This window comes from Oncorhynchus kisutch, linkage group LG22 (assembly GCF_002021735.2).
Source record: "Oncorhynchus kisutch isolate 150728-3 linkage group LG22, Okis_V2, whole genome shotgun sequence".
NCBI classification, from domain to species: Eukaryota; Metazoa; Chordata; class Actinopteri; order Salmoniformes; family Salmonidae; genus Oncorhynchus; species Oncorhynchus kisutch.
In genome coordinates this window covers 17124748-17263976 of record NC_034195.2, presented here as the reverse complement: position 1 = coordinate 17263976, position 139229 = coordinate 17124748, and the positions used below count along the sequence as shown (strand labels likewise).

General features: G+C 43.2%; 3 protein-coding genes across 8 annotated transcripts; all 3 read left to right on the top strand.

The window, feature by feature from the left end:
* Positions 1-41525: 41525 nt before the first annotated feature.
* On the top strand, positions 41526-45141 carry LOC109867568 (aldo-keto reductase family 1 member D1). Its single transcript, XM_020456792.2, has 8 exons — positions 41526-41784; positions 42265-42432; positions 42815-42931; positions 43101-43178; positions 43585-43707; positions 43820-44095; positions 44547-44629; positions 44712-45141. The coding sequence occupies exons 1-8, from the start codon at positions 41692-41694 to the stop codon at positions 44752-44754; spliced, it is 981 nt and encodes a 326-aa protein (XP_020312381.1). The 5' UTR covers positions 41526-41691; the 3' UTR covers positions 44755-45141.
* A 9645-nt stretch (positions 45142-54786) lies between these two features.
* On the top strand, positions 54787-78909 carry slc6a13 (solute carrier family 6 member 13). The gene is made up of 15 exons (XM_020456998.2): positions 54787-55035; positions 64107-64307; positions 65832-65966; positions 66844-66984; positions 67390-67474; positions 67843-67975; positions 68850-68984; positions 70353-70456; positions 72163-72287; positions 72723-72835; positions 73107-73244; positions 74031-74133; positions 76392-76492; positions 76782-76952; positions 77142-78909. Exons 1-15 carry the CDS (start codon positions 55029-55031, stop codon positions 77304-77306), a joined length of 1857 nt encoding a protein of 618 aa, XP_020312587.1. The 5' UTR covers positions 54787-55028; the 3' UTR covers positions 77307-78909.
* A 6145-nt stretch (positions 78910-85054) lies between these two features.
* mon2 (MON2 homolog, regulator of endosome-to-Golgi trafficking) lies at positions 85055-135628 on the top strand. 6 transcript variants are annotated; one of them, XM_020457063.2, is made up of 35 exons: positions 85055-85549; positions 100401-100464; positions 100684-100811; positions 102497-102628; positions 103056-103185; positions 103758-103855; positions 105312-105437; positions 108790-108984; positions 109434-109558; positions 109704-109843; positions 110094-110247; positions 111339-111529; positions 111815-111896; positions 113674-113855; positions 116069-116181; positions 116324-116428; positions 116650-116730; positions 116900-117064; positions 117459-117560; positions 118237-118239; positions 119086-119196; positions 119518-119693; positions 119925-120087; positions 120245-120538; positions 120798-120996; positions 121474-122129; positions 122621-122764; positions 125040-125057; positions 125469-125597; positions 126601-126791; positions 127404-127464; positions 127569-127692; positions 127905-128112; positions 134354-134436; positions 134873-135628. In XM_020457063.2, exons 1-35 carry the CDS (start codon positions 85442-85444, stop codon positions 135034-135036), a joined length of 5145 nt encoding a protein of 1714 aa, XP_020312652.1. In that variant the 5' UTR covers positions 85055-85441; the 3' UTR covers positions 135037-135628. The 6 variants fall into 6 exon arrangements, with proteins under 6 accessions (XP_020312652.1, XP_020312653.1, XP_020312655.1 ...); XM_031801324.1 differs by having other exon boundaries at positions 85080-85549; positions 111818-111896; XM_020457064.2 differs by lacking the exon at positions 118237-118239 and having other exon boundaries at positions 85068-85549.
* Positions 135629-139229: the final 3601 nt, after the last annotated feature.

Here is a 139229-nt window from a genome sequence, read left to right as displayed (position 1 = left end):
CAACTTCAATTACTTTCATCCAGACATCTCTGTCTGTGACAGAATGATCCCACTGTTTTATCTGAATAACATCTGGACTCCACTATGGAGTGGTTCTGTGGTTATATAAAAACCTGTTGTGGCCATAGCCAGACTTCAATACATCAAATCCTTAGAATTTTGTCGGTTAAGGCAAATTTTTTAAAATGTAATGCATATTCCATATTTTGGAACATTTACGACCATCCTCCTCGGTAGACAGACTTGTGTAATTATTCGCCACCACGGTATTTGAGGTTGACAAAATTGCCCTTCAGGAAAATGATTGATTTAATTGAAGCATATGCTATTTGGTCTGTCTGTCTGGTTATTTCATCCTCTCAGACTGTGACAGACAGACTTGGGGTTTCTTTTTCACCAAATGGTGAAACAAAGCACATTCCGATGTGGGAGAGATATATACCTATAAACCATTTCCTCTCAATTCGAACTGCCTGTGCGTAGATACACAACTACAGTGAATGCATGGATGTAGGCCTATCTACCTCACCGACAGCGTCATGGTACACCAGAAGCATGTTAATGAATGAATGCTGCGCTTGCTTTGCTTTGCAGCCTTGCGTTGCGGAGGCAGTTGCAGTGGGTTCAGTGTTCTGTGTGGCGCATGAAATGGATTTATCCAACCTATGCATCAAATTGTATGCATAGATTTGACAGAAATACTATCAAAAGTTGAATGTTCTACTTTTGTTGCACACATAGGGTTAGTAATTGGTAAAGTGGGACACTTTCTGAAAATGTGCTTTCCTTACAGAATCATCCAATTGTCTTAACCCCAACATGATACCATTCTAAATAGCTTAAGAACTCTACTCAGTGGCGGCTCTAGGCCCCCAGCGCCCCCAGCACCATTCTGCACTAAATGTAATTTGTATTCAGACATTTGGAACACAAATAAATAATCATAACATTTAAAACTATATAAAAATCTATTCAACAATAAGACTCATAAATATCAAAAAGAAGTAACAAAGACAAATAGAAACAAATTTGTGTTGATTTGGCACTCAAGCGTTACATTACCCATCCCCCAACACTGTCAACCAAAAGTCAAGACTAAACCAATTCATTTTGGGGGTGTGCAGACTGGATTTATATTATTGTTAACGATTTTGCACATACCAGAAAAAAAATTCAACAATATGTCTGTGAAACTATGTATTCACAATATTATGAATTAATTGTGGTTTATTTGGTAGCATTTCGTAGTGTGACTGATTTGATAAATTGCATTAGCACTGAGGTTTGATAGATTCCCCCGCTCTCCATACCTCTGGCTTCCAGTGGAGAGACCTTAGGTCAACTTCGCACCCCTCCCCATCTGTACTTCTGAATGGGAGACCTACCCAGTCAGTAGCCTTCCTAGCTCACAAACTAGAATCAGGGAACCCACTCCGACAAGGTTAATTGACCCACAGTCCCACACCGTGACATGATATCATTGACGTGATGTACAAATGAGCGATAGAAAACCGATCACGCAAATGTCACCATAACGATTTCTAATGTGTGGGCGCCCAATGCCGCCCCCGGCAAGATGTCGCCCTGGATGGCTGCCCATGTCGCCTATACCTAAATCCGCCACTGAATCTACAACACCATACAAATAAAAATATATATATAAATATTGAACACAGAATGGATGACTCTTCTTCAAACACAAATTGTCCTGACACCATTTTTTCCCCAGTTTATAACACCAAATTGGGACACCTTAATTGGGAAAGTGGGACACAATTCTTTATTGTAAAACATGATAAATTAGAGAGTATGAGTAATTTCAATATTTTTTATAATAAACTTCAATTATTCATACTAATGAAATGTATAAAAAATATTCTTTAGGTATTTTAATGGAACTCAATCACTTTTTATAGCTACTGTTTACAGGCCTCCTGGGCCATATACAGCGTTCCTCACTGAGTTCCCTGAATTCCTATCGGACCTTGTAGCCATAGCAGATAATATTCTAATTTTTGGTGATTTTAATATTTACATGGGGCGGCAAGGTAGCCTAGTGGTTAGAGTGTTGGACTAGTAACCGGAAGGCTGCAAGCTCAAACCCCCGAGTTGACAAGGTACAAATATGTCGTTCTGCCCCCGAACAGGCAGTTAACCCACTGTTCCTAGGTCGTCATTGAAAATAAGAATTTGTTCTTAACTGACTTGCCTAGATTAAATAAAGGTAAAATAAACACGGAAAAGTCCACAGACCCACTCCAAAAGGCTTTCGGAGCCATCATCGACTCAGTGGGTTTTGTTCAACATGTCTCTGGACCTACTCACGGTCATACACTGGACCTAGTTTTGTACCATGGAATAGATGTTGTGGATCTTCATGTTTTTTCTCATAATCCTGGACTATCAGACCACCATTTTATTACGTTTGCAATCGTAACAAATAATCTGCTCAGACCCCAACCAAGGAGCATCAAAAGTCATGCCATAAATTCTCAGACAACAAAGATTCCTTGATGTCCTTCTAGACTCCCTCTGCCTACCCAAGGACATCAGAGGACAAAAATCAGTTAACCACCTAACTAGCTCCCTGGTATACAGAAAATACCCGAGCTCTGAAGCAAGCTTCCAGAAAATTGGAACGGAAATGGCGCCACACCAAACTGGAAGTCTTCCGACTAGCTTGGAAAGACAGTACCGTGCAGCATCGAAGAGCCCTCACAGCTGCTCGATCATCCTATTTTTCCAACTTAATTGAGGAAAATAAGAACAATCCAAAATTTATTTTTGATACTGTCGCAAAGCTAACTAAAAAGCAGCATTCCCCAAGAGAGGATGGCTTTCACTTCAGCAGTAATAAATTCATGAACTTCTTTGAGGAAAAGATCATGATCATTAGAAAGCAAATTACGGACTCTTTAAATCTGCGTATTCCTCCAAAGCTCAGTTGTCCTGAGTCTGCACAACTCTGCCAGGACCTAGGATCAAGAGAGACACTCAAGTGTTTTAGTACTATATCCCTTGACACAATGATGAAAATAATCATGGCCTCTAAACCTTCACGCTGCATACTGGACCCTATTCCAACTAAACGACTGAAAGAGCTGCTTCCTGTGCTTGGCTCTCCTATGTTGAACATAATAAACGGCTCTCTATCCACCGGATGTGTACCAAACTCACTAAAAGTGGCAGTAATAAAGCCTCTCTTGAACAAATCAAACCTTGACCCAGAAAATATAAAAAACTATCGGCCTATATCGAATCTTCCATTCCTCTCAAAAATGTTTGAAAAAGCTGTTGCTCAGCAACTCACTGCCTTCCTGAAGACAAACAATGTATACGAAATGCTTCAGTCTGTTTTTAGACCCCATCATAGCACTGAGACTGGACTTGTGAAGGTGATAAATGACCTTTTAATGGCGTTAGACTGTGTCCTCGTGCTCCTAGGCCTTAGTGCTGCTCTGATACCATCGATCACCACATTCTTTTGGAGAGATTGGAAACCCAAATTGGTCTACACAGACAAGTTCTGGCCTGGTTTAGATCTTATCTGTCGGAAAGATATCAGTTTGTCTCTGTGAATGGTTTGTCCTCTGACAAATCAACTGTAAATTTCGGTGTTCCTCAAGGTTCCGTTTTAGGACCAATATTATTTTCACTATATATTTTACCTCTTGGGGATGTCATTCGAAAACATAATGTTAACTTTCACTGCTATGCGGATGACACACAGCTGTACATTTCAAGGAAACATGGTGAATCCCCAAAATTGCCCTCGCCAGAAGCCTGTCTTTCATACATAAGGAAGTGGATGGCTGCAAACTTTCTACTTTTAAACTCGGACAAAACAGAAATGCGTGTTTTAGGTCCCAAGAAACAAAGAGACATTCTGTTGAATCTGACAATTAATCTTGATGGTTGTAAACCGACCCTAATCTCTCTTTTGAAGAACATATCAAGACTGTTTCAAGGACAGCTTTTTTCCATCTATGTAACATTGCAAAAATCAGAAACTTTCTGTCCAAAAATGACGCAGAAAAATTAATCCATGCTCTTTTTACCTCTAGGTTAGACTGCTGCAATGGTTTACTTTACGGCTACCAGGATAAAGCACAAAAAAAACTTCAGTTAGTGCTAAATACGGCTGCTAGAATCCTGACTAGAACCCCAAAATTGGATCATATTACTCCAGTGCTATACCTTCCCTACACTGGCTTCCTTTTAAGGCAAGGGCTGATTTCAAGGTTTTATTGCTAACCTACAAAGCATTACATGGGCTTGCTCCTACCGGTCTTTCTAATTTGGTCCTGCCGTACATACCTACACGTACGCTACGGTCACAAGATGCAGGCCTCCTAATTGTCCCTAGAATTTCTAAGCAAACAGCTGGAGGCAAGGCTTTCTCCTATATTGCTCCAATTTTATGGAATGGTCTGCCTACCCATGTGAGAGAGACGCAGACTCGGTCTCAACCTTTAAGTCTTTACGGAAGACTCATCCCTTCAGTGGGTCATATGATTGAGTGTAGTCTAGCCCAGGAGTGTGAAGGTGAACGGAAAGGCTCTGGAGCAACGAACCGCCCTTGCTGTCTCTGCCTGGCCGGTTCCCCTCTCTCCACGGGGATTCTCTGCCTCTATCCCTATTACAGGGGCACTGGCTTACTGGTGCTCTTCCATGCCTTCCCTAGGAGGGTGCGTCACTTGAGTGGGTTGAGCTGGGTTGTGCTTTGGCAAAGTGGGTGGGGTTATATCCTGCCTGTTTGGCCCTGTCTAGGGGTATCATCGGATGGGGCCACAGTGTCACCTGACCCCTCCTGCCTCAGCCTCCAGTATTTATGTGGCAGTAGTTTGTGTGTCGGGGGGCTAGGGTCAGTCTGTTATATCTGGAGTATTTCTCCTGTCTTATCCGGTGTCCTGTGTGAATTTAAGTATGCTCTCTCTAATTCTCTCTTTCTTTCTCTCTCTCGGAGGACCTGAGCCCTAGGACCATGCCTCAGGACTACCTAGCATGATGACTCCTTGCTGTTCCCAGTCCACCTGGCCATGCTGCTGCTCCAGTTTCAGCTGTTCTGCCTATGGAACCCTGACCTGTTCACCGGATGTGCTACCTGTCTCAGACCTGCTGTTTTCAACTCTCTAGAGACACCAGGAGCGATAGAGATACTCTCAATGATCGGCTATGAAAAACCAACTGACATTTACTCCTGAGGTGCTGACTTGATGCACCCTCGACAACTACTGTGATTATTATTATTTGACCATGCTGGTCATTTATGAACATTTGAACATCCTGGCCATGTTCTGTTATAATCTCCACCCGGCACAGCCAGAAGAGGACTGGCCACCCCTCATAGCCTGGTTCTTCTCTGGGTTTCTTCCTAGGCTTTGGCCTTTCTAGGGAGTCTTTCCTAGCCACCATGCTTCTACACCTGCATTGCTTGCTGTTTGGGGTTTTAGGCTGGGTTTCTGTACAGCACTTTGAGATTTCAGCTGATGTAAGAAGGGCTATATAAATAAATGTTATTTGATTTTCTTTGATTAAGTCTTATAATTGATTATTACTATTATGATTATAATTATATGATGTAGCCTGTGTACTATGAATAAAATAACATTAAAATAACATTTTCTGCATTACAATGGCCTAGAGGAGTGTCCCAGTTGGACAGTAACAGGGTGTCCCAGTTTGACAGTAGGCAAAGTCATTTTGATTTACAGTACATACCATTACAGAATATGTTGTAATGAAACACAAAATATAATTTCTTAGTTTTGTATAACCTTACCATTATTTACGTCAGAACCTTATACAATTGTACTTACCATTATGACTCGAGAGACATGCATCATTACAGGGCATGCCAAGCCCGCAATGATGGCGTCATACTAATTGAAGCCATTTTGTATTGTCACATACACTACCAGTCAAAAGTTTTAGAACACAAAGTCATTCAAGGGTTTTTCTTTATTTTTTACTATTGTTTACATTATATAATCATAGTGAAGACATCAAAACTATGAAATAACACATATGGAATAATGTAGTAACAAAAAAAGTATGAAACAAATCAAAACACATATTATATTTGAGATTATTCAAATAGCCACCATTTGCCTTGATAACAGTCTTGCACGCTCTTGGCATTCTCTCAACTATCGACACCTGGAATACTTTTCCAACATTCTTGAAGGAGTTCCCACATATGCTGAGCACTTGTTTACTGCTTTTCCTTCACTTTGCAGTCCAACTCATCCCAAACCATCTCAATTGGGTTGAGGTTGGGGGATTGTGGAGGCCACATGTGTTGGTCAAATAGCCCTTACACAGCCTGGAGGTGTGTTTTGGGTCATTGTCCATTTGAAAAACAAATTAAGCCCTAACCAGATGGGATGGCGTATCGCTGCAGAATGCTGTGGTAGACATGCTGGTTAAGTGTGTGTTGAATTCTAAATAAATCACAGACAGTGTCACCAGCAAAGAACCCCCCCCCCCCCCCCCCCCCCCCCCCCCCACCATAACACCTCCTCCTCCATGCTTTACGGTGCGGAGATCATCCGTTCACCCACACCGCGTCTCACAAAGAAAAAAATCTCAAATTTGGACTCCAGACCAAAAGGACATATTTCCACCAGTAAAACGTCCATTGCTCATGTTTCTTGTCCCAAGCAAGTCTCTTCTTCTTATTGGTATCCTTTAGTAGTGGTTTCTTTGCAGCCATTTGACCAAGAAGGCCTGATTCACACAGTTTCCTCTGAACAGTTGATGTTGAGATGTGTCTGTTACTTGAACTCTGAAGCATTTATTTGGGCTGCAATATCTGAGGCTGGTAACTCTAATGAACTTATCCTCTGCAGCAGAGGTAACTCTGGGTTTTCCATTCCTGTGGGGGTCCTCATGAGAGACAGATTCATCACAGCGCTTGATGGTTATTGTGACTGCACAAATTTTCCGTATTGACTGACCTTCATGTCTTAAAGTAATGATGTACTGTCATTTCTCTTCGCTTATTTGAGCTGTTCTTGCCATAATATGGACTTGGTCTTTTACCAAATAGGGCTTATGTTAACCTGTTCATTGAAATGCATTCCAGGTGACTACATTATGAAACTAGTTGATAGTGCCAAGAATGTGCAAAGCTGTCATCAAGGCAAAGGGTGGCTATTTGAAGAATCTGAAATAGATTTTTATTTTATTTGTTTAACACCTTTTTGTTTATTACCTGATTCCATATGTGTTATTTCATAGTTTTGATGTCTTCACTATTATTCTACTAATGTAGAAAATAGTAAAAATAAAGAAAAACCCTTGAATGAGTAGGTGTTCTATTACGTTTTGACCGGTAGCGTACTTCCTCGCTAGCACACAGACATTGATTGTTGGTTATGTTATTTTACACATTTAAAGATATCCGTTACAAAACATAGGTGTGCCAGGTAACCAATACTCACCCTAACCACAAAAACATGTGGATTACGTAATGCAAGAAAGTTTGACTGTCACGTTCTGACCTTAGTTCCTTTGTTTTAGTATGGTCAGGGCGTGAGTTGGGGTGGGCAGTCTTTGTTTGTTTTTCTATGTTGGTTTTTGTGTTTGGCCTAGTATGGTTCTCAATCAGAGGCAGGTGTCGTTAGTTGTCGAATTGAGAATCATACTTAGGTAGCCTTTTTCCACCTGGGTTTTGTGGGTGTTTATTTTCCGTGTTTGTGTTTGTGCCACACGGGACTGGTTTGTTTGTTTCACATTGTTTGTTTTGTATTTTGTAGTGTTCCGTTTTATTATTAAATTATGGACACGTTGCAAATTGGTTCGATCTATCTTACTCCTCATCAGAGGAAGATGACGAACATTACATTGACTGCAAAATGTATTACACAGCATTGATAAAATAACGCTTTCGGGTCTGATATATCATACCATTTGATGCATATGTTGGATATATTCAATGTATGCATCACACAGAACGCACAGCACCTGCCTCTGCAACACACGGAATGAATGCACTGCAACTACCTCTGCAATGCAATGATGGTGTATCAAAACACAATGATGTTGGCGGTAACAGCCAGGTGGTGCGCAAAAGTGGTTACCTCAAGAGCATCGGTTGTCAATTGGCTTAAAGGTAAATCATGCATTTTAAAAGGATGGTTGATTTGTTTAAAAGCTAAAGATCATACAATTTAATTGAGCTAGAGGCTTTTTATGAGTCTGTGTTTATCACACATTTATGGATGACAAATTATTTAATTTATCCCAAAAATGCCTGTGGACAGCTTTCCATGGGCACTGTATTTAACAATATATATATATATATATATATATATATATATATAGTTAAATAATTTGACCTTTTATTAACAATACTACACATACAAAGGACAACATCCTACAAATATCAACTACATCACACCTGCCCAGACCCACTAGCACACACCCATCTCCAGCGACCCATCACTTTTGCCACATGGCCTAAAACTACCATTTTAACTCTCTCCGTAGCCCATGCACTTTCGATAGTTACACTATACTGTATACAAAAGTATGTGGACACCCCTTCAAATGAGTGGATTCGGGCTATTTCAGCTTGCTGACTGGTGTATAAAATCGAGCACACCGCCATGCAATCTCCATTGACGAACAGTGGCAGTAGAACGACCTTACTGAGGTGCTCAGGGACTCAGTGATCATCATAGGATGCCACCTTTCCGACAAGTCAGTCTTGTAAAATTTCTGCCCTGATAGAGCTGCCATGGTAAATTCTAAGTGCTGTTATTGTGAAGTGGAAACGTCTAGGAGCACCAAAGACTCAGCCGTGAAGTGGAAGGTCACACATGCTCACAGAACGGGTCCGCCGAGTGCTGAAGCACGTAGCGCTTAAAAATCATCTGTCCTTGGTTGCAACACTCACTACCAAGTCCCAAAGTGCCTCTGGAAGCAACGTCTGCACAAGAACTGTTCACCGGGAGCTTCATGAAATTAGTTTCCATGGCCGAACAGTCGCAAAAACAAGCCTAAGATTCTATGCGTCACTTGGAACGGTGTAAAGCTCGCCCCCATTGGACTCCAGAGCAGTGGAAATCCGTTCTCTGGAGTGATGAATCATCCTTCACCATCTGGCAGTCTGATGGATGAATCTGGGTTTCGCGGATGCCAGGAGAACGCTACCTGCCCCAATGCATAGTGCCAACTGTAAAGTTTGGAGGAGGAATAACGGTCTGGAGCTGTTTTTCATGGTTCTGTCTAGGCACCTTAGTTCCAGTTAAGGGAAATCTTAACGCTACAACATACAATGACATTCTAGACGATTCTGTGGTTCCAACTTTGTGGCAACAGTTTTTAGAATAGTTTTTTTCAAGAGGAGTGGTGAGAAGAGAATCGTCCAGCCCATTGGGTATCTCACTACACCCCCATAATGCCATGTCTTGAAATATGCAGACAGATGGATTCAAATGAATTCTACATTGTAGTCCTTCTGACAACCAACTTTCTAGCTTTGCCCACAACTTCCAGACTTTATCATGTTCCTAGAAGGCATTGATTATGGAGTCTCCATTCATTTTGCAATTGAGACATGACTCTGCCGTTGTGCTACGGAATTAGTGAGTTTTGATTCTTGTATAATACATTCTATACATTAGTTTATACTGGATTAAGCATGCATTTTTGTTAACTGTAATTTTGTTAGTTATGCTCCAACTTTCCCTCCATCGTGTGCCAACATCAGTTCTTTATACTTAAGTCTTGGTCCCAATAGTTAAAAAAATGTTTGATTGAAATTATTAGTTGAATATGCTCTCGTCAAGGTTTTGTATGTCTTCCCTATCATATAAACATCCTTTTCTGACTCAAATAAGATTCCCCCAAGGTTGCCCTGATCTCAAAATCGAAATTGTGTGATATGTAACTTTTATGTTGCATGTATTTGAAACTATCTACATTGCTCAGTACAAAATTGCTTTTTAATTCTGTCATGGAAATACATATATTTACCGGTACCAAGTCATTTATGGTTTCTATGCCTTTAGTTTTCTATGTGGAACAATTTCTGAAAAGCTATCCAAGAATTGCACCATACGGTTGTGTTTTTAGGGAGTGATATTTGTTCTTGTAGAATACATTTAATATTTTTCTATATTGTTAGTGTTTTAACAATGAAGTTGTTCATGTTCTTAGCTTAATCCTTTGAAAATAAACACATGAAACGATTCTGGGGATGAGCATTCCCATCTTCAATATGTACACATTGTTCTTCTTGTGACGTGGTAAGGTTGGACCCAAGGTGCAGAGAAGAGACCAGACGGGGAATCAGTGGTTAAGGCTAAACATAATACTTTACTGAGAAACGGTAGCCACAGGATCACAGTACACTTGAAAAACCACTTGAAAAACACTAAGTCTCGAAATTATAAATGAGTAAATCAGACACACCCGAGTGTCGAGAATATCTCTAGGATGGTCTGTGCCGCCCTCTGATGACAGGTGGAATCATAACATTTATTAGGTGCGTTGAACTATATGTAACAAGGAAAAGCTGTTATAACCGAGTATACCTTTTTGAAATAATGTCTTTGGTGGGGTAATTGGTATTACCAAAAATAAATAAATACACTTTGGCAGCCATACCATTTTAAAGAGGTTTATTCTACCTGTAAGATTTATGGGAAGATTATTCAATTTAATTACATCTACTTTGATATTGTTGAGAAATGGAATTAAATCATTATACTGTATATTTGATGTTTGTTCTCACTTATTAAGCATCCTAAGTATGTCATATTTTGTGTGGTCCACTTAAAGGTTTGATGTAGATCATGAGCTATTCATTGTATAACCTGAGATTTTAGAGTTTTGTCATATATCAGTTGTGCAGAGGTGAGGACGGAGTCAAGCGCAGGACACAGAACGGAGTAAAATAACTTACTTTACTCTGAAAAATAAATCAGCCAAAATAATCCACGCAGGGATAACAACCCTAACACACACACGACTAACACAAACCAGGAATAATCACGCACAAAACATAAAATGGGAACATTCTTTTTTTCTTATTTTTATTTGCCCTTTTTCTCCCCAATTTTGTGGTATCCAATTGTTACTATCTTGTCTCATCACTACAACTCCTGTACGGGCTCAGGAGAGACGAGGGTTGAAAGCCATGCGTCCTCCGAAGCACAACCCAACGAAGCCGCACTGCTTCTTAACACAACGCGCATCCAACCCGGAAGCCAGCTGCACCAATGTGTTGGAGGAAACACCATGCACCTGGCGACCTGGTTGGCATGCACTGCGCCCAGCCCGCCACGGGAGTCACTGGTGCGCGATGAGACAAGGATATCCCTGCCGGCCAAGCCCTCCCTAACCAGGACGACGCTAGGCCAATTGTGCGTTGCCCAATGGACCTCCTGGTCGCGGCTGGCTGCGATACAGTGCCCTGGACCACTGCGCCACCCGGGAGGCCCTGCCTATGCGAACATTTTTATTTATTTAAAGAATGAACACTGAACAAACTAACAAAAATAACAAAACGAAACATGAAGCTATACAAACGAGTGCTGACAGGCAACTACACAAAGACAAGATCCCACACCATGAAGTGGGAAACAGGGCTGCCTAAATATGATCCCCAATCAGAGACAACGATAAACAGCTGTCTGATTGAGAACCATATCAGGCCAACATAGAAATACAAAACCCCCTAAACCTACAACAACCCTAGAAATACAAAAACCCTAGACATACAACACTAGAGTACCCACCCTAGTCACACCCTGACCTAACCAAAATATATAGAAAACAGAGATATCTAAGGTCAGGGCATGACAGTGATGACAAACGCCGAACAAGGAGAGGCACCAACTTCAGCGGAAGTCGTCAAAATATTCAGAAAATATTTTTAGCAAAGGGAGCATTGAGTTTTCAATATTGGCCAAGTTTAACAGGATATCATCTGCAAATAAGTTTAGTTTATAATCATGTTTACCAAAACCGATACCTGTTATGTTTGTGTCCTGTCTAATTCTTTCTGAAAGCGGTTCAATTGCCAGTGCAAACAGGAGGGGGAAGAGAGGACATCCCTGTCTTGTGTCTATTTCTTAAGCAATTTAATCAGATAATGGTATTATTTGTGCATATTTTAACTGTATGACATTTATACAATAATTTTCTTAAATCTATTATTTCAGCTGGAAATTTGAAAGCTTACAGCGTTTGGAGTAGAAAAGGCCATTCAAGACAAAGCCTTTTCGGCATCAACAACCATTATTGATAAATCTAGATCTTGTTTTTTTACATATTGTATTAAACTTAAACATGTTTTTGTATTTGTTTGTGTCTATTTTTAATAAACCATGTTTGATTGATATGTATCAAGTCTGGTAAGACTTTTGCCATTCTATTGCTTATAAGATTTGCTATTATTTTGTCATAATTTATGAAACTTGTCTATAAATCAGCAGGGGACTCTCCAGATGATCCTGGTTTTAATATAACTGAAATAACGGTTTGATATATGGAACTAGGAAGTACTGAATTGAGTGGCATGTGTGTTGTCATTTGTGTAAATAAGGGGGCTACTTTGTTCCAAATGTTCAATGGAATAATATGGGAAAGCCATCCATCCATTCCATATATATATATATATATATATATATATATATATATATATAAAGAACCATTTAAAACATTTTAGTCGATATGACATACAGGAGGGCGGTGGGCATTCCATAGAATGGGAGGATCATAGTATAAACACTGTACATAGTTGTTGTATACAGTACCAGTCAAAAGTTTGGACACACCTACTCGTTCCAGGGTTTTTATTTATTTTTGTACTATTTTCTACACTGTAGCATAATAGTGAAAACATCAAAACTATGAAATAACACCCATAGAATCATGTACAGTAGTAACCAAAAAAGTGTTAAACAAATCAAAGTATATTTTCTATTTGAGATTCTTCAAAGTAGCCACCCTTTTCCTTGATATCAGCTTTGCACGCTCTTGGCATTCTCTCAACCAGCTTCATGAGGTAGTCACCTAGAATGCATTTCAATTAACAGGTGTGCCTTGTTAAAAGTTAATTTGAGGAATTACTTTTCTTCTTAATACGTTTGAGCCAATCAGTTGTGTTGTGACAAGGTAGGGGTGGTATACAGAAGATAGCCCTATTTGGTAAAAAACCAAGTCCATATTATGGCAAGAACAGCTCAAATAAGCAAAGAGAAAAAACAGTCCATCATTACTTTATTGAAGGTCAGTCAATATGGAAAAATACGGAAAAAACTTCATACAAGTGCCGTCGCAAAAACCATCAAGCGCTATGATGAAACTGGCTTTCATGAGGACCACCACAGGAAAGGAAGACCCAAAGTTACCTCTGCTGCAGAGGATAAGTTCATTGGAGTTATCAGCCTCAGAAATTGCAGCCCAAATAAAGGCTTCACAGAGTTCAAGTAACAGACACATCTCAACATAAACTGTTCAGAGGAGACTGCGTGAATCAGGTTCATGGTCAAATTGCGACAAAGAAACCACTACTAAAGGACACTAATAAGAAGAGGCTTTTTAAAAAAATTATGGGGTGGATCAGCTTTAATATTGCAGATAGATTGTTGTTTCCATCAATGTAATTGTCTGCATCAGAAGAAGAGTCTTGCTTGGGCCAAGAAACACAAGCAATGGACATTAGAACAGTGGAAAACTGTCCTTTGGTTTGATGAGACCAAATTTGAGATTTTTGGTTCCAACCACTGTGTCTTTGTGAGACGCAGAGTAGGTGAATGGATGATCTCTGGATGTGTGGTTCCCACCGTGAAGCATGGAGGAGGAGGTGTGATGTTGTGTGGGTGCTTTGCTGGTGACACTGTTGGTGATTTATTTAGAATTCAAAGGCACATTTAACCAACATGGCTACCACAGCATTCTGCAGCGATATGCCATCCCATCTGGTTTGCGCTTAGTGGGACTATCATTTGTTTTTCAAAAGGACAATGACCCAAAACACACCTCCAGGCTGTGTAAGGGCTATTTGACCAAAGATAGTGATCGAGTGCAGCATCAGATGACCTGGCCTCCACAAGCACCCGACCTCAACCCAATTGAGATGGTTTGGGAAGATTTGGACCTCAGAGTGAAGGAAAAGCAGCCAACAAGTGCTCAGCATATGTGGGAACTCCTTCAAGGCTATTGGAGAAGCATTCCAGGTGAAGCTGGTTGAGAGAATGCCAAGAATGTGCAAAGCTGTCATCAAGGCAAAGGGTGGCTACTTTGAAGAATCTCAAATATAAAATATATTTTGATTTTTTTAAACAGTTTTTGGGTTACTGCATTATTCAATATGTGTTATTTCATAGTGTTGATGTCTTCACTATTATTCTACAATGTGGAAAAAAGTAAAAATAAATTAAAAACCCTTGAATGAGTTGGTGTGTCGAAACGTTTGACTGTTACTGTACCTTACATATATACTGTAGAGCATATGGGCTGAGCAGACATTTAACAAAAAAACACAAAAAAAAGATTTTAAAAAACATTAAGCAAAGTATGTCTTTATACCTGAGGCTCTATGGCTTTATAGCCAAAAAGAAAACTGTGGATACTTTATACAGAAATCGTACATACATTTGAGGAAAGGCTGCCTCTTAAATATTGTGGTTGGTTTGTATTACCTTATCAATTAAAGTAAAGTGGCTGGTGGGGTCTACTTGGGGTGAGTGGGTCCTCCAAGAGACTAAAATGGGATGAGTGGAGGCCCCACGCACACCTCAAACAAGTGTCTGATGCTCTACCAGTCACCCCATCCCAATCCCCCGAATACAGCCCCTCTCCATTCTCACCAATAACAACCATTAACTCTTAGTTGTAAATACAAACATGGAATAATAATGACTCAACATCCTTTCCTAATCTGTCCAGAACTCTTCATTTTACCACATGTTTACACACATACACACCCTCTCTCTCACACACACCCTCTCACACACACACACACACCCTCTCTCACACACACACACCCTCACACACACCCTCTCTCACACACACACACACACACACCCTCTCTCACACACACACACACACACACCCTCTCACACACACACACACACACACACACACACACACACACACACACACACACACACACACACACACACACACACACACACCCTCTCTCTCACACACACACACACCCTCTCTCTCTCACACACACACACACACACACACACACACACACACACACACACACACACACACACACACACAACAATTATTGACAATTGACTTACATGCTATATTTGAAGAACAATTACTTGGGGACAATAGAGTCTAGATTGTATTGTGGGGAGGGGGGATATAATATTATCTCAACTTATGATAAACTGGTCTTGGGCATCACTGTCTGTAGCATAGTGTGCTTGTCTGTTTTTTCTGCTTATTCCTCTCCTCAAGGCTCTGGGCTCTCTTTCAACTGGAAAGATTTCATGCAGCCTGTTCAGGGCTTCATCTGCACTCTATTCTCGGTGTTCCTTTCCATATCCAAAGTATTGCCGGGAATCAGAGTGGGCACTTTATTAACCACTCATCGGGTTTCTCAAACTGTTTAGGGCACAATCAGACATCCCTTTGAAAACTACATACACACACACACAGTCTTCTACAGGGACAAACAATTCAGTCCCATTCAAAATCCTATTTTGCCTAATCGCTAACCCTAAACCTAACCCTAACCCGTACTCTTACCCTAAACCTAACCCTAACTCAAAAACCTAAAACATAATTCTAACCCTCACACTAATTCTAACCTTAACCCTAAACTCCCTAGACATAGCATTTGACCTTGTGGGGACTAACAAAATGTCCCCAGTTGGTCAAATTTTTGTTTGTTTACTATTCTTGTAGGGACTTCTGGTCCCAGAAAGAATAGTTAAACATGTCCACACAGTAAACACACAGACACCGTACACACACAGACACACACACACACAGGCCCTACACTCTCTCTGCCATGTGCCAAGATTGGCAAGGAGATAAATAATAGCTAAATGGGATGATAAACCTTTTATACCAAACAAAGGCCCTCTTCAAACTCAATCATCCCTCCTCTGGCTTTGGGCATGCATGGTGACAGAGCCAAGAGTAAACGATAATCTAATCAGAGCCATGTGTGTGTGTCCCTCCCCCAACCCCCACCACCACCACCACCACCACATCACACAGCCCCTCTAGAAACATCTCCAAGTAGCCATGCATGGCTAATACTAGCAAACCACTCTACTGTATGGGACTCTACTGTTACTGCTAGGGTTAGTTACAATACATTTTCTCTGTACCCTTGCTGAAAGGAGGAGAGCTGCATTACAAGTTTCAACTAAGTGTCCTAGAAACGTTTTTGTGAAAAAGACACCAGTTCTGCATTCACCTTGTAAAACAATTGCGTCTAAATAATTGTCTTAGGAACATTAGTGGCAAAATAGAGGCATGTTTACTGTTAGACTTTTATTGTGTATCATGTTTCTGCAGACCACCTCATCATTCACATCACTTGGCTGTGGCATCAAAAGAAAGGAGAGCACAAACTCACTTCATCTTTAGAGAACAACCAGAAGGCAACACTTTTACTGCTGGTATATAATCCTTGTCTTATCTCCTCTTATCTCTGGTTTAATGTGGAAGGGGGGGGGGGGGACACACAGGACCAGTGTACAGCTATGACCTTATAAGGGTGCCCTGTGATGAGGACTAGACTCAAACCTAAGCCCCAGAAAGATCTAAAGGCTACCATTTCTCCAAACTGTCCACACACTTTCTCTCACACACACACACACACACACACACACACACACACACACACACACACACACACACACACACACACACACACACACACACACACACACACACACACACACACACACACACACACAGCAGTCCTTTTGAAGCTCAACCCAACTTGTCTTGTCCTCTCTATGTCACCCAGCGGTGGGCCACTAACATGTACTGTTTCTGGGCCTGAGCTTTGGGGTCCCATGCCACACATTCATTACTACAGTATAACACTTACAGAGGATCAGCTGTTATCCCTTTATGAAACTATTAAAACTTAAATAGACCCATTCATCACCAATTATTACATTTCTTTCACCCCACAAAAAACGTGTCTCACGGTAAATGCTGCCTGTATCCCACGTTTAACCAATAAGAATCATGAAGTAAGATGGATATTAGACATACATTACTTCACCCTGTAAACAGCCGCAAGTATTTCTTATGAATAAAACATTTTGGTTTTCAGAAGTAGCTATGGTATGAAGTCATAAGAAAACAGCAAATGAGAGGTAATTTGGGAATACATGAGAAATAAAACGCATATTCTCGAATCTTGATATGCCTGGCTTAAATTAGGTCAAATGAATGAACAATATCAATGATCCTCGCAAGTATTTATATAAACTGCATAGAAATCACGACGACAATGTAAGATCTAGATAAATAAATGATATTGAATGGCTCAGTGACAAATGACAAAACAACAACTTTCACATCAGAAGTTTGAGTTCTCTGATAAATGTAAGAAGTGTGAGAATGTTTTGACTGTATCTATATGGGAATATTTGTGCATTTATCTGGTATTCTCTTAACCATTTCACATAGTGCTGGCATAGTTGATATCTTTGCCACGATCTCTCTTTCAAATGATTATTTTCTGTGATTTTATTCAGCTGAGAGTAGGAGAATAAAAGAGAACAAGTGAACCAGCTGTGTATTGTATGTTAAACAGCAAATTGGCAAGTGTTGATTTTTCAGTGTAATATTTACGGTGTTGATTCAGGAGTTACATTAACTTAACACTCAGTGGAGTAAACTAACCTCAGTAGTGTTATGTGGGATTGTGTCATTTTTACTCTGCTTAGAGTAAAACTCTCAAAACCATGCCCATCATTATCATATTTCCCTGCATGCTCCATTGCAAGTTGATTTTCAGAATTGTTTAAAGTCTCAATGTGTTTTTGCATGTACATTGATTGGTTGACAAATGTTATGCTACACAAAGATAAATAAAAAACATAGACGGACCTATTGCACTCGTTACTGAGGTGGTTGTTCCAGTTTGGATGATTTTAGGCAGTCTCACTAATCAATCTTCCCTACCATGGCAGTAATTTTGAATGCAGGATGCAGGTGATTTGAAGTTTCAACTGTTGGATATTCTTACTCTGGCTGGACTCCAATTGGAATTACACCTCACTTTGCAAGCCAGCATAATGTGACTTGCAGTCATAATGGAGCCTTTCAACCAGAAATGTCTTAACACCACTGTGTATTCCAAAATATAACCAGTTCCTCAAAGAAAGGTCTTATGATATGCACTGAGTGTACAAAACATGAAGGACACCTTAATATTGAGATAGACAATTCTTGATACACACAGTTCTTGAAACTGTTGAGCGTGAAAACCCAGCAGTGTTGCAGTTCTTGACACAAACAGGTGCGCCTGGCACCTACTACCATACCCCGTTCAAAGGCACTTAAATACTTTGTCTTTCCCACTCACCCTCGGAATGGCATACATACACAATCCATGTCTCAATTGTCTCAAGGCTTAAAAATCCTTAATTAACCTCTCGCCTTCTCTTCATCTACACTGATTGAAGAGACATCACCTGGTCAGTCTACAAGTCTACTGTCATGCAATAAGCAGGTGTCCTTAATGTTTTTGTAGACTCAGTGTATGTTAATGTATTGTCATAAAAATATCATTTTTTAAATAAGGCTGGTGGAAGCGTTCATAGAGGGTTCTAGGAAGAACCTTTCAAAGTTAAAAATGGTTCTTGGTAGAGCCCTTAATAGAGGGTTCCATGAAGAACACTACATAAAGGGTTTTGCCTATGGGGACAAACTGAAGAACCCTAGATGGTTCTACTTAGCACCTTTTTTTCTAAGAGTGTAGCGTAGGTCTGAACAAATAGACCTTGCACAGCTGACAGGTTTATAAAACTAACACCTCATGCAGTCTTGCAATAAAAACATAAATATCTTAGATTTTCTCAGGCTGGTTTGATTCCTTTGACCTGTTTTCACTTTACTGGCTTAAACTGGATTAACATTGTCACTGTTCTTACTCCCCAGAAAATACACAAGCCCTGTTACAAGAACCAGATTCACACAGGCTGCTGGATTATCTAACACTTTCTGTTTCTCTGTTTTCATTTGATACTCGGGGTCTTTAGTCAAAGCTACAGTGTATTACTACATAATTCATGCAAACCAGTCTAATCCAGTAGCGTCCGGGTATAGTAGGATGTAATAGTTTTGGTACCCTGCTTCACAGTTCTATTCTGGAAAACGATTCAATCACAGAACATGGACAGAGTATTTTAGCACATCTAACAAAATCGGACTTTCTCATAGGATGAGATGAATTACTAGTATAGGCTAGTACTGGGAGTGTTATTGACAGACCCTTTGGTGAGTTTAGCGGAGCAGGAGTAGGAATATACACATCCTGGGTCTCAGAGCATCTGCTCTAACACTTTGCATGACGGGAGCATTCCTCATCATGGGCTGTGTGAGGGGGAGGAGAGATGGGAAGGGTCACAGGACTGATGACCTCAGACCTGACCTCTGGGAACATTAATTTAGGGTATAGGCTCTTTAGCTGCTCCTCAAGAGAACCTTTCCAGGTTTCTCCCTGCAGTGGCAAACTCAGTGTCAGCCTGACATGGGAGAGACGAGAGGACAGACGTATGTTTTTTAATTTTTTATCTAGTTGAATATATTGACCTTAAGTCACTCTGGATAAGAGCATCTGCTAAAACTAAAATGTAAAATACGGAAACACTGTCAAACAGTTTGTCCACACACAATAACAGAGCAATTTGCATGTCCGTGTAACCTTAGGCAAGGGACTCTTCTGGGGCAAGTTTGTGCTGTGTGCCTGAATGCTGCACCATTCCTGAAGATGAGTCGGATGTTCGAGACAAACTCAGCTTGCTCTTCACAAATGGACAGATTTATAGGCGTTCATGGTGTCTGCTGATTCTCGGGCATCATCTACAGCAAAATATGGAGGTTATCACGATTTAAAAAACAACAAAGAGTCATTCTCTTAAATGTTTCTCATCATACACTGCAAAACCAAGTGTTTAGGATCTGATCACATGACTGAACACTTTTCTGCAACACGTTTTAAACACGTCAAGGCATTTAAAATTGAAATGAAAACACGCCACAGTGCTTAGATTGTAAACACCAGAACATGTTTATTCACTGTAACACTTTTTAAAACACATGAACACGTTTATTCAGCACAAGGTGTTAATGTTTCAAACACTAAACACCGGGGGTGCTGTTTTAACACTGTAGGGTGTACAGCTGTATTTGCATATTTCACAGCACGCCTTTCAAGTGAATGTGAGAGATTCCCACACGACTGTGATTGTTATTCACAAAGACATGGTTGTTGCATTCAAGTGACTGCCTAAGTGAATGTGTTTCAATTCGAAGTAGCTCCTTTATGACCACATATTATACCTTTGATAAGGCATTTAGTTAGCCTCAACGGTGTGGTCGGAGAATCCTGGCTCATGGGCCATATCAGACCTGCAAGTCGCAATATGCTGGTTTGTGAAGTGATTTGCATTTATTATGGATTCACATTAGTTGCTGCTACTCAGCAGCTACTCTTCCTGGGGTCCAGAAAAATGGATTAGTAGTAATTCCTGTCGGAATCTAGCCAGAGGGAGGATATCCAATAATTCACATTTTATCACCAACATCTGCACTACGATGGTGAAGGTTTTAAAGGTCACAAACAAAATAAATCTTGTTTATCATGAAATTGGAAGGAAACCAGGTTAAAGTATGATGACCAAAGTGTGAACATTTACTGTTGCTTCTACATTGATAAAGTTTGATCATAAAGTTACTGGTCCCTTCTCCCATGTCAAACACTTGGGTTCATTATTAAGAGCTGTATAACCCTAACTCTCATTTTAATGCACCAATGGTAACATGATATTATTTTAGGGCCAGATTGCAATTTACTGGGGGGGGGGGGTCCAAAACAGGGGAGGGTTGTCAAACTTTTTATTTTGCATTTATTTTGCTTTGTGCTTTTTTTTATTGGGCACAGGGTAGGGTATTGTGCTTTTTTTATTGGGCACAGGGTAGGGTAATGTGCTTTTTTTATTGGGCACAGGGTAGGGTAATGTGCTTTTTTTATTGGGCACAGGGTAGGGTAATGTGCTTTTTTTATTGGGCACAGGGTAGGGTATTGTGCTTTTTTTTATTGGGCACAGGGTAGGGTAATGTGCTTTTTTTATTGGGCACAGGGTAGGGTAATGTGTTTTTTTATTGGGCACAGGGTAGGGTAATGTGCTTTTTTTATTGGGCACAGGGTAGGGTAATGTACTTTTTTTATTGGGCACAGGGTAGGGTAATGTGCTTTTTTTATTGGGCACAGGGTAGGGTAATGTGCTTTTTTTATTGGGCACAGGGTAGGGTAATGTGCTTTTTTTATTGGGCACAGGGTAGGGTAATGTGCTTTTTTTATTGGGCACAGGGTAGGGTAATGTGCTTTTTTTATTGGGCACAGGGTAGGGTAATGTGCTTTTTTTATTGGGCACAGGGTAGGGTAATGTGCTTTTTTTATTGGGCACAGGGTAGGGTAATGTGCTTTTTTGCTCTTTTTGCTCATTTGCAGGTTTTACTATGTATTTTCTTCTATCCTAGCCACATTTCCTCATCTGCTTGCATGCTCCTCCCCTATATCAAGGTGTTTTGGTACTTCCTTTATGTACTACGTTTTTCCATGTGCTAACTTCTTACTATACCACAGGTCAGTATAGTCTAACAGTATATCTTGCCCTCTATCCACCATTCATAGTGACAATTGTGGTAGGTGGATCGTTTGTCCAGATCTGCAATAGCCTAACTCATACCACATATAAAAGCATTCCAAGCTGCATCAATATTCAATATGAATCGACGAGAACAAATAGGAATAACTGATAGGCAGCAGACAGGCCAGGTGCATCATTGCGCATGAAAGAACAGTGAAGACATGAATCAGAAAGCTTCCCTATTGAACTTGTTTAGGGACAATACAATCCTACCTAGACTAAAGTAGCCGACAACACCACAATGGGGTGGCTGGTAGGCCAGTGGTTAGAGTGTTGGGCCAGTAACTGAAAGGTTGCTGGATCAAAACCCAGAGCTGACAAGGTAAGAATCTGTTGATCTGCCCATGAAAAACCCACTGTTCCCTGGTAGACAGTCATTGTAAATAACAATTTGTTCTAAACTGACTTGCCTAGGTAAGGTTTAATATAAATGAATAGTTTTGTACTCACTTGAGAACATTCTTCTTTTGAAGTGAGTACAAAATTATACTCTAGGCTGCAGTGAAAAGTTTATTTGGTCAAACTCTTCTTAAACTGCACTGTTGGTTATGGGCTTGTAAGTAAGCATTTCACGGTAAGGTGTACATTTGTTGTATTCGGCGCATGTTACAAATAATTTTTGATTTGATTAGAGAGATCCATGAGGGTGACAAGGTGCTAGTTTTAATCCCCACCACAGAAAGTAAGTTCCTGGCAACATGGCACGGGCCTACGAGGTGACCTGTAAATTACCGCGTACGGCAGCCTGGGAGACATAAACCCCAACAGATTTACCACATGAACCTATTGAAGAGGTGGCACGTGAGGACAGCATTGGCTGTATTGTGGTCAAAACCCAGGACATCGACAGGACCAGTGATGGTCCCGAGCAATGAGGACCTCGGACCAGCCCAGAAGCAAACACTCCTGGAGCTCATCGATCGAACATGGCGTGTTTTCCGAGAAACTGGGCCAAACTATGCTCATTGAACACCACATCCACACCAACATCCAAACCGGAGGGTAGTCTGCATTTCTGCAATGACTTCCTGAGGGTGAATGACATCATTTTGTTCGTACCTACCTCATCCCTAGGGTAGACGAGCTCATCGACCAGTTGGGAAAGGTCTGGTACATCCGCACCCTGGACCTGACCAAGGCATATTGGCAGGTACCCATGGCAGCCTCCTCCCGGGAGAAGATGGCATTCTCGACACCGGACAGCTTATACCAATACCGGGTCCACCCGGTCTGTCTCCATGGAGCCACGCCCACGATCCAGCTTCTGATGGACCGAGTCCTTCGACACCACCAACAGTACGCAGCAGCCTATTTAGACAACATCATCATCCACAGCCAAGGTTGGGAAGAGCCCCTGACCTGCCTCCAGGTGGTACTGGACGTGATCAGGCAAGCTGGGTTGACAGCAAAACCCAGGAAATGCAAGCTGGAGTTTGAGGAGGTGGAGTACCTGGGGTATTTGATCGGACGTCAAGCCCCAGGAGAGGAAGGTGCAGGCGGTTCCTGACTGGCCCATTCTCCACACCGAGACACAAGTCAAGTTCTTCCTGGGGCTGGCGGGATACTATAGCTGGTTTATCCCCAACTTTGCGGCTATAGCCTCCCCTCTTACCAGGAAGGAAGCCCTGTTCTCCTATACGACTCTCGTGACTCCCGATTCCCATATACCGATGCTGGTGCAGACAGATTCCTGAGACACGTACACGTTCCATGTACACGATGGGGAGGAACACCCCATCATGCACATAAGCCGGAAGTTGATACCCCAAAGAAATAAGTAATCGATTGTTGAGAAAGAGTGTCTAGCAGTGAAGTGGGCTCCTAGACACTCTTCAATATTACCTGTTGGGCATGCACTTCACCCTGTCACAGACCAATGATCAGGTCACCAGGTGGTTCTTGTCACTTCAACACTTGTCTTTTTCTGTTGTGCACAATTCAGGGGCAAAGCATGGGAACGCGGATGCCCTATCAAGAAGGGAGACGGACATCGCACTGACGACCGCCCCCTCCCCGAAAAAGCTAAGGAGGGGGGGGGTGTACTGCAGACAAGCCACCAGGGGGAGACTTGTCAAGACCTGGTGACAGAGCATACATCACACGGTGGTGGCTCCCTCTGCTGGACGTGCAAGGTCTCGACAGGTCCTCCGCCAGGAATAATTGGGGCTGGTGAGTAATCAAGGGCTTGATTGCTCACCAGCCATATGGGGCCCATAAAGCTGCCAGGAGGGCAGGACACGGGAGGGTTGGAGGTAGTGAGAGGTTGCAACCGGACAGACGGCCCAGACGAATTGCTCGACCTGAGGGCATCGGTGTTCTACCCCAGAGGAGACACCATTCCCCGGAGCCCAGAAGGCGGTAACCTGGAAGAGAACATTTTTTTCTTTATTGTTATAAATAAACACTCTTGAAACTGAGGTATCACACTGTCCGTGTCTGATCTGTGTAAAGGTCTTGATCAAACCCCCCTGGTCTGCCACAGTACATCCAAGCAACGTTTCTTTGAATCAGTACTCTTCAGTCACCTTAGGGTGCATTTAAAGAAGCATGAGATGGTGGCATGCCCATTTAATAGTTGGGATTACTGTACAAATGTGCACTCATCATCTAATTCACACAAGAGTAGGACACACCAAGTGAGTGTTAGGTCAGATTTTAGTAATGACATTGTCAACAAACTGAAAACGCCCCTGCCACTAGCTCAGATGACTTATACGAAGAATATCCCAGCCAGAGCACAGAAACAGATGATGCTTCAGACAATGATGACACTGGTGAATTGAGGAGTCAGCTGAAACAAAATGTAGCTTTTTTTATTTAAAACAAATGCAGTTTTATATCGCTGATTTAGAAACCGCTAACCCACTTGACGCATCCAGAAAAGTTCAAACTATCAGCAGTATACTGGGTCCTAGCCAATCTACCCAGTAAATATTGAACAGCCTTACACACTATACAGCTTGCCATACTGTGTAAAGTGACAGACCTTCAAAAGTATAGTTGGGCAGCTGTACTTGTACCATTATTACATGACATTCGATCTCTTGAACAAGATGTCGTTTTCATTGAATCATTGGTCAGAATGTCAAGGGAACCATCTTTTGTATTTCGGCTGACAATCTTGCTGCCCATGGACTGGGAGGGTTTCTAGAGTCTTATATACTTTGTTTGTAGATTCTGTATGGCCACCAACAAACAGTTTCAGTCCAATGAAGTCAGAGAAGGAGAGTTTAGCCTGAGAACTAAATCCAACCATGACATTAATGTACAAAATGTTGTGAAAAGTGTTACTCTGAGCAGTCAGATTGGTGTGAGAGCAGATTGTGCAGATCACTGCAGTATTTCCAATTTATCACTTTTCCACCAGATCTTTTGGAAGTTATTATGCTTGTTGCGCTGTCTCTTTGCCTTAAAGAGATGATTTGCCTTATTAAGTACTTCACTTTCGACTATTTAAACAGGGAAATAGCATTGTTCTCATATCAGCACACAGACAAAGACCACAGCCCATTCCCAAGACATTCACATCTAAAGGGACAATAGAGAGTAATGGACATGAGAATGCCACTCTCCTCAGAATACTTCCATTGTTAGTGGGCAGTGAAGTCCCAGAGGTTGATGGCTCATGGGCAGTTTTGATGGACTTGAAAGAAGTGGTAGAATTGGCATTGTGTCCAGCGTTTATAGATGAGACCATTGAGTATTTGCAGTGTAAAATTAGTGACCACAGACAGTGGAGGTAAGGCTTCGAAAGCCACGTTAACAAACAGATCACCATTTCGAATCCCACCGTACCTTCTCAGCTACGCAATCTGGTTTCCGTGGTGGTCATAGGTGCACCTCAACCACGCTCAAGGTCCTAAACGATATCATAATCGTCATTGATAAGAGACAATACTGTGCAGCTGTATTCATCGACCTGGCCAAGGCTTTCGACTCTGTCAATCATCACATTCTTATTGGCAGACTCAATAGCCTTGGTTTCTCAAATGACTGCCTCACCTGGTTCTCCAACTACTTCTCAGACAGAGTTCAGTGTGTCAAATCGGAGAGCCTGTTGTCCGGATCTCTGGTAGTCTCTTTTGGGGTGCCAAGGGGTTCAATCCTCGGGCCGACACTTTTCTCTGTATACATCAATGATGTCGGTCTTGCTGCTGGTGATTCTCTGATCCACCTCTACGCATACAACACCATTCTGTATACTTCTGGCCCCTCTTTGGACACTGTTAACTAACCTCCAGACGAGCTTCAATGCCATACAATTCCCCTTCCGTGGCCTCCAATTGCTCTTAAATGCAAGTAAAAACTAAATGCATCCTCTTCAACCGATCGCTGCCCACACATGCCCGCCCGTCCAGCATCACTACTCTGGACGGTTCTGACTTAGAATGTGTGGACAACTACAAATACCTAGGTGTCTGGTTAGACTAAACTCTCCTTCCAGACTCACATTAAGCATCTCCAATCCAAAATTAAATCTAGAGTCGGCTTTCTATTTCGCAACAAAGCATCCTTCACTCATGCTGCCAAACATACCCTCGTAAAACTGACCATCCTACCGATCCTTGACTTCGGCAATGTCATTTACAAAATTGGATGCAGTCTATCACAGTGCCATCCGTTTTGTCACCAAAGCCCCTTATACGACCCACCACTGTGACCTGTATGCTCTCGTTGGCTGGCCCTCGCTTCATATTCGTCACCAAACTCACTAGCTCCAGGTCATCTAGAAGTCTTTGCTAGGTAAAGCCCCACCTTATCTCAGCTCACTGGTCACCATAGCAGCACCCACCAATAGCACGCACTCCAGCAGGTATATTTCACTGGTCACCCCCAAAGACAATTCCTCCTTCAGCCGCCTTGCAAAAATCACTGAATCCGGAGACTCATATCTCCCTCATTAGCTTTAAGCACCAGCTTTCAGAGCAGCTCACATATCACTGCACCTGTACATAGTCCATCTGTAAATAGTCCATCTGTAAATAACCCATCCAACTACCTCATCTCCAAACTTATTTATTTTATATATTTTGCTCCTTTGCACCCCAGTATCTCTACTTGCACATTCATCACTCCAGTGTTTAATTGCTATATTGTAATTATTTCACCACTAATGCCTATTTATTGCCTTACCTCCCTTATCCTACCTCATTTGCACACACTGTATATATACTTTTTTTCTATTTTATTATTGACTGTATGTTTGTTTGCTCCATGTGTAACTCTGTGTTGTTGTTTGTGTCGCACTGCTTTGCTTTATCTTGGCCAGGTCGCAGTTGTAAATGAGAACTTGTTCTCAACTAGCCTACCTGGTTAGATAAAGGTGAAAAAAATAAAAAATAAACAATTCTTAAATAGATCTTCTCTGAGTATAGACTTCACCCTAAATATCACTATGTTGAGCACTATCCCAACCTTATTGAGTGTTTTGGGCCCTTGGTGCACCTCTGGACCATGCGGTTTGAGGGCAAACATTGTTTCTTCAAAAGGGTTGTACACGGCACACAGCATTTTAAGAACATTTTGAAAGACATTGGCAACCAGACACTAGTACACGATGGCTTATCATTTTGCTTAAAGTCATTTTTCACACCACTGACACAAACATATAATGTTAACTATCCTAGTTTCAACACGACCAGAAGTAGCTCAAGTACACATTGCGGGACAGATGACTAGCAACAGTCGAAACTACATCGAATGTCACTGTTAATGGCAAAGACTATGCCCCTGGCATGTTTGCTTCAGTTGGAGTCAGTGGGGGGCTGCCTTAGTTCTGAAAAATGGCTCAGATATATTTTCTCTGCAGTCTCCGAGGCATGGTATGTAGAACATCTTTGTTCCTATGAGCTATCATCTACACAAGTTAGTCTGTCTGTCCAATTGCAATCTGAGCTCAATGACACTCACCTTTTCTGCATAAATCATTGATGGCCAGCTGCTGTTGACCCCAAGAGGTTCATTCGAGTGAGAGAGTGGAAAATGTATAGTGAGTCATAATTTTTTTAAATGAAGCCATTATGTACCTAGTGTTACCATTTGTATTGTTTTGATATTCCAAGTGCAACCTCTCAACGTTGTATTCTTCCTCAGCAATGGCAGCTGAAGCTCCTCAAGCCATGATACTTCGTGTTGTTGATGCTAACCATACAAGGAAGATAAACCTCAGCCCCCATCCAGCATCTGTTGATGACTTGATAAATATTTTGAAGGCCAAGTTTGAGTTTGACTACGACTTCCGCTTGCAGTATGAAGACCCTGACTTTAATGGACAACTTACCTGCTTGATGGACATTGAGGAGTTGCCACAGAAGGCAACAGTGCACCATTTGGTGAAAGGAGGATATACAAGTTCTACAGCTGACACAGAAATAGTTTCAGATGTGTCTTCCCCAGGGCTCCTCAGTGGGTGGCCGCCAGACGTATGTGCCGTGCCTACTTTTGCATTAGAGGTAGAGCTGAAGATTAGAGAAGGAAATGCTAACCCTTGAATGGAAAATATCTTGGGTTGTCTAGAGACCAAAAACATGACCTCTTAGAGAAAGTTGCTACTACTGTGTACAGTTTCAAGGCTTACCCAAATGACAGAAATAGGAAAGGCAGCTGAAGCGCATGTTACAAAACACCCCTGTCTGAAAGAGGCAGGATCTGACACTGGATCTGACACTGGGTGGACTGGATGGAAGAACAGCTTCAAATTCAAGATAGTCACCAACACCATCTGTAAAGGAGTTCCTTGATCTCTGGTCTGTTCTGCACATGGAGTTGCAGGTAAAATTCCAATTCTGTTTTTACACAAATTTGACCTGCTTTAATATATTAGTTATACTGAATTAAATTATGATACTGTTTTCTAAACTTGTGATAACTTCTAAGTACTGTCCTTTGTTGTCTATTTCAAATGTAGGTGTATGCAGATTTCCACTAAATTACAAACAAGAACCTGACAAACATCGGTTGATGACCTTGTATAGACAGAGGCCATCGAAGACTGGAAGAACTACTGATGTTTTGGTTGACATGATGCCATGATCTACAGAGGAGCACTGCACATTGCAATGGAATCAGATCTTGGTCTTGTGCAAATATCAACTACTTGCTATTAAACCTTGAGGGGAGATGTCCCAGACACAGATTAAGCCTAGTCCTGGACTAAAATCATTTTATATGGAGATTCTTCATTGAGCTTGCTTTTTAGTCCAGGACTAGGTTTAATAAGTATTTAAAAAGACACCTGAGAGGTGCAGTTAGCTTTTTTATTTGACCTTTATTTAACTAGGCAAGTCAGTTAAGAACAAATTCTTATTTTCAATGACAGCCTAGGAACAGTGGGTTAACTGCTGTGGGCAGAAAAACAGATTTGTACCTTGTCAGTTTGGGGATTTGAACTTGCAACCCTCCGGTTACTCATCCAACGCTCTAACCACTAGGCTACCCTGCCACCCCAGAGGTAGCTCTGGGTCTTCCTTCCCTGTGGTGGTCCACACGAGAGCCAGTTTCATCATAGAGATTGATGTTTTTTGTGACTGCACTTAAAGAATCTTTCAAAGTTCTTGACATTTTCCAGGTTGACTGACCTTCCTTAGAGGGCTCTGAGTGGCGCAGCAGTTTAAGGCACAGGAAACACAGGGATAAATACACTGGGTAAATGTATTTTTGCCAATAAATCTATGGCCAAATCTGTGGCCACAGACCTGGTGGTGAAACAGGAAATTCAGGTTGTTGGCACCTAAGAGGTTGTGAGTTCAAATCCCAGAAGTGCTTGCGTCCCATGTGTGTGAGCCAACATTGAGGTCAATTCCATTTAACTTCCAGTCAATTCAGAAAGTGAACCCAATTCTGCAATTGAAAATAATAGTTTGGGAATTTCTTTGGACTTTTTGGAACACTTCACATGTGAAAGCATGTTTTTGAAGGGTTAAATTCCACGTGTTATCGCAATGACGAATTAGAAAGCGTCATTGTACCCTGGGTTCCCCTTACAGGATATTGCAGTTAGTACCTGTGCATGTTGTTGTCCTTGTGTTTAAAGGAAGATACTGTATTTCTCATATGTCATATTATGAACAAGAATGTTTGTACTGGTTCTTTAATTGTGTTGTGTGCTGTGTAATAGAATAGTAAGCAACACCAATACATACCAGTTCTGTATGGGAGGGAAGCTGGTAGGGTCTGAGGGAAGTTGGGTCTTATTACCTGGATAAGGATTCCAGGGTTCTTGTTCCGATATGCAGACTACGTCTAAAGATTCAATTCAACTGCTTACAATCGGATCCTTTAAAACAAAATGTTACAAACGGATACGTGGAAACATTAAATGTAGCTATGGTAGTGCTCAAATATAAGGACCCCCTTGCATAATTCACTACTTCTAACATAAGTTGAAATTGGAGAAAAAAAACGACCTTGATGTTCATAGATGTATTCGTTTGATTTATAACTGCACAGGACCACAAAAAGAAAAAAACATGTTTTACATCAAAGTCAGAAATTGGCCTGGACTAAGTTAATTCGGTTGGAGACAGGTGATTCTCGTTTGCTGTGTAATTTCTCTCACCTGCGGTGAGTTGCAGATGGGTGAAAGTAAAATAAAAGCCATTCAACCAGTTGAGAAAAAAAGAGAAAACAGAACATTCGGCTCCATTGTAAAGTGCAAGGGTGCTGGTATACTTAAGTGCAAATATATGTAACTGCTGCTGTTGTGATGATAGCCAAGGCAACCTTTGCTTGGCAGTGGTGCATTGTGGGAGAAGTGAGGCTTTGGGTTGAATGCGGATCATGACACTAGGCGATACCCAAATGCAGACACAGGAGGCAGATGGTTGGAGTTTAAGATATTTAATAAATCCAAAGGGAATAGGAAAGAGAATGGTTGTGGATAGGCAAAAGGTAATAACCAGATCAGAGTCCAGGAGGAACAGAATGGCAGACAGGCTCAAGGTCAAGGCAGGCAGAATGTTCAGGCAAGTGGGTACAAAGTCCAGAAACAGGCAAGGGTCAAAACCGGGAGGACTAGAAAAAGGCACAGCAGGAAATCGGGAAAACCCCTTGTAGGCTTGGACATACAAGATGAACTGGCACAGAGAGACAGGAAACACAGGGATAAATACACTGGGGAAAACAAGCAACACCTGGAGGGGGTGGAGACAATAACGAGGACAGGTAAAACAGATCAGGGTGTGACAATGTGTCCACGTGTTTGAGTGCGTAGATGGAGCTGCTTACGAGGCCCCTCAATGATTGGACAGCCTGTGAGTGTCCGGGATATCAATAGGTGATGTGTATAGACAGTATGGACAATATATAAGTAGGAAAAAGGAATGTACAGCAGAAGTTATACAGGATGAGCCATGTTGAGAATAAAGTATGTACATATAAGCTGAGCAATCAATTAGTAAAACATTTCAGAGATCAAATTACATTTCTAGAGAATAATGTTGCAGGAATGCTAATCTTATCTGGAAAAAGTATTAATGCTAATCTTATTATGGATAAGTATTCAAATTACCAGTGTTCAATGACTATGTACATAGGACAACAGTCTCTAAGGTGCTGGTGGTAGCCAGCTAGTGACAGTGACTAAGGTGCAGGGCAGGGTACTGGACGGAGGCCAGCTAGTGATGACTATTTAATAGTCTGATGGCCTGGGGATAGAAGCTGTATTTCATTCTCTCTGTCCCAGCTTTGATGCACCTGTACTGTCTACACCTGCTAGATAGTAGCAGGGTGAGTAGGCCGTGGCTCGGTTGGCTGAGGTCCTTGATGATCTTCTTGGCCTTCCTGTGACACTGGGTGCTGTAGATGTCCTGGAGGGCAGGCAGTGTACCCCCAGTGATGCGTTGGGCTTACCGCACCACCCTCTGGGAGAGCTCTGCGGGTGTAGGCGGTGCAGTTGCCGTACTAGGCGGAGATACTACCCGACAGAATGCTCTCGAGCTGTTGCACCTTCCGCAACACATCGGCCCCGTCGATGCGGATGGGGGCGTGTTCTTTTTGTTCTTTCCTGTAGTCCACAATTAGCTCCTTCATTTTGTCAATGTTGAGGGAGAGGTTATTTTAGGAGTCTGTGGTGGTAACAGACAGATTAAATGGTATGTCGTCAATCTGTGATTGGTTATGTCTGGGATAGTAGCGGCTGGCTTTCACAACACAAAGCAGAACAGAAGACGGAACACAAACAGGCTACTCTGGAATGTTCCAGAACACTTTGCTTAAGTTTTGAAACCGTCTCATTTGTTGGGTCTAGTTCCAAGCCTGCATGTGCAACAGTCAATGGGGAACAGTTTCACTAAGACATTGATCTGTCTTTACTTTGGGGAAGGTGTGAAAAATGTATTGAAACTGGAATTTCGACTTACTTATATTTAGACAATATCACAAAAAGGGTTTTAGCTGAAGACGAGACACACTGTTTTGTCAGAAATGTACTCACTAAATAATGAAACTAGACATTGCTCTGGAGTAAAATAGTTTAGCACAACCATTCCCTCCTGACACACACACACACACACACACACACACACACACACACACACACACAGACACACACACACACACACACACACACACACACACACACACACACACACACACACACACACACACACACACACACACACATTATTATATATATATATATATATATATATATATATATATATATATATATATACTTACATACAGTGGGGCAAAAAACTATTTAGTCAGCCACCAATTGTGCAAGTTCTCCCACTTAAAAAGATGAGAGAGGCCTGTAATTTTCATCATAGGTACACTTCAACTATGACAGACAAAATGAGAAAAAAAATCCAGAAAATCACATTGTAGGAGTTTTTATGAATTTATTTGCAAATTATGGTGGAAAATAAGTATTTGGTCACTGATACTTTTTTGCCCCACTGTATGTATGTATGCATGTATGTATGCATGCATGTATGTATGTATGTATGTATGTATGTATGTATGTATGTATGTATGTATGTATGTATGTATGTATGTATGAATGTATGTATGTATAATATATATATATATATATATATATAATACAAATATAATACAAACCAGTGATAACACGTAATAAAGACAAACACAAGGCAGAGTGTATTAATGATCTATAAAGTGGCTCTGTTATAAAGAACAGTGCTTCAAGGCGCCATTTCAACAGCTTGTTCACATCAGCCATGTGGCACATCAGCCAGCAACTCCTGTCTGAAATCACCAGGCCAGTGGATTGTCCTCTTGATCTGCCTGTATTTAAGAGCTAGAATAAAACAGCCTCAGCCCCAGACTAAACACTGTAGACCAGACATATCTATCATCATCTCTGGAGGCTTTGGGTCTGTTCTGTATCACATGTGAGAAGCTGCAATTGGAGATTATCCCTTTTTTATGTCCATGTTTTTTTATTAATAATGGTACGTTATGATTCAAACTGATCTTGACAAGTCAAGGTTTCAATTGTTCTGGATTTGAAGGATCTCTGCTGCATTTGCGACGACATCATCCACTGTCAGCGCCTGTTAATTATCCCTGTCATTCAAACTGATGCATACACACACACACACACACACACACACACACACACACACACACACACACACACACACACACACACACACACACACACACACACACACACACACACACACACACGCGCACAAACACGTTCTCTTTCACCTGGGGCAGATACCCAGGGTGCTGGTGGGACGGTTTGATCATTTGCAAGGGGGGCCATAAACCTCTGGCTCTGCTGGGGCATGGGGGGGGGACTCTGCGAGGGAGAGCCCCCCTGGAGGGGTCTCTGGAGCCGCATTCTCTGGTACCAGGCCCAGGGTAGGGGCTGGGACTACCAGTGGGGATGCTGGGTTAGTTTCTCCACCTGCATCTGGAGCTGAGCCATGGTGTTGTGGTTGTGGGGGGCCAGGCAGGCCTGGGGGCATGCTGTTGGGGGAGCCTGAGGGGCCCTGCCCAGGATGTGGGAGTTGATGAGAGATGCCCTGGAAGCTGCGCAGCTGGTGACCTGAGGGAACAGGAAGGGAGAGACCGCTTTACCATAACAAGCATAACAGAAGAGCTAACACACAGACCTAGTAGCCATCTTTTATTTCAAGAACAGACTGTCATACCAAACACATCCACTATTACTAATGTATCACTATACTACTACTACCACCACCACCACCACCACCACCAGTGCACACTGCAACTACTAATTTACTACCACTACAAGAACAACTACTAATTTACTACCACTACAAGAACAACTACTACTATTGTTACCTGTCTGCACATCCCCCCCAACATAAAACTCTCCAAGATTAATTTCAAAATGACATAGAATTGTACGATTTCAGTGTAGCCTCTCTCATTGTGCTTTATCGCTTATCCTAGATCGACATTTGAGGCCCAGAAACCTGAACGACACTGGAAATGCACGGTGCTCTGCGGTACAAACAAGGTATTGCGTTCAGCCCGCAGGAAGTTTCTGATCTGAAACAAAATCTGCGACAGAAGGGATGTTATTAATACTTTTTTGAAACTGAGAAAACACAAGGCATGTGTTTTCATATAGGCTTTAGAACATGGGCTCCTGTCAGGCTTCAGGGATAAAGGAAGCCTGCAGGGCTAAAGGCTGAGGGAGAGTCAGGGAAGGGGGCCTGACCAAACGTTTGCAGTACAGGAGAGCTGTGCGCCATTCCTAGCTGTTGCCCATTTTGTGAAGTTGATCACGTGATCTAGGTGTCCAGACAGCCAATATCCTCCTTCTTAATTTTATCCAGATGCCTATTCCCAGTGGTGTAAAGTACTTAAAAGTACTACTTAAGTAGGTTTTTGGGGTATCTGTACTTTACTTTATTATTTATATTTGACAACTTTTACTTTACTACATTCCTAAAGAAAATATTGTACTTTTTAGTCCATACATTTTCCCTGACAATCAAAAGTTCTAGTTACATTTTGAATGCTTAGCAGGACAGGAAAATGGTCCAATTCAAGCACATATCAAGAGAACACATGGGTATCCCTACTGCCCCTGTCCTGGTGGACTCACTAAACACCTGGTCATCCCTACTGCCCCTGTCCTGGTGGACTCACTAAACACCTGGTCATCCCTACTGCCCCTGTCCTGGTGGACTCACTAAACACATGGTTATCCCTACTGCCCCTGTCCTGGTGGACTCTCTAAACACATGGGTATCCCTACTGCCCCTGTCCTGGTGGACTCACTAAACACCTGGTCATCCCTACTGCCCCTGTCCTGGTGGACTCACTAAACACATGGTTATCCCTACTGCCCCTGTCCTGGTGGACTCACTAAACACATGGTTATCCCTACTGCCCCTGTCCTGGTGGACTCACTAAACACCTGGTCATCCCTACTGCCCCTGTCCTGGTGGACTCACTAAACACATGGTTATCCCTACTGCCCCTGTCCTGGTGGACTCACTAAACACCTGGTCATCCCTACTGCCCCTGTCCTGGTGGACTCACTAAACACCTGGTCATCCCTACTGCCTCTGTCCTGGTGGACTCACTAAACACATGGGTATCCCTACTGCCCCTGTCCTGGTGGACTCACTAAACACATGGTTATCCCTACTGCCCCTGTCCTGGTGGACTCACTAAACACCTGGTCATCCCTACTGTCCCTGTCCTGGTGGACTCACTAAACACCTGGTCATCCCTACTGCCTCTGTCCTGGTGGACTCACTAAACACCTGGTCATCCCTACTGCCTCTGTCCTGGTGGACTCACTAAACACATGGTTATCCCTACTGCCCCTGTCCTGGTGGACTCACTAAACACCTGGTCATCCCTACTGCCCCTGTCCTGGTGGACTCACTAAACACATGGTTATCCCTACTGCCCCTGTCCTGGTGGACTCACTAAACACCTGGTCATCCCTACTGCCTCTGTCCTGGTGGACTCACTAAACACATGGGTATCCCTACTGCCCCTGTCCTGGTGGACTCACTAAACACATGGTTATCCCTACTGCCCCTGTCCTGGTGGACTCACTAAACACCTGGTCATCCCTACTGCCCCTGTCCTGGTGGACTCACTAAACACATGGTTATCCCTACTGCCCCTGTCCTGGTGGACTCACTAAACACCTGGTCATCCCTACTGCCTCTGTCCTGGTGGACTCACTAAACACATGGTCATCCCTACTGCCTCTGTCCTGGTGGACTCACTAAACACCTGGTCATCCCTACTGCCCCTGTCCTGGTGGACTCACTAAACACATGGTTATCCCTACTGCCCCTGTCCTGGTGGACTCACTAAACACCTGGTCATCCCTACTGCCCCTGTCCTGGTGGACTCACTAAACAGATGGTTATCCCTACTGCCCCTGTCCTGGTGGACTCACTAAACACCTGGTCATCCCTACTGCCTCTGTCCTGGTGGACTCACTAAACACATGGTTATCCCTACTGCCCCTGTCCTGGTGGACTCACTAAACACCTGGTCATCCCTACTGCCCCTGTCCTGGTGGACTCACTAAACACATGGTTATCCCTACTGCCCCTGTCCTGGTGGACTCACTAAACACCTGGTCATCCCTACTGCCTCTGTCCTGGTGGACTCACTAAACACATGGTCATCCCTACTGCCTCTGTCCTGGTGGACTCACTAAACACACGGTCATCCATACTGCTTCTGTCCTGGTGGACTCACTAAGCACATGGTCATCCCTACTGCCTCTGTCCTGGTGGACTCACTAAACACATGGTCATCCCTACTGCTTCTGTCCTGGTGGACTCACTAAACACATGGTCATCCCTACTGCTTCTGTCCTGGTGGACTCACTAAACACATGGTCATCCCTACTGCTTCTGTCCTGGTGGACTCACTAAACACACGGTCATCCCTACTGCTTCTGTCCTGGTGGACTCACTAAACACATGGTCATCCCTACTGCCTCTGTCCTGGTGGACTCACTAAACAAAAATGCATCTTTTGTAAATTATGTCTGAGTGTGGGAGTGTGCCCCTGGCTGTCCATACGTTTTAAAAACAAGAAAATGGTGCCTTTGCTTTGCTTAATAAGGAATTTGGAATGATTTATACTTCTACTTTTGATACTTAAGTATATTTTAGCAATTACATTTACTTTTGATGCTTAAGTATATGTAAAAACCAAATACTTCTAGACTTTTAGTATTTAGTAGTATTTTACCAGCTGACTTTCACTTTTACTTGAGGAACTTTCTATTAAGGTATCTATACCTTTACTCAAGTATGACAATTGGGTACTTTTTCCACCTCTGCCTATTCCACATACCACGCTGGGGGCAATTAAACAACGGAGCCCCATTCACTTTCAATGAAGGGAAGTGTACAGGGGGACCAGTGTTGCCAACAATTTTTCAGTGAGATCCGCTATATTAGCTTCTTGATTTGTCTCCAGAAGTCACTAGAGGATGTTTTGCCGTTGCCGCAATGACATCACAGCACCGATTTGTCTTGCTGCAGCACAGCTGCGGTCATCTACTGGATTGGCTGACAATGGCTGTTGATACCTACTGTAGCACTACCCTGCTTGCTAGCTTCTTAGCACCCACATGATGGCAAGGCTAGCGTGTCTAGGCGAATGCCGCTTGTATATTTTTCCCAGCCTGCTCCTCAGCATGCAAGCTGCGGGATCTGAGATGGGTGAGGTAAGGTGCAGTGAAGCACTGTGGAGGTAAATGTGCGCTGTTTTAAATGTAAATCATTTAAACAAAAATTATATTAATAATAATAATATCGAGTGAATCTAAACCCTAAAGTGTAAAATGTTAACTAAATAATCAAAAGTGAACTGCAATCTTGAAACACGGTGACAGGTAGCATAGTGGTTAAGAGCGGTGGGCCTGCAACTGAAATGTTTCTGGTTCAAATCCCAGAGCGGACTAGGTGAAAAATCTGTTAATGTGCACTTAACCAGGCACTTAAACCTACTTTCTCTTTTAAATCACTCTGGATAAGAGTGTCTGCTAAATGACTAAAATGTAGAAACATGTAACATTGCCTTTATGGACAATGATGTCACATCATTCATTCCTATGTAAAGACTCAATGTTGCATTTGAAGCTCTGGATATTAGCACAAATGATCCATTAGATTGACCACATTCTCAAGTGGCAGCTTTAACAATGAAAATAAATGTCTTCAAAATGGAGGGGAGGCATGCATTCTGGGTATGTGAGAAAAAAAATGCTATACTATGGGAAATTTAGAGAATTGAGTATGCCTTAAATGCTAAGATGTCATACTCATTTAGTCTTTTTATCAAGTACAATTTGCTGCACACTAATGAGGAAGGGAATCGTCTTTTGTGGTTAAGAACAGCTGATAATCAGAATATAAAAATGCAGATTAGATGATGCCTGTCACATTCTGACCTTTATTTCCTTTGTTTTGTCATTATTTAGTATGGCCAGGGCGTGAGTTGGGGTGGGCAGTCTATGTTTGTTTTTCTATGATTTGGGTATTTCTATGTTTCGGCCTAGTATGGTTCTCAATCAGAGGCAGGTGTCATTAGTTGTCTCTGATTGAGAATCATACTTAGGTGGGTGCCTGGGTGTCACTGTGTGTTTGTGGGTGATTGTTCCTGTCTCTGTGTTTGCACCAGATAGGACTGTCTAGGTTTCACATGTTTCTTGTTTTTTGTAGTCAGTTGTTCATGTGTACATTTACGTATTAAAAGAACCATGGACACTTACCACGCCTCATATTGGTCCTCTGATCCTTTTCTCCTCTCCTCTTCGGAAGAAGAGGAGGAAATCCCTGACAATGCCTTCTCGGTATGGATGAGTAGAAGGCCTATCTTGATATTTGTCGCTTTCTGCAAAGGTTTTTACTAAACAGTACATTCTAAATAGTATGCAATACTATTAGTGCACATTAGCATTTTTAGTAGTAGGCAAGACAGATTTCAGACACGGCCTCGAGGTACTGCAGGCTGCCGTAGCAACCAAATTATCCTTCTAACTTCTTCAGTATGCACATTTTTTAGAACTAGTTTAAGGACATACATCTGGTGCAATACACACACACACACACACAGTACCAGTCAAAAGTTTGGGCACACCTACTTTATTTTTTACTATTTTCTAGAATAATAGTGAAGACATCAAAACTATGAAATAACACATATGGAAAAATGTAGTAACAAAAAAAAAGTGTTAAACAAATCAAAATATATTTTATATTTGAGCATTTTCAAAGTAGCCATCCTTTGCCTTGAGAGCTTTGCACAATCTTGCCATTCTCTCAACCAGCTTCACCTGGAAAGCTTTTCCAACAGCCTTGAAGGAGTTCCCACATATGCTGAGCACATATTGGCTGCTTTCCCTTCACTCTGTGGTCCAAATCATCTCAATTGGGTTGAGGTTGGGTGATTGCGGAGGCCAGGTCATCTGATGCAGCACTCAATCACTCTCCTTCTTGGTAAAGTAGCCCTCACACAGCCTGGAGGTGTGAGTGGTCATTGTCCTGTTGAAAAACAAATGATAGTCCCACTAAGGGCACACCAGATGGGATGGCGTATCACTGCAGAATGCTGTGGTAGCCATGCTGGTTAAGTGTGCCTTCAATTCTAAATACCACAGATAGTGTCTGCAAGCACCCCTGCACACTTAACACATCCTCCTCCATGCTTCACGGTGGGAACCACACATGCGGAGATCATCTGTTCACCTACTCTGCGTCTCACAAAGACACGACAGTTGGAACCGAAATCTCAAATTTGGACCCATCAAACCAAAGGACAGATTTCCACTGTTCTAATATCCATTGCTTGTGTTTCTTGGCTCAGGCAAGTCTCTTCTTATTGTTGTCCTTCTATTTGCAGCAATTTGACCATGAAGGCCTGATTCACGCAGTCTGCTCTGAACAGTTGATGTTGAGATGTGTGTTAATTGAACTCTGTGAAGCATTTATTGTGCTGCAATTTTTGAGGCTCTGATGAACTTATCCTCTGCAGCAGAGGTAACTCTGGGTGTTCTTTTCCTGTGGTGGTCCTCATGAGAGCCAGTTTCATCACAGATTGACTGACCTTCATGTCTTAAGGTAATAATGGGCTGTCGATAGTCTTTCCTTATTTGAGCTTTTCTTGCCATAATATGGACTTGGCCCTATTTGGTAAAATACCATCTTCTGTATACCACTCCTACCTTTTCACAACTGACTGGCTGAAACACAGTAAGAAGGAAAGAAATTCCACAAATTAACTTTTAACAAGGCATACCTGTTAATTGAAATGCATTCTCATGAAGCTGGTTCAGGGAATGCCAAATGTGTGCAAAGCTGTCATCAAGGCAAAGGTTGGTTACTTTGAATAATCTTTTAACACTTTTTTAATTACTACATGATTCCAAATGTGTTATTTCATAGTTTTGATGTCTTCACTATTATTCTACAATGTAGAAAATAGTACAAATAAAGAAAAAACATTGAATATATCACTATAATGAGGGATCCTGTCATGGTTGTCGTAAGAACTTGTCACGCCCTGGCCTTAGTTATCTTTGTTTTCTTTATTATTTTGGTTAGGCCAGGGTGTGACATGGGTGATTTATTGTTTTTCGTCTTGTCTAGGGATTTTAATAGATTAATGGGGCTGTGTTCAGTTTAGTTGTCTAGGTAAGTCTATGGTTGCCTAGAGTGGTTCTCAATCAGAGGCAGGTGTTTATCGTTGTCTCTGATTGGGAACCATATTTAGGCAGCCATATTCTTTGGGTATTTTGTGGGTGATTGTTTCCTGTCTTTGTGTTTTATGCACCAGTTAGGACTGTTATGGTTTTCATGTTTATTGTTTTGTAGTGTGTTCATGTTTGAGTTTTCTTATTAAAGAACCATGAACTATAACCAAGCTGCAGTTTTGGTCCGCATCTCCTTCCCAGGAAGAAAGCCGTGACAGAACTGGACCAAGGTGCAGTGTACATCTATATTACCAAGTGAAACTTAAGCAAATCAATAACCAAACAACGAAACACAAGCCAATATCCCACAAACACAGGTGGGAAAAGTATCTACTTTACCAGCTGCCTCTAATTGAGAATCATACAAAAAACACCAAAGAAATACAATGACTAGAACACCCCCCTAGTCACGGTCTGACCTAAACACAAAATCAAATCAAATTGTATTTGTCACATACACATGGTTAGCAGATGTTAATGCGAGTGTTGCGAAATGCTTGTGCTTCTAGTTCCGACAATGCAGTAATAACCAACGAGTAATCTAACTTAACAATTCCAAAACTACTACCTTATACACACAAGTGAAAAGGTATAAAGAATATGTACATGAAGATATATGAATGAGTGATGGTACAGAACGGCATAGGCAAGATGCAGTAGATGATATAGAGTACAGTATATACATATACATATGAGATGAGTAACGTAGGGTATGTAAACATTATATTAAGTAGCATTGTTTAAAGTGGCTAGTGATATATTTTGCATCAATTTCCATCAATTCCCATTATTAAAGTGGCTGGAGTTGAAACACCATAGAGAAACAAGGGCTCTCTATGGTCAGGGCGTGACAGATCCTGCTTTTTGAAAACATCATCCTGCACTACCCTAGTCGGCCTTGAACTCTATGACTTCAATGAGAGGGGGCAGTCCTTCTCCCCTGGGTTTTCTGGTCCATTTGGTACTGTGACACAGAGAGCAGAGCACTGTGCTCTGGGCCGGTAATTTTGCACTCTGGTAGCTCAAAGGTAGCTCAGTAATACATTAGCCATTAAGTTTCCTACATAAAGAAGCCCTAGCCTCACTTCTCCCATAGTCCAAACAGACTCCGAGATGAACTTGACTGCTGAGAAACACAGTGTTCCCCTCAGTGATGGGAACCGGATTCCCCTATTTGGACTGGGGACTTATGGAGACCCACGAACGGTAAGGGAAACCTTTTTTTTTTTAAAGAGCAGTTTGAACAACAGGTGCATGTGGGAAAAAAAGATTTGACAAAATGTACTCCAGCACAACTTCACATTACATTGTTTGTGGAGTATTCAAGAAGAGGACAGTTTGAATTTCACATTTTTCAAGAGTATACCTGACAGTCTGATTTGGATAACATAATTAGGATTTCTCACTGACAGGCAGGCCACCTGTTAATCTCCTTCCCAGACACGTTTAGCCTGGGGATGAGGTCAACCACCTGTAAACTAGAATGCGCTTTAATAATCAAAGATCAAATGAGTCCACGTTCATAACAGCACAAAGTCCATGTTTACTACTGTGATTGACTGGTTAAACATTTAACTAGTGATAAAGAAAGTAGGCCGACCTAATGTCTCTAAGTTTAAGATAAAAGTCAACTTGACTTATTTCTTTCATGCACGTTCACTCTCTTTAACTCTGTTTTTTTGACAGACACCCAGAGGCACAGCGTTAAACAGTGTGAAGCATGCAATAGATGTGGGGTACAGACACTTTGATGGGGCTTTGGTGTATTTCAATGAGCACGAAGTAGGTCAAGCCATAAGAGAGAAAATTGCAGATGGAACCGTCAAAAGAGAAGACATCTTTTACTGTGGAAAGGTGAAGTTGTTCTATTGCTGGTTGATTTACACACATCAACATCACTTAAAACTTTCTATCACAGAACCATAGTAGGCCTGTATTATAAGGGCCAGTTACATTGGCACAGATGCCTAGTCCTTGATTCAGAACTAGAAGCATGTTCAATGGGGATTCCCAATTTTAATGTGCATTTTTGTCCAGGAATAGGCGATAATCTTTGTCCGGTAAACTGCACAAAGACCACATACCTTTGCATTTGTTTGTATTTTGGGGCCTTTTCCATTGGTGTATTGCAACCAAGCAACGCTAAAGTATCTGAAATTATATCAAATAGTATTTGAACCCAGGTCTGTCAGGCTAATAGCGGTTGGTCATAGCGGTCTCCTTCTACCTGTCACAGCTATGGAACACCTTCCACCCTCCAGAGCTCGTCAGGCCTGCCTTAGAGAGGACACTGAAGGCCCTAAAACTGGACTATGTGGATCTATACATCATCGAGATGCCCACCGCATTCAAGGTTAACAGATTGTAGACTACAGTAGTTACAGACGTCAGTTTGAAATTGCACCCACCACTTCAAGGCCAATGTAAAATACATTCAAAAAAAGTTAGCATGAAATATTTTTAAGTCAACTCAAAATGTTTCAAATGTGTCAGTCATTCTTATCACGGCATCTCAATTTCAGCCTGGTGATGAGTTTTATCCTAAATATGAGGACGGGCGGTACATTTACCATGAGACAGACCTATGTGCAACATGGGAGGTGAGTTCTGTCTTCCAGGCCCATAGCCAAATGCATAATCGTCTCATTATCAGAATCAATTGTGTTTAGAATAGCGGAAGGAATCTCAACTATCAGCATCCTTATGGGGTGGTTATAATGAACAGTATAAGAAAAATAATGTATTACAGAGTATTAGAACAGGGTAGGCACTAGCCTATACACAAAACCCAGAGTAAATATTCTGGGCATAAATATCAATTCAATTGCAATGGCCTTGGCTCTAATCTCTGTGTCAAGGACAATGCCATAAATAGGCAGTCAACCTCTTTCCAAAGTTCTCCACTGTCTCTAGAAGTTGTGTTGTGTTTTTCTCTGCGCTATGTCTCTCTCATTCTGGTAAATCAGTATGAATGGACATATTTTAAAGTCTCCTCTCTTCCAACAGGCTTTAGAGGCCTGCAAAGATGCAGGGCTGGTCAAATCTCTGGGAGTCTCCAACTTCAACAGGAGACAGCTGGAGCTCCTACTGAGAAAGCCTGGCCTCAAACACAGACCTGTGTCCAACCAGGTGGGGCATACTCTCGCTCAATGCTGAGATGCTTATGCAATTACATGTGGAAAACCTCCTTTTGAGATTTGTGCACTCAACTAATAAGTGCTGTATGTATTTTTCAATACAGGTCGAGTGCCATCCATACTTCACTCAGCCCAAGCTGCTTAAGTACTGCCGCCAGAATAACATTGTGATCGTAGGCTACAGCCCCTTAGGCACCTCAAGGGACGCCTCCTGGGTGAACCTGAAATGCCCTCCTCTGTTGGAGGATGAGGTCCTGGTGTCCATAGCGAAGAAGTACAGAAAGAACAGTGCTCAGGTGGCCCTGCGATTCAATGTCCAGAGAGGAGTGGTGGTCATCCCCAAGAGCTTCAGCACTTACAGGATCAAGGACAACTTTCAGGTTCAACTGAATTAAACGTAGTCAACAACCACTAATACTGAGTGTACACTGAGTGTACAAAACATTAGGAACGCCTGCTCTTTCCATGACACAGACTGACCAGGTGAATCAGGGTGACAGCTATGGTCCCTTAATCCCTATTTAAATCCACTTTGAAGTCCCTTTGAATGAGGTATGGTAGTAGGTGCCACACAGTTTCCCTTCTGTATTAAGAATGGTCCACTACCCAAAGGACATCCAGCCAACTTGACACAACTGTGGGAGTCAACACGGACCAGCATCCCTGAGGAACGCTTTCGACACCTTGTAGAGTCCATGTCCTGACAAATTGAGGCTGTTCTGATAGCAAAAGGGGGTGCAATATGAGGGAGATGTTCCTAATGTTTTGTACACTCAGTGTATACTGCATGGTGACCTATTTCAGTTATACCCCCTTTTTGTACTCTTATAGATATTTGACTTTGCACTCACTGAGGATGAAATGAAAGCAATTGAAGGACTGAACAAAGACATCCGTTTTGTGGAGCTTTTAATGTAAGTATTGCACTTTAGTAGCTACAATATTGAGTCAGTTTTTATATTTAGGTGTTGATACAGTGTTTATTTTTCCCCACAGGTGGAGTGACCATCCTGAATACCCATTTCTGGATGAATATTAAGCCTGGCAATATCACTTCATGTATTCCTGTAACCTTGACCCCCATTTTTTTTGTGTGGAACCATTCTGTAGTAGCCTACGTTTCTTTCAGTTGATTCTGTCATTTTGTGAGGCAGTACCCCTCATCAAATGACCACTAGGGGGCTCTACTTGACAATGAATGAAAACCAATGACCAGTTGACACGAAAAACTGTTTGAGAAATCAATCCCTATTGCACCTTAGTTGCATTTAACACATTTTTTAAAAAGTATAATAACCGCAGACTGCTGAAGTATCCCAAATATGCTGAAATATGCTGTGATATGTAACACTAGTCTGATAACACTGTTAATACATCACTGCCCCTAGTGTTTGTTTATCGACCAATAAATGCACTTCAAGCTGAACTCTGGTCTAGTGTGACAAGTAGTTGGCAAGCGAGTAGAAACAGACTGGCACTCAGGCCAGGTTACCTAACCACTAACCCTAACCAATCAATGTTTATCTGACACACTAACCAATAGGGGTAATAGGGTAAAAAAAAAAAATCTATAGAAAATAATGTCCTATCATACTGAATGTAAAAAAACATGAGGAACACCTGCTCTTCACATGACATAGACTGACCAGGTGAAAGCTATGATCCGTTAATAATGTCACTTGTTAAATCCACTTCAATCAGTGTAGATGAAGGGGAGGAGACAGGTTAAAGAAGGATTTTGAAGCCTGAGACATGGATTGTGTATGTGTGCCATTCAGAGGGTGAATGGGCAAGACGAAAAAATGTCAGTGCCTTTGGAAGGAGGAGCCAGGTGCACTGGTTTGAGTGTGTATAGGAACTGCAGCGCTGCTGGGTTTTTCACGCTCAACAGTTTCCCGTGTGTATCAAGAATCGTCCACCACCCAAAGGGCATCCAGCCAACTTGACACAACTGTGGGAAGCATTAGAGTCAACACGGGCAGGAATCCCTGTGGAACGCTTTTGACACCATGCAGAGTACATTCCCGCAACAAATTGAGGCTGCTCTGAGGGGCAAAAGGGGGTGCAACTCAATATTAGGAGGTTGTTCCTAATGTCTTGTACACTCAGACTGTAATACATGTCCCCATACTTAACATAGTTTTACATATTCCTCAATGCCCAGCTGAGCCTCTGGATTTCCAATTGTTATAAATATGTGGAGTACTCATGATGTTACTACATGTTTTTCAACCACCGACTTTACATCCATCAACCATTTAGATGTGTCATCATGGCCTCTTAGTGCAACGCATTGGTCCAATTAAGATAAAGCAGGGCACTATGGGAATATTTATGGACAAATCTTCCCACTGTGTCTCAGTCAGACCACAGTTCAAGCCCAAATGACCTGCCTTCACAACAGGAGACCTCGATCTGCATGCTTAAACCTCCTAATGAACAGCATGGTTGTTATGAACAAGACAGGCTGATTGTAACAAGGAAAGACAGGGCAACGTCTTCAGCCTGACAGACACAGTGTGAGTCCTAATTAGCAGCCTATTCACTACTTTTGACCAGAGCCCTATTGGAGCCCTATGGGCCCTTGTCAAAAGTAGTGCACTACAAAGGGAATAGGTTGTCATTTGGGATGCAACCGCACTCTGATTAGCAACCTGTGGCAGTGCAGTGAAGAACAGCAGGAAACTGAAATCAAATGCTAAAATGATTTTTTAGACCGGTGGAAATCACTAACTGTGACAATTATTCTGGACAAGGTCTTGACACATTTTAAAGAATGGAATGTGCAGGCAAATTTAATTAAGCTTACTGGCAAACAGGACTGAACGACTGAACTATGGTGACCTGAAGCAGTTGTTTTGCTTTGATTTTGTACATCTAACATTGTCTTGACTCCCTTTATCATGTCTAAGTCGACCTTTAAAACAAAATTGTACTGATCATATACACTTGAGGTAGTGGATGGAGTATTTGATATTATCCCATTAAGCACAAAGTGGTTGAATCAACGTATTTTCCACGTCATTTCAACCAAAATATTTAATGTGATGCCGTTGAAAGGAATTTCAATATCATTATTTCGTTTTTTACCCCACTTTTAACCTAATTCCAATGACATAGTTTAAATATTTGTTGATTTCATGTTGAATTCACATTAGCTTACACCTCAATTAAATGTAAATTCCTTATTAAGCTGTTGAACTGACGTATGTGCCCCGTGGGATGGTCATTCTATTTGATCATTCTGGGCATACCCATGGTCAAACCAACAATCCTCTCAACTGTACTTATAGATGTATCCTGTTGGGATTATTAGTTCAAATCTGTACGGGAAATAGTGTCATATAATGGGAACCGACGGGAGGAAGTGACGTTGTATAGGATGAGGTTAGGGCATACAGGATTGAATGGTACTGGAATGTGTAATGGCGGTATGGTACAGGAAACGGTTGAACATGTGTTATTATTTTGTGAAATGTATGATGTGGTAAGGGAGAGGTTGTTTAACAGGTTGTTATTTTGGGTGGGGGTGATGGGAGTAGTGAGATTTGTAGGGAATTGTTTTATTTTATTAGAAATTCAGGGTTAGCTAGGAGAATATAGTGGTAGGTCGTGACTGGCTTCACACTCCAGTACAGTAGGTGGCTGTGTATGCATCTGTCAGTGGGTTGCGATCCGCCAATGCAAACTTGAAGAAGAAGCTCACCAGGTCCTTGTATAAGGACTGAGTCGTGGTGACCCAGCACACAGTGAAATGAGAAGATGAAGGTTCCAATGTCAAGCTACTACAAGAAGCAAGCATTAGGAGAACTCTGCCAAAGGTTACAACTACCGATGAAATGTCATCCCACCCTTTCGGCAGGTTCAATGGGTTGTTGTATCGGGTGAACACAACTTCATAGACAACAGTATTGGTTATGTAAGTTGCTGTCCTTGCTGTCTTCTGTACAGAGCTATCGACGGTCTACTATTCAGTTCTCTCTGTTAGTCAGTTCTGTTGCAAATGATATACAGGTCAAGAATCTCTATGCGTACATTATGAACTAGAAGCAGTTTGGTGGTGGAATACAGTGTAAAGCACTGTGAGTGATCATTAGAATAGATCACTCAGTAAAGAAGTCCAGTAAAATATATTATGCAGATAGATCATTTGTTGATTCCACATAGATAGATAGCTATCTGACAAAGCCAATCTGTATCTCTAATTTACTGTGAGACCCTGAATACAACAAGTACAACAAAGTCAAACAACTACAGGTTGTGGGAAAGCAAATGTCTATGTCTTTGACTAGAATAATAATACAATTTGAAAAAGAAAACGGGGGTAGAAAGAAAGGGAAAAAACATGCTGACCCCAAAAGAACCTGCAAAGCACAAAAGACCAAAACACATCAGCCTCAGAAAAGGCTTCTAGATTGTTAAGACCCACGACTTTCAAACAAATGCCCTGAACTGGGCCGCTCTAGCCCCCTGCGGTGGGAAAATGTTGTGAATGGTGTGCTGGGCCTGTGAGGAAGGGATCCGGTCGGGGAATAAAGACTATTTTCTGGGAGCTGAATCAGGGATGTGTTTGGGAGCAGGGGCTTCACTAAGCAGGAGTGATGTTTTAATTACAATCAGTCAGTGCAGACAGCTTAGAAATCTCACTTGACTGAAGGAATATGGGATGGGGTGGGATGGGGCTCTTTGGTGTGTGTGCGTGTGCGTGCGTGTGGTTGTGTGTGAGCGCACACGCAAGCGGTTGTGCGTGTGGCTACACATGTAAGATCTTAATTTGAGCCAGTTTTCTACAGCAGGAAAATAACCTGTAGCAACAGGGAATGTTAATTATTATGTGAATTATAATTAATGGACATTTTTGTAGGGGTTGATAAATTTTTTGTAAGGGAAAATTAAGTCTGAAATGTGAAAGTGGAAATTACAAACTTCAGAATACTTTTTAAACCTCAAATATACTACACATGTACACCTGCAACAAGATGGTCAAATTAAGATCCAACATATGTACAGGCATGTCGGTGTGTGTCCGTCTGTACTGTATCTATACTGAACAAAAATATAAACGCAACTATGTCTGTCATAGTTGAAGTGTACCTATGATGAAAATTACAGGCCTCTCTCATCCTTTTAAGTGGGAGAACTTGCACAATTGGTGGCTGACTAAATACTTTTTTGCCCCACTGTATATCTTTACCAAATCTATGCAAACTGGTATTGTTCCTAAAGATTAAAACATTTTACAAAATGATCACCCTCTATAAATTTGACAAGTTATCGCCCAATATCTGTACTACCATGTTTTTCTAAAATCCCTCAAATTGTTGTTTCAGAGAATGTTGAAACATTTAAATCAACACTGCTCTATATGAGCACCAATATGGTTTTCGTAAAAACTACTCCACAGATATGTCTCTTTTGCAACTTTACAGCCCTTACCAACTGTCAGGTATACTCCCTCTCCGGCATCTAGGTCATCAGGCTGCTGATTATCCCGCACACCTGTCACCATCGTCTCGCGCACCTGAGTCTCATGACACACACCTGGACTCCATCACCTCCTTGATTATCTTCCCTATATCTGTCCCTCCCCTTGGCTCTTTCCTTAGGTGTTATTGACTCTGTTTTCATGTAGGTGCATTGTTTGTGTTCATTGTTGCTTTTATTTAATAAACCCCTCAATCCCTGAAATTGCTTCCTGGCTCTCAGCGCACTCGTTATAGAATAACGCATTGCCAAAGGGAAGCATTAGGGGGTGTTTTTTATTTGTATTTTTTGGGTTGGAGGTGATGTCGGGTCCGGGTGTCTGAATCGGAGGTACCTGGGAGGCCTCAGCCGGTTTGTCAGGCTCCCATGCCTCAGCTGGCCCGACAGGCTTCCATACCTCAGTGGGCTAGACAGGCTCCCATGCCTCAACCGAGGCAAACGAGGAGGTCTGTCGGCTCATCAGGCTCTCATGCTGGAGCCGTGCGTCAGGGAGGGGGTACTGTCACGTGTGCTCTGGCCTCTAGGTCGCCATGGCTGCTCGTTATGGCGCACACCTGTCACCATCGTTACGAGCACCTGCGAGTCATCAGACTCACCTGTACTCCATCACTTCCCTGATTACCTTCCCTATATATGTCGCTCCCTTTGGTTCCTTCCCTAGGCGTTATTGTTTCTGTTTCCTGTCTGTGTGTTGTTCATGTTTCTTATTTTTTATTATGTTGTGTTTATTTATTAAAACACTCACTCCCTGAACTTGCTTCCCGACTCTCAGCCCACATTCGTTACACCAACAATAAATACGCTCTTGGCATCTTTTTAGATTAATCCAAAGCATTTGACACCGTTGATCATGACATATTACTTTCTAAATTGCATTATTATGTTGATTTAAGGCAGCCCTCTCATTCAGAGAGGTTGGGTTAAATGCGGCAGACACATTTCTGAATGCTTCCAGATGAGTTGTAATTGATGAAATTGTCTGAATGCTTCCAGATAAACAAAAGATCTTTAAATGTAAAAAGAAAATCCATCTTTATTGTATTCACTAGTAACGATGAGAAATATTGTAAAGATATAAAAAGAGCAAGAATCTCAATTAGTGGGAATGAAGTGGAACAAGTCCCATCCACCTCCATCCATATTCCTCTGATGAGTTGTAATTGATGAAAAGTTGTCCTGGAAAGATCATATTACATTTGTCTGTAGCAAAGTGATGATATCTGTTGGTATCATCAGAGAGATTAGAGGTTTGGTTCATCAGGCTAGATTCCTAACTCTATACTATAGCTTAGTTTTCCCATATCTCATTTACTGTAATATTGTCTGGGCCAGTACATATGCCTCCACCTACACAATTACTCATCATACAAAAGACATTGGCGAGACTAGCCACCTCCTCTAATTAACTGGCTCCATCTGCACCTTTGTTTAAGAAACTCAATATCTTGTCTATTTATGACATTAATGAATGCCAATTATGCACTTTCATCTACAAATACTCATACCTTTCAGACAGTTTCCATAAACCCTTCAATGGATTCTTCCAGGTTAATTCTGAAATCCGTCCATCTGTATATAACACGAGACACTGCAATAACCTTCACCTTCCCCACTGCCACACCTCACATAGTACATTTCCTAACAGACACCATACCAAATTAGCCAATGATTCCCTCCATGTAGCCTAACTCTCTCTCTCTCTCACACACACTCTCACGCACACTCTCACGCACGCACACGCACACGCGCGCGCGCGCACACACACACACACACACACACACACACACACACACACACACACACACACACACACACACACACACACACACACACACACACACACACACACACACACACACACACACACACACACACACACATATATATATATGTTTTTTCTTATTCGGCTTATCAGGCCACATCGGCTTTTTCACCTGCGGGATCATATGAGACCAGTCAACTGGACAGCTGATAAAACTGAGGAGTAATTTCTGTCTGGGGAAAAAAAATGCCGTTTTGGAGGGGAAAAACTCATTCTGATTGGCTGGGTCTGGCTCCCAAATGGGTGGGCTGACACCCGAGTGGCTAGGCCTATGCCCTCCCAGGTCCACCCATGACTACGCTCCTGCCCAGTCATGTGAAATCCATAGATTAGGGCCTAATTCATATATTTCAATTGACTGATTTCCTTATATAAACTGTAACTCAGTGAAACCTTTTAAATTGTTACATGTTGCCTTTCTATTTTTGTTCAGTATATATAGTTAGATCTATAAGACGGAACACAATATTGAACTCAGTCCCAGTTCTATCTCGCTCTCACTACACTCTCAGAAAATAAAGGTTTACATTTGTTACTAAACGGGTACAACTGCTTGTCACTGAGGTGGTACCCTGTAAGGGCCTCCTTTCTACTTTTACTTGAGAGGATCTGCAGAGAATGTAAATGTACCTGTGGAGAAAGCTACTATCTGGGGTACAAGTTATGTACCTAAAGGGTTTTACAGTTAGTGCATTCATCTTAAGATAGCTAGGTGGGACAACCACAAACAGTGCCTTCGGAAAGTATTCAGACTCACATGTTGTTACATTACAGCCTTATTCTAAAATGTACGAAATAAAATGTTTTCCTCACCAATCTACACAGAATACCCTGTAATGACAAAACAAAAAAGATTTTTCAAAATGTTTGCAAATTTATTTAAAAAACAAAAACAGAGAAACCTTATTCAGACCTTTTGCTATGAGACTCGATATTGAGCTCAGATGCATCCTGTTTTCATTGATCATCCTTGAGATGTTTCTACAACTTGATTGGAGTTCCCCATTGGACATGATTTGGAAATGCACACACCTGTCTATATAAGGTCCCACAGTTGACAATGCATGTCAGAGCAAAAACCAAGCCATGAGGTCGAAAGAATTGTCCATAGAGCTCCGTGACAGGATTGTGTCGAGGCACAGATCTGGAAGGGTACCAAAACATTTCTGTAGCATTGAAGGTCCACAAGAACACAGTGGCCTCCATTATTCTTAAATGGAGGAAGTTTGGAACCACCAAGACTCTTCCTAGAGATGGCTGCCCGGCCAAACTGAGCAATCGGGGGAGGGCCTTGGTCAGGGAGGTGACCAAGAACTCGATGGTCACTCTGACAGAGTTCCTCACCTGCGGGATCATATGGAGATGGGAGAAACTTCCAGAAGGACAACCATCTCTGCAGCACCCCAACAATCAGGCATTTATGGTAGAGTGGCCAGACGGAAACCACTCCTCAGTAAAAAGCACATGACAGCCCACTTGGAGTTTGTCAAAAGGCACCTAAAGGACTCTCAGACCATGAGAAACAAGGTTCTCTGGTCTGATGAAACCAAGATTGAACTCTTTGGCCTGAATGCCAACCGTCACGTCTGGAGGAAGCCTGACACATCCCTAAGGTGAAGCATGGTGGTGGCAGCATCATGCTGTGGGGATGTTTTTCAGCGGCAGGGACTGGGAGACTCGTCAGGACCGAGGGAAAGATGAACGGAGCAAAGTACAGAGAGATCCTTGATGAAAGCCTCCTCCAGAGTGCTCTAGACTGGGGTGAAGGTTCACCTTCCAGCAGGACAACGACCCTAATTGCACAGCCAGTGGCCTGTGGGACAAGTCTCTGAATGTCCTTGAGTGGCCCAGCCAGAGCCTGGCCTTGAAACCAATCGAAGATCTCTGGAGAGACCTGAAAATAACTGTGGAGCGACGCTCCCCATCCAACCTGACAGAGCTTGAGAGGATCTGCAGAGAATAATGTGAGAAACTCCCCAAATACAGGTGTGCCAAGCTTGTACAGTCATACCCTAGAAAACTCAAGTCTGTAATCGCTGCCAAAAGTGCTTCAACAAAGTACTGAGTAAAGGGTCTGAATACTTTTGTAAATGTAATATTTCATTTTTTTAATGCACTGTATCACGGGCATAGTAAGTACACTTTCCCTCCATAATGTAGTTATCAGCAAAGTCAGAGGTAGAAGGGGGGGAGTCAAGAGCAGTGTTGGTTCAGATTTTTTTTTGTAAAACATTTTTTGGGGGGGATGGCAGGTGGGGAGGGGGATTATTTAAAATACTTTTTGAAGAGGTAGGGTTTTATATGCTTTCAGAAGTTGGGCAGGGACTCTGCTGTCCTAGCTTCAGGGGGAAGCTGGTTCCACCAATTGGGTGCCAGGACAAAGAAGTGTTTTGACTGTGCTGAGCGGGAGCTGCCCTCCCATAGGCAGCATGCTTTTTTGCCTTTATACAGTACAACCACATTGACAATAATGTACCTCTACCATAGACCAGTTAAACTTGTACAACACTTCCAATAAACAGTGGCCAAAATAACCATCTGAAAGCCACTCTCCCACTAAGCCACGCCTCCAATATAATTTCCCAGTGTGCCTTGCCTTTTCGAGTGCATCGTAGAGTTACCACCCATGACTGTATTTGTTAGTGACAGACACATTTTCTTTAATTTGATCATGTTCAGTCTGTGGCCTTCATCAAATAAGTTCTGGGTATACAGCATTTTATCATTCAAATGAAACTTTATGCCAATACATAAAGGTCTAGATTTACGCTAATACAACAGCCTGAAATTCATGGGTTTACAGGGTACATCAGGACTGCAAGTAGGCTTGCTAAATTCACTGATTTTCAAATGATCCTGTTTAAAGGCTTTCCTGCTTATTCCCTCCTGTTTCCGAGACTTTTTACAACCGGGATTTCTGGAAAACCTGGGAGGTTTGTGTATGTTGCAAGAAATGTGCAACCCTACCTTCAAGTCACATTATGCTGGCTTGCAAAGGGATTTGTAATTATTCCTCTTGGAATCCAGCCAGAGTTAGGATATCTAACAGTTGGAATTTTTATTCACCCGCAACTAAGACTGTAAAGGTTTAAAGTGGACAACCATTTCAGTAAAGGGTGTAAAAAAATCGAACTAACTGATTGGATTAGTTGAGACAAATGTATGTTATTTATCTTTGTGTAGCATAAGATCAATCAATCATTCAATCAATGTACATGCAAAAACTCAGATATTAATCAACCTGCAGTAGAGCATATATGATATTATGATGATTATAATAATTATATTATGGTAACATTTAGCCTTTTTTTCGGGTACCACCGCAGTGACAAAGCCATTAGTTCCCTTGAGGTGGCAAAAATTCATAATTGTACCTTATGTTGGGTATTCTTAAGTATATTGAGGATACACAAAATGTGTTTGTACCCTGGGAAATAGAAATGTACTTTCACATTGTATCCATTTTTTGTAAGTGTGTGTGGTGATTGTACCTTTATATTCAAAATATAGGGTACAAACATTTACCATTATACTCTGTATGTACCCTAAAAGGCATCGAACAGTACCATGTGAGATCATTATGTGTACTTCTGAAGGTACATTGTGTATTTTAATATTTTGTACCCCAGGGAACGATACTGTACCCTCATTCCTAAGAGTGCATAGGCCGAAAGAGAGACCCTGTGAGCATGTGTGTCGAAGGTTATGCAATCGGCCCACCACACTGAGACGGCACAGACCTCTAGTGTGCTGCATGGAGCGTGTGGGTGTGTGTGTGTGAGAGAGAGAGAGAGTGTGTGGGGGTTTCTGAATGGGACTAGAGGGGGGGGGGGGGGGGGGGGGTAGAAGAGGGTGCAGAGCAAAGTAAACGAGAAGCTCATTGAAGGCTGAACTTAAGTTTGGAGTTACCGAGATCCCCCGCCCCTCCATGCACGTTATATAGTAAAACCTAGACACCAACAGGCCAATATCTGGCTAACCAATCGAACCATCAGACTGTCTTTATTATGAAAGGTGAGTACCACTGGGTGAAGAAAATGCTTACTTTCCCATGTATCTGTACTGATGAAAGCATTAGGCACAATTACAGTGACATATTTCCTACTTTATTTTGGCTGGCATGATTTTGGCTCTTCTAAAAATACGTTTGTTGAATGGTTACGTTTAATGAATATTCTGTGAGCACTTGGGAATCTTAGATGTTGGCTCTGCTTCATGCTTGGTTTGTCTTTATGAAGATATTTCATCTGGTTTGGTGATGCTTCCTTATTAGGGCATTTGGTGACAAATTACTTGGCATTTTTCTGATTGTACAATGTTGAAAACTGTAGCTGACGTTGGGAATAGTCTAGATGTTGCCCTATCGAGTAGAGCTATTGTCCATGGAGCGTGTCCCAGTCTTTAAGATATTCAAGACATGGACATACTCTGAGATGTGAGAAGGTCGACAGCTCTTCTCTTGGTGACCACATTCAAATGCATTAAACATCTAAACAATTTCAAATGCTATGTGTTGCTGTATAGGGAGGGTTATTAACAACCCCTACTGACCTGGTTAACCTTGGCTAATTAATAACTTTTGGAGGCATGCATGATTTACCTTGCTCTTTTGTCTTTAGAGTTACATTTAAATTGGGTTGTTGTCTGATTTGGCAATGCACCCTACACAAGGAGATGTTAAATCACCCTTTAAACACCCTTTACACAGTATGACATAAGCTTACAGATAGTTTGGGTTTATGCCATGCTTATGAAGACTGTGTGCTATATAAAGCATTTATAAGTTAGTAGTTATTTTAAAGCGGGACCATCCCCCAACTCCATCATGTAATTACAAGATAATTATTAAGCTACTGTAGCTTAGTAGCTTAGTTAATGTAGCTTAGCAACAATATTGTGGCTAGAGTAACTGCATAATTACTCGACAGGAATACAGTGAGATCATCCATATGTAATGTGTTTGTCACGCCCTGACCTGAGTATTCTTTGTTTTCTTTATATATTTTGGTTAGGGCAGGGTGTGACGAGGGTGGTATGTGTGTTTTTGTCTCATCTAGGGTTTTTGTATGTCTCGATGTGGGCCTGGTCTAGGCATATTGTAGGTCTATGGTGGCCTGGATTGGTTCCCAATCAGAGGCAGCTGTTTATCGTTGTCTCTGATTGGGGAACCTATTTAGGTTGCCATTTTGGGTTCGTGGGTTATTGTCTATGTGATGTTGTATGTTAGCACAGAGTTTCTATAGCGGTCACGGTTGTCTGGTTAGTTTGTATAGTGTACGTCGTGTTTATTTGTCCATTCATTAAAGTATGCATTCACACCACGCTGCGCTTTGGTCTCCTCAATACGACGATCGTGACAGTGTTACCACAATAGATGCAGTCAGAGCCACAGGGGAAGTTATTCTTTGTACGTTGCCCATCCTAAGCTGCTGCACTTTTATGATAAATGGGACTGATCTACAATATTATTGTTTTGTTCTGTCAGACGGACAGGGTTATGGGCATACAAAACGATTCAGTACAGTAATATTTTTAGAAATAGTTTTGAATTTGGTACTTGATTTTCTGGTTCTTTAAAGATTCAGATTTTTTTGCTCTATGATATGGGGTCCTTCTAGCAGACCTGATCCTGTGTTGGAAATCAATTTAATAGTTTACATTTTCACTGGTGGTTTTCACTTAGTTGTGTCCTCAACTGATCCAGGAACTTGTGCCTTGACAGTACATTTTGATCACATTCAATATGGTGGGTTTTCACACAGATCTTCAGTACCAGTCAAAAGTTTGGGACACACACATTCCAGGGTTTTTCATTATTTGTACTATTTTCTACATTGCAGAACAGGCAACCCACTGTTCCTAAGCTGTCATTGAAAATAAGAATTTGTTCTTAACTGACTTGCCTAGTTAAATAAAGGTAAAATAAATAAACATCAAAACTATGAAATAACACATTTGGAATCATGTAGTAACCCAAAAAGTGTTAAACAAATCAACATATACTTTATATTTTAAATTCTTCAAAGTAGCCACCCTAACTGATTTAACTGAGTATTATTATGTTATGAGGTCTCTTAATAAACAAGCAGGGGTAATGTCATGACTTATGTTAAGTACAGTGAGCAGACCGAATATTAGGAATACCTTCCTAATATTGAGTTGCACCCCCCCACCTTTTGCCCTCAAAACAGCCTCAAATGGTCACACCATGGACTCTACAAGGTGTTGAAAGCGTTCCACAGGGATGCTGGCCCATGTTGACTCCAATGCTTCCCACAGTTGTGTCAAGTTGGCTGGATGTCCTTTGGGTGGTGGACCTTTCTTGATACACACGGGAAACTGTTGAGCGTGAAAAACCCAGAAGCGTTGCAGTTCTTGACACTAACTGGTGCGCCTGGCACCTACTACCTCCTACCATACCCCGTTCAAAGGCACTTAAGTATGTTGTCTTTCCCATTCACCCTCTGAATGGCACACATACACAATCCATGTCTCAGTTGTCTCAAGGCTTAAAAATCCTTCTTTAACCTGTCTACTCCCCTTAATCTACACTTATTGAAGTGACATCAATAAGTGAAAGATTAATGGAATCTGTGTGGGTAGCCAGACAGGTAGGATCAAATCAAATTTATTTATATAGCCTTTCGTACATCAGGTGATATCTCAAAGTGCTGTACAGAAACCCAGCCTAAAACCCCAAACAGCAAGCAATGCAGGTGTAGAAGCACGGTGGCTAGGAAAAACTCCCTAGAAAGGCCAAAACCTAGGAAGAAACCTAGAGAGGAACCAGGCTATGTGGGGTGGCCAGTCCTCTTCTGGCTGTGCCGGGTGGAGATTATAACAGAACATGGCCAAGATGTTCAAATGTTCATAAATGACCAGCATGGTTAAATAATAATAATCACAGGCAGAACAGTTGAAACTGGAGCAGCAGCACGGCCAGGTGGACTGGGGACAGCAAGGAGTCATCATGTCAGGTAGTCCTGAGGCATGATCCTGGGGCTCAGGTCCTCCGAGAGAGAGAAAGAAAGAAAGAGAGAAAGAGAGAATTAGAGAGATCATACTTAAATTCACACAGGACACCGGATAGGACAGGAGAAGTACTCCAGATATAACAAACTGACCCTAGCCCCCCGACACAAACTACTGCAGCATAAATACTGGAGGCTGAGACAGGAGGGGTCAGGAGACACTGTGGCCCCATCCGATGACACCCCCAGACAGGGCCAAACAGGAAGGATATAACCCCACCCACTTTGCCAAAGCACAGCCCCCACACCACTAGAGGGATATCTTCAACCACCAACTTACCATCCTGAGACAAGGCCGAGTAGAGCCCACAAAGATCTCCGCCACGGCACAACCCAAGGAGGGGGGGGGGGCGCCAACCCAGACAGGAAGATCACATCAGTGACTCAACCCACTCAACCCACCCCTCCTAGGGATGGTATGAAAGAGCCCTAGTAAGCCAGTGACTCAGCCCCTGTAATAGGGTTAGAGGCAGAGAATCCCAGTGGAAAGAGGGGAACCGGCCAGGCAGAGACAGCAAGGGCGGTTCGTTGCTCCAGAGCCTTTCCGTTCACCTTCACACTCCTGGGCCAGACTATACTCAATCATATGACCCACTGAAGAGATGAGTCTTCAGTAAAGACTTAAAGGTTGAGACCGAGTTTGTGTCTCTCACATGGGTAGGCAGACCATTCCATAAAAATGGAGCTCTATAGGAGAAAGCCCTGCCTCCAGCTGTTTGCTTAGAAATTCTAGGGATAATTAGGAGGCCTGCGTCTTGTGACTGTAGCGTACGTGTAGGTATGTACAGCAGGACCAAATCAGAGAGATAGGTAGGAGCAAGCCCATGTAATGCTTTGTAGGTTAGCAGTAAAACCTTGAAATCAGCCCTTGCCTTGACAGGAAGCCCGTGTAGGGAGGCTAGCACTGGAGTAAATATGATAAAAAAATGTGGTTCTAGTCAGGATTCTAGGAGCCGTATTTAGCACTAACTGAAGTTTATTCAGTGCTTTATCCGGGTAGCCGGAAAGTAGAGCATTGCAGTAGTCTAACCTAGAAGTGACAAAAGCATGGAAACATCATTTTTGGACAGAAAGTTTCAGATTTTTGCAATGTTACATAGATGGAAAAAACCTGTCCTTGAAACAGTCTTAATATGTTCTTCAAAAGAGAGATCAGGGTCCAGAGTAACCCTGAGGTCCTTCACAGTTTTATTTGAGACGACTGTACAACCATTAAGATTGATTGTCAGATTCAACAGAAGATCTCTTTGTTTCTTGGGACCTAGAACAAGCATCTCTGTTTTGTCCGAGTTTAAAAGTAGAAAGTTTGCAGCCATCCACTTCCTTATGTCTGAAACACATGCTTCTAGTGAGGGCAATTTTGGGGCTTCACCATGTTTCATTGAAATGTACAGCTGTGTGACATCCACATAGCAGTGAAAGTTAACATTATGTTTTCGAATGACATCCCCAAGATGTAAAATATATAGTGAAAACAATAGTGGTCCTAAAACGGAACCTTGAGGAACACCGAAATTTACAGTTGATTTGTCAGAGGACAAACCATTCACAGAGACAAACTGATATCTTTCCGACAGATAAGATCTAAACCAGGCCAGAACTTGTCCGTGTAGACCAATTTGGGTTTCCAATCTCTCCAAAAGAATGTGGTGATCGATGGTATCAAGCAGCACTAAGGTCTAGGAGCACGACGACAGATGCAGAGCCTCGGTCTGATGCCATTAAAAAGTAATTTACCACCTTCACAAGTGCAGTCTCAGTGCTATGATGGGGTCTAAAACAAGACTGAAGCATTTCGTATACATTGTTTGTCTTCAGGAAGGCAGTGAGTTGCTGCGCAACAGCCTTTTCCAAATGTTTTGAGAGGAATGGAAGATTCGATATAGGATGACTGACAGTGAAGGTGAACAGGTGGTCACAGGTCAGGTGACAGAGGAATGGATGAGACTGAGGCAGGAATTCCTTTAGCCATAAAGTGGTATATTTACTGGGTAGTTTGTCTGTGCTGCATCACAAAGGAAACACAATAACATGTATCCAATCAAAGTCATAATCACAAAGATTAAATCATAACAATCATTCTCATTATTAACATAATTAGGGAATTCAGCAATCCAGTTCATTAAGAAGTCAATAGGAATCACCCTTGAGTCATTTAGGCTTGTAACTATTTATCATAATCATGAGAAGAATAATACAAATAATTCCAACAGTGATTGGTTATTCAATCTATCAACCCCATCACTTTGTTATCAGAATTGATCAGTTCAGCAAACAATGACGTTTCATATTTCACCCTTTCAAGTTTGTCTTCATATGTACATGTAATTTCATTACATATTAACCATTTATCGATGGCATAATTGGCTTGTGATGATCTGTAGGGCCGTGATCATTGACCATTTACATTACACAATAGGTTTGAAGCATGCGAACAAAGCTGCGCTCCGCGGTAATAAACAATACCTGATGGCCTGCTCTCCCGATCGCAACAGATAGTTCAGAGGACAGGTTCAGATGAAAGGTAACAGGTTTGGTGGATTTACGTGGATTCATGGACGCACAGAACTTCTGGATTAGACGGAGTTAAGGAAGAGAAAGCAGCGAGATCGGGCGATGGCGATTTCCTCCTTTTAATGAGTTGAGATCTGTCTGACATTTTCACCTGACCTAATTAAAGCGCCCCTGGCCCAGCTGAGCAAGTGGCCATGAATTAAAAGATTCTTCCACCAACTCCATGAGCCTTTTCTACAATAAGGGATTGTAGCTTTTACCTGGATTCACCTGGTCAGTCTATGTCATGGAAAGAGCAGCTGTTCTTAACATCTTGTATACATCTTGTATATGAACTGGTTGTTCAAACCACCTAAAACCAATTTAGTCATATAAACTCAGCAAAAAAAGAAACGTCCTCTCACTGTCAACTGCGTTTATTTTCAGCAATCTTAACATGTGTAAATAATTGTATGAACATACAAGATTGAACAACTGAGACATAAACTGAACATGTGGCTAACAGAAATTGAATAATGTGTCCCTGAACAAAGGGGGGGGGGGGGTTTCAAATCAAAAGTAACAGTCAGTATCTGGTGTGGCCACCAGCTGCATTAAGTACTGCAGTGCATCTCCTCCTCATGGACTGTACCAGATTTGCCCGTTTTTGCTGTGAGATGTTACCCCACTCTTCTACCAAGGAACCTGCAAGTTCCCAGACATTTCTGGGGGGAATGGCCCTAGCCCTCACCCTCCGATCCATCTGGTCCCAGACGTGCTGAATGGGATTGAGATCCGGGCTCTTCGCTGGCCATGGCAGAACACTGACATCCCTGTCTTGCAGGAAATCACGCACAGAACGAGCAGTATGGCTGGTGACATTGTCATGCTGGAGGGTCATGTCAGGATGAGCCTGCAGGAAGGGTACCACATGAAGGAGGAGGATGTCTTCCCTGTAACGCACAGCGCTGAGATTGCCTGCAATGACAACAAGCTCAGTCCGATGATGCTGTGACACAGACCATGATGGACCCTCCACCTCCAACCTCCCTCCACTTCCCTCCACGATCCCGCTCCAGAGTACAGGCCTCGGTGTAACGCTCATTCCTTAGACGATAAACACGAAAAACACTGCAGCTGAGCAGTCATTCCTTCATGGCTCTGTGCTACTTCACGGCTGCATTCCCTTTTCGGAAGCACATGCAGATTTGGACCCACTCTACTTAAGGGTTTTGATTATTAGTCACATAGCACTTTAAAGTTGTAGTTTCTTTCTGAAATATGAAGTCCTTCCTCCATCTATGGTCTATCTATGATTGAAATAACTAACTGTTTCCTAAACATAAACCATGACGAAACCCTAACATCGTTTCGCGATATTGTGTTGTGTTTTGATCATCAAAGTGATGACTAATGGGTGGAAAGCAGCTTTGTTCCTTTCCATCAGTACAGGGACAGAAAGAGTGTTATCCAGTACACTACCCGCTGTAGTCAGTCAGTGAGTCTGTTATAGTGCAGGCCTTTAAGAGAGTCGTGAACGCTGGCCCAGTAGCTTGGCTTGAGGCTTGGCATGCTCAGTCCTCCTCAGTCTTGGTCTTCATTTCTCACAGCCCACACTTCCCCTAGCTTCTCTGTAAACATCGATCTGGAAATTGGCTATTTCTGTCCCGTCCTGTTACAAATAATGTGGCAAATGTTTATTCTCACCTAGTTCAAAATAAGTGTGGACTGCTCCCCTGGACTGGAGTCTGGAGAGATCTCAGTGTGAAGGAATTTCGCTTGTGGCTCACCCTGCCCCCTTGGCCCACACTGAGCCTGTGAAAACCAAGGTAAAGTGTGATCAGGCTTCCTGGCAGCCTGGAGCTCTGCTCTCCTTCAGAGCAGCACAAAGAAGCCCTGGCCAATAAGGGTCTCCAGTCCTTTATGATGCCAAGCCTTCATTCCCACCAAACACCTTCTGAAAACAAGGGACTCTATTTTTACCGCTGGCCACAATTTGGCCCAGGCTCAGAAAATGTTTGCTCTCTCCCCTCCATCCCATCCACCCCACCCTGCTCTGCCAGCGAGAGGCTGAGCTGAGAGCACATTCTCAAGGCTTCTGGCACAGTGGGGTAGCCATCTCTCCTGTTGTTACGGACCTAAACTCAACATGAATTTGTTTAGTTTGATCTGTGACAGGAGGGGCCACTGGACTAGCCAAAGTGGAGAGAGGCAGAGAGAAGGGCGGCAGAGAGAGAGATAGAAAGAAAGAGGAAAAAAGCGAGGAGGGAGAGAGAAAGAGTGAGAGAGGGAAGAAGAGACAGAGAGGGAGAGAGAGAGAGTGAAAGAGAAACCGGGAGAGAGAAAGCAAGAGAGAGGGCAGCAAGAGGCCTTGTTAATGAGACATGACAGCAGTGAGCACGGTCAGTGAGCTGCCTGTTTCCTGTACAGAGAGAAACTCTTTCAGCATCACTGGCCCTGAACATTGGCCGGCTACGAGTTTCCCAGCTCGTACAGCCGTGGACCCGTTCTAGCCAGGGACAGACAGAGTGGCATATGTGACATGTCAATGTGACTATGCATGTTTTGCACTGGTGTAAAGTACTTAAGTAAAAATACTTTAAAGTACTACTTACGTAGTTTTTTGGGGGGGGTATCTATGCTTTACTTTGCTATTTACATAACATTACTCCACTACAAGAAGATAATAGTACTTTTTACTCCATACATTTTTTGCTGACACTCAAAAGCATTTTGAATGCTTAACAGGACAGGAAAATGGTTGAATTCCCTCACTTATCAAGAGAACATCCCTGGTCATCTCTACTGCCTCTGATCTGGTGGACTGATCTGGTGGACTGGTGGACTGATCTGGTGGACTGAGTGTTGGAGTGTGTCCCTGGCTATGCTTAATAAGGAATTTGAAATGATTTGTACTTTTACTTTTACTTTTGATACTTAAGTATATTTAAAACGAAAATACTTTTACTCAATTAGTATTTTATTGGGTGACTTTCATTTGAGTCATTTTCTATTAAGGTATCTTTACTTTTACTCAAGTATGACACTTTTATCACCACTTCATGTTTGACACTTTCGTGCCTCCTGCAAATCCTCCGTTAGAACTACAGAAAGTCTTGAAATTCGTCCCTGCCTCACACCTCTTGCTGCTTGACCTTTGTTCCAAACATTCAAAGGTGATGCATGCACAGCCTTTGATTTTAATATTTCATGCTGTTGTCTTAGGAGTCTTCATAACTTATCGTTTGAGTCCATACAACGCCCCCTATAACCCCCATGTTATTGAGCCACGTTCAAAGACCTTTTTCTCACCCTATTCCTCATTTCCAGGAGATGGTCCCCAGGGAGGCTTAGGGACTGTGAAGTGTTTACTTTATGATAAGCCTGTTGATCTGGGAGTGGTGTGATAAAGATACACAGAAACCCCTCCCCTGCTCACAATAACTACACAGTCAATACAAGACTTTAGGCTGTGGGGTTAGCCTATATAATGAGGTACAATAGTGTTACTCTCCCGGTGTCTATCCTCTCCTCACTCACTTTAACGTGTTGCTTCCTCAGGCGACATGGAGAGCCTGCCTAAGATGGACCCCTCCAATGACCACAGTCGGCCCCTGGACATTGTGCCACAGAGCGATGAGAAGATGAAGGAGAGGGGCCAGTGGGGAAACAAGGTGGAGTTTGTCCTTTCTGTTGCCGGGGAGATCATAGGACTGGGCAATGTGTGGCGCTTCCCTTACCTGTGCTACAAGAACGGAGGAGGTGGGTGTTAACATCACAGTGCTCAGTGACACGTCATTTTGTTCATATTATTGGTACATAATTGAGTACTCCTTCAGTACTATTGATCAGGACAGCAGTGGCAGTTCATATTGTAGATGTATTATAATTTTAGCTACTATATTGTTGTTAACTGACCCAAAGCCTGTTGTTATAAACCTAAATGGCACTGGAGCCTTTGAGTACATTGTGCTTTAACGCTATAAAGAATTATGAAGGGCATGGAATCTGTTTAAGGATGAGTAGTGATGTAAAAACTCAAAAGAGCTCATTTGGAGGTATGTAAATAGTTGTTAAGCAATAAATCCTCCTAATAGATTGTGGATAACAATTGCTGTTTTTAGATTGATATGTATTTATGTTTCTGTGCTGCCTGCCAAGACTTCACTCAAAACATATTAAACATGAAGTCCAATAGTAGCAAACAACACACTCCCGTTTGTATTGGCAAGATGAGCGAAGTCAAAACATGAACACTAATTTTATTGAATTTGTTATATCCAACGACATTATGGAGACACTAATTAAAACACGTTTTTCAACAGGCTAAATACTTTTGAATTGCTATTTTAAGTTTTAAAAAAATGTTATATGCCAATATGTGGTGGAATTAGGGATAAATACATACTGGCTGTCCTACTGTATTGTTGGGTGGGCTGATGTCAAGCTGGTCAACCTGAGCTTGCCCAGGTCAAAGTTCGACTGCTGTTGACTAAGGTTGTCTTTGTTCCTTCTCTGGAGAAACTGTTCTCAAGTGCACAAAGTAGTTCTGAGTTTCTTAATAGTTTGTATAATACTTGATAGTTTGTATGTCTCTAGACCTATCATTCCATCAGAACAAAAAGTATTGATGCATACCCACCCTGCACAGATGTCAGTTCAACGTCTAGACTTGATTTACGTATGGTTGAGATGTCAACTAACGGTAATTCACCTCGAAATCAAACCAAAATGTCACATTGTCATTGGATTTAGGTAAGAAGTTGAGTGAAAAAAAATGACATTCCCTTACATTGATGACTTTTTTTAAATCCTATCAGTTTTTCACGTTGATTCAACATCATTCAACATCATCACATAGAATTTGGGGGTTGAATTGATGTGGAAACAATGTTGATTCAACCAGTTTTTGCCAGTGAGTAGGCCTATGTGTCTAGCTCCCATTTCTAATATATTTGTAAAATTTCATCATTAGCTAGCTAGCCCGGTTAGCTAACTGCAAACTTGACATTTTCTGAAAAATGTGATAAACATTTTAACATTATTTGGTGAATAAACATTATTTGGATATCCCACTCAGCAATGGATTGGTCGGATGCTGACTTAAAAAAAATTGCGCAAATCAAGGTAGCATTTATCCTTTGGCACACTCCAATTTTAGTGTCCAGCCTTGAAATGCTGCATCCTTGTTGATTGGTTATGTCATCTGACCTCAAATCACAGTGGAGTTCTAACACATGCGACAACACCTTGTTAACTCCTCTCCTTCCCCCCTCTATCAAACAGGTGCTTTCTTCATCCCCTACCTCATCTTCCTGTTCACCTGTGGGATACCAGTGTTCTTCCTGGAGACAGCCCTGGGACAGTTCACCAGCGAGGGAGGCATTACCTGCTGGAGGAAGATCACTCCACTGTTTGAAGGTGATCTTCCGGTCACTTCAACTGTTTAGAACTCCATTTTGTTTAGTGTGCACTGTATAGGAATGTCTTTCAAGGTAACTACACCCGGGCATGTCTGCTTACTGAATAGATTAAGAGAAGAAATTCTGAGAATGATCTACAGTAAGTGTGTGTGTTATCTGCATTGCGTGTCTGCCAGTATGTACTGTAGAATAGTAGCAGGAGGTTGATTTTATGGTTAGCATGCCACCAACACTGGCAGACTTCCAGACTTCCAAGTATCCAACACTTCAGTCATTCAATTGGCCCCCAATAAGGACAATATGACTGTAGACCTTCACACATGAACCAGATAGGCTACCGGGTGAGAAATGGTGGAGTCGGAGATGAAAAAGCAATGCGAATAGAGTCATGGTTTTCATGTGTCATTGTATTCAACATTATCATAGCTAACCACAATGTGTGATGTGGTAAGGTTCCCGAGGGTCACAGCAGTCTAAGGCAATGCATCTCAGTGCAAGAGTCATCCCTGGTTCAAATCCAGGCTGTATTACATCCAGCTGTGAAAGGTTGGACCCAGGTGCAGAGAAGAGACCAGATGAGGAATCCGTGGTTAAGGATAAACATAATACTTCACTGAGAAACTGTAGCCGCAGGATCACAGTACACTTGGGGGAAACCAACAACCACTAAGTCTCAAACTCACTCAGGAAACAAACTCACTCTCAGGAAACAATTCACAGTTCTGCAAAGGACAACAGAAAACACCTCTTCGGGGAAATCATAATGAGTAAATTGAACACACCTGAGTGTTGTTAATGTCTCTAGGAACGGTCTCTGCCGCCCTCTGGTGACAGGTGGAGCCATGACACAATGCTTCCCTTTGTCCTTGCTGCAGGAGTGGGCTACGCCACACAAGTCATTGTGGCTCTGTTGAACTTCTATTACATCATTGTCCTGGCCTGGGCCATCTTCTACCTGTCCTACTCCTTCACCTGGGACCTGCCCTGGGCCTCCTGCAACAACACATGGAACACAGGTCAGAGATCCACCAGTGGACTTTTCCTTATTCAATCTCGATGAAGCTCTGCCTAAAGGCAGAACTAATGTGATTGGTATGATGAAAGCTCACGGGCAAAGTTGCTGGTTCGAATGTTACTCAACCCCTAAACCAACCCTAACCAATTCGGATTACTTCAACTTAAGTGATCATATTTGCCTAAACATTCACATTGTTTCTGCCCTCGAGACAGAGCTGCCCTCGGGAAACAAGATTGAATAAGGAAAACTCCAAAATGCCACCATACACAGAAACATCCCTGACTATTTGATGTCTCACGTAGCCTTACGTAACACTACAATAGAGTTGGGTTACCTAGAAAAACCATAGCCGGTGTTCTCAGTAAACGTGTGTGTGAACTTGTTATGCATCTCTGTTCTCAAGATTCCTGCATGGAGTTCCAGAGGAGGAATGGTTCTTTCAATCAGCCACGTCTGAACGCCACGTCTCCTGTCATTGAGTTCTGGGAGTAAGTACTAAGTGCTGCTTAGAGTCTATTGTTTCTCCATCTCCTTAAGGAGCTCGGTTGGCCTACTGTTTATTCCTCAGCCAAATGGCCGTTGTCTTGCCAACTGGTGTAGCACTGCTGAATACGAAAACAGGCTGGCTTGAGGCTGAATTGGAGGGCTGTGTGACGTCCTGAGAAATAATATACATGACATGCTCCCCTAAGGTAAATAATTAACAAGCTTCAACATTACTATTGCTGTAATATTTGAGCTTAGTGTTCATGTTAGATATTCATGTCTAAATAATGATCACACTGACAGTCATCTCATATTTGTGTGTGTGTGTGCTGGTGTGTGTGTGCACCGGCGTGCGTGCATGTGTGTGTAGACGGAGGGTTCTGCGCATCTCCTCTGGCATAGATCATATAGGATCTCTCAACTGGGACCTGGTTCTGTGTCTGGCCATAGCCTGGGTACTAGTCTACTTCTGTATCTGGAAGGGAGTCAAGTCCACTGGAAAGGTAAAGGGCTCTATTCTACATCCTCTCTCTGTGAGCCTCTCTAATGCAGTTTTTGACCAGGAAGAACCTCTGAGCACTTCATTGATTGATCCCTTGATTGTGGTCCCTTAAAGTGCATGGTGTAATACATTAGATAGATGCAGACTTAGATACATTACATACTGTAGATACAGACATGAAAATGGGTCTATGGTTCGGTCATCAGCCAGCTTTTGACATACTTTTAAAAATAAGTTCTGGTCGGCATAGCTTTAAGTTGTTGTGGTAGTTTGTTCCACTTAACAGCGCAGTTGTATAGAAAGGTTTTCTTACAGGATAGTCTCTTAGATTTGAAACAGTCCATGTCAGAGTCTATGGCACTGAATATGACTAAGAGTTGCTCCTGGTAATTCAGGTCACTTTTTCAGGACATTTCTATGCATTTTCGCAATGTTGCTTCACACCTTTGGACAGCCAAGTACTCTAGATATGTGGTCCTTTTGAAGTCTGGCAGATAACGTGATAGCTGAGATGACTAGAGAACATTCAATTACTTTTTTGCTTTTGTTATTAGTAGACCCTTGGTTAACCCATATGTGACCCTTGGTGCTGTATTGTCCTGCACTGTACATACTGTAGCAGCATGTAACCGGAAGGTTGCTGGATCTAATCCCCGAGCTGACAAGGCACACATCCGTCGTTCTGCCCCTGAGCAAGGCAGTTAACCCACTGTTCCCCAGGCGCCGACAACGTTGATGTCGATTAAGGCAGCCCCCTGCACCTCTCTGAGTCAGAGGGGTTGGGTTAAATGCGGAAGACACATTTCAGTTGAATACATTCAGTTGGACAACTGACTAGGTATCCCCCTTTCCCTTTCCCATTCCATCCCCCTCAGGTGGTATATTTCACTGCTACCTTCCCCTACATCATGCTGTCTATCCTGCTCATCAGAGGGGTCACCCTGCCTGGAGCCTTCATAGGAATCAAGTTCTACCTCTACCCAGACCTGGGCCGCCTGTCAGATCCACAGGTACATGTACTGTACACACACACACACACACACACACACACACACACACACACACACACACACACACACACACACACACACACACACACACACACACACACACACACACACACACACACACACACACACACACACACACACACACACACATTATATGTACAAACACACCCATACCATCACATCTGTGGGAAGTGGAAAACGCCCACAGCCCTTTCACACACACACAGACACACAAGTGGATTTTAGGTCCCCACAAGGATAGAAGAAGAACATGACATTGGAAAAACCAGGGGGACGTTGTCTCTCAAACTAATGCTGTGCCAGAGAATGACTGAATCTGTAAAGTTGGCAGTCTGTAGGAATATTTGACGAGTGGACAGGTGATAAATGTCTCATGAACACCGGCATGAGGAATGTGGTCAGCAAACACAGCTCCTAGGCTAGTTCTCGTCTGGTTACGAGAGAGAGTGACCAGACGAGAACTGTGATTTTTTTGTATTTTCGACTGTTTGTTTGGATGATGTTGTTTAACCTATTTGTGTGTTATATACAGGTATGTGTTGCACTCACTCCCTAACGTTATTGTAAATAAGAATTTGTTCTTAATTGACATACCTAGAGAGAGAGAGAGAGAGAGAGAGAGCGAGAGAGAGAGATAGAGAGACATTTCACAACCACTTCTCCATTTTGGCCCCCATTAACCAAATGAGTGACCTCTTCAATCCACAGGGATCTTCTATGGATGAATATAACTCTGTGTTGAAGGAAGAGACAAGCTGTCTGTATGATGGGAACATCTGCCTTACGCTTGTGTCTTTGCACTGGACTAGCTAAGTCAAAGACTGTGTCCCAATAGCAACCCACACTCTATAAAGTGCACTACCTACAGGCCCTGGTCAAAAGTAGTGCATTACATGGGCAATAGGGTGCCATTTGGGACACATACAGAAGTATTCCTGGCTGCTAGGCAGCTGACTGAAACGTGCCCTCAGTGCTTCAGCACGACTTTGGTGAATAGGGAGAACAAAGGGCACCCTAATTCAAATTAGAACTGTGTTATGCTGGTTGTTCACAGAGTCTGTGGTGGAAAAGTACCACACTTGGCGCTGGGGAGCCATAGCGATGGAGAGCCAGCATACTGGGGGGTGGCCATGGTGGGTGGTCACATAAGTGATGAGAAATGGGGTGACAGGTTTTTACCATAGAATGAGGAAGGTGTAGGTCATACCAAATGTCTCACCGGAAGGGGTTTATAGCTGTCTTTGACAAAAGTGACATGCTTCAGAGAACTAAAGGTATTAGCCAGGAGCAATGCCATGGTTTCTGACAGCAAATGAAAATGCATTGGTATGATTTCTCTCTTTCTAGGTATGGATGGATGCAGGGACTCAGATCTTCTTCTCCTATGCCATCTGTCTGGGGTGTCTGACGGCTCTGGGAAGCTACAACAAGTACAATAACAACTGCTACAGGTCAGGGCTCACCTCAGAACACATGCTTACACCTACACCTCCAACTTACCCTAGTCAGAAATGACTGACACCCAACAATAAGCAGATGCATCTCTGTCTTAAAGCCCCTAGAGTTGATTGACGCACCCATGCACAAATCTAATTAATGTAATTAAAAAATCCCCATAAAAATCTGTTTATTTAAGCTAGCGATATCAGCTGTGTCTCAATCCGCCTATGTCGGCCTTCCGAATCTTTGGTGGAACGTGACAGAGCTACAATGCTGTTTGTCAGACCAGGAGACATCCCGCAAATTGGTCTTCTCACGAAAACGTCTGTAGCGTCCAAACGGACACGATGGTGTTCTTCGTTTTGCTCTATGACCCCCACAAGCCCCACGGGACTCATCTGAAGTTGGTACAGTACACTATGTGCCAACTTCTGTCTGTAGCATCCAAACCGTTTGGGCTACAAACAAACATGACCCCACTAGACTCTCAGGAAAACAAACTTGTTTTGTTGTTCTTGTTGTTCTACTACCCCCACAAGTGTCATGTGACTCGCCTGAAGGTAACTTGGTACCGGTTTTAAAAAATTATGGAAGTACACCTCAGGTCAGAAGTTTTAGAACACCTACTCATTCAAGGGTTTTTCTTTATTTGTACTATTTTCTACATTGTAGAATAGCAGTGAAGACATCAACACTATGAAATAACACATTTGGAATCATGTAGTAACTAAAAAAGTGTTAAACAAATCAATATATACTTTATATTTGAGATTCTTCTTTAAATAGCCACGCTTTGCCTTGATAATGGGAATTGATGGAAATTGATGTAAAAATATATCACTAGCCACTTTAAACAATGCTACTTAATGTAATGTTTACATACCCTACATTACTCATCTCATATGTATATATATATACTGTACTCTATATCATCTACTGCATCTTTATGTAATACATGTATCACTAGCCACTAAGGTAGTAGTTTTGGAATTGTTAGGTTAGATTACTTGTTGGTTATTACTGCATTGTCGGAACTAGAAGCGCAAGCATTTCGCAACACTCGCATTAACATCTGCTAACCATGTGTATGTGACAAATAAATTTGATTTGATTTGTTGACAGCTTTACCACTCTTGGCATTCTCTCAACCAGCTTCACCTGGAATGCTTTTCCAACAGTCTTGAAGGAGTTCCTGAAATAGTACAAATAAAGAAAAACCCTTGATAGAGTAGGTGTTCTAAAACCTTTGACCAGTAGTGTATGTAAGTCATTTTTTGCGTCCCGCCCCCACTTCAAAACCTTATTCCTTGTGATTTATTTTTTAACTGTACATTTTGCCATTTACACATGTGCTATTCCATGCATTTCAAATAAATAAAAAATGCTATCAAATATTTTTTTTTATATTTTGGGGGCATACCTACAGGGGACCTAAAATTCTAAATCAAATAGCTAAATGATCCATGGTATAACCATCTAAGACTGATAAGTGATTTGTTCTGTTTTACACCCTAATAATAACCTAGTACGCTAATAACAGGTGGTCAGAAATATTTGTTCTGTATCTTTATCTGTATTTTGTACAGTACAGTATCTGTTTCACAATATGGTATTGATTTATCTTTGAAGTTGTTCATTTTTACTGTGACATACATACAGTACATCTGTTATGGCTGGTATCTATGCCTGGCTGATGACTGCCTCTCTGGGGTTACAGAGATTGCTTGGCGCTATGCTTCCTGAACAGTGGGACCAGCTTTGTGGCAGGCTTTGCCATCTTCTCCATCCTGGGCTTCATGTCTTATGAGCAGAACGTGCCCATCTCAGAGGTGGCAGAATCTGGTTGGTAGTCATTTTTAAAAGACACACACAGACCTTTCTTGACAGTTCATCATTGGGGAACTGGTCATAATTTTTCATAATTCAACATGTATTTTATGTTAAGTACTTACGTACATTTCAGCAATATATTTTGGAATGTGAATTAGTATAAACGCTGCACACCACTTAAGGAGCTATTGACTGTACAGTACATGTCCCACACTGTTCAAGAGAAAAACACTTTGTTCAACTGTGCTTTAATGGCTTTTCCATGATAATGACATATTAATCTTTAAAATGAACTTTCAATGTTCAGAAAATTCAAAGATAACCTAGTAGTTTCACAATACAATCGGGTGGAGGTCATTGTTGCAATGTGGATCCAAAGTCCTGCTCACTTGATGACAATTCTGTAATGACCTGTTGTAAAACCTGTATTAACCCTTTCTGTACCAGGTCCTGGTCTGGCCTTCATAGCCTACCCCCGTGCAGTGTCTATGATGCCCTTCTCTCCTCTCTGGGCCTGTTTCTTCTTCATCATGATTGTCTTTTTGGGTCTGGACAGCCAGGTGAGGCTAGAGTAGCACTCTGTCTCCTCTCTCTCTCTCTCTCTCTCTCTCTCTCTCGCTCACTCTCTCTTACTCTCTCTCTCTCACTCTCTCTCTCTCTCACTCTCACTCTCTCTCTCTCTCTCTCTCTCTCTCTCTCTCTCTCCTACTCACTAACTCTCTTTCTGACACACACACACAATATGCTTGTAAACACTGCTCTAACAATGTCCACAGTGGTGTTTTTTAAATCAGTGACACAGCATCCCCTCTGTTCTCTCCACTGCTGTAGTTTGTGTGTGTGGAGAGTCTGGTGACGGCCATGGTGGACATGTACCCTAAAACCTTTCGTCGTAAGAACCGCAGAGAGCTCTTCATCTTGGCGGTGGCCATTGTCTCCTTCCTCATGGGTCTCATCATGCTGACAGAGGTAGGCCACAGCCTAAAATGCTACCCAGGACCCCGATTGGTTCATGGACGCTTGTAAAATGGCTGACCCTGGCTCTGACCCCAACTCTCCACGGGTGTCTCAGGAGGAGTTGGAATATGCAGCAAGAATGAAATCCCAAAGGTTTTCATTTAGGGCTTTATTTCTTGTAACATACGCCATTTATCAGAATATTTTATCCAAAGCGACTGTCATTTGTGCATACATTTTACGTATGGGTGGACGATGGGAATCGACCCCACTGCCTTGGCATTCCAAGTGCCATGCACTACCAACTGAGCTACAGATGGAGAATGTCACATTGTCACGTGAATTGAAAGTTGCTAAGAAAAAGAGCCAAATACTGCAGGTTACTGAAATCGGGAACCTTTATTCTGTGCATGATGTTTAGCCTCTCTAATGCCTCAATCACACCAACAGTGTTATTGCGCAAAATGGTACGCAGCAATCATCTGGATATGTGTGCAGCAAAAGTTCAACACTCACCTTCTGCTACCATTTCTGTCAAGCCGTTCACGCACACAGTTTGACACGTACGTTTGATAAATCACACCGCAACTGCCTCTGCAATGCAAGGCTGCAAGGCAAACGCAGCGGTCCATTGGAAATGAATGTACTTCTGGTGTACCAAAATGCAACGACACTGTCGATGAAATCGAGGCATGATTTTGTTGTTCTACATGTGGTCTTGGAGGTGGCATGGGGACGATGAAATAGAAAAAGTGTTCCTAGCTGCCCTGCCGTAACGCAACACATTTCTCTCTCCAGGGAGGCATGTACGTCTTCCAACTCTTTGACTATTATGCTGCCAGTGGGACGTGCCTGCTCTTTGTGGCTGTCTTTGAGACTGTTTGCATTGCTTGGATTTATGGTGAGTGTTTAGCCAAGTTATGTGGGAATGCATTGAGGGGCACATTAGCATGACAAATGGGGTATTTTCATTGAGCCATCCTCTGCCATCCAGCAGTAGTCTGCTATTAATAGAAGTGAAAGGGCATCTGGGAGAGGAACAACTGGCTGAATATGATATTATTAGACCATTTTGAATTATATATATTTTTGATGAGATTGATACAACTTTTAGCGAACAGTTAGCTGTTACAAATTTGTATTGTGTACCGAAACGGTGCCTGAGGAAGGCCCGCAGCATCATCAAGGACCCTACACACCCCAACCGCGAGCTGTTCACTCCCTTATCGTCAGGCAGACGATATTGGAGCATGAGGTCTGATACCAACAGGCTCAGAGACAGTTTCTATCTGCTGTCCATCAGACTTCTGAACACTTGAACGGAACTGACCACCTGCTTTGATTCTCTGCACCTTAGCTCACACACTTTAAACCTTAATGTGCTCTCATTACTCAAAACTTTGGAGGAAACCTGTTGCACTGCATACATGTATATCTCAGTACAGTTACTTAAAGTGATTTTGTAGCCGTTACTCAAACCGATAGTCACTGTGACCCTGTAGGCGGTCCAGATTTGGGTTGTCAGTTTGAAAATGTTGAGCAGCACCCCACCTAAGCCATGCCACCAATATAATTTCCCAGGGTGCCTTGCCTTTTCGAGTGAATTGTACAGTTATCACCCATAACTGCATTTGTTAGTGACAGAGATATGGTTGCTGAATTTGTTTATTTTCAGACCGGTGGCCTCCACCAAGTAAGTTCCTAGGCAAAGATTATCATTATAATTCAACTCTTTATCACAATACACCCAAACATACTAAATATTAAGAAAACCAACTCAATACTAGGAAGGTGTTCCTAATGTTTGGTATACTCAGTGTACATTACATACAGTGTCTCATAAGGCCATAAATTGAGGTCTAGCTTTACCCTAATACAGTGGCCTGAAACTCATGGTTTATACAGGCCACATCAGGCTTGCAAGTGGGGTGGCAAAATTTCAGTAACTTTCCCAAAATTCACAGATCTTCAAAAACAATTCCTGGTTGAAGGAATCTTCCAACTGTAATTTCTGGATTGCAACCCACATTATGCTGACTTGCAAAATGATGTATAATTCCTATTGGAATCCAGACAGAGTTAGGATATCCAACAGTTTTTATTTTTTGTCAAAGGCAATCTGCATTCATAATGACTGCCAGTGTTAGGAACAGTGGAAGGAGACTACCTAAGACTAAACTGGAACAACCATTTCAGTGAAAGGTACAAGAAAATCTAGCTAAATGATTGGATTAGTTTAGAATTTTTTAAATCTATCTTTGTGTAGCATAAGATTAATCAGTCAACGCACATGCAAAAACACAGATATAAAATATATATGTTTTAATTACCTGCAGTAGAGCATGCTGGTAAAAAAAAAGTACATTCGTTATCATAACTTTAAATTGAGTTGATGTGACATCTCATTTAGTTTTGAGTCAATACTACATAAGCATCATAAGTAATAATGACTTTTCATTTACTTGTGGTTTAACTTACTAGAAGTATTTGAGTAATTTCTTATTGTGATGTCGAAGGAATCTGCAAGTAAGCATTTAGTTGGATGTGTACACTGAGTATACAGAACATTAGGAACGCCTGCTCTTTCCATGACAGACTGACAAGGTGAATCCAGGTGAAAGCTATGATCCCTTATTTAAGGCACTTGTTAAATCCACTTCAGTCAGTGTAGATTAAAGAAGGATTTTTAAGCCTTGAGACAATTGAGACATGGATTAGGTTTGTGGGCCATTCAAAGGGTGAATGGGCGCAGACAAAATATTTAATAAGTGCCTTTGAACGGGGTATGGTAGTATGTTTCAGGCGTATCGGTTTGTGTCAAGAACTGGAACGCTGCTGGATTTTTCATGCTCAGCAGTTTCCTGTGTGCATCAAGAATGGTCCACCACCCAAAGAACATCCAGCCAAATTGACACAACTAAGTTAACATGGACCAGCATCCCTGTGGAACGCTTTCAACACCTTGTAGAGTCCATGCCCTGACGAATTGAGGCTGTTCTGAGGGCAAAAGTGCAGGGGGGTGCAACTCAATATTAGTAAGGTGTAAAGTTTGGTATACTCAGTGTATACTAAGACAAATAAAACTTGAAACTTTAATGAGTATCTGTCCGCTGCTGACTCCTGTCTCATTCTTCTTCTCTTTCCTCGCTGTTCCTGTAGGTGCTGACCGTTTCTATGACAACATTGAGGACATGATTGGCTACCGTCCCGGACCTATTATCAAATACTGCTGGATGTTCTTCACTCCTGCTACCTGCTTAGTGAGTATTTTTCTTCTGAACTCAACCTTGTTATGTCTCTTGACTGAGGGGTGCCCACTGGTGGTTACTATTGAAAAAGCATCTGACATTGCACAGCTAGGCTAATAAAATTCACAGAGATTTTGTAGAAAGTGGGAAAGGTTCAAAAGGAGGATAAAGACCCAAATGAAAGCAAGTCAGTATTGTTGTTTTTAAATCAACACAAAAAAATGTTTTTGACTCAACCTAGGACGTAGCAACCAGTGACTGTCACGGAGACACAACTGATTGCATTTATTTGCCTCTGCAGGGTACCTTTGCCTTCTCTCTGATCAAGTACACCCCTCTGAAGTACAACAATGAGTATGTGTACCCTTGGTGGGGCTACTGCCTGGGCTGGCTCCTGGCCCTGTCCTCCATGCTCTGTGTTCCCCTCTGGGTGGTCATCAAAATGTGTTCTGTGGAAGGCACCCTGAAAGAGGTTAGTCACACACACCACTCACTGTTTCACCCTCTGTTTGCTATTGTCGCATGTCATGGCTTAAGCTACTGTAACTTAGAAATCAATACAAACCAATATAACAAACCAATCATGTCCTGCACCTATCCGGTGTATGTGACAATAAAGCATCTACAATAGTTGTTGTCTATTTCCTCTGTTGTTCTGTAGCGCTTTACAATCCTGACCACGGCATCCACTGACTTACCTAAAACCAAGAAGGAGCAGGAGAAGCTGCTGGCCATCTTTCCTGGCGATGGGGACAGCCTCCATCAGAGACACCCTCCCACCAAGGAAGGCTACTTCCCCGTCAACGAGAAGGAGTCCAACTGCTAGAGCTGGGAACGTGGACTCAGACCCTCTGAGGTCCCATGTCCATTCCCTTGACATGGCCTCTCCTCAACGATACCTCATAACTGCACAACTGCGGCCAAATGAGCACAGATGCAGTGACACTGGTGCTGCTGTGCCTTAGCTCTTTCTCTCCTGCAAGGTCTATCAGAGACAGTACCGACTACTGCTTCAGATGCTGTCCTGTTGTTAAGTCGTGTACACTCTTATGTTTACACACTCAATGCTACTGGCTCTCCGCCATCTACACTTCCATCCACGGGAGAGTCGGTCTCTCTACTTCTCTCTCCCACTGTTGCCTTATCAACCACGAACTTTAGCTGTGTTTTGCTGATTTCTTTCACCAATGGCTAAAGTTGAGCAGACATTGAAATGGTGTGATTCAGTGATTTGTTATATGTCCATTGTGGTTGAGACTTGTCTGATGATCGCACCTGCTTTCTAAGGAAGCATCTTTTATTTTCCTTTTTTTCATGGATATCTCTCGGGCATATGTGTACACAATTTGCTATGATTAAGTATTCTTTTAGTGCATCATGTCGAACTCGCTGCAGTCATATGAGTTGAATGTAATACATCATTCTAATCAATATGTTTATTAATTTACCTGTTAAACCTTAACTGACAACATTTCTACATGACACATGGAGGAATCAGATAGGCATATGCCAACTAAAATCATCATGTCATTGTGGTTACAATAAGTAATACATCATTTAAAGGCCCAGTGCAGTCAAAAACTAGATTTTTCTGTGTTTTATATACATTTCCACGCAACGAGGTTGTAATAATACTGTGAAATTGTGAAAATGCTTATAATGCCTTTTTAGTGTAAAAGCTGTTTGAAAAGACCACCTAGAATTTCAGCCTGTTTTGTTGACATTGCCAGTCGAGTTAATAGACCAATAAGAAAGAGAGTTCCAAACTACTCTGCCAATAACAGCCAGTTTTCAGTTTTCCTCTCCCTGCTCAGACCACTCCCAGACAGTCCAAGAAAAAGTATTGCTTGAAAAATTGCTCTTAGCTAAGAAGCTATTTGTGTTTCTTTTTGACCATCTTAATTGAAAACAATCATTGTATGGTACTTCATTGTTACCTAGAAATGACTTGCATTGGACCTTTAACAATTTCTCATACGAACACTGTGACTTCAGATTGAAATATGTGCATGTCCTAAAATGTAATATCTTGTAATATATTTAATATCCAGATTTATGTCACAAAACTTGTGTCAAAAAGAAATCTGAAGCCCACCTGAAGTGCAAGTGTCTCTGTTTCTATTGTAGTAACCTGTAGGTGACTAACTAGTAGGCTATGCTAGCCTGAGGTTGTTGTTTGCGATTCGGATGGAGTCAGACTTACTGTAAATGTATTGCAATTGATTCAAAAGCTTACTTGGAGATATAATCATTGTGTATTAGCATTTTAATCATAGTCTTATGTCAGTTTTTATTCTGAAATGTAATACATTGATATTTGCATTGCTCTCATTCTTGGCTTGATTTTCTTTTTAAATGTATACAATCGTGTATATCTTTTAAAGCTGTATACCATGTCCAATATGTGATAAAGCACATGATAAACATGGTTTACAAACTAGTAAAGTATGGATTGTGTTCCCCCCCAAAAAATTGTGCATTGAAAATCATTGTGCCGTACAACAGTATACCTCCATAGTGAGCAGTTTAGAGGTGACAGACCAGTTTCATACCTTTTATGTTCACACACACGGTGCTAGATAGTCTTTGTTATTTGCTTGTATTGTCTATTCATTAATTCATTATCTGCTTTTCCTTAGCGAACAATAACTTTGAACAGTATAAGCTCTTACACTTCCAGTATGTGTTTGTCAGGCCATGTCTAGTCAAGTGCAAAGCTGAACACTGTTCACATGCATCATTACAACTGACATTGTAAAATACAAATATTTGTATTAAAAGTTTTCAAATAAATACGTCATATCCCCCCCCCCCCCCCCAACAAGAGATATTTGAAAACTGTTCCATCTGAAACCCAGCAAGAGAGAGAGGGAGAGGGAGAGAGGGAATGCATTCATGCATTCCAATGGCCAGAAAATGGTAACAGTATCAACATCAGAGTACATCAATAACCAACAGAAATCTATCTATTGAGGTATGTGTGTGCTGTATGCCTTTATTTTTTCCCTCCCAAAAATCTCTAATGTAACATATTTAGTATATGTGTGTGTTTACTATTGAGCAAATACAGGTAACAGAACACCTTCCTAATATTGAATTGCATGGACTCTACAAGGTTTCGAAAGCATTTCACAGGGTTCCTGACCCATGTTGACACCAAGGCTTCCCACAGTTGTGTTAAGTTTGCTGGATGTCCTTTGGGTGGTGGACCATTCTTGATACACATGGGAAACTGTTGAGTGTGAAAAACCCAGGACACTCTAACCAAGGAACTGAAATAATTTGTCTTGCCCATTCACCCTCTGAATGGCACACACACACAATCCATGTCTCAACTATCTCAATGCTTAAAAATCCTTCTTTAACATGTCGCCTCCCCTTCATATACAATGATTGAAGTGGATTCAACAAGTTACGTAAGGGATCATTGCTTTCACCTGGTCAGTCTACAGTATGTCATGGAAAGAGCAGGTGTTCCAAATCTTTTGTAAATCAAAATCAAATCACATTTATTTATTTATATAGCCCTTCTTACATCAGCTGATATCTCAAAGTGCTGTACATAAACCCAGCCTAAAATCCCAAACAGAAAGCAATGCAGGTGTAGAAGCATGGTGGCTAGGAAAGACTCCCTAGAAAGGCCAAAACCTAGGAAGAAACCTAGAGAGGAACCAGGCTATGAGGGGTGGCCAGTCCTCTTCTGGCTGTGTCGGGTGGAGATTATAAAGGAACATGGCAAAGATGTTCAAATGTTCATAAATGACCAGCATGGTCAAATAATAATAATCACAGTAGTTGTCGAGGGTGCAACAAGTCAGGGGTCAGGAGACACTGTGGCCCCATCCGATGACACCCTCAGACAGGGCCCAACAGGCAGGATATAACCCCACCCACTTTGCCAAAGCACAGCCCCCACACCACTAGAGGGTTATCTTCAACCACCAACTTACCATCCTGAGACAAGGCCGAGTATAGCCCACAAAGATCTTCACCACAGCACAACCCAAGGGGGGGCGCCAACCCAGACAGGAAGACCATGTCAGCAACTCAACCCACTCAAGTGATGCACCCCTCCTAGGGAAGGCATGGAAGAGCACCAGTATGCCAGTGCCCCTGTAATAGGGATAGAGGCAGAGAATCCCAGTGGAGAGAGGGGAACCGGCCAGGCAGAGACAGCAAGGGCGGTTCGTTGCTCCAGAGCCTTTCCGTTCACCTTCACACTCCTGGGCCAGACTACACTCAATCATATGACCTACTGAAGAGATGAGTCTTCAATAAAGACTTAAAGGTTGAGATCGAGTCTGCGTCTCTCACATGGGTAGGCAGACCATTCTATAAAAATGGAGCTCTATAGGCGAAAGCACTGCCTCCAGCTATTTGCTTAGAAATTCTAGGGACAATTAGGAGGCCTGCGTCTTGTGACCGTAGCGTACGTGTCGGTATGTACGGCAGGACCAAATCAGAAAGACAGGTAGGAGCAAGCCCATGTAATGCTTTGTAGGTTAGCAGTAAAACCTTGAAATCAGCCCTTGCCTTAACAGGAAGTAGTGTAAGGGAGGCTAGCACTGGAATAATATGATCAAATGTATTGGTTCTAGTCAGGATTCCAGCAGCCGTATTTAGCACTAACTGAAGTTTATTTAGTGCTTTATCCGGGTAGCCGGAAAGTAGAGCATTGCAGTAGTCTAACCTAGAAGTAAAAAAAGCATGGATACATTTTTCTGCATCATTTTTGGACAGAAAGTTTCAGATTTTTGCAATGTTACGTAGATGGAAAAAAGCTGTCCTTGAAACAGTCTTGATATGTTCAAAAGAGAGATCAGGGTCCAGAGTAACGCCGAGGTCCTACACAGTTTTATTTGAGACGACTGTACAACCATCAAGATTAATTGTCAGATTCAACGGAAGATCTCTTTGTTTCTTCGGACCTAGAACAAGCATCTCTGTTTTGTCCGAGTTTAAAAGTAGAACGTTTGCAGCCATCCACTTCCTTATGTCTGAAATGTCTCAAGGTTACGTGTACATTTCAATGAAACATGGTGAAGCCTTCACCATGTTTCATTGAAATGTACAGCTGTGTGTCATCCGCTTAGCAGTGAAAGTTAACATTATGTTTTCGAATGACATCCCCAAGATGTAAAATATATTGTGAAAACAATAGTGGTCCTAAAACGTAACCTTGAGGAACACCGAAATTTACAGTTGATTTGTCAGAGGACAAACCATTCAGAGATAAATTGATATCTTTCCAACAGATAAGATCTAAAAAAGGCCAGAACTTGTCCGTGTAGAACAATTTGAGTTTCCTATCTCTCCAAAAGAATGTGGTGATCGATGGTATCAAAAGCAGCACTAAGGTCTAGGAGCACGAGGACAGATGCAGAGCCTCGGTCTGACGCCATTAAAAGGTCATTTACCACCTTCACAAGTGCAGTCTCAGTGCTATGATGGGGTCTAAAACCAGACTGAAGCATTTCCTATACATTGTTTGTCTTCAGGAAGGCAGTGAGTTGCTGTGCAACAGCTTTTTCAAACATTTTTTAGAGGAATGGAAGATTCGATATAGGCCGATAGTTTTTTATATTTTCTGGGTCAAGGTTTGATTTGTTCAAGAGAGGCTTTATTACTGCCACTTTTAGTGAGTTTGGTACACATCCGGTGGATAGAGAGCCGTTTATTATGTTCAACATAGGAGGGCCAAGCACAGGAAGCAGCTCTTTCAGTAGTTTAGTTGGAATAGGGTCCAGTATGCAGCTTGGAGGTTTAGAGGCCATGATTATTTTCATCATTGTGTCAAGAGATATAGTACTAAAACACCTGAGTGTCTCCCTTGATCCTAGGTCCTGGCAGAGTTGTGCAGACTCGGGACAACTGAGCTGTGGAGGAATACGCGGAAATTTCGGATTGTTGGAAATTGGAATAATTGGATTAATAGGATGATCGTGCCGCAGTGAGGACTCTTCAATACTGCACGGTACTGTCTTTCCAAGCTAGTCGGAAGACTTCCAGTTTGGTGTGGCGCCATTTCCGTTCCAATTTTCTGGAAGCTTGCTTCAGAGCTAGGGTATTTTCTGTATACCAGGGAGCTAGTTTCTTATGACAAATGTTTTTAGTTTTTAGGGGTGCAACTGCATCTAGGGTATTGTGCAAGGTTAAATTGAGTTCCTCAGTTAGGTGGTTGACTGATTTTTGTCCTCTGACGGCCTTGGGTAGGCAGAGGGAGTCTGGAAGGGCATCAAGGAATCTTTGGGTTGTCTGAATTTATAGCACGACTTTTGATGTTCCTTGGTTGGGGTCTGAGCAGATTATTTGTTGTAATTGCAAATGTAATAAAATGGTGGTCCGATAGTCCAGGATTATGAGGAAAAACATTAAGATCCACAACATTTATTCCATGGGACAAAACTAGGTCCAGAGTATGACTGTGACAGTGAGCAGGTCCAGAGACATGTTGAACAAAACCCACTGAGTCGATGAGGGCTCCGAAACCTTTTGGAGTGGGTCTGTGGACTTTTCCACGTGAATATTAAAGTCACCAAAAATTAGAATATTATCTGCTATGACTACAAGGTCCGATAGGAATTCAGGGAACTCAGTGAGGAACGCTGTATATGGCCCAGGAGGCCTATAAACAGTAGTTATAAAAAGTGTTTGAGTAGGCTGCATAGATTTCATGACTAGAAGCTCAAAAGACGAGCTGTAAATTGAAATTTGTTATCGTAAATGTTAGCAACACCTCCGCCTTCGCGGGATGCACGGGGGATATGGTCACTAGTATAACCAGGAGGTGAAGCCTCATTTAACACAGTAAATTCATCGGGTTTAAGCCATGTTTCAATCAGGCTAATCACGTCAAGATTATGATCAGTGATTAGTTCATTGACTATAACTGCCTTTGAAGTGAGGGATCTAACATTAAGTATCCCTATTTTGAGATGTGAGGTATCACAATCTCTTTCAATAATTGGAGGAATGGAGGTCTTTATTCTAGTGAGATTGCTAAGGCGAACACCGCCATGTTTAGTTTTGCCCAACCTAGGTCGAGGCACGGTGTGACGTTAGGCTTGATCGGTCTCAATGGGGATAGCTCAGCTGACTACACTGACTGTGCTAGTGGCAGACTCCACTAAGCTGGCAGGCTGGCTAACAGCCTGCTGCCTGGCCTGCACACTCTTTCATTGCGGAGCTAGGGGAGTTAGAGCCCTGTCTATGTTCGTAGATAAGATGAAAGAACCCCTCCAGCTCGGATGGAGTCCGTCACTCCTCGACAGGCCAAGCTTGGTCCTGTTTGTGGGTGAGTCCCAGAAAGAGGGCCAATTATCTACAAATTCTATCTTTTGGGAGGGACAGAAAACAGTTTTCAACCATTGAGTTGTGAGACTGTTGTAGAGCTCATCACTCCCCCTAACTGGGAGGGGGCCAGAGACAATTACTCGATGCCGACACATCTTTCTAGCTGATTTACACGCTGAAGCTATGTTGTGCTTGGTGACCTCTGACTGTTTCATCCTAACATCGTTGGTGCCGACGTGGATAACAATCTCTATACTCGCCAGTTTTAGCCAGCACCATCTTCAGATTAGCCTTAACGTCGGTAACCCCACTCAGTGTACACCAGATAGGTGCAATGAAATGTGTTGTTTTTACAGGGTCAACCATAGCATTATGGCACCCCTGGAGCAAATTAGGATTAAGTAGATTGCTCAAGGGCACATCAGATTTTTTACCTTGTCTGCTCAATTATGCAAACTAGCAACCATTCAGTTATTGGCCCAACACTAACCACTAGGCTAACTGCCAAATTAACAGAAAGACCAACATAAACTGTCCTAATAGGGCATTGACTCACCATGAGCTAGAACAGCTTCAATGCACCTTGGCATAGATTCTACAAGTGTCTGGAAGTCTACTGGAGGGATGTGACACCATTCTTCCACAAGAAATTTCATTACTTGGTGTTTTGTTGATGCTGATGGAAAATACCGTCTCAGACACCCCTCCAGAACATCCCATAAGTGTTCAGTTGGGTTGAGATCCGATGACTGAGACAGCCATGGCATATGGTTTACCTAATTGTCATTCTCATCAAACCTTTCAGTGACCACTCAGGCCATGCGGATGGGGGCGTTGTCATCGTATTGTGGCATAGCCATTGTAGCCAGAATAATGGCCAGACCAGCGTTTTTATACATGACCCTAAGTGTGATGGACGTTAATTGCTTAATTAACTAATGAACCACGCCTGTGTGGAAGCACCTGCTTTCAACATAATTTGTATCCCTCATTTACTCATTATTATCCCATTATTTTGGCAGTTACCTGTACATTGCTCTACAGAAAGGTTAGTGCTCTCCGGGATCCTTGGGACGTCCATATACCTAAACCCTAACCATACCTTAACATTAATACCTTAACATTAATCCTAACCTTACCATTTTACATTTAAACTTCAATGTGGTGACTACAGAGTTGGACCTCCCATCAATTTGTTTACAATACTCCACTAGGGGTCACTGTAATCATTCTGCTGGAAGCCGGTCATGTTTACGGAAGTACAAGTGACGTGTCAATGTCTACCAAAGCATTGTGGGATCGAAACGGTGCTTGCAATGGTGACGGCTGGAGCCGTGATACCTACGGCTGAAACGGAGACATATTAACCATATAAGTGGCACTAGTAGCTAGACTTGTGCTAATGATGATCATCTATCACACTAACGTCTAGGCTTTTTGTTGAAGATAAACTTATGCCGTGTCATCGCTTCGATTATGCACACAGACGGATAGGACAAAGCAGAACACTGGAATATTGTGTCAATGGACGCTTGTGCGGAGGTCCACAGCGTTTTTCTTTTTTTCGAAGGAGCTGAATAAGTAGGCCGGGGACCAGTATCATAGGACTGCATTTGCATTCCTTACTATTTAAAGCTTTTGATATTTAGATCGAATACATCATCCAAAATGTCGACCAGTACTCCCGAAGCGGTGAAGAAATTACTCGAGAACATGCAGACGGATCTGCGGTCCCTGTCCATGGAATGCAAGAAGAAATTCCCCCCGGTCAAAGAGGTAGATATACATGCCTGTAGCTAACTTTAGCTAGCAATCTCTGGGTTATGTGGTGTTGTGATAATGTGCCACCTCACCACTGATGATACATTTTGATGCAATTGCTGATGTCATCAAGTGCATCGAGTGATGTGACGCGACATGTATCAGATTAATAATATTCAGTTGTGACGGCTGCATGAATGTTGTGCCATTGTGTGACGTTAGGCTTGATCGGTAGCATGGCTAATAATGGGACGTGTGTTGTTTTTGTGTCTGTTAAGATCACATTTTTTAACATATTTAATGATTCACAAAATGAGGATGTTTTGTTGCCACTGCATCCAAAACGTTGTGATTGATGGCAGAGTACTTCTCTTCCGTGTTTTAACTACTGACATGAACGCTATTATGGTCCTCTACTTCATGTGGCAAAATATACTGAACAAAAATATAAACGCAACATGTAAAGTGTTGATCCCATGTTTCATGAGCTGAAATAAAATATCAAAGTTACATACACACAAAAAGCTTATTTTTCTTATTTTCTGTGCAAATGTATGTCCCTGTTAGTGAACACTTCTCCTTTGCCAGGATAATCCGTCCACTTGACAGGTGTTGCCGATCAAGAAGCTGATTAAACAGGATGATCATTACACAGGTGCACCTTGTGGTGGAGACAATAAAATGCCACTCAAATGTGCAGTTGTCACAACATCATGCCACAGATATCTCAAGTTTTGAGGGAGTGTGCAATAGGCATGCTGACTGCAGGAATGTCCACCAGAGTTGTTACCAGAGAATTGAAGGTTCAATTCTCTACCATAAGCCGTCTCCTCAAACGTTGTTTTAGAGAATATGGCAGTGCATCTAACCGGCCTCACAACCACAAACCATGTGTAACCACGCCCGCTCAGGACCTCCACATCAGGCTTCTTCACCTGCGGGATCGTCTGAGACCAGCTGCCCGGACAGCTGATAAAACTGTGGGCTTGCCCAACTGAAGAATTTCTGCACAAACTGTCACCTACAGGAAGCAATATAGCTAGCCTTAGGAAAGCTAACTGACTGAGTATATTGGTTCCTGACTTCCCTGAAGAGTTACATATTGCTGGGGCTATTCGATGCTAATGCAGAACGCCACAGGATGTTTTTGTGCTGGTCAAGGGCAGTCAAGTCTGGGAAGAACCAAGGGCTATATCTGTTCTTAGTTCTATATTTTTTGAACGGGGCAGTGTTATTTAAGATGAAGAGGGAAGCACTTTTGAAGAGCAACCAGGCATCCTCTACTGACGAGATGAGGTCAATATCCTGCCAGGATACCCGGGCCAGGTCGGTTAGAAAGGCCTGCTCGCTGAAGTGTTTTAGGGAGTGTTTAACAGTGATGAGGGGTGGTCGTTTGACAGCGGACCCATTATGCATGTAGGCAATGAGGCAATGATCGCTGAGATCCTGGTTGAAGCAGAGGTGTATTTAGAGGTCAAGTTGGTCAGGATGATATCTAAGTGGGTGCCTATGGTGACAGATTTACAGTTGTACCTGGTAGGTCCCTTGATCATTTGTGTGAGATTGAGGGCATTTAGCTTAGATTGTAGGACGGCCGGGGTGTTAAGCATGTCCCAGTTTAGTTCACCTAACAGTACGAACTCTGAAGATAGATGGGGGGCGATCAATTCACATATGGTGTCCAGGGCACAGCTGGGGGCTGAAAGGCATCTATAAAAAAGTGGCAACGGTGAGAGACTTCTTTCTGGAAAGGTGGATTTTTAAAAGTAGAAGCACAAATTGTTTGGGCACAGACCTGGATAGTATGACAGAACACTGCAGGCTAACTCCGCCCCCCTTGGCAGTTCTATCTTGTCTGAAAATGTTATAGTTGGGGATGGACATTTCTGGATTTTTGATGTCCTTCCTAAGCCAGGATTCAGACACGGCTAGGACATCCAGGTTGGCAGAGTGTGCTAAAGCAGTGAATAAAACAAACATTACTTACCCTACATTATTCATCTCATATGCATACGTATATTCTGTACTCTATATCATCGACTGCATCCTTATGTAATACATGTATCACTAGCCACTTTAACTATGCCACTTTGTTTACATACTCATCTCATATGTATATACTGTACTCGATACCATCTACTGTATCTTGCCTATGCTGCTCTGTACCATCACTCATTCATATATCCTTATGTACATATTCTTTATCCCCTTACACTGTGTATAAGACAGTAGTTTTGGAATTGTTAGTTAGATTACTTGTTGGTTATTACTGCATTGTCGGAACTAGAAGCACAAGCATTTCGCTACACTCGCATTAACATCTGCTAACCATGTGTATGTGACAAATACAATTTGATTTGACATAGGGGGGAGGCTTCTAATGTTAACATGCATGAAAATGGCTCTCCATATTTTGACCCGAGACTTACAAACTCAGACTTTCACTAATATGTTCAGTCTCCCCAAAAAGCATTTCCATTTCATGTAACAACCATAATGCATATTTTGTTTATCCATTCTGTGAGACATTAAAGTTATGATTTTGCGTGCAAATGTAACATCCAAAACCCTGGAATCACCCATAATGCATCAGAGAGCTGCTGTGTGTGTTGTCAGACTAAAGTGATCAGAGCACAACAAACAGAGAATCTCCCATGAGATTAGAAGGAAAGGAATTGAGCGTGAAGCTGTGATATAGAAAAATCAATGGGATTCTTCTCAGCCCTTTTTAAACACAGAAAAACTGTAGAGAAAACAACTGCTTGCAGTTTGTCAGAGGTAAATTAATGGGATAGGGGTGTGTGAGACTGGTCAAAGAGGTGTCTCGTACCTGGCTATCTGAGTGAAAATATTAGATTCAAGGGCACGACTGACATTCTCAGTTCCCATAGAAAGGTAAGATAATTCAGATATGTTGATCAAAAAAGAAAGCCTACTTAGAAAGCCCAGCAAAGGTTAGACTTAGTATAACCAGATTCTAGCCAGGAAACAAAAAGACAGAAATAGTAGGCTACTGTTACTGTAGAGGTATTTTCCCAAGAGCAGTAGCGAGTCTTTCACTCCCTTACACAAAGCCAGGCAGAGTTACACCTGGCAGCCTGCTGCCTAGCACTGACTGACTCACCTCAGTCTAGAGTGGAGGCCCACAGGCTCAACATAAAGGAGCAGTCATTTAAAATGTGGAGACAGCATTATTTCTCTGACAGCTAGGCCTACACTGGCATGACATCAGAAATGTGGTGTGGAGTCCTAGTGGGATGACTAATACAAACATGACAATTAAGGCCTTGTTTTTATCTAGATGAAAACATGTTGTCCTAAAGAGATTATATTACAGACCCTCAATCAGAATCTCCAAAGCAAGTGAAGAGTGGCCATTAACAAGTTAATTAGATTATCTTAGGCTCACTCCTTTTACCTAAACATTTGAGTTCAAAGGAGAATGCAATTCCTGCAATAGGCCAGGGGTTTTCAAACTGGGGTCTGCAGCAGGTCTGCGATTTTTGTTGGGATTTTTTTTATGTGAAAAATATTTTTTACAAATATCGCTAGCTGCAACCGAATACGATTGTGGATACCATTTTTATGTCTCTGCCTCCAGTATATAGGAAGTTAAGAGGTAGTTTCATAAGCCATTGCTAACTAGCGTCAGCTCAATGACTGGAAGTCTACAGGAACAGTTAGCATGCTAGCTGTTCCTGTTCATCCGACTCTGGGGAAGTAGATAATTGGCTTCAATGTCAAAATCTCAAACTAAAATGATAGTCATTGGAGCAAATTGCAGGGTATTATTAGACTTACCTTCTAAGAGGTAATTTTCAGAATGGTAAAACAGTTTCAGTGTCAATTTAAATGAACAAAACCAGATCGAAAACATGCAAAAATTGCCATTTTTTTTAATACCATCTGAGAACTAACAATCAAATAAAAGCTAGATAGTCAGGGATAATATTATTATTATTATAATTTTTTATTTTATTTTTTATTTATTTTTTATCGGGCATTCAGGGCACATGCACATTGATTTTGTAATAATATTTGAGCAATGGAACACAGAATTCGCCATGGCAAAATGCGAAAAAGTGCAGGTGACATCAAACCACTCCCCCACACGACACCATCTGCCTGGTACAGTTGAAACCGGGTTTCATCTGTGTCGAGCACTCTTCTCCAGCATGCCAGTGGCCATCGAAGGTGAGCATTTGTCCACTGAAGTCAGTTACGACACCGATCTGCAGTCAGGTCAAGACCCTGTTGAAGATGACGAGCACGTAGGTGAGCTTAAACCTAATTCCAAAAGGTTTAGGTAACTGTAAAGTCCATGGAGAATAAGAGCACCTCCTCCCAGCTGCCCACTGCACTGAGGATAGAAAACCACCGATAAATCTACAATAATCGATCATTTCAATAAGTATTTTTCCACAGCTGGCCATGCTTTCCACGTGGCTACCCCTACCCCGGCCAACATCTCAGCACCCCCTGCAGCAACTTGCCCAAACCCAATCAGCTGATGTTCTGAAAGAGCTGCAAAATCTGGATCCCTACAAATCAGCTGGACCCTCTCTTTCTAAAATAATTATCAGCCGAAATTGTTGCAACCCCTATTACTAGCCTATTCAACCTCTTTTGTGTCATCTGAGATCCCCAAATATTGGAAAGCTGCGGCGGTCATCCCCCTCTTCAAAGGGGGAGACATCTTAGACCCAAACTGTTAAAGACCTATATCCATCCTGCCCTGCCTTTCTAAAATCTTCAAAAGCCAAGTTAATTCACAGATCAACTAACATTTAGAATCCCACCACACCTTCTCCACTATGCAATCTGGTTTCCAAGCTGGTCACGAGTGCACCTCAACCACACTCAAGGTCTTAAACGATATAACCATCGATAAAAGAAAGTACTGTGCAGCCATCTTCATCGACCTGGCCAAGGCTTTTGACTCTGTCAATCACCACAGACTCAATAGCCTTGGCTTCTCAAATGACTGCCTCGCCTGGTTCACCAACTACTTCTCAGAGTTCAGTGTGTCAAATCGGAGGGCCTGTTGTCCTGTTGTCCGGACCTCTGGCAGTCTCTAAGGGGGTGCCACAGGGTTCAATTCTCGGGCCGACTCTTTTCTCGGTGTGTATATATATCAATGATGTCACTCTTGCTGCTGGTGATTCTCTGATCCACCTCTACGCAGACACCATTCTGTATACATCTGGCCCTTCTTTGGACACTGTGCTAACAAACCTCCAAACGAGCTTCAACGCCCTCACTACATATCTGTCGCCAAACCCACTGCTCTTCTGCACACCAATATCTCTACCTGTACATGACCATCTGATCTTTTATCACTCCAGTGTTAATCTGCAAAATTGTAATTATTTGCCTACCTCCTCATGCCTTTTGCACACATTGTATATAGACCCCCCCTTTGTTTTCTACTGTGTTATTGACTTGTTAATTGTTTACTCCATGTGTAACTCTTTGTTGTATGCTCACACTGCTATGCTTTATCTTGGCCAGGTCGCAGTTGCAAATGAGAACTTGTTCTCAACTAGCCTACCTGGTTAAATAAAGGTGAAATAAATAAAATAAAAATAAAAATACAACACTCCTCCATGGCCTCCAACTGCTCTTAAATGCAAGTAAAACGAAGTGCATGCTCTTTAACCGAATACTACCCGCACCCTCCCACCCGACTAGCATCAGTAGTCGTGACGGTTCTGACCTAGAATATGTGGACAACTACACATTCTGAGGTGTCTGGTAAGACTGTAAACTCTCCTTCCAGACTCACATTAAGCATCTCCAATCCAAAATTAAATCTAGAATCAGCTTCCTATTTAGCAACAAAGCCTCCTTCACTCATGTTGCCAAACACACCCTCGTAAAACTGACTATTCTACCGATCCTTGACTTCGGCGATTGTCATTTTCAAAATAGCCACCAACACTCTACTTAGACTACATCCAGTTTGCTATCACAGTGCCATCCATTTAGTCACCAAAGCCCCATATACTACCCACCATTGCGACCTCTATGCTCTCGTTGGCTGGCCCTCACTACATATCTGTCGCCAAACCCACTGGCTCCAGGTCATCTGTAAGTCTTTGCTAGTTAAAGTCCCACCTTATCTCAGCTCACTGGTCACCATAGCAACACCCACCCGTAGCATGCGCTCCAGCAGGTATATTGCACTGGTCATTCCCAATGCCAACACTTCCTTTGGCCGCCTTTCCTTCCAGTTCTTTGCTGCCAATGACTGGAACTAATTGCAAAAATCTCTGAAGCTGGAGTCCTATCTCCCTCTAACTTTTAAGCATCAGCTGTCAGAGCAGCTTACCAATCACTGTACCTGTATACAGCCAATCTGTAATTAGCACACCCGACTACCTCATCCCCATATTATTACTTACCCTCTTGCTCTTTTGCACCCCAGTATCTCTACTTGCACATCATCATCTGCACATAAATCACTCCAGTATTAATGCTAAATTGTAATTATTTTCGCCTCCATGGCCTATGTATTACTTACCTGATTTAATAAGTAACATAAATAAGTGATCAGAGCTTTCACCTGGTCAGTCTGTCATGGAAAGAGTTCTTAATGTTTTGTATACCGTGTCTGTGCGCACACACATATATTTATATATGAAAGCAAAAAAAGGTTTTCAGAAATGTTTGCGAACAAATTATTTTTTACAATGACGGCCTACCCCGGATGACGCTGGGCCAATTGGGCGCCACCCTATGGGACTCCAAGTCACAGTCGGATGTGATAGTCCCTGGTTCAAATCCAGGCTCTAATAACATACAAACAGTTGAAGTCGGAAGTTTACATACACTTAGGTTGGAGTCATTAATTGTGACTAGGGGGCAGTATTTTCATTTTTGGAAGAAAAAAAAAACGTTCCCGTAGTAAACGGGATATTTTGTCAGGACAAGATGCTAGAATATGCATATAATTGACAGCTTAGGATAGAAAACACTAAAGTTTCCAAAACTGTAAAAATGTTGTCTGTGAGTATAACACAACTGATGTTGCAGGCGAAAGCCTGAGAAAAATCCAATCCGGAAGTGCCTCATGTTTTGAAAGCGCTGCGTTCCAATGCGTCCCTATTGAGCAGTGAATGGGCTAACAACCAGATTACTCTTGCTCCGTATTCCCGAAGGTGTCTACAGCATTGTGACGTAGTTTTACGCATTTATGTTGAAGAAGACCCGTAAACGGCTACATTGCGCAAGTGGTCACCTGATGGCTCCCAGAGTGACTCTCGCATAAAATACAGAGGTAGCCATTACTCCAATCGGTCCTACTGAAAAACCAATTGTCCCAATGGATATATTATCAAATAGATATTTGAAAAACACCTTGAGGATTGATTATAAACAACGTTTGCCATGTTTCTGTCGATATTATGGAGCTAATTTGGAATATTTTTAGCCGTTTTCGTGACTGCAATTTCTCAGCCAAACGTGAAGAACAAACGGAGCTATTTCGCCTACAATAATAATATTTTTGGAAAAAAGGAACATTTGCTGTCTAACTGGGGGTCTCGTGAGTGAAAACATCTGAAGCTCATCAAAGGTAAACGATTTAATTTGATTGCTTTTCTGATTTCTGTGACCAAGTTACCTGCTGCTAGCTGGACAAAATGCTATGCTAGGCTATCGATAAACTTCCACAAATGCTTGTCTAGCTTTGGCTGTAAAGCATATTTTGAAAATCGGAGATGACAGGGTGATTAACAAAAGGCTAAGCTGTGTCTCAATATATTTCATTTGTGATTTTCATGAATAGGAATATTTTCTAGGAATATTTATGTCTGTTGCATTATGCTAATTAGTGTCAGGCGATGATTACGCTCCCGGACCCGGGATGGGGAGTCACTAGAAGTTAACTCGTTTTTCAGAACTCCACAACTTTCTTGTTAACAAACTATAGTTTTGGTAAGTCTGTTAGGATATCTACTTTGTGCATGACAATTCATTTTCCAACAATTGTTTACAGACAATTTCACTATCACAATTCCAATGGGTCAGAAGTTTATATACACTAAGTTGACTGTGCCTTTAAACAGCTTGGACAATTCCAGAAAAGGATGTCATGGCCTTAGAAGCTTCTGATTGACTCAAAATTATGTCAATTAGCCTATTGGAGGTGTACCTGTGGTTGTATTTCAAGGCCTACCTTCAAACTCAGTGCCTCTTTGCTTGCCTTACTCTTCTACATTTGCACACACTGTACATAGATCTTTCTATTTTTTGTTTATTTAGTGTTATTGACTGTACATTTGTTCATGTGTAACTCTGTTGTTTTTGTCACACTGCGGTGCTTTATCTCGGCCAGGTTGCAGTTGTAAATGAGAACTTGTTCACAACTGGCCTACCTGGTTAAAAAAAGGTGACATTAAAAAGGAAAGGGTTGGCTGAACACAAAAACAATAATTTTGAAGAGTCATTTCCATTATTACTTTAGAGCGCAAAAATGGCAGTTATGGATGTTAGACATTCAAATCTTAAAGATGTCTTGATCAAAATCTATCACAACACATTTGTTGTCATTTAACTTAACATCATTTTTTAAGTTTCATGTATCAAATGTTATTGGTTAGATACACATGGTATACACTGTCCAGTGAAATGCTTGCTTGCAGGTTCCTTCTCAATAATGCAACAACAATAAGAAAGTATAAGAATATAAACAAAGTAAATGGCTCGATAGAATATAATAAACATTTTAGTATAATGCAGGAAGGCACAAATTATAGTCCAATATTTACATGTTTTGTAGAAGGGGGGGAGATTAGGAGCAAGTGTTTAAATTGTGCTGTATTTAGTCATCATAATAGGAGTCTAGTTTCTGTGTGCTAAGGTTTGGAGAGTCAGTGTAGGCGGTCAGTCCAGTTTAAGTGTTCAGCAGGTTGATGGCTTGTAGATAGATCTGTGTCTATCGATTGGTAAGGGAGTGAACAGATTGTGGCAGGGGTGTGTGGCGTCCTTGATGATCCTCCTCTCGCGCAGTTTTGAGTCCTTAGTGTTCATAACTAACACTGGGGAACAGCTGTGAGTGGAAAAGCAATCTCTGTGGGCCCTTTCTGAAAGCCATGAAATTGTCCCAAAAGCACTTTGAGTTTTGGCATCGTGCTCTAACTCCAACATATAGCCTAGATAAGGAACTCTATCCTTGGGGGGCCGGAGTGGTGTCACTTTTTTCCCCCCATCCCTAGCAAACGCAGCTGATTTTTAAATGAATTGCATTCTAAACTGAAGATGATGATTATTGGAGTCAGGTGTGTTAGTTGGGGTTGAGGCAAAAGACACCAATCAGGCTCCCGAAGACTGGAGATGCCCATCCCTGATATAGACCTTAAGGATCATTATAACAGGGTTCCGTTCGTAAAATGACAGACCTTTTATTAGTGGATGCTCAGGGTTGACTTTCCCACGGAATTGCCCTTACACTGCAGTGTCTGTCGACTGTCTGGGAAACGTGGCATCTCCAGGAACACCGCAGTATTAATGAAAAGGATTGTGCAGCCTCCTCCTTTACACCCCGCCTGTGTGGCTGAATGTGTCACGAAGATTTCATACAGTCTGACAAAATAACACGCAGAAGAGTTAGAACCTGGAAGATCCAACGCAGCCGTTTTCATCTCGATATCAAATAATTTCTGGGTAACGTTTAAGTACCTTACTGTGATCATAAATCAATTAAAATAGTTCAAAAGAAACAGCTTCTTAGCAAAGAGCAATTCCTCAAGCAACAATTTTGCGAGGACTGTGAGTGGGGAAACTGAATTTGATGTTGTTGGCAGAGACGTTTGTAATTTAATGTCTGGTGATGTCACCAGGCAGGCCAAAACTCCCAACACACCAAAACAGGCTGACATTTAAGGCAGTCTCTTCAAACAGCTCTTACACTAAAAGGGCATTATAATTTGACAGTATTATTCCAACCTTGTGGTGTAGAAATGTATATAAATCACAATATAGTTTTTGACTGCACTGGGACTTTAGGAAGAACTGACAAATTGTGAGACTATTGGATTCATTGAATTAGCCCCTTCAATGTAGGGTATACAGCAGCAGAATCAATGCTAAAATCTGCAGCTTGTTTCTCTTTCTGTTCTTAGACCATCTATGAGCGGCTGAGCTAATGATGCTGGTCTTGGAGGGAAGTGGGGATGGGCATTTTGAAATAATTTCACTATTAAAATAGTTTATATTTAGGAACTGGCTTGCGGGCGCAGTTTACGTGACTTGGGAGAGGTGCCAATCTGCTTGCTTGCAGCAGTGCGGGGATGGGCATGGGCCGATGTGTTGGACAAGGTAGAGAGAGAGGGTAGCCATACAGACTAGTTTGACAAACTTGTAGATGCCATAGGTTATCTATCATGCCATCTAGTTGTGCCAGTCTTGACTGCATCAAATCGATATAAAGAAGCTAAGATGGCTAGCTATTTTACCTAAGCTAATTGAGACTGTTTTGCTGCGCTCCTTGTCCACAACTCCATTCAGATTAACCAATAGGTTTGTTCCATGTAATCTGAGAAATTAAACTAATTGATTGCACCTCAATTGGCCATTTTAATTTATTTTCGAATTATATTCAATAATTATACCACTTAAACAGCCGATTTGATTAATCCAAATGCGCCCTCTGTATTTGCAGGACATTCACCCCGCTCTCAAACGGCTAACTAGCTAGCTTCCTGGCTAGAAGGATGACGTAAGAAGGTAGCATTAAACAGAGCCTGACCTCAAGCAGGAACAAAAGAGGCTACTAAGTTCTCATCAAAAAGGTGCTTACAGAGAGCACGTGTGAGACAGACAGTGGTGTGGCAGACTGGTGGTGCCGAGGCAGACTGAAATACACTGCATAGAAAGGTATGTGGACATCCCTTCAAATGAGTAGATTTGGCTATTTCAGCCATACCTGTTGCTGACAGGTGTATAAAATCAAGCACACAGCCACGCAATCTCCGTAGACAAACATTGGCAGTAGAATGGCCTTACTGAAGAGCTCAGTGACTTTCAACGTGGCACCATCATACGATGCCACCTTTCCAACAAGTCAGTTCGTCAAATTTCTGCTCTGCTAGAGCTGCCCCGGTCAACTGTAAGTGCTGTTATCGTGAAGTGGAAACTTCCAGGAACAACAATGGCTCAGTTGCAATGTCACAGACAATTTAATTTCGACAAAGCCTTTTCATTGTTGAAGTAGGCAACAAAATGAATACTCTCGCAAGCATTAAAATACTAACGTCTGTTAGGATATTCGAATATTCAAATAACCGTGCCCATTCCTAGAGGAATGTAATGAGTTTGCATTCAGGCTGGTGCAAAACTTAATGAATAACACTAAAAACATTTAGTGAAGTTAGGTCTACCAGTGTGACTTGGTCCTCCTACCATTTGCCCTCAAGCTGCTTAAACTGTGGATGGACCTTCACAGTGGCTTCATACGCCCTTCTTCACTGTGGTTTGCAGAAATAAGTTTGAAACTGTCAGCTTGTAGTTTTTTGGGCTCAGTTGGGGGCAATTCCACGTAAACAGAGTAGTGCTGAGACTAAGATTTTATGTCAAACCAAAATATTAACAAACCCTTCCAGCTCTATGCACAAGAACTGAACAATTTCCACAGAAAATCTTAGTTGAAGAACTGTGTAGATGCTAAGTTACCAAACGGTAGATTGCTTTTTCGAAAGATTGCCATAGATTTTCTGTTAATTACTGAAGATTACGGTCATTTTGGTCAATTACGGGCAGCTTTGCAACCCCACTCTCTCCTTTGAAATCCCAGCAATCTGCTTCTGATTCAAGGCTCTCTGACTTGCTTAGTTATGTGACTGGTTGAAATCTCTGTGTGGTTCAATGCTCTTGATCTTCCTACAAGGTTTCAGCGGGAGGCAGTTCATTGTTTGCCTGGATTGCAGAACCCATAGCAAGTTTATTATTAAACCAGGCATGTTAGGCTACAACCACATTGTTATAACTTTTTGTAATCGAGCACATTGTGCCCTGTCAACTGCTGTAACTTCATTAGCCAAGTGTCAGCGCCGCAACAGCTGCTTATCTATTCCCCCCCCCCCCCCCCCCCCATCAACAACACCTATAATAAGAACCCGTTTGCCCTTTTCCCCCCTCAACACGGACTTTATTGTCCTTTTCTGGAGGCCTAACCATTTTTGTGACAGAGTTAATGTTCTCAACAACAAAAAACTGTCACCTGCCTGCCTGCTTCCCATTTTGAATATGAGCCACAGCCAATTGAACTTTATTTTCATTCACATCGTAGCATCAATATCTATATATCAGTCTTGGCAAGCTTTCAACGGGGCTACACCAGAAGGAGCGGAATGAATATTGGAGAAAGTTCCTCATCCCCTTCGTTCCCCATGAGAGCGAAGGGGATGAGGGAGACTTACATTTGTCCAGGTGAACTTTAATTGGTGGTGTGGCGTGGTGATCGCACCTTTAGTTTGCCACAGTTTGGCTCGGTTCTCCCTCTGAAGTATTAAGGCCCTGTTGCCTGGTAACCAAGGGTTTCAAAAGGTTGCGTCCTGTCCTGTTGACTCCCGTCTTCTTCCGTGCGTCCTTGTGGCAGTTTAAATGAAATAGGAAGTGATGTTACTGTATAGAAGGTAGGAGAGGTCAAACACTGCAGCGTAGCGCAGTACAGCAGCCACGGTCAGATAGGAAGACAGAGCGTGAGAAACTAAGTGGTTTAACATCCTATGAATAGGGGTTGACTGGTTAGTGTTGTTATTCATATCAAATGAATGACATGCTGAGGTGTTGCACACTGTTCGCAAGCTAGGCCTTTTGTGGTCACGTTACCTGGACGAAACCCTTGCTTCAGCTTTGCATGTTTGAGTATGAAAGAGAGGCAGTGACTATAATAGCAGGATGTTTTGTCTTCACTTGGAACACCAATCCAATCTTCTTCTTTTTTCAATTTAACTTGGAACTAGAATTGTGAGCAGTTGCCGAGAAACAATGTCAACACTTCTTTCTGGCAAATGTGGCACTTGACGTCATTTCAATTCTGATTATTAAATGTGAATAGTCCTTTGTTTATCGGTGTGACATTTTCGTGGTCGGGTCAGCCTATGAAATATTGGACACTGACAGTATGTTTATGTAGGCTATAAGCCCAGTCCGTATCACGGTGCATAGGCAATTGTTAATGATCTGCTTGCTGTTGTGGTTGGTTTAGGGATGGGAAGAAAAGAACAAGGCAAGAGAAGCTCGGAAAAAGAGCGGTAGAGAACGAGGGGGCGACGTTGGAGAGAGGGAGAATATCTTGACAGCTGCAGTTGCTGTAGAGAGATAAAGAGGCCTCTGTTGACTGCTGAAAGCACAGCATACATTCTTCTCTCCTTCCTTTTCTCTCTCTCTCTTTCCCCCTCCGCCCGTCTCTCTCTCTCTTTCCCCCCTCCACCCGTCTCTCTCTCTCTTTCCCCCTCCGCCCGTCTCTCTCTCTCTTTCCCCCTCCGCCCGTCTCTCTCTCTCTTTCCCCCTCCGCCCGTCTCTCTCTCTCTTTCCCCCTCCGCCCGTCTCTCTCTCTCTCTCTCTCTCCCTCCGCCCGTCTCTCTCTCTCTCTCTCCCCCTCCGCCCGTCTCTCTCTCTCTCTCTCTCCCCCTCCGCCCGTCTCTCTCTCTCTCTCTCTCTCTCCCCCTCCGCCCGTCTCTCTCTCTCTCTCTCTCTCTCCCCCTCTGTCCGTGTCTCTCTCTCTCTCCCCCTCTGTCCGTGTCTCTCTCTCTCTCCCCCTCTGTCCGTGCTCTCTCTCTCTCTCCCCCTCTGTCCGTCTCTCTCTCTCTCTCCCCCTCTGTCCGTCTCTCTCTCTCTCTCTCCCCCTCTGTCCGTCTCTCTCTCTCTCTCCCCCTCTGTCCGTCTCTCTCTCTCTCTCTCCCCCTCTGTCCGTCTCTCTCTCTCTCTCTCTCCCCCTCTGTCCGTCGCTCTCTCTCTCTCTCTCCCCCTCTGTCCGTCTCTCTCTCTCTCTCTCCCCCTCTGTCCGTCTCTCTCTCTCTCTCTCTCCCCCTCTGTCCGTCTCTCTCTCTCTCTCTCTCCCCCTCTGTCCGTCTCTCTCTCTCTCTCTCTCCCCCTCTGTCCGTCTCTCTCTCTCTCTCTCTCCCCCTCTGTCCGTCTCTCTCTCTCCCTCCACTCCTGTCCGTCTCTCTCTCTCTCTCCCCTCCGCCCGTCTCTCTCCTCTCTCTTTCCCCCTCTGCCCGTCTCTCTCCCCCTCCGCCCGTCTCTCTCCTCTCTCTTTCCCCCTCTGCCCGTCTCTCTCCCCTCTCTTTCTCTCTCCCCTCTCTCTCTCTTTCTTTCCCTCTGCCCGTCTCTCTCCTCTCTCTCTCTCTCTCCGCCCGTCTCTCTCCTCTCTCTCTCTCTCTCTCTCTCTCCTTCCCTCTAGAGGCGTTGCTACATATCCTGGTTCGATTTCAGGCTGTATCACAACCGGCCTGAGATTGGGAGTCCCATAGACTCAGCGCAATTGGCCCAGCGCTGTTAGGGTTTGGCCATCATTGTGAATAAGAATTTGTTCTTAACTGTCTTGCCTAGTTAAATAAAATTACATAAATAAAACATGTCAGGCAGGACAGCTCCAAAAAGAGAAATCGATATGGTTCCCCCTCTGTCTCCTCTCAGGTAAAGGGATTTACTCAAGGTTAACTGCTTCCAGACCTCAATGTTTCTGGCCACGCTTGTGTTCTCTGTCCTCTGTGTTCTCTCTCTGAGGATCATTAATAAGGATGAGGAGATGTCTACCTCTGTAACGGTGGAGGTGGTAACGCATCGTCATCGGTCTCATCATAGGGAACGTATAAGTAAATGTAATCTTAATGGGCCTCTTGTCTGTGCTTTCCTATAGGCTGCCGAGTCCGGGATCGTCAAGATCAAGACCATCGCCGCAAGGAACACCGACATCTTGGCGTGTAAGTGAAGGAGGGAGGGACATCCATAAATACCTTGTGTACGTTTGTGCGAGAGAGATGTTTTTGCTGAACCAGTTATCCACGTACAGATCGGTGATTAGGCCTAATTCAAACAAGCGAAGGATGCGTTCCAAAAGAGATGCCCAAGGTGTGGTTGTGTTCTACAACAGCTGCCTGATTTGATGTGTGAACTGTGCCCGTGTATCGTCTCCCCCTTAGCCCTGAAGGAGAACAGCTCGGAGGTGGTCCAGCCGTTCCTGATGGGCTGTGGCACCAAGGAGCCCAAGATCACCCAGCTGTGTCTGGCTGCTGTCCAGAGACTCATGACCCACGAGGTGGTGTCTGAGGTGAGGAACACAGAACCACTATGGGGCTAATCCCAACTTCCGATGTTTCACTTAGTCATGTGTTGATGTACGTGGGAGACTAAGGGGATGTTTTAGGCTCGCCCCTAACGCTTTTATAATCACTTTGATTAATAATCCATTAGAATTGCATTATCAATGTGTGTACCGTGGTGATTGAGAAGGATGAATTATTTAGGAGGGAAATGGTCGTATCATTTTTAAGCCCAGCGCAATGCACACTGTGCTAAATGCCGGGACAGTTGAAAGTGGCTGTGTACTCTCTTGTTCCTGCATGGTCGCTGCTACACAATAGACATTCTACGTTCTCATTCTAAGCCCGGTGAACAGTGCTTTGGTCTGGATGAAGGCCTGCGTTTGAAGTCGGGGGCAGGGCGAGCACATTATTCGGACCCTGGGCTTATACCACTTTAAATACCACCGACTCTAACTGAGAGGGTGGGTTTTCTACTTTTTGCTTCACACTGCATTGCAAAGCCTCGTCTCTGTAAAAACACTACCTACAACTCAACATGGAACCCAGGCTATTGTGATTGTGATTGGCCCTCCCCAGGTTGAGGCCAGTTTACTTGACTTGCCTGGTGTTATCAGGGACACCTTGACCGACCGGCTAGCCAGCCAGGCCTACTGTGTGAATAAGAACACCCTGACTGACTGTCTCCCTGCCCGCCTGACTGCCTGTGTTCACCATGCCTGTCTGGCTGTGTTTACGTGCTATCAGCAGACTCCCTGCCTGGAGCCTTCTGCCACGCTCCAGCACCTCCCCTCTATATATCACTGTCTGTGTGTCTGTAAGCCCAGGGCTTAACTACTAGGACGCACTTTTAAATGGATAGTTGTTGGCTCCCAAGTCTAGGAACAGCTAGCATGTCATTGTGCTAACGCTAGTAGCACTGCACCCCTCTCCCCCTGTTAGTAGCAATGCATTCAAACTCCTCCCCCACCTGCTTCCCCTTCCATCACTGCAGAAAAAAATCTTAAGGGAAACACTGGACATGGGGAAGAGGAACGAAGCTCCTGCAGTATTGATTAAATGTCTTGGTTTTAAAAATGACCTGTCATGGATCCTGTTTGCTGCCACTTTTGAAGGACAGGTTATTTATTTTCTTCAACTGACTACTTCCCTCAGTTCCACTGGTTTTGTACGAGTTCTGTTGGTTTGTTCTGACCTCAGGATGTGACACAAGGAAAATGTGTGTTGAGTCACTGCTCTGGAGTGCCACAGTTGCTGGGTTTGGTGTAATGAAGGTGCGTGCCTTGCCGACCCTGATGTATTCAGAGCTGGTCTGGTCGGCTGCTCCCCTGTGTGTCTGTGTCTAATTCTCTGTTGATCTGTGTGTACGTGTCTGTGAGCTCTAGTGCTGCTGTCACTTGCTCTGTTCTGTCACATTCCCTGTTGATTGTGACTGTCACTGCCTCTTTGATGTACAAGTAGGCTACGTGTGTGTGTGTGTGTGTGTGTGCCTGTGTGTGTGTGTGCCTGTGTGTGTGTGTGCCTGTGTGTGTGTGTGTGTGTGTGTGCCTGTGTGTGTGTGTGCCTGTGTGTGTGTGTGCCTGTGTGTGTGTGTGCCTGTGTGTGTGTGTGCCTGTGTGTGTGTGTGCCTGTGTGTGTGTGTGTGTGTGTGTGTGTGTGCCTGTGTGTGTGTGTGCCTGTGTGTGTTCACCAGGCTGCAGCAGGGAACATCATTAACATGCTGTGGCAGTTGATGGAGAACGGGCTGGAGGAACTGAAGCTGCTGCAGACTGTCCTAGTGCTGCTCACCACCAACACTGTAGTACATGACGAAATACTCTCCAAGGTACCCCGAACTTCACACTGTCTACAAACACCAAATGTTGTCATGCGTGCACACAGTCACACATCATACAAACACCAAATGTTGTCATGCGTGCACACAGTCACACAACATACAAACACGGGTATCTTGCCTCATGTTACAGAAGGTTAATATTTTCCCCCACATTGCAGACATTTCATACATTTCATCCAGTCCAGTCAGATAGAACATGCTTCGTCCCACACACGTCTCATATTTGCCCTTGAAATCATGTGCTATTCTAGTTGGTTTCCACGTGCATGTGAATCCAGATGTGTACCTGAGTCAATCTGTCTACGTTCAATTGTCCATACTAACATACCACTTAGAATGTATTCCCCAGTGCATGGCTTGATAGCCTGAGTTTTGTAACAGAGCCTGTGTCTCCTCTCCCCTTGTTCCCTCCCAGGCAATCGTGCTGTGTTTCCGCCTGCACTTCACCAAGGACAACATCACCAACAACACGGCCGCCGCCACAGTGAGACAGGTCGTCACCGTGGTCTTTGAGAGGATGGTCGCCGAGGACGAGCGCTTCAAAGGTTAGGGTCGGGAGGGCTCATGGGAAATTGAGTTATGCTAGGACTGAACTGTTTCTGTCCTTCAGTATTCTGCATCACACTTTCTCTCTCTTACCCTCCTCCTCTAACTTTGAACCTGTCACAGAGTAAGGGAAGGGATTTAGTTTCTCCTTAGATTGCCTAAAGCTGCTTATCCGGTGATTTAAGCCTGAGTTCAATGAATACATAATGAGTTTTTGTTTGGCCCTGTCAGATTTCACACTGCTGTCTTCCCACTCTGCATTCTTGGTTTAGTATGTGAGCTAGGATTGAGAATCACTATTTAATTAAGTGACTTTTCCCTCTTGTAGTAGGTGTTGGATAGGTCTTTTCTGAGAATGTGTTATTTGATGGTATGTGGATTGTCTGTCTGTTTGTTTGACCGTGAGTGATTGATCCCTCCAGGCTTGTATCCACAGCTGTGTCCAATGACTCTCTCCCAAGTGTTCTTTCCCCCTCTCTCCTCCTCACACTCTCTTCTCTCCCCCCCTCCTCACCTCCCTCCCCCCCTCCTCACCTCCCTCCCCTCCTCCTCACCTCCCTCTCTCCTCCAGGCATCGTGGAGCAGCCTACTCCAGTCCAGGGTAACACGAACCGGAGGTCTGTCAGCACCCTGCGGCCCAGTGCTAAAGACGCCTACATGCTGTTCCAGGTACGTCCACCAGGTGGAGACAGTCCTCCATACCTCTCACTGTACCCCACCTGCACCCTCTCGCCCATCAGAAGAGGGGGTATAGATAGGGTTTACCCTATGAATGAGGGCAGGAGAAGGGAGGGAACAACTTTGTGTAATGAAATACAGCCAGGCTGTCTTTATATACAAATGTATGAGGGGACCCCATCAAATTACTGGCTTTGGCTATTTCAGCCACACCCATTGCTGAGAGGTTTCTAAAATCAAGCACACAGCCATGCAATCTCCGTAGTCAAATATTGGCAGTAGAATGGCCTTACTGAAGAGCTCAGTGACTTTCAACGTGGCACCATCATAGGATGCCACCTTTCCTACAAGTCAGTTCACCAAATTTCTGCCCTGCTAGAGTTGCCCCGGTCAACTGTAAGTGCTGTTGTTTGAAGTGGAAACGTCTAGCAACAACAAAGGCTCAGCCGTGAAGTGGTAGGCCACACAAGCTCACACAATGGGACCTGCGAGTGCTGAAGCGTGTAGCACGTAAAAATGATCTGTCCTCTGTTGCAACACTCACTATTGAGTTCCAAACTGCCTCTGGTAGCAACATCAGCACAAGAACTTTGTCGGGAGCTTCATGAAATGGGTTTCCATGGCCGAGCATCTGTACACCATGCGCAATGTCAAGCTTTTTGACTGGAGTGGTGTTAAGGTCGCCGCCATTTGGACTCTGGAGCAGTGGAAACACGTTCTCTGGAGTGATGAATCACGCTTCAACATCTTGTAGTCTAAAGGACTAATCTGGGTTTGTCAGATGCCAGGAGAACGCTACCTGCCCGAATGCATAGTGCCAACTGTGAAGTTTGTGGAGGAGGAATAATGATCTGGAGCTGTTTTTCATGGTTTTGGCTAGGACAAATCTTAACGCTACAGCATACAATGACATTCTAAACGATTCTGTGCTGCAACTTTGTGGCAACATTTTGGGGAAGGCCCTTTCCTGTTTCAGCATGACAATGCCCCCATGCACAAAACAAGGTCCATGCAGAAATGGTTTGTTGAGATCGGTGTGGAAGAACTTGATTGGCCAGCACAGAGCCCTGACCTCAACCCCATCGAACACCTTTGGGATGAGTTGGAATATCGACTGCTAGCCAGGGCTAATCGCCCGACATCAGTGCCCGACCTCACTAATGCTCTTGTGGCTGAATGGAAGCAAGTCCCTGCAGCAATGTTCTAACATCTAGTGGAAAGCCTTCCCAGAAGAGTGGAGTCTGCTATTTCAGCAAAACGTGGACCAACTCCATATTAATGCCCATGATTCTGGAATGCGATGTTCGACGAGCAGGTGTCCACGTACTTTTGGTCATGTATGTACAGCCTAGATTTACAGACTGCCTCTGATACAATGCTAGTAGCTGTATCCAGCTGTCCTATGTGCATGTCTATATTCCTATGTTTGTTTTGTGTGCCTATCCAGGACCTATGTCAGCTAGTGAATGCTGATGCCCCCTACTGGCTAGTGGGGATGACAGAAATGACTAGGACGTTTGGTCTGGAGCTCCTGGAGTCAGTCCTCAACGACTTCCCTGGGGTCTTCCTTCAGGTAAACATGCAACATAATACACAGGATTTTTGCGATCGCAATTTTGTTTTTGCAAAATCAACAATTCCCCTTGCGAGGGCTTGCAATTCTGACTAATCATTAGAAAAATATGTTTCCGCATGGTCAAGATACCAGGATTATGACTTGAAATTCCAGGTTTAGCATCACAATACTCTATACCGAAATGATACCGCAGCAAAAAAAAGAACATGTATTAGCTAAAGTCTAAATAACCACTGGGCTTTCTTTTCTTTGAACAATATGTTCATAACTGGTAAAACAACAAATAGTGTCTTCTATTCAATATAACATGTACTTAAAAAAATCTGTCTTAAAAACGCTGCCATTTTTAGACTTCTGACTGGTCGCAATACCATAAGGAAAGTGTTTAGACCCCTTGACTTTTTCCACATTTTGTTATATTACAGCTTATTCTAACATTTTTATTTAAAAAAATACTCATCAATCTTCACAAAATACCCCATAATGACAAAGTGGAAAGTTTTTATTTTATTTTTTTACATAAAAACCCCCCCAGAAATATTAGTATTCAGTATTCAGACCCTTTGCTATGAGACTCAAAATTGAGCTCCGGTGCATCCTGTTTCCATTAATCATGTTTCTACAACTTGATTGGAGTCCACTTGTGGTAAATTCAATTGATTGGACATGATTTGGAGAGGCACACACCTGTCTATATAAGGTCCCACAGTTGACAGTTCATGTCAGAGCAAAAACCAAGCCATGAGGTCGAATGAATTGTCTGTAGAGCTCCAAGCCAGGATTGTGTCAAGGCACAGATCTGGGGAAGGGTACCATAAAATATCTGCAGCGTTGAATGTCCCCAAGAACACAATCGTCTGTATCATTCCTAAATGGAAGAAGTTCCAAGGCTTTTCCTAGAGCTGGCTGCCGGGCCAAACTGAGCAATCAGGGGAGAAGGGCCTTGGTCAGGGAGGTAACCAAGATCCCGATGGTCACTCTGACAGAGCTCCAGAGTTTATGTGTGGCGATGGGAGAACCATCCAGAAGGACAACCATCTCTGCAGCACTCCACCGATCAGGCCTTTATGGTAGTGGCCAGACGGATGCCACTCCTCAGTAAAAGGCACATGACAGCCCGCATGTAGTTTGCCAACAGGCACCTAAAGGACTCTCAGACGCAAGATTCTCTGGTCTGATGAAACCAAGATTGAAATCTTTGGTCTGAATTCACGTCCGGAGGAAACCTGGCACCATCCCTACGGTGAAGTATGGTGGCAGCATCATGCTGTGTGGATGTTTTTCAGCAGCAGCAACTGGGAGACTAGTCAGGATCGAGGGAAAGATCAACGGAGCAAAGTACAGAGATGCTCAATAAAAACCTGCTCCAGAGCACTCAGACCCTCAGCACACAACGACCCTCAGCACACAGCCAGAGCCTGGACTTGAACCCGATCTAAAATCTCTAGAATGAGATTTAGAGCTTTAGAGGATCTGCAGAGAATGGAGAAACTCCCCAAATACACGTGTGCCAAGCTTGTAGCATCATACCCCAAAATACTTGATGCTATAATCACTGCCAAAGGTGCTTCAACAAAGTACTAAGTAAAGGGTTTGAATACTTATGTAAATGTCATATTTCATTTAAAAAAAAATATATATATATATATATATTTGTAAAAAACATTAACCTGTGTTACCTTTGTCATTATGGGTTATTGTGTGTAGGAAAAACAACTATGTAATGAATTTTAGAAGGCTGTAATGTAACAAAATGTGGAAAAAGTGAAGGGGTCTGAATACTTTCTGAATCCGCTGTAATTACTTCTTTAGTAATTCAAGTTGGAAATTCATTGCAGATTTGTAAAATCCATTTCCGATGCAACAGCGTACCAATTTGATAGCCGATACAACACAGCTTAGTAATCAGCTATCTGAACCTGCATGACATGAGCCGTCCACGCGCTGCTTGCTTGGATAGAAAGTTGAGTAAAACTATTAATGCCAAATAATAGTCAGCTCACGCTCAAAACACTAGCTTACTAGAAATTGTTTAATTATGCGAGGTACTATCTATAACTATATACCGAATTTATCTGCTATTTATAAACCTTTTACAAAAAATGACATATCAAATAGCCTAACAGTGAGGGCAAAAAGTAGTCGGTTTGAGGATAAGTTCAGGCACTATATTGTTGAAGTTGGCAGGTTTTGCTGGCTAAAAGCCTACACTAATGGTCTGCAATGTTCAAGGTAAATCAAACTTGAGCGACTACCCTGTTCTCCTGGAGTCCTCTTTCTTTGGTGCACATGTTTTCACCACGGCCTGTAGGCCCGACTTCTATACCGAGTGTCGCCAACCCATACAGTCTTTCCTGAGACATATTGTGCGTTATATGTCCATTGCGCTGCACACAATTTAAACGTAGTCTTGAATGATGCGTGTCAGGATACAAAAGAGAGACGGGACTGTTGATATTTGCAACACCCCAACTCAAATGCCGGTTCACCAGTATGAAAGAAATCGCAAACAGCTTTTTTTGTTTTAAGGCCTCAAGAACTGATTATCTGTTTGCATCTGGCAATTTATTGGCTGTCCTGTATCCAGACCATCTGTCCTCAGAGCTTCCTACACAGCTAATCTCCTTCTGTAACATGTTGAGAGCCGGCAATTAAGGAGAATGAGTGGCTCAATTAAAGACGTTGCAGAACTGCTGTATTTGAAGCACCCCTCCCTTATGCCCAGTTCCCCTGATGTTGTTACGGCAATCAAGCTGTTTTTACCATCCCTGTAACTGTCGCTTCTACGGAGAAATTGTTTTCTTAGGTAGTTCTGATCTTAAATTCTACTAAGAAGCTTTTCGGTCTGATACGCGTTTTTGAACACTTGAGGAAGCTTCAGTCATTGCACTGGCGCCGTTGTAGCCTTGACCACAGCATTTCTTCACCGATATCCCCTTGTACTTTCAATCTGTTACTTTTTTTGTTTTTTGTTCAAGGCCTGAGGCACTTTTTTTTAGTCACATTCCTAAAGAAAAACACTTTGCTTCCTACTTCATATGGGAATTAAAAAGGTTTATGAATTACTTTTTGGAGGGTTACTGTCAATGATTTATTAAATACATTTTAAGGACATTGATGACATGCACATGGGGCCCCCAGAGGTACGACAGTGAGGCCGTAATATAATAGGATACAGTAAAGTATAGTACAATATAATGCAATACAATTGAGTACATATGCATTGAAATAGAAATACTATCATCTCGATGTAGGTGTGTGTCTTGTATTTGTACTGTGACCCCCACCTCCTGCTGACCCCACCCGTTGCTCTCTGACCTTTAACCTCTGCCCTTTGACCCCTATATAGCACCAGGAGTTCAGCTTCCTGCTGAAGGAGCGTGTTTGTCCGCTGGTCATCAAGCTGTTCTCCCCCAACATCAAGTTCCGCCAGGGGAGCAGCAGCGCTGCCTCCCCAGCCCCTGTAGAAAAACCCTACTTCCCCATCTGCATGAGGCTGCTCAGAGTGGTGTCTGTGCTCATCAAACACTTCTACAGCCTACTGGTGAGTCCCGGGGATTATCAAACACTTCTACAGCCTACTGGTGAGTCCCGGGGATTATCAAACACTTCTACAGCCTACTGGTGAGTCCCGGGGGTTATCAAACACTTCTACAGCCTACTGGTGAGTCCCAGGGGTTATCAAACACTTCTACAGCCTACTGGTGAGTCCCAGGGGTTATCAAACACATCTACAGCCTACTGGTGAAAGTCAGTTACAGTAGTTACTACCTAATACTGTGTTCTCTGTACCTAAATCATCAGACACAACTACAGTTGTAGTAGCCAAGGCATGAACTATAGTTTGGGTCAATTCCATTTTTGATTTCAGTCAATTCAGGAAATTCAAATTTTCCACATCCTGTTGTCTTCTTATTGTAGAGACCTCCATATGTGGATAGTTATCTTGGGGATCTGAGGATTGAGGTGTGTTTGTCTGTGTTGTGGTTGTAGGTGACGGAGTGTGAGATCTTCTTGTCCCTGTTGGTGAAGTTCCTGGATGGAGAGAAGCCTCAGTGGCTCAGAGCCGTGGCCGTGGAGTCCGTCCACAGGCTGTGTGTACAGCCACACCTGCTACGGTGAAGAGGAGGAGCGCACACACATCACTGACCTCACCATACGACACTAACCTTGCCACACACACACACAACTTCAACAATCTCCATATTCTATATATTTTTTTTAAAAGAAACTTTTGCGACATCCTTTCTCTCCCCCCTCCAGGTCTTTCTGCCAGTCCTATGACATGAAGCAGCACTCCACCAAGGTGTTCCGGGACATCGTTAACGCTCTGGGCTCCTTCATCCAGTCCCTCTTCATCGTCCCCAACACAGGCAACCCTGCTGCCACCAATGCCCCTGCTGGTGAGGACCACACTGAGAAGGAGCTAATGTTGTCTTTACCGGTGTTACAGCTTGAGACTGTAGTTGGGAAGAAAGTAAAGAAGATGAATATCTAGGATAGGATTAGGCAACTCATGAGGGTATGGAAGGTTCTGGTCTGCAGGGTGCGAAGGCTTTGGTTCCGGCTCAAAACTAACAGCAATCTTTTGCTCTCTTTTTCTTCCTTCCCTCCCCCTTCCATTCCTCCATCTCTCTCGCTCTCCCTCCCGAGGTGGGTCTGGGTCGGGGGCCCAGGCGGCTGCCCAGGGTGGTCCAGGAGCCGGAGGTCAGGGTGGGAGTCTGATCACTCAAGCTGCCTTCGAGTACCGCGGTACTTGGATCCCCCTCATGACCGTCAGTGTGCAGGGCAGCGCCAAGGCTACCTAGTGAGTAGTACTATATAACTATGTATATACGTGTGTGTGTATACATACATACATACACACACACACATACACACACACACACACACACATACACACACACACACACACACACACACATACACACACACACACATACACACACACACACACACACACACACACACATCTAGCTATGTCTGTCTAGGTTTAAATCATCCATCCAATTATCACACACAGGGACACAGTCTATTGGAGACAGTTGAACCAGAGAGAAACAGTTTGATTTTAAACCACGGGGGGGGGGACAAAATTATGTCCGTTATCAAAAACCTAGACACCCTGGGGGACAGTTGGCCTGTAAATGTTGTCATTATTCTACTCTAACAAGCTGCTGTCTTTGAGTGAGGGAATGGAGACAGCGGCAGGAACAGAGAGAACACGAACACAGCAGACACCCCATGACACACACTATGCCTGTTAGAGGGAAGGAAGGATTTTAGCTGTGGATTCGTTGGCCTAACTCTGCTCTCTCTGATTCAGAGGGGTTGGGTTAAACGCGGAAGACTCATTTCAGTAGAATGCGTACAGTTGTACAACTGACTAGGTATCCCCCTTTCCCTTTATGCATGGGTCAGGAGCGAGGGAATGTGATCTGTAATTATGAGGAGATTGAGCAATGCTGGTGTTTTGATAGACTAGGGAATTAAACTGGTTGGTTTGTTTGTTGATGCAGGACAGAGTTGTCAGTCAACATTGTCTAACACAGCTCGTCGTGTGTCTGTAATGAACACATGGCCAGGGAAAGCTGATCCTGCAGCAGTCTAGTGCGTGTGTTTGTTAGTGGGAGCTGAATGACTGTTTCTGTTTGCATGTAGCTCCTTGGGACATGCACACAATTTGTGTGGAGCCCCCCCAACACACACAACATTTGTGTGTGTGTAGACACAAGGAGTTGATTTAGCTGTGGATTTGTTGGCCTAACTCTGCTCTCTCTGATTCAGAGGGGTTGGGTTAAACGCGGAAGAATGTGTGTGTGTAGACACACACACACGACACACACACATACACAATGCGTCATATCATACGTTTCCCTTTCCTCTTCCCTGCCCCAGTCTGGAGATGTTGGACAAGGTGGAGCCCCCGTCCATCCCAGAGGGTTATGCCATGTCTGTGGCCTTCAGCGCCCTGCTGGACCTGGTCCGAGGCATCACCTCCATGATAGAGAGAGAACTGGCCAAGGAGGAGGAGGAGGTGGCTGTACGCAGGGAGGCCAACCCAGACCAGAACGCCCAAGCTGAGCCTGGTGAAGAGGGGGGAGGAGGATGAGGGAGGGTCGGGGGCTAGGACCGGGGCTCTTCTCTGGGCCCACACAAGGAGCTGAACCCTAGCTTGCAATTTTATTGACCTCTAGTGGGCATTCCAAGACCTACAGTTCCTGAGGGTGTTTAATATATGTAGGCTTACTACAGTGATGAATGTGTTATCATCCCTATTCAAAGAGGAATTCTGATGTAGCGTTTAAATATAGATATCGGTACAAATGTATATTTCTTGTCCACTCTGTTGCTAACGGCTGTTTCTCTGTTAGAAGCCCATCTCGTCTGGGAGGAGATGGTCAGTGCGTGTTGGTGTGGTCTACTGGCTGCCCTCTCACTCCTATTGGATGCCAGGTAACAACCCTTCTTCTAGATCACCTCAAAGCCAATTTATTTACACTGAACAAAAATATAAACTTGACATTCAACCATTTCAAAGATCAGAGTTCATATAAGGAAATGAGTCAATTGAAATAATATATTCATCAGGCCCTAATCTATGGATTTCACATGACTTGGAATACAGATATGCAACTGGTCACAGATACTTTAAGAAAAAAGGTAGGGGTGTGGATCAGAACACCAGTCACTATCTGGTGTGATCACCATTTGCCTCGTGCAGCGCAACACATCTCCTTTGCATAGAGTTGATCAGGCTGTTGATTGTGGCCTGTGGAATGTTGTTCCACTCCTCTTCAATGTCTGTGCTAAGTTGCTGGATTTTGGCGGGAACTGGAACACGCTGTCGTACACGTCGATCCAGAGCATTTCAAACATGCTCAATGGTTGACATGTCTGGTGAGTATGCGGGACGTGGAAGAACTGGGACATTTTCAGCTTCCCGGAATTGTGTACAGGTCCTTGTGACATGGTGCCGTGCATTATCATGCTGAAACATGAGGTGATGGCGGAGGATGAATGGTACGGCAATGGGCCTCAGGATCTCGTCACGGTATGTCTTTGCCTTCAAATTGCCATCAATAAAATGCAATTGTGTTCAGTGTCCGTAGCTTACGCCTGCCCATACCATAACCCCATCGCCACCATAGGGCACTGTGTTCACAACGTTGACATCAGCAAACCACACGCCCACAGGACGCCATACTCACCGTCTGCAATCTGCCTGGTACAGTTGAAACCAGGATTAATCCGTGAAGAGCACACTTCTCCAGCGTGTCAGTGACCATCGAAAGTGAGCATTTGCCCACTGAAGTTGGTCAAGATGCCGAACTGCAGTCAGTTCAAGACCCTAAAGAGTACGACAAGCACGCAGATGAGCTTCCCTCACGTGTTTTTTTTTACAGTTTGTGCAGACATTCTTCGGTTTTGCAAATCCACAGTTTCAACAGCTGTCCTCGTGACTGGTGTGGCGATCCTGCAGGTGAAGAAGCCAGATGTGGAGGTCCTGGGCTGCCGTGGTTACACGTGGTCTGCAGTTGTGAGACCGGTTGACCATACTGCCAAATTTTCTAAAACGGCGTTTGAGGCAGCTTATGGTAGAGAAATTAACATTACATTCGCTTGCAACAGCTTTGGTGGACATTCCTGCAGTCAGCATGCCAATTGCACACTCCCACAGACATCTGTGGCATTGTCTTGTGTGACAAAACTGCACATATTAGAGTGGCCTTTTATTGACCCCAGCACAAGGTGCACCTGTGTAATGGTCATGCCGTTTAATCAGCTTCTTGATATGCCACACCTGTCAGGTGGATGGATTATCTTGGGAAAAGAGAAATACACACCAACAGGGATGTAAGCAAATTTGTGCACAACATTTTAGAGAAATACCTTTGGAACAATTCTGGGATTTTTTTTATTGCAGCTCATGAAACATGGGACCAACACTTTACATGTTGCGTTTTATATTTTTGTTCAGTATAGTTTCCCCTCAAAGTAACTTGAAGGTGTGACAGGTGAAACTGAAGGTCAGTGTTAAGATCAGGAGCAACCAAAGTTTTTCTTGAAGCTACAAGACCATGTGTTGTTGTGAAATGTGTCCGTTGATGAAACGGTATTCTGAGACTTGTTTTTTTTCCACAAGGCAATGAGTCCAAACGTTGCGGCAGTTAAGCATTCCTCCGTGTTTGTTCCAAACCCATAACCTTCTGTGTGTCTCGTCCCCCTCCAGTACTGATGAGACGGCGACAGAGAGCATCCTGAAGGCGGAGCTGACCATGGCGTCTCTGTGTGGTCGTCTGGGCCTGGTCACGCCCCGCGACGCCTTCATCACAGCCATCTGCAAGGCCTCATTGCCCCCACACTATGCCCTGACTGTCCTTAGCAGTAACGCAACCAACCTCAACAACAAGGGTCAGTACCCCGAGTGTGTTTTGTGTGCGTTCATAGCGGTCTCTCGTGGCTTTGCTACATATAGTAGGGTATCAGCTCTGTGATAAATAAACATATGGGCCTCTGAGGAACTTGATAAAACAGTAGGTAGTTGTTTATGTGTACACTTAATTAGCAAGTCTCTCTGTGTGTGTACAGCTCTAAAGCCCTGACTGTGTGTGTGATCTCCATACTAACCACCACATACAGCGCATACAGAAACTATTCAGAACCCTTGACTATTTCCACATTTTGTTACGTTGCGGCCTTATTCTAAAATGGATTAAATAAAAACAAATCTTCAGCAATCCACACACAATACTCCATAATGACAAAGTGAAAACAGGTTGTTAGAAATGTTTGCAAATGTATTACAACTTTTTTTTTTTACTTACTTTATTTACGTAAGTATTCAGACCATTTGCTATGAGTTTCGAATTGTGGCTCCGGTGCATCTTGTTTCCATTGATCATCCTTGAGATGTTTCTACAACTTGGAGTCCATCTGTGGTAAAATCCATTGATTGGACATGATTTGGAAAGGCACATACCTGTCTATTTAAGGTCCCATGGTTGACAGTGCATGTCAGAGCAAAACCAACCCATGAGGTTGAAGGAATGTGAGCTCCGAGACAGGATTGTGTCGAGGCATAGATCAGGGGAAGGGTACCAAAACATTTCTGCAGCATTGAAGGTCCCCAAGAACACAGTGGCCTCCATCATTCTTAAATGGAAGAAGTTTGGATCCACCAATACTTTTCCTAGAGGTGAGCGCCTGGCCAAACTGCAAACGGGGGAGAAGGGCCTTGGACAGGGAGGTGACCGAGAACCCGATGGTCACTCTGTCAAGCCTCCACAGTTCCTCTGTGGAGATGGGAGAACCTCCCAGGACAACCATCTCTGCAGCACTCCAGCAATCAGGCCTTTATGCTAAAGTAACCAGACGGAAGCCACTCTTCATTAAAAGGCACATGACAGCCCGCTTGGGGTTTGTCAAAAGGCAACAAGATTCTCTGGTCTGATGAAACCAAGAGACCAACTCCTTTGGCCTGAATGCCAAGCGTCACGTCTGGAGGAAACCTGGCACCATCCCTATGGTGAAGCATGGTGGTGTGGCAGCCTCATGCTGTGAGGATGTTTTTCAGCGGAAGGGACTGGAAGGCTAGTCAGGATTGAGGCAAAGATGAAAGGAGCAAAGTACAGAGTGATCCTTGATGAAAATCTGCTCGAGTGCTTAGGTCCTCAGACTGGGGTGAAGGTTCACTTTCCAACAGGACAACGACCCTAAGCACACAACCAAGACAACGCAGGAGTGGCTTCAGGACAAGTCTCTGAATGTCTGAGTGTCTCAGCCAGAGCCCGGACATGAACCCATTCGAACATCTCTGCAGAGACCTGAAAATAGCTGTGCAGCAACGCTTCCCATCCAACCTTACAGAGCTTGAGTACATCTGCAGAGAAGAATGGGAGAAACTCCCCAAGTACAGGTGTGCCAAGCTTGTAGCGTCATACCCAAGCATGCTCGAGGCTGTAATCACTGCCAAAGGTGCTTCAACAAAGTTCTGAGTAAAGGGTCTGAATTTATTTTGTTATTGTTATTTCAGTTTTAATACATTTGCAAAAATGCCTAAACCTGTTTTTGCTTTGTCATGATGGTGTATTGATGAGGGGGGAAAAACAATTGAATACATTTTAGAATAGGGCTGCAATGTAACAAAATGTGGAAAAAGTCCATGGGTCTGAATACTTTCACGAAGGCCCTGTATATCATTAAATTCTGGCTGTGCCTCAACGGTTCCCTGTTCCATCTGTGTAGCAGCACCAAGATGAATGTGTTGGAGAGGGGGGGGGGCTACACAAACCGTTACAAACACAGTCACGCACACACACACACTTTGCATATTTGCTGTAAGAGAGAACTCGCAAATTGGTTTCAGCAGGATGGGTGTTTGCCTTACGAGTTAATTAATCAAGTCTAGCATGTAGCTGGCTTGTCTCAGTCACTCAGTCTAGTATATGAATGGAATTGACTCGTGTTATTATCATCAGGGTGTCTGAGCTACATTGTGAGGAGAAAAAAAACAGGACTCATTTCAACTAAGGAGTGAATATATTGATTGACCTCCAGACGATTTAGTCCTTGTGATCATTACTTTCGTTGAAGACTCTAAATAAATGTGTGTGTGTGCTCCTCAGCCTACTCTATTCAGGGCCAGACTGTGCAGATCATCAGTCCCTCCAGTGAGTCTCATCAGCAGGTGGTGGCTGTGGGACAGCCTCTCACTGTACAGCCCCAAGGCACTGTGGTGGTAAGGGACGTTTACACAACATTACTACAACAACACAACTAGAGGGCACATGTTAGACGTTCACATAATACAGTATAGACAGTAGTGTGATATAACTGTCTGTCTCTCTCTCTCGCCCTTTCTCTCCCTCTCTCTCTTTCAGCTGACGGCTAAGAATATCCAGTGTATGCGGACCCTGTTGAACCTGGCCCACTGCCACGGGGCAGTGCTGGGTACTTCCTGGCAGCTGGTGCTGGCCACGCTGCAGGTACACTACCACCATACTGTACCCACCACACAAACACACTGGCACAGCTCTACAGTGTATTATAGCCATGCCTGGATTTCCTGGATTTTCCGGCTATTGACAAGCCTCTTTTTTTTTATGGTATAGCAGAAGTGGTCTGAGGGAGTCACTCTCTCTTTGACTTTTCTCACCACCTTTTATGCCCTTCCTGTTCTATCTCCCCCTTTCCTCTCCTCTCCCAGCACCTGGTGTGGATCCTAGGCCTGAAACCTGGGGTTGGAGGTGCTCTGAAGCCTGGTCGTGCAGTAGAGGGGCCCAGCACGGTAAGACTCTATCTCCCTGCCTTACGCAGTCGCGCTGTAACGAGTCAAATTCTCTGCATCAATTAGCAACAACTCCCATAGGGTGTCATTGGCTGTTCGCTACAGCTCTTCAGCCCACCAGCTTCACCGTTCAGCTCTCTGACTCCCCCGTGTTGCCTGTGTATTACAGGTGCTGACCACAGCTGTGATGACAGATCTGCCTTTCATCTCCAACATCCTGTCGAGACTCTTTGAGAGCTCCCAGTACCTAGATGACGTGTCACTGCACCACCTGATCAACGCACTGTGCTCCCTCTCTCTGGAGGCTATGGAGATGGCCTATGGGACTAACAAGGTAATTACTTCACAGGTACTTCATTATTGTAGATGTAGCCAGAGCAACAACGTATGACCTCTCTTGTCTTCTGCATGAGCCTTGTGTTACTACCTCTTCAAAGAGTAGGGTTAAAGATCAGACCCTCCTCCCCTTTTCAAAAAGGCCTTTTGTGAACTCACACTTGACCCCCCCCCTCCCCCCAGCTCTGACTCTGCTGATTAGCTACTTTACTGAGGATTTCAGTTACTATGCCTGTGATATGCGGTTGTCCCACCTAGCCATCTTAAAATGCCAAATGTATCCAGGTGGGTGGTATATTGGCCATATACCATACCTCCTTGGGCCTTATTGTTTTAATACCTATATCCACCAAACCGATCACCCCTGTGTTCTGTTGTCGTCCCGTGTCAAGGAGCCGTCTCTATTTGCGGTAGCCAAGCTGCTGGAGACCGGCCTGGTCAACATGGATCGTATAGAGATCCTGTGGAGGCCCCTCGTTGGACATCTGCTGGAGGTACGTCTTACAGTAACCATTTAAAGTGGTAGACTGTGTGCAAGTCTGTGTCTGTTCTCTTGCCAACTCCTTCTGCAATTGTCACGCCTTGACAAAGAGCACAAACGGATCTAGGACCAGGTTAGTGAAGTGTTTTTTGGGGGAGGGGGGCTATGCTGTATGTCCTTCGGTACGTACTTTTCAAGCCCTCTCGTATGATGGTAGGGGCTCTTCCATTTCTAATGCTGTGAGTGGCATCTGTCCCCTATTTAGTGATAGTGTTATAGCTTTACAGATGTGGTCCCATATATTGCCACCCTTACACCATTCACTGTTTCTTCTATAATAAGTTAAAATTGTGTATTTGTTTGATTTACAACCGCACAAGACCAAGAAGAACAAGAACAATCTATATAAACTGCAATTGTGATTTTTCAATGTCAAAGGCCTGGACTAAATTATTCAAAATTGGAATTAATTTGGTTGGAGATGAGTGATTCTTGTTTATGTGTAATTGCAGGGTGAAAATAGCCATTCAACCAGTATTGAAAAGAGAAAACGGGACATTCTGCTTCAGTGCCAATATATTTGACTGCATCTGTATCTGTGGCAGTTCTGTGTGTTTGTCTGAAACAAACGGTTCCTCCTTAAGTTGTCTTTTCTCCCTCTCTTTTGCAACCCATGTCTGTTTTTGCAGAAGGTAAGCTCGGAAACGTCTCCTCCCAATCATTTGCTTTCTCACTCTTTCTCTCTTTCATTCCGTCTGTCTCTTCGCCTGGCATCAAGGTGTTGGAGCTGAGCGTTTGCGATGTGCAGCTTGCGACAGGTTTTCTGTTTGCTTCGCTGTTGCTGTTTGATAAAAATTGCCTCGCACACATGAGTTACATTTCTGCAACTCTGTTTTTGTTTGTATGCATAGTATGCAGATACCTGCACATTTTTAATGCATCTTACCTTATCATCGCTAATGATATGCCAGCCTTTCTCGGCCAGTCACACACTTGTTTGACGTTGGCCAACAAGTAGACAGCACAGACACTTGTAGGCTGTGAAGGGGGGTGCTGATGTGGCATCTCATTCACTGTATCTAACAGCCCAGGGGAATAGTGAGATGTGCAGCAAAGCAACGAAAGCGGGCAGATTTTTTTCACCAGAGCTTTCATGATTACGTGTCTGTCAAATGGAATGACCTGATTTCACTGTTGTGCGAGTAGAAAATCACAGGCATACAGTCTGTTTTAACCACCTGCTGTGAGAAACGGGTGGCCATACTGTTTGAACTGCCCCTGACTCCCTTTCTCTCTCTATCAATATCGCTTTCTTTCTTTCTCTCTTCTCTTCTCTCTCTCTCCCCCACTTTCACCCCCCTCCCCACTCTTTCCCCCTCCTTCTGCAATGCTTGTGTGTGATGTATCTGTTTTCTCTCTCTCTCTCTCTCTCTCTCTCTTTCGTCCCGTGTGTGTGTGTGTACTGTGTGATGTGTCTGATCTCTCTCTCTCTCCTCGTCCCGTGTGTGTGCCCTACCCAATGATGTTACCTGCTGCAGGTCTGCCAGCACCCCAACGCCAGGATGAGAGAGTGGGGGGCTGAGGCTGTTACCGCCCTCATCAAAGCTGGCCTGGCCTACAAGCACGACCCCCCTCTAGCACAGAACCAGGTACCGCTACTACCCCATCTCTCTTATCTTCACCCAGTCACATAGAACCCAAATACAGGGACTACTGTACACTATTCTATCTAGAAGTCGGGTGGCTGCTACAATGTAAGGTGATAAGATGACTTGCTATTAGTCGGCTTCACCATACCAGCCCACCCACACATAGTTGACCTTGTATATCTTAAGGCAGTAGTTTGTATGCTTGTCCTTGTTTATGTAATATAACCACTCCCTACTCTCTTCCTCTGTCCCTTTTCTTTCTTTCTGTCTCTCTCACTCACTGTCTCACTCACTGTCTCTCTCTCTCTGTCCCTCTGTCAGAGGCTGCAGCTCCTGCTGTTGAACCCTCTGAAGGAGCTGTCCAACGTGCTCCATGCAGACATCCGTCAGAAGCAGCTGGAGAGCGTGCTGCAGATCCTCCAGAGCCAGGGAGACAGTCTGGGTCCAGGCTGGCCCTTAGTGCTGGGGGTCATAGGGGCCATCCGCAACGACCAGGGGTGAGAGGGAGGAGGAGGAGGGGGGAGCATTGAAAAGGGAGAGGGGGGAGACTGGGATGGGTGATGCAGAGGGAAAAGCTCTGTAATCCATATTTAAAAGCTGAGATTGTAACCCTTCTTAACACCTATTTCATCTTAACATGCTGTATTTTCTCTCTTGTCCAGCAGTTGGCTGTTCACTCTGTTTTATGTCTGAGTCTGACAAATGTCTGTCTGTCCCCTGTCGCCTAGAGAGTCGTTGATCCGAACAGCCTTCCAGTGCCTGCAGTTGGTGGTGACTGACTTCCTCCCCACCATGCCTTGCATGTGCCTCCAGATCGTAGTGGATGTCGCCGGCAGCTTCGGTCTCCAGAACCAGGAACTCAACATCAGCCTCACCTCCATAGGACTCCTGGTACAACCGCAGCATATTGCATATATTGTTTTATATTCTCTATTGTATTGGGATTTTTAATTCCTTCTAGTTCATATTACTGCTGCGGTTATACAAAGCTTATAGTTGCTGCTGCGTCCCCTCAAATCGTTACCCCTCTCCCCGTTTTCCCCAACAGTGGAACATCTCCGACTACTTCTTCCAGAGGGGCGAGGCCATCACCCAGGATCTGGAGAGGGAGGAGGCCGCGCTGCAGAAACAGGCTCGGGAGAAGGGCGAGCCCCTGAACAGGCCCTTCCACCCGGCCCCTCCCTTCGACTGCCTGTGGCTGTGTCTGTACGCCAAGCTGGGCCAGCTGTGTGTGGACCCCCGGCCCGCCGTCAGGAAGAGCGCCGGTCAGACCATGTTCTCCACCATCGCTGCCCACGGCACCCTGCTGCAGCAGTCCACCTGGCACATTGTGGTCTGGAAGGTACTTGGTTCAGCCAGTCACAATGATCGTAGACTAAATCAGTCTTGAATGGTGCATTGCTGTAGAATCCTGTGGCGTACTGAAAGGTAGTCAAGTGTTGAGCCACTGGCCCTCGTCTGTCCTGGAGTTGTACTTTTGAGACCTATCAGTTTAGTGATCGTACGTGCTGCAGCTAGTACTTTATACCCTCCTTAATGGCCATCTGCCCTCTGGCGGTCCACATCAACTCCATTTTTTTTTTATGTCTGTGTAAAACCAGGTGCTGTTCCACCTGCTGGACTGTGTGAGGAAGTCTTCCACCACGGCCGACAAGGAGAAGATTGAGTCAGGGGGCGGGAATATCCTCATCCACCACTCACGGGACACGGCTGAGAAACAGTGGGCGGAGACCTGGGTGCTGACGCTGGCAGGGGTGGCTCGTATCTTCAACACCAGGAGATACCTGCTGCAGCAGCTAGGTGTGGACGCTTTTAACTGTTCTTGTGGGGACATTTTGTTTAGTCCCCACACGGTCAAATGATATTTCTAGGGGGGTTTAGGTTTAAGTTTAGAATTAGTGTTAGGGTTAGAATAACGGTTAGGCGATAGGGTTAGTTTTAGGTGCTAGGTTTAGGATTAGGGGTAAGGGAAAATAGGATTTTGAATGGGACTGAGTTTTGTGTCCCCACAAGGTTAGCTGTACAAGACTGTGTGTGCCTGCATCAGTTGCCTGCTACTGTAGATAGATATGATCTCATAAAGCCATCTGTCAGTCTAGTCAGTTGACAAAGGTAAATAGTAAAGATCTTGTGTTCTACGGACGGTACTCCTACTCCTGTCAATACATTTATCCTGTCTCCACACATCTTTAATACCATACAGTCAATACGGTACCTTTTTAATCAATTGAGCCCAACAATGACCTCTTCTTATCTGATCGTTTGTCCACTCCACAGGTGACTTCTTCAAGGCGTGGGAGGTGCTGCTGGACCACATCCAGTCTGCTGCCCTCAGTAAGAACAACGAGGTCTCCCTGGCCGCACTCAAGTCCTTCCAAGAGATCCTCCAGATCGGCACGCCCGTCAAGGACTCCGCCATGCCCACTGAGGCCCTCGCCATGGCCGTGATGGGCGTCCCCCCTGTCCTCATCGACCCCCTCAGCGCCTCGGGACCCGGCAGACACCTGCTGCGCTCCGACTCGATGCTCGAGAGGCTGACGCGCTACAATGGAGCCGAACTCCAGGCCCCTCCCCAGGGGGAGGAGTCTGCGCTGGAGGACGCAGCTCTGTGGTGGTCGGCGTGGAACACCTGGTACCGGACGGGCACGGACAGCACGAGGCCCCCTAGTGGCGGGACGGGGACAGACAGACCCTCCTTCGTCCCCAGCCAACCCTTCCTGACAGCGTTAGTCCAGATTGTCCCTGCCCTCTACCAGCACATTGAGACTGGCTTCAGCATGGAGGACCTGAGGAAGCTGGGGGTGATCCTCCACGGGGCCGTGTCCATACCCATCAGCAGTGATGCCTCGCCCTTCATCCTGCCCTCCTACACAGAGGCTGTCCTCACCAGCCTGCAGGAGGCCGTACTCACAGCACTCGACGTGCTGCAGAAGGTGGGTGGGCTACCACACCAGATACGTTGTAACTTTTTTACATTTTTATAAAGGGTTGTTATATGGGCGGCAGGTAGCCTAGTGGTTAGTGTTGGGCCAGTAACTGAAAGGTTGTTGGATCGAATCCCAGAGCTGACAAGGTAAACGTCTGTTGTTGAACAAAGCAGTTAACCCACTGTTCCGTCATTGTAAATACAAATCAAAAATATGAACAGCCAAAGGCATTTTCCAGGTGCTGATTTAGCTAGTAGTTTGATCCACATACTGTTCAAAGCTCAAAGGCACCCTTTTGAGTAGATGTTTCTTCTTTGTCTTTGTCCTACATTACATTTTTGTAATTTTCTCTTACACTTAATATGTGCTATTGAGGCTGATATCTGATTGTGGGGATCATGTTTAACATGATCACCTGATGGGAGTCAGTAGTGACTGAGGTGCCCTGGTTCTAGTGAGGTCAGTAGTGAGTAAGGTTCCTGTCTCTCCCTTTGCAGGCCATCTGTGTGGGCCCAGAGAGCCTGCAAGTCATGTACCCGGCCATATTCGAACAGCTGCTCCTCTTCGTCGAGTTCTCCTGCAAACCCCCCCAGTATGGCAAGCTGGAAACCAAACATGTGGCCAACGCTAAATACAACCAGGTAACAAATCACAATCTCTCTCTCTCTCTCTCTCTCTCTCTCTCTCTCTCTCTCTACCGTTGTCTTTCTCTATTGCTTTGTGTGAAAATGTGTCTTCCTCTCTCTTTCAAGTGTTCTCTTTCTCTCTCGTTGTCTAGATATCTCTGATATTTTCATTTAATGGAATGTTGTTGAATATTTTTTCAATGCCAGTCATCTGTTTCTCTCCAGATTTTCTGAGCATGGTCATTCCCCCTCTCTGATGTTCATGAAGCTCCTCCCGTTGCTTTTTGTCTGGTCCTCATGTGCCATGCCCTTCCCTATTGTCCTAATCACATGACACATAGCTGGGTCTTTCAAACTGCATCTGCAGCCCTAAACCATCCCTCTTCTTTCTCTCTCATTCACGCTAAGCCCTTCGGGCCGGCAGCACGCTAGCCGCTAGGTTACTTTTTTCCGGTTTTTGGCAGGTCACAGACCACGTTCATGATTCTTCTCTTTTCTCAAAATGAAGGACAAATGAGACCCCATGAAGTCTACGTTTTATTGGTTCACTTATCTCGTACAACCCCTGTTTTTTGTAGGCTAGTTGATGATGCCTTCTATGTTCAAAACAGAAGGGAATCTTTAAAACAGGGTTAGGCAACTAAATTCATAATTTGGAACAGATTTTCCTGTTTTTGATTAACACATTTTAAGCCGAATTCCTGTTGATGTTAGGCTTTTTTTTTTACCAAGAACTAAAATCCTGAATACACAGTGCAAGGGAAGTGTATTTGCCCCGTTTCTGATATTACCCATTTTTGGCAGGAATATTTTTGATAATTCACTATCAGATCTTCAACCAAAACTTAGATTAAGGATGGAACCTTCCTTTACAAATAGCAAAAAATGGCCTGACATTCTCCTGTAGAAATTCCCTGGTGCAGAGCAGAATTCATGGTTCCTTCTATTAAGGCAAGTTGTCCAGGTCCTGAGGCAGCAAAGGATCCCCAAACCATCACATTACCATCACCATGCTTGACCATTGGCATGAGGTTCTTACTGTGGAATGCAGTGTTTGGTTTTTGCCAGGCATTTTTGTCCAAAAAGTTATACTCAAGGTTACCTAGATAATCATCAAGACTCTTGGAAGAATGTTCTATGGACATTCAAAAGTATACATTTGGATGACATGGGTCTGATTTATGCCTGGCAAAAACCAAACACTGCATTCCACATTAACAACCTCATACCAACTGTCAAGCATGGTGGTGGTAGTGTGATGTTTTGGGAGAGCTTTGCTGCCTCGGGACCTCGACAAATTGCCTTAATAGAAGGAACCATGAATTCTACACGAGAATGTCAGGCCAAACCTCTGAGCTGAAGCGTAGCTGTGTCATTCGGCAAGACAATGATCCAAAACACACAATCAAGTCTACATGAAAATGGCTAAAAAGCAACACATTTTACATTTTGGAATGGCCTAGTTAAAGTCCAAACCTAATCTCAATTGAGATGTTGTGGTAGGACTTGAAACGAGCAGTTCATGCTTGAAAACCCAAAGATGTCGCTGAGTTACAGCAGGTGTGCATGGAAGAGTGGGACAAAATTCCTCCACAGCAACGTATTATAGGAAGTGTTTGGTTGGAGTCATTGCATTTAAAGGTGGCACAACCAGTTATTGCATGTTAGGGGGCAATTACTTTTTCCACACAGGGGCATTGGGTTTGCATAACTTTGTTTATGAAATAAAGTGTGTTATTTGTCCTTTATCTAATATTGGGTTTTGGTTGAAGATCTGATAACATTCGCTTAGAAAGGGGGCAAATACTTTTTCAAGGCACTGTGTGTATATATATATTTATTATTATAGATTTTTTTTTTTTACTAAAAACTTTGGGGGGACAAAAAAATATACTCGCAGGCCGCCTGTTGCTGACCTATGCATTAATAAAAAGCTAGGCTCTTAATCAGTGTTTTTCTAACTCACACTTACAAAGAAATACTGTCAACTGGTGTACCAGTTCCTTTTTCTATATTGATGAGTTGTGTTTTCATGGTGGTGGCTGAATCAGCTATGCTAATTAACGCTACACTACGCACTCACTCTGAAGTGAAAGCTCCGAGTCTATATCTTTTATTTATACTGTCATTTAGTCAGTCTGTTGTTCAATCAAACCATTAACAAACATGATTGCCCCAGTCAGTGGCGACAAGTTGGTATAAGAACGCCAGGCACCGGCAAACAAGTTAATTGTCATCTTCTCGTTGTTCTGTTTTTGTGTCGTACTATCCATCTGGATCAACCTTTTAGATCCAACTGTTTACACCGGTGAGTTACCACCTCCCTTCTTCAGCCCCCTTTAGTCCTCTTTACTCACCTGTATTCAGCTGTGTTCTACTGCTCAATGGTCCCATCGCTACTACAGTAGATGAGGTCTTACCATGCAGCGGGTGAAAAGCCTCATCTACATCACACACTCCATGTTACCCACCCCTCCATTGTTCTGTCTGCCACTAACAAGTGGTTATGCCTCGATCTGTCCCTACTACCGACCTGTCGATCTCATCCTTATACCACTTATCTTACTGTGTTTGGGTGTCGTCCATTTCTGTGGATGTTTTTCTATTGCAAGTTTTTTGGTGCTTTGGTCCTCTTAGTATTTAGGGATGTTTTCAGCTTTCGTTAATCCCACTCTCTCCTTCTCGCTCTCTCTCGTTCCTTCTCGGTCTTTCTCTACAGGCGGAATGGGTTGCCTTAAACTACGTGCCCTTTGCCGAAAGGTCCTTGGAGGTGGTGGTGGACCAGTACCACAAAACAGCCTGTCACAAAGCTGTCATCAACGAGAAAGTCCTTCAGAACATCATCAAGGTACTGTCCCCGACATTACCATCAAGACGTATTGCTTTGTTTATAAGTGTTCATTTAAAAGGAGTCGCTCGGAAACGGGAACTTTTTTTAGTTGTGGTTGTGGAGCTACTCCCTAGTGTAAAATGTCTACACCATTCTGAATATATTCTATATCTCCTATTGGAGTCCATCATCATACTCCAGCTACTAGTGTTTCTGTCATAAACGAGCTGCTCTTTGTCGTGGGGAAACAACATCCCTTCACAAAGCTCTCAGGTGTTCCTCTGTTTCCTGTGGGACAATGGCATACCAAGTTCTTTCTCATTGAGGCCCATCTGACCACTCTCTTCCAGTATTTTCTTATTAAAGCATTTCCCAAAACTAGAAGAGTACTCTGCCAAGAACTCATTAAGAGTTTCCCTATGGATATGTTCAAACCAACCCCCATCCTCCTCTCTCTCACTCTCTCCTGAGAAAGGTCACAGCCATAAAACCTTGGGGAAGCCCAGTGCGTATGGGAAAAGGGAGCCGTTTGTCACAAAGACGGTCTGTTTCTGTTCCGTTACTTATTTTTCCATGTGAAAAAAAGTAAGAGAACATCAATGCCTCAACAGCTCCAGTTGTTTAGTTGCGTCTGTGATTGATGTTACACCTCTAGGTTTCTGTCATTACTGAGTCCCCCCCCCCCCCAGTGTTCCTCGGAGTCTGTCAGTGTAATTGTTCAACTGCACTAGCAGATCTGGCACCAGGCATGTCCATATGTTGGAGGCTCCCATTGTGTTACCACCGCCCCTCCCCTCTGAGATAATGTGTAGCATATTCAATCACACTGCATCTAATATTAACCTTAGTGATCTTAATTTCCCCTCCCCCCACCTGCTCTCTCCTTGTATCCTGAGGAAATAGCCAACACCTAGCCTTGATTTCCAGGCTAATGCACCAACAGACCTGGCAACCAGGCTAGTCCCTACATTGAAGACTCCCATTGTGTTCTAACCCCGTCGTTTCTCTCCGTCCTCCATAGACCCTGCGGATGCCCCTGGGCCTGAAGTATGCGTGTCCGTCAGAGAGCACGTGGAAGCTGGCCGTGTCATCCCTGCTCAAGGTGTTGTCCATCGGGCTGCCCGTGGCCCGCCAGCATGCCTCCTCTGGGATGTTTGAAACCATGTGGCCAGAGCTGGCCAACGCCTTCGAAGATTTCCTCTTCACCAAAAGGTAGGCATACCCCCTTTTCTCAGGCAGTTCATCTAAAATATCTGAGTCACTCCCTTTTACCTTTTAAAAAGCTTGTGTTGTGTATTGGTATTTTCTTATTCAAATAGTTTTTTTTTTAAAGGTCCAGTATGTAGCTTTCTGTGCAACCTGATCTAATTCACATAGAAATGAACGTTGTAGATGTGTTATTCTCATTAAATGCAAGTCTGGTTCGTTCTATGTGTGCTATTTCTATGCTTCCCATTCTTAAGTTTTAGTCTTTTTAGTATTGGTGTTGTACACCAGCTTCAAACAGCTGAAGATACGATATTGAAAATCTATTTCACAGTGGTTTAGATTGTATAATGATACTCTACACTTGCTTGTTTTGTCACATGAACTGAAATTAGGCAAACGTTACATAATTTTAGCAAGCAGGGAATGGTGGCAGTGATTTCTCCATATTGCGCCTTTTAAAGCAAGTCTGACAGACAGACGTTTTGATGCACCTGCGTCTTCCTCAGTCTGCGAAACGGTCATTGATTCAGTATAGACAATGCATGGAGGAATGGGACTTGATTAGCAGTAAAATAGTAGCTGATTCACTGCATTTCTGTTTCTGTTGTTTTACAGCACACCTCCAGACAATGTGTCCATCCAGGAGTTCCAGAAGAATGAAGCCATTGACGTTGAGGTGAAACCTGACTTCACTTCAAACAACCTTTCGAATTAGATTACCGCCTTTTATTACCTGCCCGTCACGCAGGTCTGTTTGTGTCCTCTCTGTGTGTTCTGTAGGTGGTGCAGCTGATCAGCACAGAGATTTTACCGTTTGCCAACTTCATCCCCAAAGACTTTGTTGGTCAGATTATGACCATGCTTAATAAAGGATCCATTCACTCACAGTCCTCCTCATTTACAGGTCAGAAACCAACACTGGGTCAGAAACACCCACTCTTATTCCCAATACCCCGTGGTTTTCCCACCGAAGATGACCTATTAAAATGAATAGGATCAGATCTTTCTTTAATTAATAACAATGGCAAATATCTAGCATCACCAAAAGAAAATAAGATGAACTTTACTGTGTAGCACTGACCTGTTCTCTCAGCATGTCTTTCCTACCATCCACAGAGGCAGAGATAGATGTGCGGATGCGGGAGGAGTTCTCCAAGGTGTGTTTTGAGACGCTGCTCCAGTTCTCCTTCAGTAACAAGGTGTCCACGCCCCAGGAGGGCTACATCTCCCGCATGGCCCTCTCCGTGCTCCTCAAGAGGTCCCAGGACGTGTTGAGGCGCTACGTGGACGATGAGCGGCTGAGTGGACGCTGCCCGCTGCCCAGGTGAGTCCACGAACACCACTAAAGCAATAGCCCTAAAAAGACCGCCATCACCTCTCTTCGCCCCAGGACTACAAGACCCCCCAGGACAGGGATGTAGTAGAGGGTAAACGCACCAAAACTCAGCCCATTTTGTGAAGTGTTTTATGCACCTATTACACAGAATTAGCATTCAACTTCAACAGGAGAGAGGGTTTACACTGGCTGTTTAGCTGAGAACTGGCAGCAGTTTCTCCGTCCATGTTCCTCTGGGTTCTCTCTCATTAGATTCAGGCAATTCCACGGTGACTCTGAGACACAGATTTGTCACTTTTAAAATGTGTCAAACAAAAACCAATGATTGCAAAGTTAAACAAACTACTTTAACACATTTCCTTGAAGATAAGGGCAGATGCAACGTTTGGTAACGGAATGACAGCACAAACGGCACAAGGTGTCATTCTGTTACCAAACTTTGCTTATGCACTGTTCAAGTAAATGTGTTTTTGTACAATTTATCTGTGGAAATTGATAAAAGTAGTTCTTATGCATAAAGTTGTGTGGTTTGTTGTCCCCCACAATGTAGTCTCCTCTCGTCCTTTCGTTAGTCACACACGATATCTCAGACAGCACTGGCCCAATTTTGAATAAACTTGGGTGAATGATGCATCTTGCCATACAGATCCGGCTTTGCAAAATTACACTGATTGGCCCAAGGCGGGAACTATAGGTATTAACTGAAATTTGTGCGTCAAACCAGAGAGGAAGCGAGAGGGATACAGTAACTGGGAACAAAATCTGTCTTCTCCAGCAGGTGGTGTTTTTTTTTAATAGATTTTTGCTCACTAAGCGAGGAGTTTCTGAATGGAGATCAATGAGAGGTGTCGAATTTGGTTAACAAAAATTGTAATGCCTTATTTCCTACGTGTGGCTTATTTGATTGAATAGAAGTTTCATAGTGCTTAGATTGTTACGAGTGTACTGACAAATAGGACACATGATTTTGTACAGATACAGATTTTGTGTATCTGTACTTCACTATTTATATTTTTTGACAATTTTTACTTCTACTTCACTACATTCCTAAAGAAAATAATGTACCTTTTACTCCATAAATTTTTCCCTGACACCCAAAACTACTCGTTACATTTTGAATGCTTAGCAGAACAGGAAATAGTCCAGTTCGCACACTTATCAAGAGAACATCCATGATCATCCCTGTAGCTCCCTCCAGTAAACCACGAGCACAACCGTTCCTTGATTTTAACTGGCGGCTTTATTCTGTAGTTTTAGTCAGAATTATCACCTTCCGTGAGAACTATAAAGTAAATGAAAAATACAGTTAAGCACACTCTTACAACCTTATCTTACGAGTGACTTATTAGCTTGGTATAACTCTGAAGTGCTTACATACATAAACAGTTTAACCGGCGTTATAACAGTATCAGATTAAACACATGAATAAAGGAAAAATACCTCATTGGCTGCTTATTACAGAAGGGAGGAAATCAAACTTCACACTTATTATTCCTGGCAAGAATTCACACTTCATGCTAACATACACGCTTCAACCTTTATGAACTACACCCGATGACATGAAAACTTAGCTAACACAGCGCGGGATTGCCTTCCCTCAAAGTGTGTTGCTAAAATAAGGATCCCCATTACAACAGTATTAGCTACGTAGTTCCGCTTGTCTTATCATTTCCCCCGCACAGCGGACACGTAAACAATTCAAACAAAAGACAACGACATAACCTGTAAGTCTGTCAGTTACAATCCCTACTGCCTCTGATCTGGCAGACTCACTAAACACAAATGCTTTGTTTTTAAATAATGTTGGAGTGTGACCCGTACTATCCGTAAATAAATAAATAAACAAGAGAATTGTACTGTCTGTCTGGTTTGCTTATTATAAGCAATTTGAAATTATTTGTACTTAGGTATATTTTAGCAACTACATTTACTTTTGATACTTAAGTATATTTAAAACCAAATACCTTTAGACTTAGTAGTATTTTACTGAGTGACTTTTACTAAAGTATAAGAATTTAGTATTTTTCCACCACTGCTGTTTTCACACGTATCTGCCCTCTCTCTCATTGGCTAGAATTGTCCCACCTGATCTTGCCTCCTGATTTCCTTCTAGTCTGAGTACCAGTCTTTTAAGCTAACATTCCACTCCTTGCCACTTCTTGTCATTGCCAAAAGGTATTTGGCACACGACATGGAGTACAGGGAGTGGCTTAGCTAAAGAGACTGGTACCCAGGCTAACTGCCTTCCATTTTGAGACATTTATTTTTATTATTAGAGTGGCCACTTGAGTTTCTGGTCAATATAATGGATAATCTGTGGTCACACACAATAACTGGAAATATGTTAGTCACACGTGATATCTCAATTGGCCCAAAGGCTGCATCATTCGTGAGGGACGACATGTTTTACTGTTGCTTTGTGCAACTTTGGAATCATTTGTTTTTGTTTGATATACATTTTTATAGTGAATAATCTTAGTCTGTGTCACTCATTGGCCCCATTACTAAGGTCACAAACACATCTATTGGTCTCGGGGTGTTTCCAAGGGTATGGAAGTCGGCCATAATAACGGCCATCTTTAAATCAGGCGACCCTGCTGACGTGAGTAACTACAGGCCCATTAGTATACTACCTGTGGTGTCAAAGGTTGTTGAAAAGTGTGTAGCAGAACAACTGATTGCCCACCTCAACAACAGCCCCTTCACATTACACTCCATGCAGTTTGGCTTCAGAGCGAAACACACTACAGATACGGCCAACTGCTTTCTTCTGGAAAATGTGAAGTCCAAGATGGACAAAGGGGGCGTTGTTGGGGCTGTGTTTCTGGACCTAAGGAAGGCTCTTGATACTGTTAACCATGAGATTCTCACAAAATTGTCCAACTTCAACTTTTCCCCTGATGCCTTGAGATGGATGAAGTCATACCTTGAAGGCAGAACTCGGTGTGTCAGAGTGAGCAATGAGCTGTCGCCCACTCTTAACTATGATTGGGTGTGCCCCAAGGTTCTGAGGCCCCTCCTGTTCAGCCTGTACGTTAATGATCTGCCTTCTGTCTGTACTGGGTCTGAAGTTCAAATGTATGCAGATGATACAGTGATATATGTGCATGCAAAGAGCAAACAACAAGCTGCACAAGAACTCACTACTGTAATGGTCCAGGTTACAAAGTGGCTCAGTGACTCGTATTTGCATCTCAATGTGAAAAAAACTGTTTGCATGTTCTTCACAAAGAGGGCAACAGATGCTACTGAGCCAGATGTCTGTGTCAGGGGAGAAGCTCCAGGTGGTATTTGATTTGAAGTACCTTGGCATCATACTTGATTCCAACCTCTCTTTTAAAAAGCATGTGAAAAAGGTCATTCAAATAACCAAATTCAACCTAGCTAATTTCCGATTTATACGAAATTGTTTGACTACAGAGGTAGAAAAACTGTACTTCAAATCTATGATACTCCCACACTTAACATACTGCTTGACTAGTTGGGCCCAAGCTTGCTGTACAACATTAAGACCTATTCAGTCTGTCTACAAACAGGCTCTCAAAGTGCTTGATAGGAAGCCCATCATCATTGTCACATCCTTAGAAAGCATGAGCTCCTGAGTTGGGAAAATCTTGTGCAATACCCCGATGCATGTCTTGTATTCAAGATCCTAAATGGCCTGGCTCCCCCTCCACATAGTATTTTTGTTAAACAGAAAACCCAAACATATGGCAGCAGATCCACAAGGTCTGCCATGAGGTGACTGTATAGTTCCCTTAAGGAAAAGCACCTTTAGTAAATCTGTCTTCTCTGTGAGAGCTTCCCATACACTGCCATCAGACACACATAAATGCACCACATACAGTGCCTTGCGAAAGTATTCGGCCCCCTTGAACTTTGCAACCTTTTGCCACATTTCAGACTTCAAACATAAAGATATAAAACTGTATTTTTTTGTGAAGAATCAACAAGTGGGACACAATCATGAAATGGAATGACATTTATTGGATATTTCAAACTTTTTTAACAAATCCAAAATTAAAAAATTGGGCGTGCAAAATTATTCAGCCCCCTTAAGATAATACTTTGTAGCGCCACCTTTTGCTGCGATTACAGCTGTAAGTCGCTTGGGGTATGTCTCTATCAGTTTTGCACATCGAGAGACTGAAATTTTTTCCCATTCCTCCTTGCAAAACAGCTCGAGCTCAGTGAGGTTGGATGGAGAGCATTTGTGAACAGCAGTTTTCAGTTCTTTCCACAGATTCTCGATTGGATTCAGGTCTGGACTTTGACTTGGCCATTCTAACACCTGGATATGTTTATTTTTGAACCATTCCATTGTAGATTTTGCTTTATGTTTTGGATCATTGTCTTGTTGGAAGACAAATCTCCGTCCCAGTCTCAGGTCTTTTGCAGACTCCATCAGGTTTTCTTCCAGAATGGTCCTGTATTTGGCTCCATCCATCTTCCCATCAATTTTAACCATCTTCCCTGTCCCTGCCGAAGAAAATCAGGCCCAAACCATGATGCTGCCACCACCATGTTTGACAGTGGGGATGGTTTGTTCAGGGTGATGAGCTGTGTTGCTTTTACGCCATAACGTTTTGCATTGTTGCCAAAAAGTTCAATTTTGGTTTCATCTGACCAGAGCACCTTCTTCCACATGTTTGGTGTGTCTCCCAGGTGGCTTGTGGCAAACTTTAAACAACACTTTTTATGGATATCTTTAAGAAATGGCTTTCTTCTTGCCACTCTTCCATAAAGGCCAGATTTGTGCAATATACGACTGATTGTTGTCCTATGGACAGAGTCTCCCACCTCAGCTGTAGATCTCTGCAGTTCATCCAGAGTGATCATGGACCTCTTGGCTGCATCTCTGATCAGTCTTCTCCTTGTATGAGCTGAAAGTTTAGAGGGACGGCCAGGTCTTGGTAGATTTGCAGTGGTCTGATACTCCTTCCATTTCAATATTATCGCTTGCACAGTGCTCCTTGGGATGTTTAAAGCTTGGGAAATCTTTTTGTATCCAAATCCGGCTTTAAACTTCTTCACAACAGTATCTCGGACCTGCCTGGTGTGTTCCTTGTTCTTCATGATGCTCTCTGCGCTTTTAACGGACCTCTGAGACTATCACAGTGCAGGTGCATTTATACGGAGACTTGATTACACACAGGTGGATTGTATTTATCATAATTAGTCATTTAGGTCAACATTGGATCATTCAGAGATCCTCACTGAACTTCTGGAGAGGGTTTGCTGCACTGAAAGTAAAGGGGCTGAATAATTTTGCACGCCCAATTTTTCACTTTTTGATTTGTTAAAAAAGTTTGAAATATCCAATAAATGTCGTTCCACTTCATGATTGTGTCCCACTTGTTGTTGATTCTTCACAAAAAAATACAGTTTTATATCTTTATGTTTGAAGCCTGAAATGTGGCAAAAGGTCGCAAAGTTCAAGGGGGCCGAATACTTTCGCAAGGCACTGTATCACACTTTCACAAAATGCTTGAAGACATGGCTAAAGGTCAATCAGATTTGTGAACATGGTCCCTAGCTGTGTGTTGCCGCTTTCCATGTTGTCTGTAGCTTGTGAGGTGTGGAAACACTTTGTTTCTTTTTATGAATTTTGTCTTGCTGCTTTTTGTTCTATGTTGCTATGTCTTGCTTGTCCTATGTTGCTATTGTCTGTATTGTAATTGTTTTTAATAACCTGCCCAGGGACTGCGGTTGAAAATTAGCCGGCTGGCTAAAACCGGCACTTTTACTGAAACGTTGATTAATGTGCACTGTCCCTGTAAAAAATAAAATAAACTCAAACTCTGTTACTGTGGAATTGCCCATTTCCTTGGTTGATGCACTGTCATCCAAAAATGTATGCTGTACTGTGTTGGTTTACCATTGCAGTGTAGTGTAACAGTCTTCCGTAGTGGACAGAGGATGACGCATGATTGTCAACTTCTCAGGTTAATAGCGTAATCAAATGTGCATCCTTCAGAAACACATTTCTGTTTTCAAACTGCCCCCTAACCCTTTTCTCTCTGGCCTTTCTCTATTACGTAAGCAAATGCCACACTGACTAACATATTACATATATTCAGGCCTCCTGTTGCAAATAGGGTTTTAATTGATGGGTGCTCATTGTATGTCCCCTTGCTTGGTTCTGAATGCAAGTTATTTTATTATTTTTAAATGCACAACATTAATATGTTAAAGTATAATTATTCCATTCCTTATATTTTATTTCTAGGCAACAGGTGACTGAAATCATCTTTGTCTTAAAAGCTATCAGCACTTTGATGGACTCACTTAAAAAGACCCAGCCAGAAAATGGTGAGTAGAAATAAAGAACTTAGAAAACAGACACATATATAATTATTTTACTAGAGGCATGCAAAAGTGCCCTTGAGGTTGTTTATATTGTAATTTATCCAGACAAAAAAAAAACATTTACCTCTTAATTTCAAATGAAAACAATGATTTATTTAATTGCTTTCTCTTTCACATCTCTCTTCCTCTCCTTTCCACTCTTCTGCCATCTTCTCTGCTTTCATCTCATCTGCCCTCCACTCCTCTGCCTTCCTCTCATCTCTTCCCCCCTGTCCGCTGCCCCCCTCTCCGCTGCCCTCCTCCCCCCTCTCCGCTGCCCTCCTCCCCCCTCTCATCTGTCCTCTTCCTCCCCACTCATCTGTCCTCCTCCCTCTCCTAATCCCCACATCTCCTATTCATTGCACATATTCCCCATTCCATGGTGTGTGCCCCCCTACAGTGGATGGGACCACATGGGCCCAGGTGATTGCCCTGTACCCTACACTGGTGGAGTGCATCACCTGCTCCTCTTCTGAGGTCAGCTCAGCGCTGAAGGAGGCCTTGGGGCCCTTCAAAGACTTTATGCAGCCCCCTGTCTCCAGAGTTCAGAACGGAGAATCCTGACCAGACCAACCCCCCTTTTTATAATGAAGGAATTCCTAATGAATGTGTCCTCCTGAGACCCAAACATACACTTCTTCATACAAGTGGACAGAGGGATAGACGGACGGGCTCTTTTACTCCCATGTGAGCCCATCTAACAGACAGTAACCCGTGGTAACTGAGCTCCCCCCGCGACAGCTCAGTCCACAATGATGACGACTGACCTGCTACACATGACATCATCAATGTATGCTTCTAAAACACTTTGGTTGATACCACCTCCCATTATTCTGACTGGCTGGACTTGTGTATTAACTGCTACAGTAAAAAGTTAAAAAAATATATGTTTCGTTTGTTTTATTTTGATTTCCTGAAAGGAGAGTCGATGTACAGTGTGTGGTGACAGTGTTAATGATGTAATTAAGAAAAAACAAAGTACTTGGGCTATATGGATCTTTAAGAAGAGGGTGTGGGGGGTGGTGACATTTTCAACAGCCAGGATTTTATTTAAAAAATCTTACTGTAACATTCCATGTACTCTATTAGCCGGCGTGAGAAGGGATGTATTTGTCTGTATAAAATAAATGGGACAGTTCTACAGTCAATTATTTGATTTCTGTGTGTGCCTCAGTGATGTCCTGTCCTTGACCCTGTATATGATTTGAATGTATTCTCCATGTCATTTTCTTAAGCATGTGAGATTGTATGCGAGAGCTGGCTTAGTCTCAGAAATCCCAAAACTAGTTTACGCTGGAACATTGTTTACATTGTGGGAGTCCTGCTGGTCTTGTATGACTAAAATATAGAAGATGCTTTTCCCACAATCCTAAACGAGTAAGCTCCTCACTGACATTTCCTGCAAAGTTGTAATTAGAGGAATTCTGGTGAGGGTCATGGGATGTATTATGCCGCGTTCACATGCCAGTCGGGAACTAAACTCGGAAAAGGTTTCATGAGCTGAATTTTAAAAATCACAAATATTTCCATACACACACCACTTATTTCTCAAATGTTGTGCACAAATGTGTTTACTTCCATGTTAGGGGGAGTGCTAAGGAGTATCTCTGTCTGTAATAAAGACCTTTTGTGTATAAAAAAAATCACACTGATTGGCAAGGCCCGGCCCTCCCATGGCTGCACCCCTGCCCAGTCGTGTGAAAACCATTATTTAGAGCCTAATAAATGTTTCAATTGACTGATTTCCTTATGAACTGTAACTCAGTAACATCCTTATTGTTGCATGTTGCGTTGATATTTTGGTTCAGTATACAACCAGTTAGCAAATCGGAAATGTCCTAGTTCCCGACTGGCACGTCAACGCGGCATTATGTCCAATCTATATTGGGCAAGCGCAAGAACGTTCTATTTGGTTGCGACTATGGCTCTTCTTCAATGTATCAGTTGGCAAAAACGAGGGTCAATGGTTTCATTGTTGCGACAAACTGGAGTTTGTGTTTCGTCAAATGAGGGAGAGGACCGAGTGTTATCTGGTGCACAGGGGAAAGGGGAGGAGTAGACTAGGGGATGTCTAGGGCGGTGTTTCCCTCAAATTTCAACTCTGCTCATGAGACGGCTGTCTGCTCAGGAGGTCGGATGAACATAACCCAGTCCCAGGCGTGGGGAACCGTACGTATCAGATCCGGAATTATCGATGCAAAATGTGTTGGTTACAATTTGCAATTTTGTCTTGTGAGTGCTGCTATTTCAGTGTTTCTATCGGCATTTGACCATGTACTGGCTGAGGTAGTAGTTTGTGCTGTTGGTTGGGTTATGACATTGCCTGCTATGGAGATGACTGCGCAAACTACTGCCTTGCTAGTGCTGGTGTTCGACTTCAAGCCGAGGAGTTTCCTGTTTTATTCGTTTTGTAAAGGTAAAGTTAAATATGTTAGTTGTAACAGCTACGTTGTTACATTGTAACTGTGGAACTACTGTGTTGTCGCAGCAATCCTTCCGTTTTGCCTTACAGCTCCAGAGGTGGTAGCAATTGGGATTTTAAACTCAAATAAAATAATTTTCTCAAGGTGTAAAAAGCTGCTTGTGTCTACTTTTTTGCATGTCACATTTCATTGATGAACGTTTTGGAAATTAATTGCATATCATCTAGGCTATCATGTATGGTTTTACAGGGAAATGCATGCAAGTGCCTTTTTTTCGATTGGTTCGAGATACTAATTTTCCCCAAAAAGTTGATTGTACACCAGGGATTAAAATGTGGAGCAAAAAAAAAGTATACATATCTATAATATCAAATACATTTGTATAGATATTGGGTTTCACCCTCAGGCAAAGTGGCTGCTGTCTCTCCAATCTGGAAAGCATGTAGGTCACGCTTTTGCTATATGATCAGCGAGAGAGCTGTGACGTGGCGCCCCTACTGCCCGCTGGTAAAACTGGAACTGGCCTGATACAGCCTGCAGGCAGTCTACATTTATGGCTAACCATAACGTCCTTTGTTGATGTTTAGCATACCATCGGCATACCATCGGTCACTGGAGGGAGAGAGAGCAATATTGCAACACGTGACATCTTATTGTAAGCAATAAGAGGTTCTTAAACTTGGTCCTCGGGACCCCAAGAAGTGCACTAATCTTTAAGCTTTGACCATTTGAATCAGCTGTGTAGTGTTAGGTCAAAAAACAAAATGTGCACCCCTTGGGGTCCCAGGACCAAGTTTGGGAAACGCTGGTCTAGAGGCAGGTGGCCAATTTAACCAAGGCACATTGATAGAAAATGTGCAGTGTTGTTCCTTTAGCACCACTGACTGACCTCGCAATCTGACTCAGTTAAGTCATCAGACTGACTGAGGTGCCACAGACAGACATAGTTGCAGTATTTAGGCTACAGTACAAACTACAGAGAGCCTACACACATGAACCACGTGGCCAATGCAGCTCAGCACAGGGCTTTGCCATTGTGTCTCTAAAAACAGAGTTGTGACTGGTTGCTGATATGGGTTATGCATTGTGAGTTACCCTATTAAACCCTAGCTAGCTGCTGGCCAACTGCACCCAGTAGCATCTGCCTGTGCTGTGCTGAGCCCTGAATCAGTATGGCATCCAAGTCTTGTGATGGAGGGGGGGAGGGGGTGGGGACTGGAATGGGTAATGCGTTTTTGATAGGCTGCAGTAGCAGGCTGCAAGCCCCAGTCTGAAACTGTGCCGGCTGAAGTCCTCTAGTAGGAGATTCAGAGCTGCCTAGACAGAGCCTGTGTCTAAAATGGCACCCTATATAGTGCACTACTTTTGACCAGAGCCCTATCGGCCATGGACAAAAGTAGTGCACTTTATAGGAAATGGGATGCAAGCGTCAGCCCACACAGAGCTACTGTGTTTTGCTCTCCTTTGTGAAGCTGCTGTTCTGACTGAAGATTGGGTCCTACTACACTTGACCTTCCTACATTGACACGCTGCAATATTTATGGGTTCACCATTTACCATACGTTACGGTGCTGGCAGATATGTTCACATTTAGGGCACCCTTTTCACCAGAACCTTTACGGAATAGAGCTTTGGAAGGATCGATAGTGTGTGGAGAATTTTGCAGGTCCAGGACTGCCTGCCTCCTTACATTGCCAAGATGGTTGTCATCCATCGTCTTCAGAGAGAGCTTTCACATGGGTATCAACAATATTGAACACTTGTGAAGCTCATCTTTCCTTTACTGATTCAGTTGGCTGCGCCATGCCAGAAAACATAATCAGCACTAATATAATGTGGCAGAAGTGAGAAATAACCAACCAAAAGACATTGTGAGAGCAATCAAATACTTTCTGCCTTAGCTTTCCCAGTGATGGCAAACTAAAGTGAGTGAAGTAAAGATCAGTCAGAACGAGGCAGTGCGGGTAGCTATCGGGTACTGGAGGAGTTATGGAGAACAGCCTCTCCAGCTCAGCCTATCCAGCCCCAGTCATCCATCTTGTGTGGACGTTCACATTTGAGTCGGGCTGCAGATAAGTCAGCTTCATTCCGTTCAGACCCCAAGGCAATAAATTAGAGCCCATTCCCTGTGGAAAATCAGCCTGCTCCCTCCTATGATTATCATCACATCTGCACCCTGGAACAGAACCGTCTACCGCTGCCTCCCCTGCTACACCTTCTGATGGACTGGACTGGAGGATCTGCCTCTTGGTGTGTAAACTAAACATTCTCTACATTCCCCATATTCCTTTGCATTGCTAACAACACTAACATTATAGTCAAAAGGAAAGGTGT

Coding starts and splice junctions, on each gene's coding strand:
- LOC109867568 (XM_020456792.2), top strand. CDS start 41,692: ATGAACTTGACTGCTGAGAAACACAGTGTTCCCCTCAGTGATGGGAAC. Junction 42,433..42,814: donor ACATCTTTTACTGTGGAAAG/GTGAAGTTGTTC, acceptor TACCTGTCACAG/CTATGGAACACCTTCCACCC. Junction 44,096..44,546: donor GGATCAAGGACAACTTTCAG/GTTCAACTGAAT, acceptor GTACTCTTATAG/ATATTTGACTTTGCACTCAC.
- mon2 (XM_020457063.2), top strand. CDS start 85,442: ATGTCGACCAGTACTCCCGAAGCGGTGAAGAAATTACTCGAGAACATG. Junction 111,897..113,673: donor TCACTCCTATTGGATGCCAG/GTAACAACCCTT, acceptor GTCCCCCTCCAG/TACTGATGAGACGGCGACAG. Junction 113,856..116,068: donor AACCAACCTCAACAACAAGG/GTCAGTACCCCG, acceptor TGTGCTCCTCAG/CCTACTCTATTCAGGGCCAG.
- slc6a13 (XM_020456998.2), top strand. Junction 72,836..73,106: donor TTTTGGGTCTGGACAGCCAG/GTGAGGCTAGAG, acceptor CCACTGCTGTAG/TTTGTGTGTGTGGAGAGTCT. Junction 74,134..76,391: donor TTGCATTGCTTGGATTTATG/GTGAGTGTTTAG, acceptor CTGTTCCTGTAG/GTGCTGACCGTTTCTATGAC.